The following is a 144,179-nucleotide window of genomic DNA, read 5'->3' on the forward strand; positions in this document are numbered from 1 at the left end:
GTTACCTCAGTGTCCTCTCTTCACCTTTTCAGCCATCCAACACCTGCTTAACCAACTCCTGATATTGATTTCTCTCTGCTGAAATACCCAGTGTGACTTCTGTTCATCCAATAGGACCCTAACTGGTATATTATCCATGTTGTCTAAGTTTTCAAATTTATTAGAAGAAAATTATTTATGGTGATCCCTTATTTATTAAAATCTCTGTAGTATCTGTTGATTTGTCCTTTTTCATTCCTAATGCATGCATCTATTTTTACTTAATTTTTGTCTATTTCTGGTAGTCTTTTAAAATACTAATTAGTTTTTGGCGTTTTTCCTAATTTGCTATATTGAATACTCTTTCAACCTTTCATTGCTTCCCAATATAAGCATTTTACAGCTATAAATTTCTCATAAATTACTACTTTAGTTGCATGTACGAATTTAGTATTTTAATTCTTCAAGTCTATATATTTTCTGATTTCTATTATAAGTACTCCTTTGAACCAGGAATACGTGTTTTAAAATCTCCAAATATATTGAGAGTTTAAAAATTATTTTCTTATTGATCTCTAAATTACTTGCATTATGGATAAAGAACTTGACCAGTATGATTAAGTTCTATGATATTTGTTGAGAATTCCACTATGGTCTATTAATGGTCAATTTTTATAAATATTCTATATGTACAAAATTCCCATATTTGGGGTCACAGATTCTATGTGTATGCCCAGTAGATCAAGCTTAATTTCATTGTTCAAATCTTCCATATCCAAATTTTTTTTATTTATTCGCTTCTGAGAATGATATATTAGTCTTCTAAGGTGATGATGAATTTGTCAGTTTCTCTTTGTGATTCTGTCACTTTTTTTCCTTTAAAGTACTAGGACATTCAAGGATGTTACAAGGATGTTAACTGCAGTAGAGTATCTTGGCAAAACCCTTCTAAATGTTCAGCAGTGGTAAATTGGCTGAATTCATTACATGAAATACTATATAGCCACTAAAAAGCATGAATTTGTTCTATATGTACTAACTAAAGGCAGGTCCATGTTAAGTGAAAAAGGCACGTTTCGGAGTATGTATACAGTGTAAACCAAAAGAATTTCCTCTATTTGTGAACATGTATCAATATGTTTGCCTTAGAAAAAAGGCAGTCGGGGAAGTGACTAGAGGGGGTGGGAAGAGCATTAACAAATAACTTTGTTTCATTTCACCTCCTTTAATGGCCACCTTTTACTTTGGCAATTTATGGAAAGTCTAGTGCAAAAGTGATGATCAGCGCTCGTGAAGCTTGATAGGAAGATATGCCACGAGAAAGAAGCAAGTCACAAATGTTATAATGTGATCTTATTTATTGTAGTGACATTTACATGTTGATATGAACATTAAGGAAATGTCTGGGAACACATTCACTAACTCAGTATTATTATCTCTAAATTTGAGGACTGTGGAGGCTTTTTCATTGTTACATGTCTATTGTTTGCATTCATTTTATACATATACATTAACTGTTTGCAAAAACAAATAAGTTTTTATTCAGTGTAACTACAAAAGGGCTATGGACACTTTCAACAAAGAAACTCAAAACTAGAAAATAAGTCCAGACACATCAATGCAAAAATTTACATGCAATTTCAGGTAGTTAATAGACACTCTGAAGCTCATTTATGGATCAGCTAGGTTTCTGCTCCAGTAGATACAAAGAGAGTTTAACAGCAGAAAAATTGGTTGACCTGCCAATTTCTCCCTTTTTCCTCTGAGCGAGGAGCTGGCTCCAGGGCACAATCTGGGTACTGGACATTGGCTGGACTCTTATCTGTAACAAGGACTCCACCTTCCCTGGAGTGAGATGCTGCTTAAGCCTCTCACACTGCTCTTGCTGTGTGGACACCTGCCTGTGTGAGGTGTGAGCATGGGCCACTGGCCTTGTTACATTTCTGGGTCTGTTTCTAACCATCTAGATCACTAATTCTCAAAAGGGGAGGAGAGGCAAGGATATGAGAGAGCAGTTTGTAAACACATATTCAATGTTATAATTTCATCTCTGATAGTAAAAGCAGATTATTCTCTTTGAACCATGCTTAGGAGGCTGAACTTTATTCTGAAGGCAAATAGAGGAATTACTTAAAGGCTTTAAGCTGGAAGGTGACATGACTTGAGGCTGTTCAGGACTCCTTTGGCTGTGCGGTGGAGAGAGAGTTGGAGGGGAGCAGGCTGGGAAGTGGGCTTGTGCAGTGATTCAGTTTAAGAGATAACAGGCCTTGGATTCCGGGTAACAGCAGGAGGAGAAGAAATAAGTGCATGGTTTGGAGAAAGAGATACTCGAAAGATAGAATAAACTTGGATTTATTCACTTGTGGGTGTGAGAACCAAAAAGGAGTCCAGAGAGATTCCCAGTTTTCTGGCTTTAGCAGCTGGTAGATGGTGATGGCGTATTGATAGAGAATGCTAGAACCAGCACTGAGGTGTTTGGAGGGATTGGAAATAGTAGGTCCAAAATACGTATTATTTCTCACTCCGTGCCTCTAGGAGATTGACAGAAAGCCCCTGAGCGGATTCCAGGGCTGACCCCCACTTCCAGGTCTCCTGCCATGTTTTTCTGAGAAGAGTAGCAGCTCCTGCATGCCCACTCCGGTCTGTCTACCCTCCCACCTCTGCTCTGTAAGCCTTCGCCCTTCCTCTCCCTCCTCCTCATCAGCACAGTAGTAGCGGAGGATAAATTTAGGAGAAAGGCACAATGAACAAGGGTTATATCAGCCTGAGGGTAGAATTTAATGATGACCAAACAAGACACATATTAATAATTGATATATATCTTTTTATTATGCACAGATAAAGGACTTAAAACTGTGGTTATCAAAACTATACATCTAAGCATGGTCATAAGATTGACGACATACTGAACAGAGAAAAGAGTACAACAGGGGTGCTCAAACTGGCCACAGGGATTTTCAGGGTACTCTTTTTACCCTCATAGATGATGAAAAACAGCAACAAAATCAGGCTCATTCAGGAAAAACCAGAAGAGAGAAGTATTGTATTTGGAAACTGATAATAGTCCTTTTCAGAAAAACATCTGTCAGTTTCATGAACAACCCCCAGGGAAAACAAACAGGAAAAAAAAATCACACGCAAGAGTCACCCAACAAAATGTGCTCTGTTAACACAATCAGCAGTACAACCATCACTCAAATCATGAGGTAGTTACAGTACAAAAAAACCGGCACGCAGGTGCACACCCCCTCACACACTCACAAGCACGCCCACAACAGAACACACACAGGAAACGGGTTTACAATCTCATTACAGACAAGGAAAAGACCTTTTGTTTTGTTTAGAAAATGCTATAGAAACAGCTTACTCAGAAGGAATCTGACTTTCCAAATACAGAGCAACGGGCTGGTACACACCACACGGTGAAAAGCTATAGGGTATTACACACTCTGCCTTCGAGTTTAGGGCATTTCAACAATAGCTTTAGCATCAAATAAATAAAACAAAATGGCCTCTGCAAAGGAAGGGTGTAACCTGCAGAAGTAACAGAAGACTTTGCAGATAGAGGAATTTAACTGGAATATAAAAACAGTTTTAAAGAAACTTGTAGGATGTATTATAAAGTAGAGCTTATACTTTGTATTAAAACTGTGAAATATGAAGCAACTGGAAATGCTGTAACAGGAAGCTAGGGAGAAAACACAATTTTAAAAAAATGTTCACTTTTTAGAAACATTTCAGAAATACTTAATGATGTTCACTCGGCAATTAACACAGGATTGGGTTTCATCCACATGAATTTCTTGATCTGAATAATACTTCTGGATAGTAAGACCCAAACAAATAAAAGTTGATTTCTCCTCTTTCTTTTAAAATCTTTTGGTTTGCACCCATAAATTTGTAAATTAATTTTAAATTATTTATAAAATCATCGGCAATGTAGCATCTCTCTCAAAAATATACATTTAAATATATTACAAAAGGTTTTAACCCTGTCCATCTAAGAATTGGACCTTTTAATACCTCTTAATAGTTAATCATCTTTTTAACAGGATGGATAGGGATTTTTAAAAAGCAAAGAACTGATCAAAAGAATTCACAGTAACTGAAATTAAACATTTCATATGGAGTAACTTAAATTTATCTAAAACACTTAAATATATCTTTATACACAGATTTTTGTAGTAAAATATAGCTATAAGTGACTTAAAGACTCTAGTCTTCTTTGAAGACATCTTTAAACTTTTTTATACATAGAATATGCTAAAACAATACATTCTGCTGAAGGTTAGGCAAAGCGCATTATTTTCAAACACAGGTAGCATAATCTAGGTCCTCCACTCATACCTTTATGTTAAAAAAAGTTAACTGAAGGCAAAAGTTTTTCTAATCTCCTATCTTCATTTGTCTGTGAAAATCTGCAAAATTATCAATATAGATAGCCTGGAAATCTTAGCCCACAATCTGTTTTGATTAAAATCATCCTGATTGAATGTCTATAACTATCAAATCAATCAGAGCATGACTCCATGATGGGTTAACCATTGTCAATCTCTACCTATTTGCCTTGTAGACACTGCCCTCAGGTCTCCGGTGACATCAACATTTCCTACTTAAGATTCCATTCACAGAGAACCAGGCACAACTTCCTTATTTTAAGAGCAGTTAGATTTGCTTATGAGTAGTGTGGGGGTAGAATCTAGCCTGTTCTATTTGTAGACTTCTGAGTTGTTTGGGAGAATTCTGGAAAGAGAATAATATTTATTTGCAATGAAGTTACCTTCAGGAGTAAATGATTTGGCATGGACATTTTCCTCCGGCATCTTTTTTTAACATAGAGGTATCAGTTGAGCTTATTTTAGCTGCAAAGTGGTATCATATTATTCCATTTTAATAAAATTCACCTCAAATTCTTTTTGAGTTTTGGGGGTATACTGAAGGCAAGAGAACTAAAGCAATCCAAATGAGTGTCTTTTTCCGTATCTCATCAGTTTCTTGGCAGAACTGGTGACACTGTTCAGATAACCAACAGTCTGCCATACACTTGCATCTTACAAGAGCTTGGCGTTTACAAAAGGGTCTAGTGAAAAGGCTGACATGTTTTGCATGGAAACACTAATTCTCTCAAATATATTTAAGAATAAGTTCCAACTCTGAAGGTGTAGGACATTTTTTAAATGGGAATGAATTTTCTCTTCTTAAACTGAAAAAAACGAATGTGCCAAATGACGTATTATATACTTGTACTGGTACATATATCACTGTGCAAATTCCTCCTCAACTTTACAACCGAATTTTGCCCCCATTTACACATTAATGTAATAGAACACATTGTCATAAATGGGCACAAATCTTCAGTCTCAGATTTTGGCCATTTTCAATTTCTATATGCCTATAAAGAAATGCAAAATTTACAATAAGACGTTTTTGCAGTTGGTGTGTGAATGTGGGGAGAAGGAGGAAGCTGATAAGGAAATCAGCACTGGTTTTGGCCCAGGGCACAAGAAAGGAATGTTGCCTTGAGGTGTGTCAGGATGCAGTCCGTGAGGGCAGCACCCATCAAGCCGACACAGCAGTCCCCACAAGTGTGGCAGCAAGGTGAGAAGTGTGCATCCAGAAGGTGCAAATTAGAAATGGAGGAACACACTGAGAAAGTCTCGAAGCATTTCTGCTGTTTTACATCTTAGTTCAGTTATAAAAGAATCTTTGGCCACATCTACTCGCTGGTTCTACTATCTGGCTATTATCCTTTTACCAACCCTTTGCGTCTGGGTAAAACACAGGGCTCCAAATTACGGATGTTCTTACCTGGACAAAGCAGCATTTTAAAAACTGGCATGTGTTTCACATTGAAAACCCCCAAGCCTGTGAGGGGCTGGTGGAGAAGGCCACCACCTTAGCTTTCTCACATGAATCTAGTGTGTTACAGAAGCCCAGGGGTCACACTTATATTAGCCCTGGGTGGGGGGTGAACACAACAGGTGATCGCTATATTGAAATTCACTCTCTTTACCAGGGACCCACAATCTAGCCTCCCGAGTCTGGAATCTGGGCCCAGGGGTGGGCTCCCAGTCCTGCCCTTGGCGGTGGGTGGGGCAGGCTAGGCTGTGCTGCTGCTGGAGCAGGGTGTGCTCTGCGTGCTACCGATGCTGTGCGCAGCGCTGCTGTTTTCCGAGGCTGGTGGGGAGGTGGGGACCTGCTGCCTTCCTGCAGTCTCTCCTGCAGTTAATGAAGAAAAGGGGTGAGGAGAGATGCATGTTACACATGTGCACTTCTGAAAAGGCCTTTTTCTCAGTTTTTGCTTTATCTTATTTAGTTATTTTTTTAACATCTTTTTTGGAGTATAATTGCTTTACAATGGTGTCCTAGTTTCTGCTGTATAACAATGAAAAGCCCATTTTCTCTGATGTTCTTCTCATCCATGGGCAGAAGCAACTAGACCAAAAGGCCTTGGACCATAAGGCTGTTCTGCTTGTGGGTATTTTATTTTGCTTTTAAAGCCTCTTGCATGGGGAAAAGAGAACTGATTTCAAGCGGACTGACAGTTAATAGGGGCAAAGACCCCTGATAGTTGAGGACGGATGCCCAGGATTTCAGTGCCTGCAACCTTTGAAGACCACCATCATCTGTACTGTGTGATCCAACTGACTAGCACCTGTATTCAGGAAACACCTCCTCTCATAAAGGTATCGTAGGGTTCGGAGAGTGAGACCTTTCAACTGTCATAAGAGAATCTTGGCAATTTGGAGGCCTTTTTCTGAATACCCCTGGTCGAAACAGGGGTAGTGACGGCTAGGTTTCGCCCTAGCTACAGCGGAAAGAGCACCGTGCACGGAGCACATGACCCGCCTGAGAAATGGAGGTATAGGAGGATCCTGCTCCCAGAAACACCTTTTGAAGAAGGGGCTTAGCTGTTGCATAAGGGGACTGTGGCTGCCAGGCAACAGCCCCTCCATTGGGAGGTTTACTGCAGGGTACAGCTGAGCACATCAAGCACCCCACTTTTCATCACACACCCCACTGCATTTCAGCAAAGCCCATACCTCACGCCAAGTGCGCAGGGCTGTGGGGAGGCGGGGGAACCTTGGGTCACACAGATGGTCTGCATTTAGCGCTGCAAAAGGCTCTAGAGCTGTCTTTTCTTCGACAAAACTGGCCTCAGGGCAGCCCTCAAACAATGGCTCCAGGTAGGGAAAAGTGATCAAGGCTCTCTGATGACAAACACTGCATTTTCTTCGAAAAGTCAAAGCATCAACTTCGTACACTTCTGGTCAGCGATCTCCCCACTCCAATGTGGGAAGCCCCAGAGGGCCAGGTCTGTTTATGAATGAGCCTCCTCTTTCCTGTCAGGCAGAAATACACAGCACTCCGCAGTTGATAAGCAACCCTCTGGCCTCTTCCTTAAAACAAAACACACCAGCAAAGGCTCTGCCCTCCAAGCACAGGAACTTAGTCCATTACTTCCATTCCCCTTTTGGGGCCCCTCAAAAGCCTCTGCCAAAACAGCAGTTCTACAAAATGCAGAAGCAGCTCATGCCTCTGGGTCTGGTTACAGCTTTCCCTGTCACCCATTTATGAACCACACGGCTACAACACACATTCTGGCCTCAACCTCAGGGCCTTGCATATGCTTGTTGCATATTTGGCCCTTGCCGTATTTCCTCTGATTATCTATTCTTCTGGGATTGGTGGGATGGAGAGGGGAGAGCAGGTCAATATTCCTCAGAGGCAGAGAAACAATGTATTTTTCACTCTTCTTTTTTTTGGCAATCTATATTTTGGACCCTTTCCAGCATTACCCTCTACCCTTCATGTGTGCATTTAGTTAAAGGTGGGGAAGTTTGCCTCAATGACAGTGACTTTCTGCCAGAAATCCACTTTCCCCAGAGTGGGAACTTTATTTCTAAAAGGAAATTAAATCTGTTAGCTATTCTGAATTATGTCTACCCCCTCCCACCCCCCAAAAACCCCAAATCCTCCAGAGACTAGAACAACTCGTGATATACTTTAAAAATTCAGCCCCCTTACAACCCACATGTTGAAACATACCCAGCTGGATTCTCAGGTTATCAATTAGCAGGACTAAAGTGGCTGTATGTGAAGCACATTTTAAAAATATCTTTCCCCCATTTCAATAAAGGATCCGTCAGAAAAGCAGGAGGTAAGTCAATATCCCACCTCCCTGTTTTGGCTCACCTGGGTTTCGTTCGTTCAGCCTGATAGCAGCTAAAGCAAGATGGCTTTGGCTGTTCTATCGGCAGTGCACAGGTTTGTCTCATCCCAAACGTGACATGTGCTTGATTATTCACATTCAGGAAAAGTGCCAGTACTACTCCCTGCCCAGGAAGTCTGAGTATTTGCTTTCCGATGTTTATTTGCCAAATATAATTTGTTGTCATGTCAGTTTATTTTAATCATTGCCCATTAAAAAGGTCTTTCAACTTCCAGAGTTTTGGAAACTCTTGCGCTGCTAATACAAAACACCGTCCAAAATGAAACCCCAAGCAAAACAAAAACAAAGAAGTCCCCTATACTCAAGACTACAGGATACATTTCAGCAGGGTGGAGAAGTCAACTTAACCTAATAATCTGCTGGCTTTGAGAAAACAGTGTGCCAAGGAGTACCTTTTGGAAATGTTGCAAACAGCTTCTTTAGACTATCCCTTCTAGCTCTGTGTCTATTTTCACATGTGAGATGTGAGATTTCTCAGTATAACCAAGTTGTTAAAAACTTTTACCTTTGGAAAAACTTTTACCTTTGGAGAAATCAAGAAAAGTTTTCTCATTGTCAGATGCAAGTGGCACTACAGAAAAATTCACCATGAGAAAGGAAGTTGAATGCGCAGATGTTCCTGCTTAAAAAGCCAGCAGAGTCCCTTAGGTTTTCTAAGATGGGTTCTTTGGTTTTCTGCTCTCTATCACAGTGACCTCTGATTTCTTGGAGCACTGAGTTTCTCTAAAATATCCCTTGGGTGACAAATACAACTGGCCTTCTTCTGGAGAAGATGGATGGTCAGGGAGGACTGCAGGGCTATGCAGAGCAGGCGCACTTAGAGAATGCAAGTTCAAGGAAGGCTCCCTGCTCATAAATATCAAACTTGGCCATCAGAAGAAATGTGTTCAGTCTTCATGCTTTGCTCCTAAAATCTGAAACCACCGAGGAAGAGATATTTGAGAAGGAGAGTGAGTAGGGGAAAGAGGCATCTGGCACACAGGATACTCAGGAGGAAGGTGTGTTAGGACAAGGATTCATTCCACCCGGCTCAGTGTGAGTTGGTGGTATAATGGTGAGCATGGCTGCCTTCCATTCCACCCGGCTCACATATTAGCCTGTGGCTGAGCTTAGATATTGCCAGAGATGCTTTTAAGAAAAAAAACAAAAAAAAACCCACATAGGGCTTCCCTGGTGGCGCAGTGGTTGAAAGTCCGCCTGCCGATGCAGGGGACGCGGGTTCGTGCCCCAGTCTGGGAGGATCCCACATGCCACAGAGCGGCTGGGCCCGTGAGCCATGGCCGCTGGGCCTGCGCGTCCGGAGCCTGTGCTCCGCAACGGGAGAGGCCACAACAGTGAGAGGCCCACGTACCGCAAAAAAAAAAAAAAAAAAAAAAAAACCCACATATTTTAAGGGATAACCTATTTCCTTTCTTTCGCTTGGCATGGAGCTGTCCAGATCCGATTTCCTGCCACCTCTTTGGCAGTCTACTTTACAACTGGATTCTTATCTCTTAAATCTTTCACCAAGGCAGGTCCTGGGGAAGAAACTTAATCTAAAGATGTGAATAACATGGAGAAGCTCTACGGGGAAACAACAACAGAAGAATTTTAAAGAAAGGTGAGAGGAATCTCAATTATTTAGCCCAAAGCAGACAGTTTGCAAATATTGCCCACAGAGGATTATTACAAAGAGGAGCAGACAGGTGTACTGCTCCCTGGAGAGCAGTACATGAGGAAATGAGTTTAAATGGCAGTGACAGAGATTTAGGTCACATAGCAGGGAACTTGCTGATTATGAGGATTGGTTAGTTATAGTGGGAATTTATGGAATTTCTTTCTTGAGAGATATTTAAGCCTTGGATTGAAAACCATATGCCTGGGGGTGACTTAGACCTAATATTACTTGATGCTGCAGAGAAAACAAAGATATTTTCCTCAAGGCCTACGTGTTGGTTGCAATTTTGTACCAATTATTGTCTCTTGATATCCTAATTATAATTATTTCACAAGCTCACTCCAATAAGGAGAGTGAACTAGACCACCTTTAGTTTAGAGAAGCTTTCAGTCACTATTCATCATTTTCAAAAATTGTCCCTCCTCACTTTTCAAGCTAAAGGACTTTCCTGTTGTAGGCAAAACTCTGCAGGAGGGGTGAATTAGATGTTGTTATAAGTTATGGAGAAAGGTTCCAAGGCAGGAAGTAAAATCTTTCAAAATGTTCTGCCTCCCACTTTCTTTCTATATTCCCACAATATGGCCAACCTGTTCGCACCTGCACTTTGGTTTTCTGTAGGCATCTTACTTTAACTTAACCTGAGCACTTGGGTGAAAAGAGTGGATCCTGCCCTCTCTCCAGGCATACCAGGGTTCCCATCTGTCCCACCTGCATCTTTCTGATCCCTGAGAGTTAGTCTCTTGTCTCCTACTTAGTCCCACTTTAGCTGATCTTCTTGCTGTTTCTTTCTTCACCTGGACTAAACTGGGGAGCTTGGAGAAACTTCAGATGTCTGAAAGCATTTGAAGCCTCTAGAGATGCTCCTAATTAAAAGGAGCATCCTAATTACCTGACTCAGGTGGACCTGGGTTTGTGCTTGACTTCTGCTTTAAGAACATACAGTGTGTTCAACTCAGGATCGTTGAACAGAAGCCCGAGGGATTGGGACAGGCACACCTAATTCAACACCTCAGCATTTTACTTTGTTCTGTGAAATACAGTGTTCCTTCCACACTTAGATTTTTTTCTGCCTGCACATATGAGCAACCTTACATTTTTTGGAGGACTTTGGAGTTCAGAAAACTTTTCACTTGCATTTGTTTAAATACTCTCACCTTCATAACCCTGTGAAGTACAGATCATCTCTGTGTTTACTAAAGAGAAACATGGTTCATATTCTTGGCTCAGGTAACAAGATTAGCAGTTGAACAAACTAGTGCTTCAAGTCCAATTTCTGACAATAGCCCACACTTAAGGTGGTACAGATACACATAGAAGGTGGCCTCCCTCCCACTTTTCCCCTCTTCTTTCTTTCTCTTCTTCCTCTTCTTATTATCATCAAACTTTGAGTGCATCCGGTTCAGGGACCACAAAGGCAAGTTAAAGTAAAGATAAATTATAACAACATCTAAACCACCCCCTCCTACAGTTTTGCCCGCAAAAGGTAGGTCTTTTTTTTTGGAGAATGGGGAGTGGTAATTTTTGAAACTGATGAAAAGGGATTGAAAACTTCCCTAAACTAAAGGTAGTCTAGTTTACTCTTCTCACAGGAGGGAGCTTACGAAATTCAAATATCAAGAATCAAGATATTAATTGGTACAAAACTACAAGTCATAGGCTTAGAGGAAAAACCTATCCAAAATGACAATTTACAGATTTTTAAAAGGCATAAACCTATAAGAAAAAAGAAAACCTACAAGAAGAAGAAAGAAAACAGGAGTGGCGACAATAGCAATAAAATATTGGAAGCTAATGAGGAAATGGGTGAGTAGTAACTGACTTAGCAGATTCAAGTCAAGACTTAGGTGGAACCTAAGCCACCAGTAGGAAAAGCTGAGAAACAGCCAAGTAGTAACACAGAACTCCTCAAAAACTCAGGAAATGGTGGCATCAGGTACCCCTAGACAAGAGGGTGAACATGGGGCTGTAAGAAGTTGGGTTGGCTAAACTTCTGTTTGAGAAGCAATAACATTTCTCTAAATCCCCTTCTTTACTCCATGGTGCTGGGACCCTGCCCTTCCTCATCTGGGAGGAAGACAACAAGTTTACTCTCTAAAGAGGATGAAACTAGGGTTCCGGGAATGACCAACACCAGCACAATCGAGGGTAGAGAACCACAATTACAGAGGAGAATTAAATTAATGTCTACATGTTGAATGTTGTGACACCCAGAATGCTGACAGCCAGAACTACAACCTCCAGGAAGGAAACAGGAAAACCTGTTTCATTGAAAACCTGATAAGCTCAAGAGGAAAGATCCAAAGATGAGATACCAGGAGTTCCTCAGTAAAAGGCTTAGCCAGATCACCCTAAGGGAAGTTCAAAATCAATATGTTCTATCTACAAGCTCAGAACTCCCCTATTCTTAAATAACTCTACATTAATATTCTCAGAGAGATAAGACATTGCACCCATAAGATAAGAGTAGGATATATTTTTTTAACTCATAGGAAATACTTCTTGGAATTAACAAATGTGAAGGCAGTATTAAAAATGCAATAAGAAACCGAAAGATAAAGATGAAGAAATCTCCTAGAAAATAAAGAAAGGAAAAAGATGAAAAACAGAAAATGAAAATTAGAGCATGATTCAAGAAGTTCAACTTTCAAATAAAATTATTTCTAGAATGAGAGAACAAAAAAAACAGGGGCAAGAAAAAGTAAATAATTCTCAAAAATCTCAACAATGAAGGACATAGTTTCTAGACTGAAAGAGCTCAATTAATGCCCAGCATAATGAATGAAAATATACCTAAATCAAGCACGATTATTGTAAAATTTCTTCCAGAGAGAAAAAACAGCTCAGGAATCTGAATGGCTTTGCATTTCCCCAAAGCAATCTTCAGAGGTAAAACTCAATGAGGAGTGCTTTCAAAATTCTGAAGAAAGTTGTAACCTAAAATTCTATACCTTGCCAAACTATCTACCAAGTATTTGTATAAAATGAGGATATCTGCAGACATGCATGGTGCAAAAAACATTTACCTCTTATGTTCCCTTTAAACCAAGAAGGGGGAAGACAAGATCCATGACACAGGACATCCACAACTCAAAAGTACTGAGGAAAATGAATCAGTAGAATATCTGATGTCTGAATGTGTAAGTGTAAGAGGAGATTGAGACAACTGGCAGAGTCAACTGATGAATTAGTGATAATTATATACAAAACCAAGGTAATGTGGGGGTGGAGAGAGAGACAATTATTAATTCTAGGGAAAATTAGAAGTCATGCAGGAGAAGCAACACTATTATACTACATGGCTAAAGTGTGGTTAGTATTTAGGCTGTCATAATAACGCAAACATTAATTCTGACCTAACCAAAATGTCAGTATAATTCTATTTGGAGGATGGTGGGGACAAGGGGGACAAAAAAGGCATGAATATATAATTGGCACACAGGGCTGAAAGAGAACTAAATTTTCATTTTCCATAGTAAGAGGTCGACAGAAAAGACCTAAAATTTTTGTCAAGAAGTGGCAACATATTCATGTTATTTAGAGATATGGATTGATGTCCAAGAGAATCAGCTAAGAGTCAAAAATGGTGCTCTGAGGAGACAGAAAAGGGAGTGGGGCAGTAGGGGACTCATGTTTTTCATAACAAGAACTATTTACAGAACTTACAGAACTATTTCAGCCTTTAAACTATGTGCATGTTGTGATAAAGCTTAAAAGTTTTACTAAAAATTATAAATAAATGCTTTTGCTCCTCTCCTCAAAAAATTAATAGATATAATATTACACATGACTTTTGGGATCTTCATGAGTCAGGTTAGGGACCATGACCTAGCTAGGCTCCCAGGAGTATGAAGATTCTACGGCTCCATTCCAGCACCATTTCCACCCTGATTGCCCCTCCTCTCTGCACCATCTTAGTGGAGAATGTAAATATTAGAAATGGAGTCTTCCAAACAGAGTGAATATAGCCCTAAGGAAGTATCCCTTATTGTGCCCAAAGTTGTCATATGATAAAGCAGGGACCCAGCTTTTTTGGACTAACACACATTCCAGGTGTGTACGTAGATCTCCACAATTGAAACCTGTGACTTGGTTCTGCACCCTGAGCTGCAGATGGAATGGACAGCACAACAGGAAGTTGTCTAAATTAATGATCATTTTAGCCATAGAGGCAGATGCTGCCTGAACCCCCAAATATACCATATAAGGTCTGAGTTCCACAGCTTAGATTATTGTGGAAACTGAATGGACTGAGTCAGTGTTTGTATAGACACCTCTTCCCATTGGCCACTGCATTATGACCTTCTCTTTTTATCTAAACTTGCTGCTAGCTGACCCAGGTAAGAAACTGAGGGGCTTCTGGATAGGAAACTACCATTTAGTCCTAAAGTGAGCCTTTTTCTTCCTTGCATGACACTGGTATTCCTTATGAGCAATCTTTAAAATGAACCATAGGCTATAGCTTTTAATAAAAAGTCATTTGGGGACTCCCCTGGTGGTCCAGTGGGTAAGACTCCACGCTCCCAATGCAGGGGATCCGGGTTCGATCCCTGGTCAGGGAGCTGGATCCCGCATGCGTGCCACAGCTGGGAGTCCACATGCCGCAACTAAAAAGATCCCGCATGCTGCAACGAAGACCTGGCACAGCCGAAATTAATTAATTAATTAATTTTTTAAAAGTCATTTGAAGCTGTATCATATGTGATGCTAACAGGTTTAGAGCCCAAATGACAGTGTCTATAAACCTTTCAGCTTCCAAATCAGCATAATTTATTTTGCTGGAAATCATCACAGGAAGGCCTTTGTGTTTTGTTTTTTAATCTACTTACAAATCTATGACCAAGGCCAGTCATGGCTCAGCAGGTACGTGGTAAGCGTCTGTGGGTGACTACCCCATAGAAATTCTCAGGGCTACAGAGTCTTCTAGGCGTACTTTCAAGTTCGTTCCTAATATACACAGCATAAGCTGCCCAATAGCCCTAAACCTTACAGCCATGCAGGATTGGGGAAAGTTGCAAAGAACTGTGAGTCTGAGATGTGAATGTGTCAGTACTCCTGTGACAAAATTATTAACTCTAAGATGCTTCTCTGCTAAACGCTGTGCCTTCCAGTGCTTGTATACGCTGTTCGTGAAGAAGAACATTCCTAAACTGATTCACAGATGTTCATATATCCTCAGAGCCTTAAACTTAAGAGACTTATTTCCTTTCTCTCACGTGAAATATACACTTGACCCTTGAACAAGGCGGAGGTTAATCTGCATGTAACTTACAGTCAGCCCTCCGCATCCGCAGTTCCTCTGCATCCGTGGATTCAACCAACCGCGGACCATGTAGTGCTGTAGTATTTATTATTGGAAACTATCTGCGTACAAGTGAACCCTCACAGTTCAAACCTGTGCTGTCTAAGGGTAACTGGCTTCACTCAAAGGATGCCGACGAGGAATCTGTGGACTCAAAGCCTTCTGTTAAACTCCTAAACTTTTGTTTTGGACTGTGTGACTTTCCCAGGCTAGGCACATAGGGTTCATTCTTCTCCTTCTGCCATAATTTAAAGTAAGTCAGTCAGAGATGCAGTATTTGAAGGGAAGATTCTGATGAAGGTTAAGATGTGACTTCTCAAAACGCCCTTCCGTGCTTCTCTTCCCTATAAAGCAGTCATCGTTTCAGCCTGGCTAGTTGGATGGCCCAAGGTAAGGCCAAAGATCGTGGCATGTGTTGGTTCAATGGAGAATTAATGAAATTCTAAACAGAAAGTCTGTGCCTGTCTCACCTGAATGATCAATCCAGCAGCTTACCTAGCTTCACAGCGTAAACAAGCATCCAAGAACAGACAATACCAACTAGCTTCCTAGACACGCCTCAAAATGCATGTCTTTCCTTTCCATATTTGCAAGGAACCTAAGAAAGAAGCAATAGCAGGGCAGTCCATTTGTTCCTTCCCCTTGCCCGACAGACTCTCCGAGCCTGGCCTGCATTCTGTCTTGGAGTCAGAACAGGTTCTCTGTTCAGGCCAGAATGTTTCAACCCTGGGACTGGGGATAAGGGGCAGGAAGAAAGGCACATGAGAATTTTTAGGGGTGGAAGAGCATAACTTGAAAACAAACGGCTTTGTTTCAACCATTTTTATCTGTTTACAATTCATGAAAATATATTTTGAAAATTTAAATAATTTTCAAGCCAGACATGAGAATTCTATGTTTATCAAAAAAGACACGGTATGGATTTAAAAAAGGTTGAGAAATTCTGGTTTATGCCATTGATTAGGGCCTCTGGACAGTGCTCAGCACCTTGGCTTCCTTTTTTACTTCCTGCCCATTTATATGTTTATTCTGAAGTTTTTAGCTTTGCGGGAATGTTTTATGTTTCCAGTTTGTCTGCATTATCTTTCTTTAATTAAACGCTAACCACAAAATAGCTTTATTAGCAGCTAGACTTCAGCAACATCTCAAATGGAATTAACATAAATAGTTTAAACATTCATTTTCTAAAAGGAATTTAGAGATTTGCTTAAAGCAAATTATATTTTTGCAAAACCCAATTCATGCCAATACGTAAATGTGAAAATGGTGGGAATGAACTTTCTCTCTCTTTCATTCATTATTTCATCCATTCATCCACGCAATGAAACACTGAGTGTCTATAGTGTGCCAGGCACATGGAATGTGCACCAACTGATATGCAACAGTCACACTAACCTGTGTGAGAATAGATGTACCATAAGGCCCCTGTCAGCAGTGCTCCAATCACAAATGCTGCGAACGCAATGCCCATCACGGTTAGGGTGTCCAGACCATGGAATATCGCTATAATGAAGAGAAACCAATGTATACGTTGAGTGACTCTGCATCACATGCTGCAATTTTATATTGTTTCACAAGTATTGTCAGAAAGGCTGAGCACCAGCTAATAAAATCTGAGGATAAAAAGCAGATTCCAACAAAATACACTGTATGTGTAACTTGCAAATATTTTCTCAAGAGAAAAATGAAATTTTCAGATTTCCAAGATACCCTCAGTTTGCAATTTATTTTGAGCAACAAACTTACTAAAAAAAATCAGATTTGTCAACTCTGTAAAACCTTAGGTCTATGGTTCATTGTCTCAATCTGAGGACCTACTATTTGAATGGTAAAGTGGCTTGAAAAGTCAAAGGTTAAGATGCTTGGGAAAATAAGGTGAACTTCTATGAAAATCTGACTCATGGCTTCTTATTCACTGAACACTGAGACACTACACAAAAAACAACAAGACACTACATAAAAAACACACTCCAAACACTTTACAAACATACCTTCATGAACATTTAAAAGTATGAAAGATAACAGGAAGAAAGGTGATGAGAAGGAGAAAACATACAATAAGGATAAACTATTCCTATGGATTATAAAATTTCACTGACCTCCTCACATTAAACCCTCCATCTCAACAATTACCTATTGTGTCATTTAACACAACTTACTTTTTAACACTTTTCCAACCATGATCTTTCTATAAGGTGAACGGAAATACTCCTCAGTGGGGAGTGATGTCAATCTTATGGTCAGCAAAACATATAAATAGAACCAATTGTTCCTCAATTTGGCAAAGATTTTTATATTTGAAATTAACTCTAGGCCACAGAAATAGAACACTTCCTTTCATTTAAGAGAACTACCTTCTTTGAATCACTTATAAAAAGTAAAAATCAGTTTCCAAGGGAGAGAGGTTTTTGGTGGAATAAAATATCTAGTCTCTCTTTTTTTTTTTTTTTACTATAAATTGAAGGTACAGGATCTCCCCATTATTTCAATACTGTTTCTATGCTCCTCTCCAGTCAGAAGTGACTCCAGCTGATCTCTATGTAAATTCAATAACTTCAGGGTAGAAGATACAGGTGTAGACAAAGGTGACCCTTGAGCAGCCCCAGCACTTGAAAGGGCTCAGGAAAAGTATAATGTGGTAGAGAAGATTCTGAAGGAGCCAAATTCCCAAGTCCTGGTCCCTACTCTTCTAGCCATGTGCCCTATGGTGTTCATCTAACTTCTAAAAAATGGGACAGCACTACCTCACCTGCTGAAGGCAGGGGGTAAACAAAAGGAGTTTGCAAAGGGGCTGGGGATCCCCTAGGAGGAGTAAGAAGTGGGAAGAACGCTATGGAGGTTAAGACGAACCAAGCCACCATCAACCTAATTTAGTCTGTAGGACAGATATTAAAAGATGACTTGGCTTGGGCTTCCCTGGTGGCGCAGTGGTTGAGAGTCCGCCTGCTGATGCAGGGGACACGGGTTCGTGCCCTGGTACGGGAAGATCCCACATGCCGCGGAGCGGCTAGGCCTGTGAGCCATGGCCGCTGAGCCTGTGCGTCCGGAGCCTGTGCTCCGCAACGGGAGAGGCCACAACAGTGAGAGGCCCACGTACCACACACAAAAAAATATGACTTGTCTTTTCATGCCTACAGATGCAAAAGTGGGGCATGAGTAAAAGTTTTTAATGAAAATATTCTAAAATTCTAAAGATGAAGGTGTCATTTATGAGAATCAGACTAGGTGAGTACCAGAGAATGTGTCCATATGCATCTCCTTCTGGGTTCATGATACTATTCCATGATATTGTTAAAATAATACACTTAATAGAATGGTTTATAAAGTACTTAGCATAAAGGAACTCTCCAGACTGATTTTTACATGTATGTGATGGGGTCAGCCATGGAGACTAACCTGGAAAGTCTTAAAGAGGAAAAAAGTATAGACTCTCCTCACAAGGCAACATTATCTAGAAGAGCTCTGGGTGTACACCCAGAAAGCCCAGGCTCTTGTCCTGCCTCAGTGACAATTATAACCATGGGGAAGTCACTTAAATACTTCTGGGTCAGAGTTTTCTTCTGTATAAAGCAATGAAATTGGCCCAGATAATTTCCAACGCATCATTTTGCAGCAGTTGGTCTCTCTCCCTTTTTGTCTTACAAGCCTTCTCAACACCCCTTGGACTAGTGATTGTCTTAATGGTATAGCAGCTAGTTCCTTTATCACTACTTCTCTGAGCAGGTAGATACTGTTGATGATACATAAAGCAAACCCCTCCCATAGCTGTATGTTAATGCTTTCAGATCACAATCGATATAAGTATGCAGACGATGAACTTCTCTAAAATTAAGAAAGTTACTACATTCGCATTAAGGTGATACACACCAATGGGTTAACAAATTCATATTTTAAAATGGCAAAGGTAGAGAGGAAAAAAGAAAGGAGAATGAAGGAATGACAGGGGAAGGGAAAAAAGAAAGTTCGAGAAAAATGGGGTGAGGGAGAATGAGAGCAGAAGTCTTCTTATCAAAACTCAAAGTTTGGCAAATGTTCCATAACCAACTCATTCTTATAAAAGCCCAGGAGGCTTTATTTCGAAACAGTTGCATAAAGACTTACGTGGAGAAACTGGAATCGGTTTCTTAATGCTTGGACCTGTTTCTGAAACAAAAACATAAATCACAATGCGTTCTACAGAGAAACCAAGTTCTAAGCGAAAGGTCATCGAAATCTCAGCAGAGGCTGACATTTTTCTATTTGTTAATAAATACTTCCTTTTTAAAAGCTCTGTCAATTATCCTCTTTAGATATCAAGACTATAACATGGATTACTCAGGAATTTTAAACACTGTACTTTGTTAATGATCAATTGTACAGTTTCTCCAATTTGAAGAAAAATTGAAGGCAAACACCTTTAAGGAATCTGAGTCTGATAATTCGTGTATGTGTGTGTGTGTGTGTGTGTATGTGTATACCTTTCTGTTTATTTAAAAAAGGATCCAATATCTTTAAATGCTGTGTTTCTCCAGTGTATTCAATATATATATATATTTTTTTGTTTGTTTTTGGCCGTACGCGGGTCTCTCACTGCTGTGGCCTCTCCCGTTGCGGAGCACAGGCTCCGGACGCGCAGGCTCAGCAGCCATGGCTCACAGGCCCAGCCACTCCGCGGCATGTGGGATCTTTCCGGACCGGGGCACGAACCTGTGTCCCTTGCATCAGCAGGCGGACTCTCAAACACTGCGCCACCAGGGAAGCCCAGTGTATTCAATATTATTCGACTTTCAAAAAAGTCTCTTAATGTACACAAGTGTTGTAAAGGCATCTTCATTCTTCCATCCTAATACTATCGATCATCCTATAGTTCAGCTCCTCATCACGCACTGCATTATTACAGAGCTTTTCTAACTGGTCTCCTTGTCACCACTACTGCTCCCACCCCAAATGTTTCTCCCCGCATATGTGCTCCCATAGTGACTTTTCCAGAGCTCAGAGCTGATTATGCTATTGCCCTGATTAAAACACTCAATGACTTCCCTTCGTTTATGGGAAAAAAAATCCAAACTCTCTAGCACGGCACAGAGAGGTCTGCCTCCCTCTATCCACCTCTCTCCAGCCTCCTTTCCTCATGGGCTCCTCACCCGTGCTGGGCTCCTCGTAGTGAAGTTCCCCCAATTCTTCATGTGGCTCCATGTCATCACAAGTTGCAAGCCATCCCCTCAAGTACCCCACCCCCCCGTCTCCCAGACCTGCTTTGCTGGCATTTTCACAGGGAGGCCTTCTCTGATTCTCTCATAGTCCATGCCCATCCCAGCAGGACAAGTCTCTCCCACCTCTGCTCACTCCCTCCCTCTTCTGTTATAAATGTGCCACATCACATCGGAATTCTCTCAGTTTTTTTTACCCCCAGAGTCTAGATCTTATTCATCTGTATATCCTCAGGGCTCAGCCTGGCATAGAACGGCCTTAGCAGAAATGCTTGGTGGAGGATGGTTAGAATGTTGATGCACTTTTTGAAAATAAAGGCAATAGAGGAAATTTGGAGTAAGACTATAAGAAAATGCTTATATGCTTTGACATTTCTATACAATGCCTTTGTGTTCAGAAAGTGCTAGAAAGCCTAATCTCATCTGAGGTTTCAACCAACCCCGTAAAGGAGGCAGGAAAAGAATTCTTATCACTATTTTACCAATGAGCAGCCTGAGACTGTTATCATGTGACCAGCCCAAGGTCAGAGCTGGAAAGCATCAGGGTAGGGGCTGACCAAGGATTCCAGATTCTGCCCCGTAAGCTAAATGACTGGTGAGTGTTGCTCTGTCCTTAGCTGGGGAAGCACTGATTAAGAAAGTACTTGTGCATAGTGACATGCTATTCTCAACAGTGAGAATATCATAGACCAGGGGGTAGCATATAACAGCCAACCACTCTAGTTTTGTTTAAGTGAACTAAAGATGAACTTTATATTTTTAAGTCATTAAAAAAAATGAAAATAAGGTTTTATGATGTGAAAATTATATGAAAGTCAAATCTCTTCCATAAATAAAGTTTTATTTGAACATAACAAGACTCATTCATTTATATATTGTCCACTGCTGCTTTCACGCTGCAACAGCAGTTAAGTAGTCGAGGCAGGGACTCCATAAGCCACAACCTGAAAATATTCACCATTTGGCCCTTTATAGAAAAAATGTGTTAAGTCCTCACACAGACTCTGCCCCTGTTCTTGAGAGTTTAGAAGTGATGTGTTTAGGACCTCTCTTCATCTCCATTTTCATTCAATAAAGGAACACACACCTTGTGTTGGAATTCACAGGGAAGCAAAAAAATCAACGTGAAAAACTGACCAAAACAAGCAGCGTTTGAGTTGATGTTTCTAAAAATAAAAAAAGCTAGATAGGATTGTAAATTCTTGGGATTAACCATCTTAGCTGGTTGATCACATTCTTGCAGCATGGGGTAGCATGGTCCAGCTCTAAGGGAAGGAATGCTATGGGATGAATCAAAGCCACTACAACTGAACGACGCCCCCTGGAGCTGCGCAGTGTAGTGGCCCTAAGATCAGGACATATGCGAAAGTTATACTTGAATAGAATTACTAAGAAAATTAAAATAACTGTGTGTTTTTAAGAAAATCTATCTCAGTGTGCAGAACACACACCAACTACACAAGGCACATAAGAGACTGTCTCCTGGGAGTTTGGCTCCACCAGCCTTATTGGCAGCAATAAAGTAACAACAGTGATGCCTTACATTTGTACATTTGTATAGTGTTCTACAATTGACAAAAAACCTTCACTTACATTTTCTCATAGGACTCTCAAGAGTCCTATGAAGTAGGGGTATCTAACCACAAAATTCTTCAAGAAGTAGTGGTTTGATACGCTGAACTAAGTCCAAAGGCATTTAAAGGTCTCTATAGCGTTCATCATGCGAGAAATATACACACTTCTGGGAAGAGTTCCATTCAATCAACCACCCTTAGTTAAACTCTGTCACTCAAAATCCCCAAGAGGTTTCAAATAATCATTCTCCCCTAAGGAGACATCAGATGTGAGAATGTAGGTTTTATAGTAAGGCCTGTGTGATAGATGACATTGTTTTAAAATTCTTAATGGATTTACGTTATGACCTAATCCTCTTACCCCACCCCGAATAGGGGCCTCCTCATAGAGCTAAGCAGAAACAGTTGTTGCTCATTTCCCCATAGGCGAAGTTCCTCCATGCTTTCTGTGCATAAACAATAATAAGCACAAGCTGCAGATACAAGGTTAAAGGATTTTATCCTCAAACATTTGGGTTCCAAAATTCCCAATAACCCCTGAGTGTAACTAAAATAGTTTGATCTCCACCGGAACCCTATGATCGATTTGGCATGCTGAAAGGAAAAGAGTGGACAGAACAATATTTACTTTTGGTTTCAGGGTACAATTGCAAGAAAGGAATCCTAGCTATTACTGTAAAGAGAATTTTAACAGTAAAGATTTCTTTACACACAGAACAAACTATAATCAACATTCTGAATTAAATCTTTTCATATACTCTGAGCAAACTTTGGTCTGCCCCAGAACCAAAATTTCCCTCCTTAGACTGTTAGGCATGGTTTTCATAAAAGGGAGATTTCTGGGCTTATGCATGAGTAACTGACCACAGCTTCTGGCCTCAGGCTTTCAATTCAGTTCTCCTAAACATGGCAGGACCAGGCAGGCCCACAGGGAAATGAGGTGTCTAACAGGCACCCACATCTATTAGTATCTGGCACAGAAGGAAGGATGGGGAGACAAAGAAGCTTGTGCAGGCCACTGAAGATATACTTTTTACTAACTTTATTGCACTCTTAACAAATTAATTAATCTCTTCTCTGGGTTCTTTCAATATCAATAGGCACTGCAATTGCCTATTCACTTATCTGCATCCTTCTACTAGATCAGTGGTTCTCAACTGGGGGTGATTTTTGCCTACTTGGCTCCTCAGGGGACATTTGGAAATGTCTAGACACATTTTGGGTTGTCACAACTGCTGGTGGAAGGGTTTGCTAAGGACATCTAGTAGGTAGAGGCCAGGGATGCTCCTCAACATTCTACAATTCACAGGATAACGCCCACAGCAAAGAGTTATCCAGCCCAAAACGTCAGTAGTGCATTAGATTGTAAAGCCTTCATTCAAAGATAGGAAAATTTGTTTACTATATGCCAAGTATGTAGTAGGTCCTCAATAAACATTTCCATTATAAATAACCATAAATATCATATATATCTTATTATTGCATACATACTCTAGCAACTCAACTTCCATGCTGCTTTCAGAGTAGCCTTCCTAAATGATCTGACCATCGGTTCTCTACTTGAGATGTTTGATGGGTCTCAACTTTTAAAGGTGCATACTGGAATATTTGTGAATAAAATGAAATGTCTGGGTTTTCTTCAAAACAATCCAGGGACAGGAAGTGATAAAACAAAATTGGCTATGAATTGGTAATTGTTGAAACCAATTGAAGGGTTTATGGGAGTTCATTCTACTATTACCTCTGTTTCTGTTTATATTTGAACTTTTCTAAAGTAAAAAGTTTTCAAAATGTGAAGCACATTGAATGAAAAAAAAACCCTATGATATCTCTTCCTTACTGGATAGAGACTGAATGTCTTGGTCTGTTAATTAAACATTCATACCATCTTTCTACTCAGCTTCTCCTCATCTCTACCTCAGCCTGAGGACAAAACCTGGCTGGTGCTTTAGACTATTTTTGTTCTGGAAAAATCAAATGTGTTCCAAAAAGTAATGCCTCTCTTGGATTAATTTCCAACTGACGTTCACAACTTTCCCTTCCACTCCCCTCTAATCCCCCGCAAAAACCCTAGTTTGGCTGAGATGTTAAGAGGAAGGAAAGGAAATTAACATTTACTGAGTGCCCATGATATGCCAGGTACTGTCCTGAGCACATTTTAATCTTTAAAAAGTTATGTGTAAAATACATAGCTAGTGGGAAGCAGCTGCACAGCACAAGGAGGTCAGCTCCGTGCTTTGTGACCACCTAGAGGGGTGGGATAGGGAGAGTGGGAGGGAGGGAGACGCAAGAGGGAAGAGATATGGGGACATATGTATATGTATAACTGATTCACTTTGTTATAAAGCAGAAACTAACACACCATTGTAAAGCAATTATACTCCAACAAAGATGTTTAAAAAAAAAAAAGTTATGTGGTAGAAATATGGAGAAAATTCAGTAATTTAAACACTTAACTTGCTAAGAATTATATATTATATATAAATCATGGCAAATTTGGGGATGTTCTTTTGTGTCCTCAATTTTTTTAATATATATGCCCTAAATTTCAGATGATTACTTTTCCCTTTCACCATTAAAAAATAAAATCATCACTGACGTGGTGTAATCATTTTTATTATGTAAGCCCAAGTGTTCTCAGATGCTGTAAAAAGTGGTCACAGCATCCAAAGCAAACAGCACTAACCTGCCTATACTTCAAAATATTTCAGAAAATAAGGTAGGATGGCACCATCTCAACTCTTTTAATTGTTTTGCCATAAACCATAATCTGTATAAACTATTCATGTTTCCTGGACTTTTTTGTGAGTTACAATTCAAAGTCACAGAACTTGTCCTAAACTTTAATACTCTCTTAAACAGTTTACATGTTTCCCAACATCTTAACCCTTTGGGGGAACAGACTTTTTTCCTTAAATTCTTTTTTTTTTTTTGAAAATGAAAAGATTCTATTTATTTGTATATGGTTATATGAGCATAGAGAAAGGGATGGAAAGATATACACAGGATACAAAAATTGTTAACTTTCATTAACCAGGTGTGGGTTAAGGACTAGTTATTACCTATTTTATTATACATTTAATATTGCATCAACTGTTAGAATGAATAGGTATTAATTTTATAATTAAAAATCAATAAAAATTAAAATGAAAACTTAAAATAAGTAATAAAATATATTGCTGGAAAACAGAAATTTTCTCAAATTATTACATTTCTCCTCTTCCTTTAAACCGATTTCTTTTTTTTTCAATTTTTATTGAAGTATAGTTGCTTTACAATATTGTGCTAGTTTATACTGTACAGCAAAGTGAATCAGCTATACGTATACATATATCCCCTCTTTTTTGGATTTCCTTCTCATTTAGGTCACCACAGAGCACTGAGTAGAGTTCTCTGTGCTATACAGTAGGTTCTCATTAGTTACCCATTTTACACATAGTATCAATAGTGTAAATTCTTCAACTTCTTTTCATTTCATAATTATTACAGTACTTGGGTGCTAACTTGCATACCAGTGTGATGCGCCATGAACAGGGAAAGGGGCCAGGAAGAGGGGTATGAAGAGACAGATGCCTATGTTGCTTGCAGTTTTTATTAAAAACTAGAATCAACCTCCCCCTAGGACAAGGCATAGGGTTTAAGAGCACAGGCTCTGGAATCAAAGTTCCTCGATTTGAATCCCAGACCCACCATTTATTTATATGCCTTGGCCATCCTTGCTCTATACTATACTTGCTTCACAGGGGGGCTATGTGGATCATATACTATTATCCACATAAAGCATTTAGCACAGAGCCTTGTACTAAGGTAAATGCTCAATAAATGTTAGATCATCATTATCATCATCTCCATCTCCATCATTGCCACTACCATCATCATCTATTATTGAAAATTTAAGAAGCAAAAGAATTCTAATCCAATGTTGGTTCCCAAGGGACTGAGATATCAAAGGTAGCAAAGATGTGCTGCAAGGTTCAGGAAAGTTCCATTAAAAACAGTGGCCCAGAGGAGGGACCCAGAATTATTTATTTAGTCTAGATGGCCTATTCTCCCTGTCCACAGAAGGAAGAAACACCACCTGAAATGTGTCCATGCTACTGGCAGTGGTAGTCACAGAGCAGCCCTGTGGCTGGCTGTGAAGTTGAAAACCTCTATCTGCTGCCCCAGAAAACCCAAGTGTTGAGAAATAAGATGAACCAAATGTCCAGGGAGAGCTAGAACTTTGGCCCAGTCTCCAAAGAGCACCCATATAGTAAAAAGACAGTAAACCATCCCATTGGTTGGGAAATTTTTACCCCCAAAGTTATTCCCAACAAGACATCTGCCCACTTCCAGAGATACTATAGTATGTTATCTTACTACAGTAACACATTAGACTGTCTGGCAGGAAGAACATTCATGATCCTGTTATTTTTCAAAGAGACCAATGTTATCAGGCAAATGGCCACACTCCCCTTATAAATGATTATTCCAAATCACTGAGAGGTAGAAGGAAAGCACAGACCCCAGTGGCCTGCATTGAGGAGAAATGCTTCTAGAGTCAAAGGAAAATAAACATAAAAGGTGAGAGGAGTCACTCATAAAGCTAAAAACTGCCAGAAAACCTACCCCATTCAGTGTAAAGTTAGAAAGAGCATTTGCATACAGCCTCTGCTCTGGGAAGCCAGCTTACAGTCTAACCTTCTCAATTTGTTTAACAAACCGAAGCAATACACTTTCTTCACTGCATGCTTCTCCACTAAAATCTACTCTCAATTAGCAAATCTCATGAAATTGCTTTGATATTTGGTAAAACTTTACTCTTGAACTTTTATGTAAAGAAAACACTGACCTTTCAGGATAATTACAAAGTTTAAATAAAAGAGGAATTACTTAGAAAAATACCACCAGAATTAAAAGAATGGATGAATGAATTACTGGAAGTTATACGGCTGCAGTACTGATGCCTAATTATTGTCTGGCACAGGAAAAAGCAAGCTGCTGCCTTCAATTACCAGCAGAATGACCTCTCTCAAAATAGGTAAGAGTAACAGATGGAGTAGAGGTAGCTGTTGCTGTTGTTAAACCACTTTCATAGCACAAAACACAGCCAGCTGTCGCCCAATTGTCACGTATACTTTGCAACACAGTTAATTTATTCTTATTTCTTTCCCTTGGACCCAAAAAACAAGGAACTATTTCGGCAATCCGCTTAGAAAGACTGAGGCTGTTATAGCTGTTTCAAACTATTGAAAACCAACTAATAACCTAATAACGTAAAACAGACAACAACAACAAAAACATTGATGAGGAACCAATAAACATCTCACGTGTACATTTCACACCAACTTTAGGAGGGCTGGGGAATGAATGAAAAATGGTTTTGCTTCTTCAAACAGTACAGCTGAGTGTTACAGCTGAAAAGGCCTCTGGGGGTCATCTAGTCGAAACCCCTCTTTTTCCAGATAAAGAAAATGAAACCCCAGGACCTAAGGGGAGAGCTCCAAAGTGCCACAGCCAGCTAGCAGGGAAAGCCAAGAGCTGTGCATAAGATTCTAAAAACTAAATTATAAAAATGCACTTGAACAGTTCTCAGCCTTCTTTCGGCTGTGACACCTAAGAGGGATGGTGTTCACATAGATAGTGCCCTCCCCAAAGGCATCTGCGGTCCTGAAAAAGTACTCTAATAGCTTGCAGCCAGTACAACCTTTACCAGTAGGTCATGGAAAAATGGGCTATGGACTACATGCAATTCCAGCAGGAACTCTAACCCTCTCCTATGCTTCCTCAAGGAAGCATATTTGCACGCAATGGAGAGTGACATCGTGATGTGATGGAGGCAACCTAGACTTTGATCTAATATTTAAAGAGGAAATCATTGGGACTTCCCTGGCAGTACAGTGGTTAAGACCACACTTCCACTGCAGGGGGCACGGGTTCGATCCCTGGTTGGGTAACTAAGATCCCATATGCCGTGCAGCATGGCCAAAAGGGGGAAAATAAATAAATAAATAAGGAAATCATTTGCAAATGTATCACTAACCGCATGCCAGCAGGAGAACCAACTAAATAAAATACTCCTTGGGCAAAGAATTCTATTCTAAAGTTACTAATTGGCTATTAATTTATCTTTTGAATACAAGTGGACTTTGATTTACAGTATCGAAGCTTCTTTATGAGCAGCCCTCAGGCTTCTCTGACTGAGCCTCCTTGAAACGCACCTTTAAATTGTACTTCATGGTGGATCACAGCGAGGGGCTTGGTGAACGTCTTCTTATTCTGCATCATGGCCCAGATCATCGAGGCATCCAGCGAGGTGCAGGCTTCATCAGGAAGCACACACTGCAGAGAGGCAGAGCAAAGCAGAGTCGGGAGGTCACTCAGAAGGGCCTGCACAGCTGACCTGTGGCCCCCTATCAGACAGCTCACAGCTGTTTACCCCAGAAAAACAGGACATTGGGAGAGTTTCAAAGAACCACAAATAATCTGGGAGATGTGAGCGCAGGCCCAGTGTATTCTCAGCTGCACTTGAAGATGCAAACATGGCTGGACGCTTCCCACAAAACAACTGGAGCTTTCAGTGTTATTTAGTCTGAAAAATAAAAAAACTACATGACGAATGTTGGCCCTTCACCAAGCTGGCTTCACATAAATGGTTCATGTTTGTGATTTGTGATTGTGGGAAACTTCACGTATTGCATTATGAGGGGGACAGATTTTACATTTGTTGTCCAAAAAGATGATCATGTTGTCGAGTACGTTTGCTTTTTAACTCTGGTACAGGCTCATGCAAAATGAAGCCTTCCAGGGTCATCTGCTTTTAATGTTCCAAAATGAAGTCCTGGGGAGTTGTGCCCAGGTGTGGAGGCCATGAGATCAGCTCTTCCTAGCTATTTTAAGGCTCCAAACTTAGAACCAGCATGCCCAAGCCTAGTGTATCTGTTTCCATTACCTTTTTCTTTAAAATAACTTTGGTTCCTTATCTATGCCCATCAGTGGGTAAAACCCTAATGTCAATGACATCCATTCCCTTTTGTTGGAAGAAGAAACATATCAATTACTTTAGAAGTCTATATACAGCAAGGTACCCAGAAAGGTTAATTAGCTTCCAGTTCTTCCAATCACAAAAGAGCAAAGACTTGTAGCTTTACTGTCATTGCTGCTCTAGGCAACATGAAAGTCAGATACATGTTATAAGAAGACAACTCCCCCCCTCTCTCCAACCCCCCAAACAAACAAACAAGAAAAGCCTTTACAACAGTCCTCCTGTAAAGGGAAACAATGGATTTTCTGCGGAGAGGAATCATTACTGAAAAGATTTGCATTTTAGGAAAAGCCTTCTTACTTTCCTACTAGTTCTTTGGTTAAGCAAGAGTCTATGATTCTACAACAAACTCACTGCAAGACCCTGGGCAAGACACCGAACTCTCTGGCCTCAATTTCATCAGCAATGGGCAGGGTTGGACTCACCGATCTTTGAGAACTCTTCCTAGAAGATTCTTTGACTCTGTTTATTGTCATAGAAAGCACTCACAGGAATGTGGAAATATTAACCACAGGCAGCAAACAGAGGGACAGTGGTAACGGCTCTATAAATGGTCCTCTGTCATCATATCTACCGTCTCATTTGCTCCTCTACCCAGGAGAGAAGCCGGTACTATTACTTCAATGGTACAGATGAGGACACGCAGGTTCTGAGAGGTCAGGGACTTGCTAATGTCCTGTTGGTAAGCAGCAGGCCTTCCTTCTCGGTCCTCCATGCTCTTTCCATTCTATCTTGCCTTGGATATAAATAGCGACTTTAGGCTTAGGGTCACATCTCATGTCTTCCCCTGTGACTTAGAACTCTCCTTTTATTATTAGGACTAATTTTCACAGATTAACACACTATGAAGCTGGGCTGCCACAGGCCAGGCTCACTGAAAGGTAACAGCCATACAGCCATCAGTATAGACCCCTGGTAACTGCCAGGCCTCCCCTCCTAGATCCCTAATTCCTAAAAGTTATCCTCTGGGTCCCAGCCATGCACGAAGCTCTGCATGGTTTTCTACCATGGTCCACTACACCCCAACCTTGATGGCCACTGGAAAGTGAAGGTCCACACAGCTAAGGCACCAATGTTTCTAAAGGCAACCTAAAGAACACAGCCTAAATCACCTTATATATATATGTACTCCCTGAGGACTATGAAATCAGATTTGCTATATTTTCAAATGTATTATAAAATTTCCTATGGTCTTATTGAGAAATGGATGCCCAGGGGAATATAACAGTGCAAAGGATTCATATCAATGGTAATCCATCCAATAATAATAATTTTTCCTTCTCCCTCTACATCCATCTCTTACAACCTATGTATCAGGTGAGAAAATTCCATCCATACGATACATTATTAATGATATGACTCGATTATTAGACTTTTAGACATTAATTGATATGTGATTATAAAAGGAATAGAAGTCAGCTTACACTGTGTGAGATATCTAAAAAATAAATGCACATATGAAATTATACATAATTATGGCAGATCACAGAAACAAAACTAAGCAGAAGATACCCTTTGTGCACAAGGCCAAAATGATGAGGTAATTACCCTTGCTGATCCCCCCTACCTTGGCCACGCCAGCAAGGTCAAAGGGTTCTGATTTCTGTTGTGGCAATAGAATGTACTGGTTCAATGTGGGGAGTGACATGAGGCGAACATGACGAACAGATGAGAAACCAAGAAAAATTAAAATATTTGTTAGTTTCCCTTAGAAGTCTTCATGAGACAAGTCAACCTTATAACTCACACAGAGAAGGTCAAAAAACAACTGCAATACAAATCTCAGCGGGACCTGGAAAAATTAATCCTCACGCTGAACTTGTCCTTCGGCTCTCTGTACTCTTGGCACTGGATACTATCTGAATAGCGAAGATAAAGCCAGACCTCTCCTTCAGTGGAAAACAGTCTTGATTTATCATTTGTAAGATACTACTGAGTAGCACGCATGGAAAAAAAAAAAATCATACTGTCAGGATTTATTCTCTAAGACTCCATAAAACTCAGTTCCCTGCTAACATGAACTTTATGGCTTCAACTGGGCAGTTCCCTAACCCAAAACCTCAACCTGCTGTAACTTGTGATTAAACTTCTCTGGTAGATCACTGCCTCACCTAAAAATGTCAAAATAACAGTACAAATGGACGAAGGCTCACTAACCTTAGGTAACTTCTGGGGGTCCTTTTCCTTTTTGGTACACAATGTGAGCTCACACTGTAGAAAGAGCAGGGAGGTGTTGAAGATGGGCTTAAAGACAAAGCTGAATCGTTTCTTATCTATCTCGGCTTGCGGGATAGGAAAGTGCACTCTCTTGGGATTGTAGAATTTCACAGATTCATCTTTAGGACAAATGTTCTCAATGATAGTATAATCAGACATCCTATCAGGGTTCGAATATGGAGAGATAAAGCAAGTCTGGATGGCAAATCCCAGTTCTTGGTCAGCCTTGGTGACGGACACCTACAACAGAACAGAAAGATCAATTCAGAAACAAGTTAGCATGTCACTTTCACTCTAGGCACAAGGGTAACATATCAAAGGGGTCCTTCTGATGAGAGACATCGCTTTACTTTCCTAACATATCCATACAGTCTTCCTTCTAATTACAAAAGTAACACACACTAATTGAAGAAACATATGTTTTCCTTTAAACTTGGTATAGATGATACAGTGAATTATTTAGTTCAAGTCCCAGCCTGGAAGAGTCTATAATACAAGATATATAAGTCTCTTCAACCTCCTATAAGTCCTCTGGGAAATAAAAACAAAAGTACATCATGCACCTAAGTGGATTTTCCCAAATAAACAAAACACCAGTAGGCAAAGCCCCTAATATCATTAATAGTGTATCACCTGTAAGGCAAGCTCTTTTAAAAAATTACTCAGGGGCTTCCCTGGTGGCGCAGTGGTTGAGAGTCCACCTGCCGATGCAGGGGACGCGGGTTCGTGCCCCGGTCCGGGAAGATCCCACATGCCGTGGAGCGGCTGGGCCTGTGAGCCATGGCCGCTGAGCCTGTGTGTCCGGAGCCTGTGCTCCGCAACGGGAGAGGCCACAACAGTGAGAGGCCCGTGTGCCACAAAAAAAAAAAAAAAAAAAAAAAAATTACTCAAAAAATAGAGGACAGAGGTAGAATCTATTTAAACTAGGCACGGAAGACCAAACTTCTAAACTGCAGCAAGTCAGACTGAGCCTAAAACATCGCAGTAAAGCTATAGATTGACCTGAAGTCCTGGTTCATGGTGAGCAGGCAGAGCTGGCCTCTGGGGCTGGATGTCGGGGAGGGTGCAATCTGGTGGCGATCATGGGCCTGGCGAAGTGTCCCAGCTTCTCAGAGGTCCAAACCAGACCTTGCCAAGTACTCTCCCTTCACTCTTTAAGCCCAAGGGTGTTTTAAGGGAAATCTAATCTGGAAACGTTTCCGACTCATTTACACTTCCCTCTTACAAAACATTTGTATGGGCTATGTCCAAACCTTGTTAAGGTTCTTTTCTTTAGAAACAGGAAGTAGGATTTGGCCAAGAGTAAACAGAATTCAATTCTCATCTCAACTACCAATTCAAATCTCAACTATCCTGAACTCAGCTAAAATCCTCAAACCAGACTGGATCTTCCATTTGGTGACACATGCATCACTGTGTGAACTGCCTCTCCCCTCTATTGCCTCATTCCTTGACTAAACTCAGGATCAAAATAAACTTAAACACTTTAGAAATAAAGTTGGTCCTCAACCATAGGCCGATAGCCCCAGAATCCTTTCAAAGGCGTGAAGATATAAACACACTTTCCATTCTGAAATACCCAGGGGAAATCCCTGACATTGCATGGGGCTTTTAGGCCACGGCACTATTTTGAAAGATCCCTATGTGGTTAACTGCAAGATGCTAAACAATGAAGATGACTGTGATAATGACATTTTGTTGGGCCTTAAAGCTTAATCCCTGAGAAATAGTCTTATGAGATAAATATTTTCAACTTCATTTTATAAATGGAGGAAAAACTGAACACACAGGATAGCTGACTTGTTCAAAATCATATCTAACAAACACTGGGTGAAACCAAGACTTGAGCCCAGGTCTTCTGAGCCCGTCTATTTTCTCTTCACTATTTCACTACAGCTACAGGGTCAATTCAAGCCACCCATGACATGGCCAGGGAGGGTGCTTGGTAAGAAGTCTTTCCAGGAAGTAGTATTTGGTAGTCTGAAAATATTCACACTTCATTATTTTTACAGTATTTCCAAAAATGAGATATTTAATCTTGGGAAAATGGCAAATTACATATACTCTATTTTAAAAAGTGGCCTTTAACATGAACTCAGAACCCACAATGCAAAAATGTGTGACAGAAGAAATGTAAACCTCTTCTCTAATCTCAGAGAAAGTATGCAATGGCAGAATGTCTAAGGTATTCCAAAAAGTTGTTTCGATGAGAGGAAAAAAATTGTCAACAAGTCTTTTCCTCTGAAATGGACCGGAAATGAGTAGTGGCAGGACTCTGCTGCTCACGTGCTGTGAGCACTAAACCTTGGTTTCTCCCCCACAGAACGAGGGCACTAACACTGACTAGATACAGTGATTGTGACAATCCGTAAAGTCAAAGTTACATGCACACAACACAGTTCCCTTCTAGTTAAGAAATGCCAGCTGTTATTAATAGTATTAGTCTAGATTTAAATTTGGGGGGTTATATATAGAAATATATTCTTTTAATTTCCCAAGACAAATGAACTAAAAGAAAAGCTGCCAACTATGTGACCAACTACCACCCAAGGATGACCAAAGACCAGGTGGCAAAGCTGATAATGTCTTGGATTAAAGGAAGAGACTAGGATCTAGAGGAAACAGAAGATTCTGGGAGGGGATGTGATAAGGATGACCACGAGAAGAAACATGGAAATAGTTCTTTAGACCAAGCCAATGATTGGGTAAGTTTTATTTACTTTCCCCAAATAAAAATTTTATTATTAGCAGTGGAGTCCAAACTGGGAAACAAGGACTAGGCATGGCTGCTATCCTATTTAGCAAAATATTTACAGATTCTCTCTCATATTTCAGGTGGTTTGAAACAACTTTAAAATAAAGCAGTTTATACCATTTTCCCCCTCCCCAGATTCTCTTCAATGTATTACTATGATGTATAATGATATTTAAAATGGTATAGCAAAAGGATTTGGTTCACTTTTTTCCATCACTTGACCATGTCTTTGATTAAATTTAATTATGAACAATACAGATGATATATAAATGGGAAAATAAGAATGAAAAAGAAAATGAATTTCAAGTAAGCCAACACTGGGGGTGGCAGAGTGGGGGAGAAAACCCAAAACACCCAGGGTAGGATACATGAGGAAGATTTAAGGCAGCAACGCCACAGCCTGGCAAAACCAGGCACACATCTGGAAAAGAACAAACTGCAATGAAGCAGCACCCCTAAAACCCATAGCGTAACAGCGAACCACTGACCAACCACACACGTGGATTGTGCAGCCGGAAAAGCAAGAAGAAAACAACGCATCTTGGATTAGGGGAGAGCTCTGATTAGGGAGAGCATGTAGAAAGCAGTATATTTTTCCCCCAGCAGAGAAAGAAGGTATACCCAAAGAAAGACAAGATCTCTCAGAACAGGGAATCAAAAAGGAGGAGACGATCCAGGAAAATGTCTAGAGCCAGTGGGCTCTGTCCCAGCATCAGTACAAATGTGAGTTATTTGTCTTTCTTAACTAGAAATATGTGTACTGAAGTCACTTTTAATATATGGAAGTATCCCATTTTGGCCCCTTAAGCTTCTCCCTCCTCCCACAGTGAAGGAGAACACCAGCTTGCTGCTCAGCACCCAGATCAGCTCAACAGAGGATGACTTCCAAGTAAGACCAGCAGACATTCTGGGGCCATGAGGATACTGATCTTCTCTGGAATCCAATCTGTGAACTTGGATATTTGCACTGCTAAGAGGTTACATTTTCTCCCCCTTTCAAGTGGTACTTTGAGGATAAACGATAGCATCCAGTGGATAACAGTGTGGGCTCTGGAGCCAGATGGTCTGAGCATGAACTCTGACTCTGAACTCTAGTAGGTACTAACTGTGTGACCTTAGACAAGTTTGTGCCTCAATTGCCTCATCTACGAAATGGGGATATTAATAGTCCTGTCTCACAGAATTGCTCTGAAGAGTAAAATACTACAATACTTATAACTGAGCTTGGCACAAAATAAATCTGCAATAAATGTTAGCTGTTGTTATTTCATTATTACCATCACTACCTAATATGCTGGAGTCACTCCAAAGATTTATGTTATGTGTGGTTATTACTGTTATATATAGGAAATAGTTTTAATGAATTTATAGATACATTTAGGAGATGACCTAGAAAAAGCAATTTTCATGAGATACAGTAACACACAGTATTTCACTCAAAAGTATCCACAGTTTAAAAGATAGTCTCTGAGGTGGTTTGAAATATTCTTTGGTTAATTCTGATACTGCAGCTACTGAACAACTGTCCTTAGCAGAAATGCTAAGGACAGAGTACGGACAGGGCTTTATTAGAATTCACAGTGCTGATTTTTTTAAAACATTTATCCATTCATCTACAAATTACTCTCTCCGTTTAGAAGGAACGTAGTGAATCCTGAAATTTCCTGCTTTGGTCAGAAATCGACGTGGGAGCGTTTTCTAAGCCACGCCCTCACGCAGAGCTGGTCAAAGTGGTGAGGAAGAGCAGGAAGACGTCTGCCCCAGCTGCTTTCACTCATGCGCAGAAGCTACTACGAATCTGCGCTAACCTAACAGCCCAAGGCTAACATTTGGGTCTCACCTCAACAAAAACATGTCCGTTCTCTGCCACAGAGAAGACGCCTTGGGAGGGCACCAGAAAGAGGTCAGTGTTGTACAACTCCATGTTGAAGGTGACATTTCTGTTGGGTGGGTCCTGGAAGCTACTGGGATTCCCCACCTGCCGCAGGCTACAATTAAACTGGAAAAAAAAAAAAAAAAAAAAAACACAGATGGAGATAAATCACAGTCAAACGAAGCTTGTAGCTTTATGAGCTTTAGCCTTTAACATCTGATTTTATTTTCCAATAGTCCCTGACTAAAGCTGACCAAAAAGACACCGGTCTCTACAAACTACCTACTACAAATAAACACATACCACCACAGTTTCAGGTCGGCTGAAGAAGGAAGTATCTCCTTCATCCGTATCTCCCGGAAATCCATTATCACCTGACTCCAAATCTTCATAACCATCTGGCCAGCCACTACTATCCCCAGGGGGTGGAACCTGTATTACAATCTAAAAGGCAAGGAAAACACAATGTTATAAAAACACCAAATCACGTGTCTTTGGTTCTACCTCACACAAACACCCATGTAATAAGTCAGAGGCAAACTGAAAATCTGACTTAAAAAAAAAAAAAACAACTTCAAGTATTTTTAGGACTTCATCCTCAAAGAGATGAAAAAAAGAAGAAGCCCAATGCATGTTCAAATTAAGATTTACAGTAAAATACGTATTTTCCCCTGTGACAAAATATAAGTTATTTCAAACAGTGGGAAAACACCAGACACTGAAATGGGATTGGATGAGGTTGTCAATAGGCCCCCCTATACTGTGGGGGGTGGGAAGGAACCTTTATATTGAAAACTCTAAGAAATACTGATTTGGTTAATCCAAGGAGTCCTGTAATTTGTATCTGTCAAGATTTGATCAAGTTTGGTTTGAGTTAGAAGCAAAGGACCTGATGTTTACTATTGAGCCATTCCCTCCTTACTTTTAGTCCTGCACTCCTCCATCTCCCCAATATATCTTTTTTTAAAAAATAAATTTATTTATTTATTTTTGGCTGCGTTGGGTCTTCGTTGCTGCATGCGGGCTTTCTCTAGTTGTGGCTAGCGAGGGTTCTATAGGCATGCGGGCTTCAGTAGTTGTGGCACGTAGGCTCAGTAGTTGTGGCTCATGGGCTCTACAGCGCAGGCTCAGTAGTTGTGGCGCACAGGCATAGTTGTTCCGCAGCATGTGGTCTCTTCCCCGACCAGGGCTCGAACTCGTATCCCCTGCATTGGCAGGCGAATTCTTAACCACTGTGCCACAGGGAAGTCCCCCAATATATCTTTTGTATGGTGTATAGATGCAGGAAAGAACATCATGTTTTATGCCATGACAACCTCTCTTAACACTGGTTGAAATGATTGTTCCTAGGTTAGCTCCAGATAAGATGAAAAAATTCACCCAAGGACCAGGACTCCATAAATTAACTCCTAATTTCTTTGCATATATAGGATAGTTATACTTTTTGTTTGATTTTTCACTCCACTTCCTTAGATTTTTAATATGTTGCAAAACAAAAATACATATTAAGTCTGAAAATTACTACAAACAATTATAACTGGAAGAAATAGTTAAAGTAGCCACTGAAGAGGTGAATGGGAAGAAAATGAAGGAAAACTGCCTCTCTATTCTTTACCAGGCCCTCAAAAGAAAGTACTAATACAACTGAAGTAAGTTAGGTTATGACTTACCCTATCATAATTTAAAAAAAAAAAAGAAAGAATGAATATACCTTTCTCTCCTGAGGCAGATGGCACTTTTTTTTTTACTTAACAGACTGATTACCATGGCCTTTTATTGGCATTAATTTAGATAAAAGTTTAAAATTCCAAAATCAAGTATACCAGTAATATATGACATTCATTACATCTGGAAAAACTGGATAACTGCAAGAAAATTAGTGTTGGAATTGGCAGAATAGGGTTCATCATAGAAGTCAAAGGTTAATAAATGATTTCAGGAACAAAGGGAGAGTGACTGCCACTACCTAGAGTTGGGGGAAGATTAGTGGACGAGAGGTCCGGAAGCTGGATTCGGTCCTGGCTCTACTGTTAACTAGTCTCTCAAATCCAAGCAAGTCTCTTAACTCCCTGGAGTTCCATTTCCTCACCTGTGAAATGAGGACGTTGAATGAGATCAGCTTAGGGCTCTTTCCAGCTCAAACATTCTAAGATTGTCTGAGGAACAATAACCTTGGCTCACAGGACAGTCAGTCTCCACATGAGCCACACTGACCAGAGGGCCAGTCTCTTCTCTGGCTAGGTTGAGCCTATCTGTTGACTGGCAGTGGAATAAACAGAGAAGTCAGGGTCTGCCCGTGCCAAGCCAAAGCTGGGGTAGGCGCTGAGTGCAGACACACACACCATGTCAAAGCTATTTCTACCATCCAAAGTACAACTCAAATTGCAAAATTATCACTTTAAAGTCCTTTTGAAATTTCATGTTCAAATTCTTTCAACATTCACTGTTAAGTGTCCATCTCTATAAGAACAGATTTAGATGAATCTGTTCTGACAAGATTCTGACAAGAATCATGTCTGGAAAGTGAAGGGTAGCTATTGCAATGGATTATCATTGGGGGAATCTGTGGAATCTCTCTTGGGGTAACCAAAAATGGAAGATTTTCTTCAATTTAGGGTCCTCCTTAGAGATGGAGAGAGATTTAACACTTTCTTGAATGACCTTTTCAGACTTCTCTCTTTTGGTTCTTTTGTTCATGAGGGAGGGAGAAGTTCTCCTACTTCTAGACAAGACTCAGATGAGGCCAGAGAGACCACAGCTCTGGTTAGCTCAGTTGTATGGAGGTGCTCACTCATAGCCCAAGGGCTTGGATTCTATCCTTCTGTGGACCAGGCCATCCGAGCCTGCAGCTTAGCCAGAAAAAAGTCATAATCACCTTGCCAGTGAAACTCTGCCAAGAGGAGATGGAAGGAAGGGTGGGAAAGATCACCACAAATGCTCCAGCCGAGAAAACAGGGCCTCCCAACTCCCACAGACTCACCAACAAAACAAATAAAAGAGTTCAGGGTCATACTACATCCCATTTTGTTGAGAACTGACACTTGGCTTTGTTCAGGCCCTCCTCACTTTCCTAGAAGTCTTAAGACTAATTTTAAGGTAACACCCAGCAAGGCTCTGGCAAAGGGAAAGCTTTGTACTGGAGAACACTCACGGAGTTGTAGTAAACCACACCATAAGGGACTGATCTCCGGTGCCGAGTCCCACAGCCATTCAGGGGAGACTCCAAAATGAAGTGGGTGCCATTCATCTTGGCCTTGCATGTGGGATCCAACAGGGTGAGCTCCATCCCAGAGTAGCCTCTGGCCTGAAACAACAATGACCGAAGACATAAAGGGGGGCCCACAGGCCATTCTACAGCATGCAGTTAACACATTTTGCCTGGTCTTCCAAGTTGCAAGTCCAGGCCTTCCAAGTTGCTAGAGGCCTGCACTTCCCCTCCCCCCTTACCTCCTTTCAGCCTACCATCTCTCAACAGCCCCAGAATTGTGTTTGTTGGCCTTGGAAATTCAATAGCAAAATATTGACACACAAGGATCTGGAACCCCCCTCACTGAGAACAACAGGAACCGGGTGAGAATCACAGCCAAGGGGAAGTGAGCCCATCCAACTGAGAAAACAGTATCAAATCTCTGGAGTTCAAAAGTGAAAGAGCTGGAAATAACTAACACAGGCTGAGGCAAGATGGGGAGGGAGGTAGCCTTCCCTTCGCTCCTTTAAGAAACTGCACCCACCTGAAACGAATCTTTTTCTATAGCCACAGTCATCTTTTCATTGTCACATTTGACTGACAGGGCAACATCCATGCTCCCCTGCACCTCCTCGGCCTCTCTGGGACCAGGAAACAGTTGTATGCTGGGGATGACAGGGTCCTTTGGCCGAGGGATCCCATCTTCTCCCCCTTCCTTCCAGCCTCTCCTGGAGATATCGGGGAAGGGAAAGGGGAAACCTCCATTTTGGCCTCCCCTTCCCCGGATGCGGGGGTTGTCCAGGGCAGGCAGGTGGCCAGGGTCCAGCAGGATCCGTAGCTCAGGAGGGATGGTATGGACTTCCTCATCTCTCATCTCCTCTGCTGGTAAGAGAAGAAGGCAAAACATCATCAGTGTTTGCTGCCAGGCCACAATCATATCATTAGAGGCAAGAACAGGAGAAATTAGCAAAGAATGGGCAGGTGTAAAATTACTCTTAACAAGCAATGTATAAAAGAGATGAGGAGCCTGGAAGCCTGAATTCTAGTGCTGATGTTCTTTCTAACTGGTTGAATGGCTTTGGGTAAGTGGCCTATCTCTCTGTGCCTCAGTCTCCCAATTTTTAAAATTAAGAGGTTGGATTAGATCAGTGGTTCTCAACTTTGGCTGCACATTAAAATCGCTGTGGAGCTTAAAAAAGAAAATCCCTAAGCTCAGGCTGCATCCCAGGCCAATTAAAAACTGAACTCTCTTTAAATCATGTTTTAAAGCTCCCCATGTGATTCCAATGTGGAGCCAAGATTAAGAACCACTGGATTAGATGATTTCTAAGGCCCTTCAAGCTATACAAATCTATTATTTGAATAAGTTATGTGGGACAATGTTATTCCATTCAAATGCCAATGAAATACTTTCCTTGAATCTAGAGATTCTCTAGAACAGTTTCTCTAAAGATTTCTTGAAACAGTATTGGTATTTTGAAATGATTTTGCTACCTCCTTTTTTTTTTTTTGCGGTACGCGGGCCTCTCACCGCTGTGGCCTCTCCCGTTGCGGAGCACAGGCTCCAAATGTGTAGGCTCAGCGGCCATGGCTCACAGGCCCAGCCGCTCCGCGGCATGTGGGATCTTCCTGGACCGGGGCACGAACCCGCATCCCCTGCATCGGCAGGCGGACTCCCAACCACTGCACCACCAGGGAAGCCCTGCTACCTCCTTTTTGAGTGCTAAATTCTAACACGTATCTGGGTACCCTGGCCTTTTAGAACCTAGTCCCAAAGGAAGAAAGAAAAAGTTGCTTAGGCAGTTATTCCTTCAAAGGGAGAGACATATTTCCATACAATCCATACTCATTATTCTGTCATATTTTCAACAATTTAAAGAAAACATTTTTTTCCCAGTATTCTCTACATCTACTATCCAAAGCCAACTGACGTATGCTTGAGGTCAATCCATCTCAGTGGGAGTTGGGAATAAGGATGACAGTGGATGTTGGCTCTCCTTAGATACTATTTTTTTGAAAAGGATGGCACAGTTGTATGGGCCCAAAAGAAGTCAGAGGTCTGGAGGTTTTTAATTTGTACTTTGATTTAAAAAAACCCTTCACAACCACCCTTCGAGGTGGGCCTATTGTTTCCCTCATATGACTGAGAAGGAACCTGAGGTTCAGAGGTTAAGCAACTTCCAAACAGTGAACAAATGGCAGGGCTGGGACTTGAACCTGTACTCCTAACCTTCATTCTACCGGCATTGCACTCAGTAGTGGTACTGTGTGGTAAGCAAGAGGTCTGGTGATCAGAAAACCTGGGTTTCAAGTCTTACTACCGATCAGATTCTGGAGAACCTTAAGAACTTGTTAAGCCTCTGCTTTCTCCTCCATCAAAGTGGGATAATAACTCCTGCATTCCCTCTGGAAAAGCACGAGTACTTCTGACTATTTTCCTATAACATCCAGCCTGAACTAAGACTTCTCTCCTGCAGGCCCAACCCCTCTGTGTATCAGCCAAAAGTGATTATTAGGCACCTCTGAGAAAAGAACCCAGGATAGTTTATCCTTAATATAAGCACAGCAAAAGTGATCTATAGCTAAGTTTTCCAACACGCAATCAACTCTGTTACAAAAAAATCTATATTAAAGATAATTTCCCCAAAATAATCTAGCACAATTCTATATAACTTTAAGCTTTATAGTGTAAAGTAGTGAATGAATCATTAAAATTTGCAACAGAAAAACAGCATCATATAAGCTGAAATGAGAGTTCCTCATTGGAAAACTCATTTGGGGGATATTTTTTATACAAAAAAACCCAAAAATCATACTTACCATTGTTTTCAAGCCGAAGATGAAATCTATTAGCCACAGGAGCCACTGTGTATGATGTTACTGGACTACAGCCATTGTCCAAAGCCCACTTGACCAGACTCTCTTGGGTTGAAGGAATGTCATCTCTTATTGATTTGGTCATTATCATGGATCTTTCACTTTCTTTCCCAAAGCCAATACTGTTAGGAGCCTGAAGACAATAGTAAAATTTCACTCATGAGTGTATGAAATTAAACAGTGCCTTAATATCTGAAACAAATAGATTCTCTATTGTGTATGAAAGAACTATTTACTCTTTTGATCCCTACTTTCCTTGGGCTGAGAATACTGATGTGAAAATCTGTTAACAGCAGATTAAGAAACTCATGCTGACTGGTTATACCATTTGGGTTGCTTATGTTGATACAAATGGCAGAATCATTTTTGTCATTGGTTGATAAACTAATTATCATAAGCATACCTAGTATGTCACTACAGAGTTAATGTTTAAATTTTATTAACACACACACCAAATATGATACCAAACTCTTCCTTATTTTTATTTAATATTATATATAAAGTATACAGGTGTACATGTTATATTTTCCCCAAATCCTATACCCTAGAGTTAAATGAAAGAAGACACAACTTAGTTACTTCACTGTGGAGACTATCCCACCTTTGTAAACTACTGAATTCCACACGGTCAAACAGTCAATGTTCATACTTCATTTATAATTTATGATCAATTTAGGAAGCCTGTAACTGTATACATCTGCCAATTCTATTAACAGAATATGCTTAGATTTTATGGTTTAAAATATTAATTAAGTTACCATCCCTCTAAGTACCTATATATATATATACACATATATATTTTAAACAACTTTATTGGAATATAATTGCTTCACAATGTTGTGTTAGTTTCTGCTTTATAACAAAGTGAATCAGCTATACTTATACATGTATCCCCATATCCCCATCCTCTTGCATCTCCCTCCCACCCTCCCTATCCCACCCCTCTAGGTGGTCACAAAACACCGAGCTGATCTCCCTGTGCTATGTGGCTGCTTCCCACTAGCTATCTATCTTACATTTGGTAGTGTATATATGTCCACGCCACTCTCTCACTTCATCCCAGCTTACCCTTCCCCCCACCCCGTGTCCTCAAGTCATTTCTCTACATCTGTGTCTTTATTCCTGTCCTGTCCCTAGGTTCTTCATAACCTTTTTTAGATTCCATATATATGTGTTAGCATATGATATTTGTTTTTCTCTTTCTGACTTACTTCACTCTGTATGACAGACTCTAGGTCCATCCATCTCACTACAAATAACTCAATTTCATTTCTTTTTATGGCTGAGTAATAGTCCATTGTGTATAGTACCAATATTTTTATCCGGCAGTACAAGTAACTGTTAAAATTAACTTTCACTTGGTAATCAGTTACAAACTTAAAACTGAATGACAGAAATCTTTCCAGGAAAGGATATAAAAGGACTCTGAGTAACAAGGACATGGAAGGTAAATTTCACATCACCTTCTGATCCTACAGCAGTGATCTTCTCAGACGGTGAGGGAGCTGAATGCTGCAGGGGGCACCCCAAAGGGAAGTCACCACATTTTCAACAACTGCTCCAACAGGGCTGGAAGGCCCTTCCAGCAAGCAGATTATGCCATCTCATGCCATATAAAAATCACTTTAATTTCCATGCCCAATTATTTTCTTCTGCATACATGCAGCATTTTTCCTAAATTCCCCATTTGTTTCCCATTCTGTTTGCCCCTAACATGACTAAATATTAATCCTTTCCCACTGTAAAACCATAGAAGATTCACAGCCTCTAAGTTCTCTTGGTCTCTCTGGTTGTGAGATATTGGCTGAGGACACACATTTTCAATTCAAAGCTTAGAGGATCTCACCCAGTATATTCTTCTACTACCCAAAGTGCTTATCTGAGGAAAAACTGCCAGACTGGCCAGTCACAGTGATGCATGCAAGGGACCACAGAGAGCTTTAACCAAGTTCTGTAGCCATTTGCAAAAAATCCCTCAGTTTCACAGGTTTGGATTATTCTATTCTTACTGGGATTCAGAGAAAACTCCTTCAGAGAAAATTCCTTAGGGAAAGGGAAAGAAGAAACGAAGGGAGAGAGGGAGAGAGGGAGGAAGGAGGGAAAGAAGGGAACTAAAATGAAGTAAAGAAGGATCCAATTTGTTCTTAGAACTTCTTATTCACTGAGTCAATAGCATTTTCTCGAGCACAGCTTCTTCCAGCCTTTCAAGGTAGCCTGTTGTTTGGACTGGCTGGAGTTGCAACATTGGCCTAAACAATACCGCTTGGCCTCATCTGCACTAGTCTTTCATGTTGTTGGACAGCTGAGAAAATACTGTATTTCCAGAATACTATCATCATAACTGCCACCTATCCTTTTTGTAACAATATGGAATGACTTGTTTACACCTTTCCACATTAACTCTAGGAGCTGTCAGCACAACTCATACTCATTACACCTCGTGACTTACAAGGCTAGAAATCTACCTACGCATTTGTAAAGCAGCAAGGTTTGGGACAATGGCAGGCAAGTTGGTTCCCGGCAATGAGTGAATTCCTCATCCTGTATTTCTGGGAGTCCCCAGGCTTTTCCAAGGCCTCAGTATAGTTACTTCCTATGGGAGTATTCAAGGAGGTCTCAAATACCGCCGCCATTTCCCACTCGTATCTTCACAAAGGACGATGAGCTAAGTAGAGTCTGAGTGGCTTCCCCTCTCTCCCACCACCCAACACACCTGCATCAAAACTGCTGATGTTGGGAGGGGGCATCTGGGGGACGGGTTAGGCACAGCGTTGTGCATATTCCCACTGGGATTAAAAAATGTCTTTTCTAAGAATAAACTCACTATTTCCAAACTTGAAGCCCTGAGGCCATATGAAATAATACAACAGGAAATTTCTAACAAGTTATCTCCATCTATTCTTTTATGTGTTGGAGGTTCTTCCAAAATGTGATTATGCATGGTCCATAAGGGCCCTGAATTAAAAGCCAGAGCTGGGCACGGCGACGTAATGTGGACACTTGTAGTAGTCCCATCTGGCTCCAGCACACAACCCTTTGTGTCTCTTTGGCCCATCCTGTCTTTTGGAGGGTGCATTCTACCCAGGTCCCATTCCTGACACACATATACACACACGCGCGCGCCTATGTTTTGGTTTGGTTTGGTTTTTTAATTGGGGTATAGTTGCTTGACAATGTTGTGTTAGTTTCTGCTGTACAATGAAGTGAATCAGCTACATGTATACATATATCCCCTCCCTCTTGGATCTCCCTCCCACCCCACCCCTCATCCCACCCATCTAGGTCATCACAGAGCACCGAGCTGAGCTCCCTGTGCTGTACAGCAGGTTCCCACTAGCATCTCTTTTACACGTGGCAGCGCGCGTACGTCAATCCCAATCTCCCAATTCACCCCACCCCACCCCCCGCCCAGTGTCCACACATCTGTTCTCTATGTCTGCGTGCTCTTCTTTAAATTTACCCCATCAAGTTCCATACAATTCTTTTAGTGGACATTTGTCCTTGTCTTCACTTTGTTAATTGCTCCTACAGACAAACTTTTAAAGAGTTGTTAATAGAAGGAAGATGAACCCCCCCTTTTTATGGCAGGCACTGTGCTAAGAGCTTTACATGTGTTATTTAATTCTCCTCCAAAATATAAGGACAAGGCATTACTATTCCTTTCTAGAGAAGGGGAACCTGAGGCTCACAGAAGTTAAGTAGTACAAATAGCTGAGAACTCACCATGTGCAGGCAGTATGCTAAGTGCTTTACATGAAATACCCAGGACACACTTAACAAATATTTGTTGAATGAATGAATGGACTCTGCTAAACCTCACAAGAGCTCTCAAGGTGAGTATTATCATCGTACGCATTTCACAGGAAAGGAAACAGACCCAGAATTTAATGAGATTGCCCAGTATCAACTGGGAGTAATGGCAATTGGAAATGGGATTTGAATCCAGCCCTTTCTGGCCCCAAAGCCAGGATTCTTTCCACTCCACCCTTTTATTAGCAGCCTTTTATTAGCATCCTCCTCCCAGCACAGTCAGAATTCACATCTGAGGCAGCAGTTAAGATATCACAAAGCATGAAACTGGCTGGGAGAATAAAAAAGAACATCATGAAACGTTACCTAATTGTTTAGCAATGTTGTCATGCATTGTCCAAAATTGGCCTGGAACAGGAGTACGGCCAAGGAGAGCAATATAAACAGATCTTGCACTGGGATGAGCAATCTCATTTCTAGCCTTTCTGATTCATATGAGAAGTGGGGATGTTCAAAGGGAACTCCAGGACTGCCATGGACCAGGCACACATACTCAGGGAGAGAAAGAGCCATTGAAGGGTCAGGGCCAAAAGAACATTTACACAAGAACTCCAGCAGGGAATTAAAATGTACCGTATGTTTTTGCCTTTCAAAGCATGATTCCCTTTCCTGTTTTTGTTATTCTGAAATTAAAAACATTTGGTTGGTGCGCCAGGCAGCAAAGGCCGCAGACACCCCTGGTCACCAACACCCCTCAGGCCATGCCAGGGAAGACAATCAAAACAGCTCTGACTTCAGAAAATCACTGCTGGGCTCTGTGCTCAATACCAAATTAATGTATCACCATTACACATGATGGCTCATTGGGATCCTCTCAAAGTTAAAAAAAAAACAACAACAAAACAACCCCACAGGAACCAGAAATGATTACTTTAAAATGACGATGTGTGTGCTCATGGCTTTGCCTGCTGCCCCTGGCAAATGCTTGTACATGACGCTGCCCAGGGGACCGTTGGCTCTGTCACTGCATTATCACACGGAAGGTGCCATGAATGAATAATACCAACGCCAAAGGTATCCCTCTCCCCAAATAGTGAAAACGTAAAACCCACTCCAGTTGATTCAATGCAGGTACTGAAAGAGGAATTGGCCACGGTTTTTATAAAAGACAATGCACAAAAATTTGAGCCCACAAAAGAGATGCTAAAGAGGTGATTATCTTCTTAAAAATGAGGAGGGGCCATTCTTCTTTAACTTTCAATATAATTTGCTCCAATATTCTGTCAAATAGTTATCTCCCTAAAGACTTGAAAAAGATTTATTTTACCAAATTTCAACATTCATCTTTTCAGGAAACTAGCTACTGTTCGCCTGTCATGCCACCCAGCTAAACTTCTTAAGTATATTTCCTTCATGAAATATAATGCTTAGGGAACAGGCTGGGGGATGCTTTTCCAGCACCATCTCACTAACCTCTCCATGGCTATAATGCTTTTATCAGTGTTTCACCCTTAGAAGCAAGCAAAAAAGACATGCCAATACCAAGTATTTATCTCAAAAAGAAAAATGGGCTGGAGTCAGCTGATTTCCCACAGCTTCCTTCAATACCCGACCCCAAAGTGAGAGCTGAAATTTAGGACCATGACACTGAGGCCCCTACAGGGCTCTCAGCCATGAAAGGCTTGTGTTCATTATTTTATACTTACTAAGTCTGGGAAGAACACTAATACACTCCAGGAATTTCACAAATGAGGCAAGTGGGGTCCAGAGAGGTTAAGGAGCTTACCCAAGGTCAGAGTTTGTAAATGGCAGAGTCTGAACTTAAATCTGGGTCTGTACTGACCCCAAAGACCATGTGTTTAACCACCACCCCGCCCGCCCTTGTCAGGAGAAGCCAAGGAGCAGCCTCTTTTATAAAGTGAAAAATAACAGAGAGAAACTTCACAAAAATAACACATACAAACACAGCTTAAATTACCACCATTCATCAAAACAAAGAAACGCTTAACTAACTTACGATAACTTTCAGGTTTCCCTTAATATCAAAAGATTTGATCACCCAGTTGACAGACTTTTTGCACTTCAAGATCAGGATGAGATCTTTGACCACCTCAGGATCCTTTCGAGAAGGTCTTATGTCAATTATGATATCCACCTGGAAAGCACTGTGAATGGAAAACAAAGGCAGAGTTAGGACCCAAATGCCAGAAAGTTGCAACTATCTTCCCCTCTTCCAAGTCTTCATGTTTCCAGCGTCTGGCCAGTTGATTAAAAAGCTGGAGTTGATCCCAGGCAAATGACATGTGCAAAACAGATTGTTAGTGCACACATAACAAAACGGTTTTACATAACAATAGAAAAATATGCCTGTGGACAATTAGCCACTAAACTTTTTCTCTTTGTTGAAAAAAGAAAAAAAAGGTGGATACTTAATGCAGCCACTTTTTTTGTTTTTGTTTTTAACATCTTCATTGGAGTATAGCTGCTTTACAGTGGTGTGTTAGTTTCTGCTGTATAACAAAGTGAATCAGCTATACGTATACATAGATCCCCATATCGCCTCCCTCTTGTGTCTCCCTCCCACCCTCCCTATCCCACCCCTCCAGGTGGACGCAAAGCACAGAGCTGATCTCTCTGTGATCTCCCTGTATGATGCGGCAGCCACTGTTTGAAATGGACGTGAACAAACCCGGAGAGTTTACTTCTGAAGCAGAACTGCTGCTTTTTCAGCCTCCAGCACCTTTGATGTGTAACATTCTACTCTGCTATATGCTCAAAATCCTTCAGAGCAGTAGTGGGCGGCAGTTTGGTGAGTGGGATGACAGGGTGGATGGAAGAGGGAGGCAGTAAAGCAGTGAGGAAGCTTCAGAATAAAATAAGAGGCAGAAGGCTAGAGAATTTCTTGACTTATATAAGGTGTGCTTAAGCCATTAACATTTGTCACAAAATCATATCTGCATTTACTTTCCCAAACTTCTGGATATACAGTTATTAAAATAAAAAAACAGATGGTCAACCAAGTGATTACTGGAAAATTAATGAATACAATCCAAACTTCTAAGAATCCAGTATAAAAGAGAATTTTTACCAAACCATAACATCTCTGTCATTCTGGATTTAGGGGAAAGTCTTTATTTCCATCTTGGTTTTACACACTTGTAAACCGTAAAATGAATGATATACAGTACTCAAATGAAGCCTTAGGCTTAATATCTAAGCACATATGCCAGATCGCTTCTATTCCCACTCCCTTTTAATTTTCCACAAATTCTTTACATGGAACAGAATTCCATTTCCAATCCTACCAAAACCGATTGGTAGTTTAATCACTTTTGAAATCAAAGTTTCATTAGAATTTTAGCTGTGAAATCCTTCTATAATATAAATTTACATTTTAACTCACTAGTCCCCATGAAATGCAGGTGAAAGCGGGAGAAAGGCCTACTTTCTCCCTTTTCTTTCTTTCTTAAATTCCACAATCATTCTTGATAGAGTTAAATTTCCAGTCCTGGGGCAGGACGCTGGGGGTGAGAGAGAGAGAGGTAAGTGGTATCTAATGGCTCTTTGGTGTGTCACCATGAAGGGCCACTCCTCTGACACACACACATTCACACACAGATTTAAACAGTTATGAGTGCAAAAGTGCTCTGAGGACACTATAAACAGAAATCTGTTAAAAAACATAATATTTAAAAAAACACATAATATTGTTAAAATAATAATTATGTTAACAAGGCACATTTTGTAATTTTCTTAACAGGGATAACCTCAGTCAAAGGAGATAATAATGGAGTAAGAGTGACTGTTCTATAACTAGTACAGTCCACCCTCTGTATCTGCAGGTTCCACATCTGAAGATTCAACCAACCACGGATGGAAAATATTGGGGAAAAAAAAAATTCCAGGAAGTTCCAGAAAGTAAAACTTGAACTTGCCACGTGCAGGCAACTATTTACATTGTATTTACAACTATTTACATATTGTATTAGGTATGATAAGTAATCTAGAGACGATTTAAAGTATACAGGAGAATGTGCGTAGGTTATATGCAAATACTATGCCATTTTATATAAAGGACTTGAGCATCTATGGGTTTTGGTATCTGAGGGAGATCTGAAACCAACCTCCCAGACACCAATGGACGACTATACCAAGAAGTTCAAATTAGGCTTCAGAACTCATCTGGGATATATGGGATCTAGAGACAGATGCAGAAAATAAAATATGACACTGGTACCTTTACTCCCTTCTTCAAAGCTTCTGTGAATCTCACCCAAAGCATCAGTGGCTTCCTCCCCCTCACCCGAGGGAGGGCTAAGCCTCTCCCTGTCTCAAGTCAGAATCATATCAAGTCATATCAGATCTTTGTTTTCATCTCTTAGTTCAGAAAACACACACAACACACACACACTCACACTCACACTCACCTGTAGGGGTTAGAGTTGGGGGTGATTAACTCAATGATGTGTACTTCCTTATCTCGAGGCTGGCTGGATATCACACACCCTTCTGCAGCTTTGGGCTGAAGGTACCCGGCAAGGTAATTGAGGGAGAGAAAATTCTTCCCTATGTTGCACGTGGGAGGGAACACTTGATCTGAAAGTAAAGAAACACATTGAACTACATGGTAACCAGACTCTAAGGAGAGAAGATAACAGTGACACTGGGCAAGTGCAAGACACAGGAAATCACAAGCTTGTGTCCTGAAATGCTTCCTCTATGGTCACCAGTGGCCTCCTACTGACCAACTTTAGTGGCCTCTTTTGGTCTAAATTCTCTCCTTTCCTGTTCTCTTTGATTCTGCTTTGTCCTCACCCATTTCCTCTGACCTATCTTTCAGCCTCTCACTAGTTCCTCGTCTGCTCATCCTTTAAACACCAGCGGTCCTCAATCTTTGGTGCATATCAGAATCCACCTGTTTGGACCCCACCCCAGAGAGTCTGATTCAGAAGATCTAGGTGGGACCTAGGAAGCTTTCTTTTTGAAAAGCTCCATAGTTAATCCTGATATAAACCAAGACTAAGAATCTCAGTTCCTTCCTCAACTCTCTTTTTATTTCGTTTTCTTCCTAGATGATCTCAATCACTCCCACGGCTTCAATGTATACCTAGATCATGACTCCTGAGCTGCAGACCTGCATTGTCATCTGCCTACCAAGCACCTTCCACCTAAAAATCCAATAGATATTTTAGTCGGCATACTCAACACTGAATCCAATTACCTAGCCTATCCCCAAATATCCTCCTCTTTGGATATTTGCTACTTCAATTGATAGGAGGACCAGCAACCTAACTAATTCTCTGGCGCACGGTGTAGAATTAATCATTTCTTCATATTTATCCCTCAAAGCAATTTATACTCTAAAAGCTGAAGGTAACAGTTTGAGGGAAACGGTGAGAGCAGACCTCTACTCTTTCCCGTAATCTTGACACAGACAGCGAATGTTTACATGGCACTTTACAGTTTATAAGGAGCTTTCATAAACATTATCTGATTGTGCTGAGGGCTGTTCATCACCTCCACCGGGGAAAGTGATGCAATTACTAACAGTCTGAAGATACTCCCCCAACGGCACATGCTGCTTACACAGCACCATGGCTGATGGGATTTCCATTTAGTGGTTTAAATGTTTAAACAGGACTTGAAACTGCTGGCAGTGTGACAGCTGGGACCAATGTCAAGGAAGTTCTAGGTGTAGCAAGCTTTATTCAGAAGGGGTAATTAATCAGAGCCCTGGCACTCTAATGAAACAGACTTCTGCCTTTTTCATTTAATGGACAGCATGCCAGGGTTCAGATTCATAGGCAAGTCTCACTTAGGAGTGAGGAATCAGCCCGGGAGTTCCCAAGATTGGGTTGACAGTGCCCTCCCCTGCCTGCCCAACTGTGCAACCTCCCCTCTACTGAAGCTCACAACATACATCGTGGCATCCTGGCTCCGTGCACCATGGCACCCCCAGTGCCACCCCTAGAACAGAGGGGACCAGAGGAGTTCACGAGGCCCCTGCTTGGAGGCTCGCTTCAAGAAAGTGTTGGCTCTGCATTCTGTATTCTTCCCTAAAGACCCCCTCAGAGAGAAGAGGCCAGGGCTCTGCCGACTCAGGCTGCTGGAGCAGCCTCCCCTCCACATCTGCTGAGGGTTTTGCCAGATGAGCAGATGAGGAATGCACACCCTGCAGCTGCAGCCCTGCGGATGCCTCCCCCAGATCACAGGACAGAAGATGATATTGGGGTGGCAAGGCTGAAACTTAATCAAGAATCAGAGGGTGGATGTATGGGCCAGGGACAGGTCAGTCTGGAGCTCAAGAGACTAGGACCCTCCTGGGACTCTGGCCCGTATACCCAGTTCATAGGTGTGCCTGGGGTGCACCTGGCACATAATAGAGTAGGCACATGGCATAGGTTTCCTGAATCAACAATGGTGTGAGATTTGAGACAAATAACAAAACACTCACCCACATTGTGACACTCCACAGCCACCAGGAAAGGTTTAATTGTTTAAAAGTTGATGTTGTTAAGGGCTTAAGTCCCAGTTGCCATTGTCACTAAGGTGAATAAGCTGATCACTTTTTGTTGTGCGTGCATGCATGTGTGTGGGTTTTTTTTTCCCCCAAAATGACCTTCCGCACGCCTGGCATCAAAACTTACACCAACTGCCAAGCAGAAAGGAAACCACAAAGGGGAATCCCCGGGTAGAAACCTGGCAAGTTTGGGGGAGGGGGGAAGTCACATGCTTATTTGTATTTTAGGAAAGGATTGACAAGCCACTTTGAGAGCTAGAATAATATACTCTAAGAACCTGGGAGGTAATGTAAACATCTCATGATGCCGCTATAGAAACTGAGGCTCCGGTGGTAGGTAAATCAGAGTGTTGCTTGAAGCCTCACAGGTAATGAGACCAGCTAGGATAAGAACCGAAAGCCCTCAGTTCTTCCACTCTAAGCATATAGGTTAGAGCAGTAGTTCTCAAACGTTAGCAAGCAACAGAATCACCTAGAGTGCTTGCTAAAACACAGATGGCTGGACCCCAGGGTTTTCAATTCACTTGGTCTGGGGTGGGCCCAAGAACCAGCATTTCTATAAGTTCCCAGGTGATAAGGATGCTGCTGGGGTGGGGACCACACTTTGAGAACCACTGGGGAAAGAACAAGAGGAGGCTCGTGGCCTAGGATTCCCGACTCAGTTGGGTAGAGACAGGTCAGGTTCTGGGAAACCAGTGGATGAGGTTTGTTCAGCAGAGTCTAGTCCATGGTGATAGACAACATCGCCTGTGGTCCACCAAACTAACCAAGGACCCTCACTCTCCCAGCTGCTCCTCTCCATGGTATGGGCCAGTGACTTATACCCAACTGGTGGCTGGAGTCAAGTTTCAGGGGCTCCAAAGGTGTCGCCAAGGAGTTAAACAGTTTTTACTGGGTGGGACACCAGGTCCTTAAAGTTCTCCCCTGATCCAGTGTGCAGCCTTGGGGAAGTCATGGAACCCCTCACTCCTGTACACAGAAGCTCATGCACCGGAAAGAGAAAGGAGCCCAACATTCTACATGTTACCATAACACATATTCTTATTCTAACAAATTCCAGGGGGGTAATCAATATTCAATCAATATGCACCAGAATTCTGCTTCAGAAATAGAGACTGTTGGTCAGGGCTTAGAACCTTTATTAAAAGAGACTTTTTGTTTTGTCCCAATAGGACTTGACCTCTATGCTTAGCTGCCTGAGTACCATGAGAGTTTAGTAACAAACTTCAACTTTTTGAACCCAGTTCTCATCTAAAACTCTTCCTCCCTCTACTCAACTAAACAAGTCTGCCCATCCAGGTAACCTACTTTCACGTTTAGGTTACACTTATTTGGCTAAGACTTAAAATGCAGCATCAGGAAATAAGTATTAGACTCAAAGGTCAGGAAACCTGAGTTTGAGTTCTAGTTTTGTCACTTGCTAGTAATATGGATATGAGCAAGTTAGGTTAACCCTCTACCAAGCCCTCTGCAAAATGGTGGAAATAACGGTTTTCTCCTAGGATTACTGGCAGGGTTAAGTGGGGTGCATGTGAAGGCACCTGATATGGCCTCTGCACAGAGCACACACTCAACTTCAGTGTCCACCTCTTCCTGCATCTATATTAAACATCCCAGATCCAAAAGAGGGCTGGGAACTAGCATTCAATAATTCACTTGTGCTGCCACGCTGCCTGTGGAAGAGGTGACAATTGCTGTAGGTTTCAAAAGAAAGCAGATGGACCCTGAGGACCTGAAATGCCATTTTCACACAATCACCTGACTGTAACAAGGACCCACTCACAAGAGTTGTTATTTCCAGTAACTTATTCGGGAGCTCCTCAACTAAAAATAATGATAAAAAAGTTATTTAAGAAATAATATGCTTTCAAAGTTGAGTCACCAGATATTTATATCCCTCTGCAAAGGCAAGGAAATTAAAATGGGCAATTTCTTATCAAGGCTAAACAGTTCCTTTCTCCAATAATTTGTCCTTGTAACAGGCATTAGTATTAAAAAATATTTTCAAACACTTTTCCTCTGCTATTGTCCGAAACTTAACTGATGTCTCGAGGCCATAAAGCTGACATTGGCTTCAAATGTCTACAGAATTATAAGTGGGAGGAAGCTCTAACTGTTGACCCATCCTGCTAACTCTTCGTGCATTCCATCAGGTATTCCCTCCTTTCCCACACCTCAGCTTCTCGGCCTCCGCTCACTTCTTCTGACTTCTGTGCATGGGTGTCTTCTAAATTTCTGCACAACAACCTTCTCCTCTCTCAACCAGGCTACTCCCCACTTCTCCCCCATTCCCGGGTCTGTTTCCTCAGAAGGAAAAAGGGAAGGAGGGGATGTGGTGGTGAGTAGGCCCCAGTGATCCCTCAGGTCCCTGCCAGCTCCAACAATCTGTAATTCTATAATTCCCTGCCCTAACCACCTGGTCTCAGAAAAGAAAAAAAACTGACTGTCATAAATCAGTCGGTAATTGACGCCACATAAAATTTACCTTCCCCCACTTTAATATAAATGTTTCTTGCTATCTTGAGTTCAGTGAATGAAGTAACTGCTCCATATTCCTTTCGGGCCCAATTTAACAGATGCTCATTTCCATGCGGGAAGCTTCTTTCCTCTGTTTCTGCTGACAAGGAGAAGTTTCCTGATGAAAAATGGACCACAGAACCCTCAGACACCTAGAAGAAATAGAATTGCATATTTAATGTGGTGCAGTCACCCAGAGCTGAATCATAATTAGTGAAAGAGCTAATCAGACAATTAATGGATATCTGTCAATCCAACCTCTTCCCTTTGTTATAGAGGCACATCATCTTTTTTCAGCAGCTGATTCAAGAAACAATCACAAGCCTACCTTCTTCCAGGTAAAGACAAAACTACAAACTGCAGGATGTCCTTTTGAATTTTTAAAGAACTTTGTGATGAGGGAGTGCATTGTGAGGAATCATGAGACTTATCACTATTTTCCAGATACCTAAATTGAAGGCCAACCTTTCAAGCAATGAGTTTCAAGTTAAATAGGAAGCCTTGGTGAGTGTTTTCATAGGCTCGTAATGGGCTTCTGGATCAGTGCAAGTGATCCCAAAGGCCTGCTAGCACCTGAACTTGACATCTGAGTCTTCCACAGTTGCAGCCTCTGCCATCAGAGTCACCACCACAGGAACACAACAAGAGTCCCTTTGGTTTAATGTTTCCTGAGCGCTGAGATAAAAAATGGCCAGAGCTGGCCTGTCTTCTACCACTTTATATACTACTTCCTCGTAGTGAGATGAATGTGTATTACAGTTTATTTTGTAAGACCCCCAAATTCCGATAGATAATGAAGTCAAGAGGCTGTTAGACTGATCCTCATAAAACTTTTGGGATGATTTATGCAAGTCCCACATTTTTTGCTGGATGTATTTAGACCATTGCTGACCTAGCATATCATGGTATATATAATTAACACACACAAAGGGGGAAAATTATCATCTTGTTGCTGTACTATAATTAAATTTAGCTGCTGGTGAAAATATGCATGTCATCTTTATTGGCTAGCATTTATAACTGATTTTATCAGTGTCAGGGTGGAACCTCAAAATGTGAGCAAAAAGGCTCAAAAATTCCCAAGCCACAGAACTCTAAATGTTTTGTATTAAATTTCACATTAACTAAAGAACTACCATACGATCCAGCAATTCCACTTCTGAGTATTTATCCGAAGAAAATGAAAACACTAACTTGAAAAGATATATGCACCCTGCAGCATTATTTACAACAGCCAAGATATGGAAACAACCTAAGTGCCCATGGATGAATGAATAAAGATGTGGTATATATACACAATGGAATATTTTCAGCCATAAAAAAGAATAAAATCTTGCCATTTGCAACAACGTGGATGGACCTCAAGAGCATTATGCTAAGTGAAGTAAGTCAGACAAAGCCAAATGCCATATGATCTCATTTATACGTGGAGTCTAAAATCAAAACAAAAAACCAAATTCACAGATACTGCGAAGAGATTGGTGGTTGCCAGAGGTGGGAGGTAGGGGGTGAGTGAAATGGGCGAAGGGGTCAAAAGGTACAAACTTCAACTTATAAACTAAATAAGTCATGGGGATGTAATGTACAGCTTAGTGACTATAGTTAGTAACACGGTATCGCATATTTGAAAGTTGCTAAAGACAATAGATCTTAAAAGTTCTCACCACAAGAAAAAAAATTCTGTACATATGGTGACAGATGTTAACTAGACTTATTGTGGTGATCATTTTACAATATATACAAATATTGAAGACTATGTTGAACACCTGAAACTAATATCATGCTATATGTCAATTATACCTCAATAAAAAATGTTTTCACATTAACTATCATTAACAAAAAGCAAGCAGTTTCTGAAGTGGTTATAGCCAGACTAACAGCAGGTTGAGGGCAGGGATTTTGCTTAGGGCTCTACCCTTGCCAGCAATGTTTCCAGCCTCCACACACATACAAAACAGTACTTACCCTAACTATTATGCTAGGCATTAATATTTTCTCTCCAACTATATATACATATACTTTTTAAATGCTAGCAAAGAAGCACTTCACCAAATTGATTCCATCACCTACTCATGCTGTAGTCGCCCTCTTGGCTGAAACCTAGAAGCATCTGAAGAGTTTCTAAAAATCCTGAGGCCCAGGCCATACCCCGGATTAGAACTTGGGGGTGGGAGCCAGGCATCAGGATTTTTTAAAGCTCCCTGGGGGGCTTCCCTGGTGGCACAGTGGTTGAGAGTCCGCCTGCCGATGCAGGGGACACGGGTTCGTGCCCCGGTCTGGGAAGATCCCACATGCCGCGGAGTGGCTGGGCCCGTGAGCCATGGCGGCTGAGCCTGTGCGTCCGGAGCCTGTGCTCCGCAACGGGAGAGGCCACAGCAGTGAGAGGCCCGCGTACCGCAAAAAAAAAAAGCTCCCTGGGTGATTCCAATGTTCAGCTACAGTTGAGAAGCCTAGCCTTAATGGGTACTGCGTGATCCACAGTTTGAAAAGCCCAACGTGCATCTCACAGTTTCCTCTACACCAGTGGTTCTTAACCAGGGGTGATTCTGCCCCCCAGGGAACATTTGGCAATGCCTGGAAACATTTTTGATTGTCACAACTGGGAGGGAGGAGCTACTGGCATCTAGTGAATAGAGGCCAGGGATGCTGCTAAACATCCTACAGTGCACAGGACAGCCCCCATAACAAATAATTATCTGAAATGTCAATAGCGCCATGACTGAGAAATCCTGGTTTACACTTTGGACTGACCGAACGTTACTGCCACTCGAACATCTACTGGATCCCCAAACTGGATCCCCAAATTGACAGCTCTTTCTATCCTAGAAATTGGGCTGTTTAGTACTTAATAAAGAATAATAGAACCTTTCTGGTTTGTATTGGCTTGGGAAACCCGGAACTAATCATTAATAAGCTGAGCGTAAACTATGACCACTGACAACAGTCACCATTTACTGTACACTTACTATGTATCAGGCACCATGAAGTGCTACCAAGTATAGTAATGACACTTGCTACATGTCCCAATGCCAGTTATAAGCAAAACCAGTGGGGACCATTTAGCTTTGACTTGTGTTTTTTTGTTTTTTTTTTTTTTTGCGGTACGCAGGCCTCTCACTGTTGTGGCCTCTCCCGTTGCAGAGCACAGGCTCCGGACGCACAGGCTCAGCGGCCATGGCTCATGGGTGCAGCCGCTCCACGGCATGTAGGATCTTCCCGGACTGGGGCACGAACCTGTGTCCCCTGCATCGGCAGGTGGACTCTCAACCACTGAGCCACCAGGGAAGCCCTGACCTTGTTTTGACATCACCTGCATAAGAAAAAGCTCCTGAACCAACTACCTGCCAACGATAACCATGCCAACCTATGCATAAATCCTCTGAAGCTTAGCTACTCCTCAACAGTGAACTTCAAACAATGTTTATCTGATTTTCTGACTTAAGCACTGTAGTAAAATCTTCTTTTCACTGAAAAGCACTTGTGCTAAAAAGTCATTTTTATTAAGCCTGTCACCGAAAAAACCCACAACAGTCCAAAGGCCTTTGTCCCACTGCCAGCACAGTTCTGAATGTTTAGGCAAGCATCCCTGGATGTTCTGCTCTTTTTTTCTCATTCATGTTACAGCCATAAAATAAAACACTTGGGCTATAAATACGTTATGCAGAGAGTACATTTCTTCAGAGTGGAAGGTGGGTTAGATCACCCTGGTGCATTCCAGAGGCAAGAATGTGAACAGTGTAAATAAGAGTAGAAATGGGGAGCAACTCGGGAACGTATCCTGAAGTAATTAAAAGGGACGCCACCGTGTAGCTGACTCCTCGAAAGGGGAAGTTCCCTCCATGCGCCATGCACTTCGCACGTCCGTCTCCCCCAGGGCCAGCAGCAGCACAGATCATACACTCAGGGCTGAGGAATTTGGAAAAGGAGTCAACTGCCACTCCTCAGGCACATTCCAGTGAGAAGAAAGCAAAGCTGCCAGGGGCAGGGAAGCGTCCCTGACTGCGGGTCAGTGGAAATTTTCTGCCGCAACAAGGGGTTAGTCGGTGCCCCTTCTGACCACCAGTTCTCTCACTCTGACCCCAACCCCCAACGAGTTTTACAAGGTGTTGTTATTTCCACCTGATCCTCAGGATGACCTGTGAGGTAGGCTAGTCTGATTTCCACGGTGGAGAGGAGGAAACATCCGAGAAGCTAAAGGCCTACCCAAGGTCAAAGAAGCAGCACCCAGGGCAGACCAGCACAGGACACTTCGGACTCCCGCTTACAGCTGGCCACTGCCTGAACCCTTCCAGAAAGAAGACCTGGGTAGCTCCCAAGGCAGAAGAGTTCTCTTCCTACTTTCTACCTGTAAGATTTGCCCTCCATCCACTTGTCTGAGGTAGGCCTTCCAGACCAAAGAATTCCTTCCTCTTTCTTCCATGAGATAAGCCTTCAAATGTTTGAAGTCATCACTCAACCTCAGGCACGACTTCACTTCTTCAGGGCAACAGTCCCAACTCCCCCCAACTCCTCCCCAGACACCAATGTTGTCAGAGCTTCATCAGCATAGTCTCTGGTATGTGGTGCCCAGAACAAAACCTAGGGTTTTGGGTGTGGTCTGATGAGAGTACTGTGAAGGTTAGTTTTAGGTGTCAATGTGACTGGGCTACAGGGTACCAGATACTTGGTCAAACATTATTGTGAGTATTTCTGTGAGGGTGTTTTAGGATGAGATTAACATTTAGATCAATAGACTAACTAAAACAGATTGCCCTTCCTAATGGGTATGGGCCTCACCCAATCAGTCGAAGGCCTAAATAGAACTAAAGGCAGACCCTTCCCCTTAGTAAGAGAGAATTCTCCTGCTGACGGCCTTTGAACTGGGCATCAGCTCTTCCTGGTTCTACAGCAGCCTGCTGCCCTTCGGACTCACACTGGGACATTGGCTCTGCAGAATTTGAACTTGCTAGCCTCCATAATCACGTGAGCCAATTCTTTACAATAAATATCTTTCTATATCTATGTGAACACTGCATGAGGCCCAAGATCACATCAGCTTTTATATCAGCTGAACCCTACTATTATCTCATAACCATTAATTTATGCTTTAACCATACATCCAACAAATATTTATTGAGTGTCAGGCACCTTTCTAGGTGCTGGGGATATACTGGAGAGGGCAACAGACAAAATTTCCTGTTTTGTGAAGCTTACAGTCTAGTAAGGAAGTCAGAGGAACAAAATATAAACGATGAAAATATATGTTAATAGGTGTGAAGGAATGACATAAATTGAGAGAAGAGGAGGGGGCACTATAAAGTGTTGTGATGGGACAAGTCTAACTGAGAAAGTCACTGAGCAGGTGAAGACCTGAAGGAGATGAAAGAGCCGGGCACGTGGACCTCAGGGAAAGAGTTCTCGGGTGGAGGCAGCAGTGAGGGTACAGGTCTGGTGTGGGGAAGGGACAGCAAGGAGGCTGGTGTGGCTGGAGCACAGGGGTGAGGGGCAGATGAGTAGGAGGAGAGGTCAGAGATCACAGAGGAGACCAGTAGGTCCAAAGGGACCTTACAGACTGTTGCTAAGGACTGTGGTGTTTAGTCTGGGTGAGATGGGCCACCACTGAGAGTTCATGAAAACATCTAACAGATGTTTTAACAGGATCACTCTGGCTAATAGGGCCAGGCTAGACTGAAGGGAGACAAGGAGCAGGAGACCAGTAGTAGACTTCTGGAATAATCCAGGGAAGAAAGAACAGCAGCTCACACCAGGGAGGTGGAGGTTGAGGTGGGCACGATGATACCTAAAGCCCCAGGTCTTTATTTTATCAGCGTGAGACTCCTTCCCTTACACCTTCCCTTACATCCTTCCCTTACACCTTCCCTTACACCTTCCCTTACACTTTCCCGTACATCCTTCCCTTACATCCTTCCCTTACACTTTCCCTTACACCTTCCCTTACACCTTCCCTTACATCCTTCCCTTGCATCCTTCCCTTACACCTTCCCTTACGTCCTTCCCTTACACTTTTCCTTACATCCTCCCCTTACACCAGCACTTCTGTAATATAAATCAAACTCTTTAGACCCGTATTTCAACTCTGTAGAGACCACATAAAAATCCTCATTCTGTTAGCTGTCAAAAATCTCTAAATTTCGTGTGTGCGCCATCTACACATTCATCTAAATCCCTGAGAAGCTGAACCAGACAAGGCTGGGGTCTGTGACTTACAGGCACGCTCCCACGCTGACCCAAGCACATTAAACAGCACTTGTCCTGGTTGTTCGCCAACTACAGAGTAACCCAACGGAATTATCCTCATCTCGTCTGTAAGGACGTCATGCTAGAACCTGTTAAGAGCCCTCTGGAAATAAAGACATGACACGTCAGTATCACCACTCCTATACCAGTCAGCACTCCAGTCCCTGCCTTATCTTCCTGGTATGGTGTCTGTTCTTACTGGAGTCCGGCTTGGGTTAAAGTTTGTGGAAGAACAGAGATATAAAGAGAATAACAAAAAACAAGAAATAGAAGGAAAAATAGTATTTTTCTAATAGGAGAAGTGGTTACAATCACTATTGCAAGGATAATAACTACATGACTGAATATGGAATTGCTTTAAAAAAGTGTTAAAGAACAAGGGGTTTTTTTGTTTTTTTATAAAACATCTTTATTGGAGTATAATTGCTTTACAATGGTGTGTTAGCTTCTGCTGTATAACAAAGTGAATCAGCTATATGTATACATAGATGCCCATATCCCCTCCCTATCCCACCCCTCTAGGTGGTCACAAAGCACTGAGCTGATCTCCCTGAAGAGCAAGGGTTTTATATTTGGATAAAGTGGCAGAAACTTTCCAAGGCAATTCATTCCCTCCCCCATCTTCCACCTTATTTGTAGGTCCTTGTGCTGCTACCACCACACTTCCGGCCCTTATGTCTCAACCAACCTAGTATCTCAACCATTACAGTAACCTCCTGCTGTCCAAGCTGCCAATCCTGTCTCTCTCCATCCCTCACCCATACTGTGACCAAGGCGATCTTTCTACAAAGTAAACACATGATGAGGCAGGAGAGCATCTAAGCATCTGAACTGGCACGGGACCAGAGAGGGCCTCTGCCTGCCGCACTTCCCCCCACTCCCCCAAGTACTTGCCATATGGAACCACTCCCAATGGCAGAACACGTCATGCTGCTTCACATCTCCTGGGTCTTTTTACAGCCTGTTCCCCACCTGGCTTGCTCACCGGGTAACTGCTCCTGTCCTCCACAGGTTTCCACTTTCTCTGTAAAACCTCCCAACTCCCTTTCTTTCCTCAGGATGGAGCTACCCTCCGTGCCTTGTGCACACCACTAGCCCAGCCCTTCTCTCGCGTGAACTGCTACTATCTACCAGCAAACCTGCCACCCCACTTGACAAGCACTTGAAGGCCAAGAGAGTGCCTAGTTCATTCTGAATCTCCTGGCCTGGCAAGGTGCTGGGCACAAAGCAGGGACTCAGCAATTGCTTGTTGAATGAAAGTTCAATGGTGTTACTTACAGGAAAGGCTATGTCATAATTTCTTCATTTTCACAACACTTACTTCCCTCACTGCCCAGAAATGATCTTTCGGCCACGCTTTAAAGCTAGTATTTGATTTTTCACCTAATAGCTCCACCTAAAAACCAATTATCAAATCATTTAGTAGTTCCATGTCTCCCCGCAGAATCCACTAAACTTTCCTCCTGTTTGCTAATTAAAACCCAGTCCTCTGACATGACAAACATCTTCCTGTGGGAACAAACAGAGCCCTGAGCCCTGAGAATTCTGAATCTTACTTAGCAAGCGTCCATTGAAGGGGCAAACGTGAAGCACCTGACTGTCCAACAAGCCCCAGGCTTCAAAATGCACTGGGCCACCCCTTCTCCCGACTGCTCTTCCCTACTGAAACCACGCACAGCATTTGTATTTTACATTCTGGTTATGCTACCAGACTCTTTAAAAAAGCAGAACATTACTCTCTCTGCCAGTGCTGGGAGTTTTATTACAAGAACTTACGGCTAGGCAACAAGAGCCAAGTTTATTATTTTTTCTGGATCAGATTCAACAACCTTGTCCAAAAGAGCAAGAAACAAGCAAAAGAGGCAACCAGCCCTTTTGTTTCCACACCTGCGTTTAAGCTTTAACTCTTAAAGTCCTAAGCAGACCCACTGAAGCCTCAAGATTGATCTCCCAAGCCTCAGGGAAGGGAACCAAATGCCGGCTAATGGGTGCAGACACCATTTTCCTGGAACTGAGGCTCTTCGTCTTAGCACTTATCTCAGCACATCAGCTGACTCAGAGGCCTGGCGGTTGCCTCACAGTCACTCTGCGGCCTCCCCCAAGCTGGTGTGGTCTTTAGTGAGGAGGGAGAGAGAATCTCTGCTGAGGATAATGTCATATTGTAAGGCCTCACCTAGTCCTACCCACCTCCTCCGGCCTCGTCCACGCTCCCAGATGAAAATGCAGGCCGCACGTAATTGCACGGGTGGCAACTGAGTTTCCTCTGAAGTTTCCCCTCATCTCCTTCATGTGCACTCACATGTTACCTTCTCGATGGAGCCTATTTAAAATTACAATCCAACCACCCGGCAGCCCCCACTCTAGCACTCTGACTCCCTCATACCTGCTTTACATGTTCTTATTTCTAGATTAGAGTATAATATAGCCAGCTTCTAAACTACCGTGTAATTTACTTATATATTATGCTTATAGCCCATCTCCTCCCACTAGAATGTAAGCTCCTTCAGAGGCTGGGATTTTAGCCTGCTTTGTTTATGGGCATATCCCAAGCACAGTGTTGGGTATAGAAAAGACACTCAATAAGTGTTAAATGAATGAATGAACCCTGAGGTCCCATTAATTGGCAGTGGCTACCTAAAGTTCTGTGCTGGGAAGAATTCTGAGGCCATACTCAGGAGCAGTGAAGAAAGGGGAATGAGTGCCATGGTCACTCATGTGCCTGCCAGGGGCTCAGGGCAGGCTCTCCTGGCTCTATGGCTGCCCAGTAAAGTAGCCACTGGCCATTGAGAGCTTCAAATGTTGCTAGTTAAATTGACCTGTGTCATAACTGTAAAATACACACCAGATTTTGAAGCCGTAGTAAAACCAGTGTTAAGAAGAAATCTCACTGCTTCCTGAAGTGTGATCCTCAGATCAGTGTATCACAGACAAAAGTATGTTAAAATGCAGGTTCCAGGGTGGGGTGGGAATGTAGGGTCAGGCAACTGCATTATAATCCTCTGCCCACTATCCCATGATTCCCAGGCATACTCGAGGATCACTGCTCTGCCATAGATAAAAATATTATGTAAACTCCAATCTTTGTAAAGCGTGAAGAGGATTACTTGGAGAACAAGCAAGAATTTTCTCCCCTGCACTGGTTAAAAAAAAAAGCTAAGAGGGTGAGAGTAAAGCCAAGTCATTTTTGGAGTCATCTTCTTCTATATCTAAAAAGATAGAAATGGGCCCTGTGAAAAGAGGAGCCATAGCTCCCCAATGATAAAGAAATGCTTGCTGAAATCTCAGAGGAAAATCTGTTCCAGGAATCAAGCTCTCTCTCTCTCTCTCCCCCTCCCCCCCCCCCCCCACACGCATGCACGCGTGCACACCCAATAGCTGGGCTGTGGTCCATTTAGAGCCTGAGTTATCGCTTGGGTGAGCGCCTGCTATTCAGGTTACAGCTCCGTGAGGCTGCTTTAACTCGCACACGCAACTTCGCACATTTACATGACTTTGGCATTGCTGAAAGTTCAACACTTGCACAGTCAGGATCAGCTCCTCTCCCTCTTCTGTCCTGCCCTACCCCCAACCTTTACTATTCCTATTCCTTTTTCTTGACTCTTGCACTGACACATCTCTTTCTGGAGATGCCTGCTTAGGAGAACAGGAAGAGCAAAACAAGGAAAACAAATAAAGCAAAGAAAACCACATGGGCATTTCAGAAACACCTGCCATGCCAAGAATTTGCTAGTTCAATTCTCGGGGGAGAAAAGACTTATGGTAAAGTAGAATAGGCATTTCTCTAGAGCTTAGGTTTATGTATAAGTAGGATCTATGCAGAGTGGCCTGAGAACTCGTAACAGTGCCCACACAGAAAGGCATTGAGGAGATTATGCTTTGATGTATTTTGTGCACCAAGTCCAGCAAAAACAAACTTACATAAAGTGCTGGAACAGTCTTGAAATATTTACCTCCCAAATGAGGATGGGACCCTACATTCTGAAAGAGGAAAATCACACGTTCTCCCTACCCCAATTCCTGGGAGGACTGTGCTTGCCTGGTTCCTCCAAAGTCTCGTGATATGAAATGGGATCTGAAACATGTTTTTCTACTAACCATATATCATGACTCAATGTTTTTTTCAAAGTTTGTTTTAAAGAAATAATAACTTCCATGCCCATGAACCTACAGTCATCATTTGCAAAGCTACATATTCATGAGCCATGTGATTGTGGTCTCTGCCAGTAGTGTACTCAAGAAACACAAATCCATTTAAAAATTCTTGGATGAAAAAAAAATTCTTTGATGTTTTAATTTTGTATCCACAACCATATTACTCTGTCCAATAAAATGAATTAAAATATATTCAACAATTTTTCTCAAAACATTCATGATGATCATCCTCTGCTTTTAATTTTTATTCCTGTTCAAATATAAGGAATAAAGGATTGAAAGTACCTTCTGTTCTTAATGCCCTACATGTTTACACACATCCAAGAGGAAAGCTCTGAGATGCTACCCTCCAAATAGAAACACGCACAAACTTGAACGTGAGCCAGTACAAAAGCAATACTCTAATCTCCCATGGAAATGTTACGAGAACGATAGTATATGTGAATACATATATACACAAAGACAAGCAAAATAACTCACTGCATCTGAAAGATGAACTCAGTCCCCACAGGTTACCAAATTAATGAAGCATAAGCTGCTTTATAATATAGAGTTTTCCAAAGTAGAGCCCCAGGCCACACAGGGATCCTCAACGACCTTACAAAATCATCTCTTAAGACTCTTAAATTTATTCTTTCCCATCTTCCAATGCAGCATGATGTTAGAAGGAGTTGACCCAAAACTTAAAGTGTATTTATCATCTAAAGGGTGTTTTTCAGGAAACAACAATAAAATGTTGGCATCCTTACCAGTACTTGCCATGATCCTCAATCTATTGTGGCCCTCCAAGTGTGCTTCTGGGAAATCCCTCACCAAGAAGGATTCTTTCTTCTATTTTTCTTTTAAGTTACATCCAATCTGCCGACCCAGGTTCAAGGGCACAAACTGGATTTTACAAACAGTTGGCTCCAAATAGGTACCTAGAATTCCCTTTACAGAGTTCCTCTTCATCAAGACTGAAAATCTAAGTTCAGTTTTGCAGACAAGGAAATCGAGGCTCAAAGAAGCTAAAGAATCTGCCTGAGGCACAGAGTTGGTAAAAAGCAGGATTGACAAAAGAACCAAATACCTCGTTTCTCACTCCAGAGCTCTTTCTACTCCACCTGCATGAAGTAGTTGCTACTAAGCTCAAGAAATCAGTAGAGTAGGGTAGACAGGAGCCCCCTGGACCCTGGATTAACAGAACACTGGGAGAGAAAGTCCCAGAGGCGCTTACTGATCACTTAGTGCATGTTTCATAGATTCTGAATCCTCACATCTGACAACTGAAGAAACTGTTGTCAGAGTTTCTCCTGAGAGGTTAGGTAAAGCCCCAGATTACATAATTTTAGCAAGGTGCACATTCAAACTGCATCTGCAGGACTCCAAAAGCTATGCAATACAAACCCAGGCTTTTACAAGAGTGACAGGGGAAAGCAGTAAGGCAGAGCAGGGGGCTGTGCCTTCTCTGCCTCTTGCACAGTTTCCCCGTCAGGTTGTTTCCTTCCTTCTCTCTCTCCCCGCCACCTTCCCCAGAAGCTGGAGGAGCTATGCTGGTGAAAGTGGAGGAGAAAGGGAATGGAAGGTGCAGACAGAAAATCGTAGTGACTGTTATGGAAGCAAAAAATTGCTTGGCTGGAAGAAGAGAGATCTGCTAAACAACAACAGCAAGAAAAACTGCCAAAGAATCCGAAAATGATCGAATAGAGACTATAGTAGATAGAGCATGACGAGAACCTGAGGCTGTAAAAATTTTAAATATTAGTGCTTCTGTGACGTTCAGTTTTATATGTCAATTTGGCTTGGCTATAGTCTCCAATTATCCAATCAAACACTAATCTAGTTGTTGCTGTGAAAGTATTTTGTAGATATAATTAAACTCCACAATCAGGTGGCTCTAGGTAAGGGAGATTATCTTAGATAATCTGTGTGGGCCTGATCCATCGGTTGAAAGGCCTTACGAGCAGAGCTGAGGCTTCCCTGAGGAAGAAGAAATCCCACCTGTAGACAGCAGCTTTGGCTCCTGCCAGAGAGTTCTGGCTGCCCTTCCTGACTACTGGCCCTACAGGTTTCTGACTTACCTTGCCTGTCCCAACAGTGTCATAAGCTGATTTCCTGCAATAAACCTCTCCCCGTATATACCCACAGCTGGTCCCCTTTTTCTGGATAACCCCTGACTGACGGCTTCTGTGAATGGCTGATATAGGCCCCAAGAGAAATGGAGCTGCATATTCTAGCCCAGAAACCACAGATCTAAGAACACTTTGGGGGAAAAGGGTTCTAAAGGACATTTCCTTGTGGGGCAAGATGAAGGTGGGGCCTCCAACCCAAAACGACTGTTTGGAGCCCTCTTGAACTTCCTAAGCGTAGCTTTCAACCAAAGGCAGGCCGTGTATTTGTGCCCACCCCCATTTTTCAGTCTACATTCCACAGTCTCTGAAGACGACTACAGTGATCTCCTATGCCAAAGCCAGAAGGCTGAACTGAACACGTTTAACAGCGATGAAGAAATGATCCCCAGAGGGCTAAGAACAGATGCAGATATTAAAGCAGGGCATCCTGGTAGAGCTGATCCAGAGACAGGACAACCAGAGGAGCCCAGGGACACAATATTACTGGGAAAGCAGCCAAGAAGCAGTTTTTAAATCCTTACCTGAATGACATCCCTCAGAAGGGTCACCCAACTACCTTCCTTGCACTATCTGTGACTGAGGGATAGTGGCAAGGGCTCCAAGCAAAGGAGGAAAAGAAACAGGGAAAGAGGGGCTCAAAACACTTGGGGGGTTTAATCACTTTTAGAATGCTTTGCTACTTTTAGGGCAGCAGCCACTATAGCTCACTTCCAGCTATTGGTAGAGCAACTGTAGCACTACCTCAGAAGCTTCACATGGTGTCTAGGAATACTGTTGTTATGTACAGTCAGATGTGGTCAGGACCACCTCTCACATCTAGGTCTTGGGGAAAATCATTTATCTTAGATATCTTCCTCTGCAAAGGAGAGCCCTGGACCAGATGACAGTGGGTAATTAAAATCGAGTATCCTGGACTTTCCTGGTGGCACAGTGGTTAAGAATCCACCTGCCAATGCAGGGGACACGGGTTAGATCCCTGGCCTGGGAAGATCCCACATGACCCAGAGCAACTAAGCCTGTGTGCCACAAGTACTGAGCCTGCGCCCTAGAGCCCGTGAGCCACAACTACTGAGCCCGCATGCTGCAACTGCTGAAGCCTGCATGCCTAGAGCCTGTGCTCCGCAAGAAGAGAAGCCACTGCAATGAGAAGCCCGTGCACCACAACGGAGAGTAGCCCCCACTTGCCGCAACTAGAGAAAGCCTGCACGCAGCAACGAAGACCCAATGTAGCCAAAAATAAATAATAAATAAATTTATTTTAAAAATATCTAATATCCCTGCCTCACCTATTACTCCCATTCAAAGTATAACTTCATTCAATCCCAGTGTCAAAATCTGGGATATGTGATGTAAAGGGAGAAAGTAGGGGGAGTCTAGCCCAAACTACTAATCCCCATCATTAAAAAAAAAAAAAAGATTTTTTATTATTATTTTTGCTAATTTTTATTGAGCACTTACTTTGTGCCAGGCACTATTCTAAGCACTTTACACAGGTTATAGCCACCACTCATTGTGTGACCGTGCACAAGTTAACTCAACCTCTCACTGTGTCAGTTTCCTCATCTTAAAATGAGGATAATAAGAGTACTTACTTCATAGGTTTGTTATGAAAATTAGAGATCAAATGGGCAGTAGCCACTGTGGGCTTTTGCCAGAGATGGCAGATGGATCAGCCCCTGACTTCCAGGTACAACCTGCTTCCTAGTATCGCAGCTATGTCATTCACCACCCAAAAAGGACAAGGCAGAAGGAAGCAAACCAGTGATGACTCCTTGGTCCAGGGGCATTAAAAGGTTGCAACAGGGCTTCCCTGGTGGCGCAGTGGTTGAGAGTCTGCCTGCCGATGTAGGGGACACGGGTTCATGCCCCGGTCCGAGAAGATCCCACATGCCGCAGAGCGGCTGGGCCCGTGAGCCATGGCCGCTGAGCCTGCGCGTCCGGAGCCTGTGCTCCGCAACGGGAGAGGCCACAACAGTGAGAGGCCCGCGTACCGAAAAAAAAAAAAAAAAAAAAAAAAAGTTTGCAACACAGACCCTAGGCCATCTGGGGACAGGGTATAAGGATCAAGGGCAAAGGCAGATCCTGAGATATAAATTCTACTCTGGACAAAGAAATAGGAAGACTAAAGGGGCTTCTTCCTCCCCTGAAGAAATCTGCTTCCAAGCCAGAGAGCTGGATGATGGAGGCCTGAAATGCCAGAACTGGGTTGCCTCGAATAAACTCAACGACTCTCCCTGGGAAGGAGTCAGGCCATCCTGCAGTCCTTTTCAGAGACAAGGAATGTCAGCTACCTGTGGGGAGCGCTTACCAAGGGCCTCACTGTCTGCCAATTTATGAGAAGACCAAGGCAACGCCAATGAACTTTCAAGTCAGCCTCACTAGAACTTCCCAGGAGACAGATTTCCCCCATCCCATGACATGAAAAAAATATTCTGCCATCTCCCTTAACAAAACATTTGCTTTTTCTACCGAACAGCTCTCTGGAGGCTGCCCACCACATTAACCAAGGGCACTAGAGACGTTACATTTGATACAATTGCCCAACGCTTGGGAAGGGCAGATTCATCAGATTACCAGATCAGCCTTTAACAGTAAAGCCTTAAAGGGCAGCATGGGACTCTACACAAAAAAACATCAACCTTTCGCCACAGAGCCATGACAAAGCAAGTCCAGCAGAGGCAGGAAAAGTCCATGCTTGCGTGAACCCTTCAGGACAGGATGTCTTGATCAGGAAGAATACACCCAGGCAAACCTCCTAAGGCCACTCACTGACAACATTCATCAGCTTTAATATAACGAGTTAGGATAAATCCTAGGAAGTCTTTCAAAAACTCTTTCTGGACCAGGATTACCAGCCCAAACTGGACTCTTTCCAATGCTCTAATTACCTCAGTGACATTTAGGAAGAGCTCTCTCACCACAAAAGGGCCAGAAACTCACTCCTAGGAAATATGGTAGTTGACCGACCCTAGTTCATGAGAGGATCAAGCCCCTTATAATTAAGACTCTTATGGACAAGCCACAAAACCAAGAGATAAGCAGCTTCTGGGACAAAAATGCCTGGTACACAACCACTTGGAATATCCCACAGGACACAGTGAGTCATTCCACAAGAGATATTTTTAAAAAAGAAAAGGGAAGAACCAATCTTGAAACATTTAGTTATTTAATCTGCCTTTAAGAGAGAATTTGTTTGGGGAAAGACCTCACTGGAAAATCCAAAATGGTATATTCAGACTCCTATATACAGGGGTGACACTTCTGGTTGAGCAAAAGGCCGTGCTTGGGTCTGCAACCCCGAGCCCTCAACCACAGGCTGCCCCCCGGTCAGCCTCACAGAAGGAGCTGCCTTAATTGCACTTGGAATAAGAAGATTCTTGTTTGCTCCAGTTTTCAGGATCCACTGGTGGTACTTCCCAGTCTCCTAACCATCCCTCCCACACCACGGCAAGCTCCTTGAGGGCAGGGCAATCCACCCCATTTCTCTCTGGAGCCTCCACACTTAGGACAGTTCCCAGCAGGCACTGAAAACTAGGTGTTGGATGAATGAACAACTAGATACAGAAACCGTCATACCAGGTATGCTAATGTCATGTTTTTCTAAACATGGGGAGAACTGCCAAACAAGAGTAAGGAGGAAGTTCAAAAAGAAAAAAAAAAAAAATCATTTCCAGGTTTTTAAATGCAACACAGTAGAGAATACAGAAATTTTTCAAAAGTTCCCTCCTCCACAAGCAAACTTGAATGTCTGAGTTATTCAGAGGGCATTTTTGGACGCTCAGTGTCCAGTTACACATCATTTGGATTCAGAAAAGGAATTTCTGGACATGCGCTGTGGTACAGGCTGTGCATGTCCCTTCCTAGAGCAGCGCTAAGCGCACATCTGGGGCTATTTAACAACTGATTGGAAATTTCGCCTTCTGATTTCCAGTTAAATACTGGGCACAGGAAAACAAATAGCACTTGTTTTTCACTGAGCCTTGTTAGTCATCCAAACTGCAATGCAGACCAGAGAACTGCCTGTGGTTTGGTGGCAGAGCCCCAACATATTTGGACCTTCCCCCCACCCCAAGTTTAAGTGAAAGGAATAAACCGATTTTGGCAACCTCAGCTTCTTTACCCACCCACCCCACTCAAAAACACAAAACAAGGTTTTAAATATTAAGCATGTTCCTGGTATTAATTTACATTTTTCATTAGGGTTAAATTTTTATTTGTTTTTAATCCAAAGCCAAGAGCATAGAGTTTGGTTTCTCTCATTTATTTCAATTGCCCTGCTCTAATATTTACTTGGATTTGCTGAAGTTCAGGCAATGTTCAGATTACCATTTTCTGTTTCCAGTTAAACTGGGATGTAATATGTAGCAGTTGTACTATCAAAGAATGAGAGTTTGAAAGCTGGGAGGAACTTCAGAGATTGACTAGTACCACCTCCTCACTTTAGAGATGAGGAAACTGAGGCTTGAGTAGTTAAGTGATTTTGTCTGGTGATTGATGTATATAACTGGTTAGTGGCAGAACCAAAGACTAATAATTGGGCCTCCTGACACCCAGGCCAGAGTGTTAACTAGAAACAAAAATCTGAGTTACCGCTAGGTAGAACTGCCAGATAAAATCAGGACACCCAGTTAAATCTGAATTTCAGATAAACAATGAATAACTTTTTAGTATAAATATGCCCCAAATATTGGAAACTCTACCTCGAAGACCAATATCCCCTTCAACTCCCCACCTTCATTCAAACACACACACATTTACATGCATTTCTTTCCTGATTTTACTGATAAATGGCTGGGAAAAATAAATCATAGTACTGTAATCCCAACAGTGAATGAGGTTGGAAGAAGTTGCCGCTTATTTCTTGAGACTTTCCTAATCTTAAAATACATTTTTCCCCTCACGAGCATGCAAAGCAACAGCCCGATGTCAAAGGGCTGCAAAGGCCCCTGGATTAGACATTTCATGTTATTAGAAGCCAGGCATTAGGGTCTCATCTAGAGAATTTCTGCTTGTCCCAGGGTTCTAAGTCTGTAGACCTTTTAGGAGAGAGCGCTTAGGTTTGTAATACAAATAAAGCAAGATTTTTTTCAATAAAAATCATGGAATAAAGTAAAATGATTTTAAAGTTTGGTTCACTGATTTTACAACATCACTTTTGAAAAGAGTGCTGCCTCAAGTTTTTTTTCTAACAGCTTTATTGAGATATAATTCAACCTTATTATAATTCTATTACCTAAACTACATAAACATGATTATATATTAGAATTCATCCTTATAATTCACTTTATTGAGACATCATAATATTCCTCCTTTTAAACTGTACAATTCAGTGTTTTTAGTGTATTCACAATTGTGGCAAGAATCACCACTACCTAATTTCACAAAATTTTTATCACCCCCCCCCCCGCCCCCACCCAAAGAAACTTCATACCGTTCATAGTCATTCCCCATCTTCCCCTCCCACTATCCTTTGCCAACTACTGATCTACTTTCCATCTCTATGGATTTGCCTGTTTTGGAAATTTCATACAAATGGAATCATACACTATGTGGCCTTTTGCACCTGGCTTCTTTTATTTATGTTTCCAAGGTCCGTCCATGTTCGGTATGTATCAGTGCTTCATTCCTTTTAACGGCCAAATAATATTCTATTGTATGGATATACCACTTTTTTATCCATTCATCAGTTGATGGACATTTAGGTTGTTTGCACTTTTTTATTATTATGAATAATGCTGTTATGAACATTTGTGGACGAGTTTTTCTATGGACATATGTTTTCCAAAGCCCCATTTTACCTTCCCACCAGCAACGTACGAGAGTTCCAATTCCCCTATATCCCCAACACCACTTGTTCTTATCTGCCTTTTTAATTATAGCCATCTAGTGGGTGTGAAGTGGATTCTCATTGTGGTTTTAAATTTGCATTTTCCTAATGACTAACGATTCTGAGCATCTTTTCATGTGTTTATTGGCCATTTGCGTTATTTCTTTGGAGAAACGTCTATTCAAATTGTAGCCTGTTTTTAAAGACAATCTGGTACTGTGGCTCTTCCCGATCTTTTTTTTAGCAACCTCAAGTTAAAAGTTCAGACATCGATTACACAGTTGAGCTACCATACTTCTTCTTTGATGCAGAAATAATTGCATAAATAAAAATAAGCTTAGATGATCCTTCTAAGAGAATTTTACTTGTAGTTTCAACATGACAGACTGAGAGAGTAGGATTATTTTTACTTCTGATTGCTCTGAAGCATAACTCTAACCTGCCCGATTTTCTCTGGGCTATCCCTACACCCTGCAAAAGAAAACCTATGAGGCTGTGAGAACTCCACTGCGTGCACACGCGCCTGTGTATGTGTATGTGTGTGACATACTCAAAGATCTACTACTTCACACTCAGCCTGAGATAACCACTCTCATCCATTCCCATTTCCTGGGTAACCAGAACAACCAGATAAAGGAACTGCACTTGCAGAGGGAACTCAGTCCCACTTTCTCCCTACCTGACACACTCCCTCTTGCCTGCACTGTGGAATCAAGAGAAGGACTAAAAAGATTTGACAGTAGAAAACAGATACTTTTTTAGACGGTATTAAAATATGTTTTCAGTCACCCTCGTGGGTGGCTGAGACATTTTGAGTAACACAAGGTCCTGCTAACTAATTATGAAAGGTTTCCTTTTTTAAATTGGGCAGTTACAATAATGCAGACATGACAACTTAAAAGGTTCACCATGATAGATGAGTAGATGCCATTACTTGAACTTTTCTCACAACCCTACTTAAAAATAATTAGCATAACTGTTGGGAATTCCCTGGTGGTCCAGTGGTTAAGACTCCATGCTTTCACTGCTGAGGGTGCGGGTTCAATCCCTGGTTGGGGAACTAAGATCCCACAAGTTGCGTGGCACAGCCAAAAATTTTTTTTAAATTTTTTAAATAACTGTTAAAGTATTGTAACTCTACACAGAAAGTAAAGACAGCTTTACGACAGTAATGCAAATCCTTCAGCAATATATAAAGGAGGAAGCAAGGACATACACATCTTCGACTGACAGTCAAGGGACCCACCCTCTCTCCTCAGCTCCCTTAAGCTCTCCAGGTAACTTTGGAAAAGACACTGATAGAAATGGCTAAGCCTCAGTTTCCAAAGATTCCATAGGCCTTCCGAAGTGTTTGGATGAAACACTTTATGTAAAAGAATTTAGTTATCTTATCCCTAACCTTCAACTCTTAACTACAATAAATGGATAAATGAAACACACCACTGATTTTCTATCTAGATCCCTCTGCTGCAATGGTTGTCAAGTCATTCATTTCAGGTTACAGAGAGCAAGGGAAGAGCTTGCTTTGCCTCCTTTCTTTCAGCACAGTCTCTGTTAGGGAGAGCTGCCCAGCTTGTGAGAGAACTTGTATCACTCGTCGTCTAACTATGTGAGAACCTGAATGAACAACAGATGCTCCATTATCTCTTCCAGGCCATGAGGAAATGTGCAGATAGAGAAAACCATGTTCCCTAAAGAAGGCTGCTGGACAGCAAGGCAGAGTTCATGTGTCCCACAATTTAAATCCTCGACTTCTCCCAGTGCTGCCTCCCTTGTGTTGGTAATTTGAGATTTATCACTTGATCTACAATCTCCTTACATGGGATAAACTCCAAATAGGGTTGATGTTCAATTGTTTACTAAAACCGTCTCCTGTGGTTCATTGTTAGTGCGTCTTAAGCTGATGGCCAAGAAGCAGTTCTTACAGATATTAAACAAAATTAAAGCAAATAAATAATAACTAGGAGTAAGATACTTTCCCTTAAAAGTCACAGAGAGGCAGTTTGAAGAAAGAATCTAGAAAGTGATCAGTACAACTATGATATATGTGGTCCACACTTTTCATCTGGACCTACAGCCCAGAGAAATGGGAACTCCTTTCAATCTGGGGCCGGCCAAGCTAGACATTTCATAATTAGAAATGTAAATTCAACGTCCTTCCCAAGTGTTCTTTACTATGACTAATAATAAATGGCAACAAAAATGGTAGGTGATGTTTATGAAATTATCAGTGCCAGGTCCCATACTAAACGTGTTACATGTAATCTCACTTAATCAAGAAAACAACCTCATGATGTAGGGACTATTATCATTCCCATATTACAACTGAGGAAAGTCAGGCTTAGAGAAACTAAATACTTTCCCCAGGTTCTGCCTGGATTCAAACCAGGGTAAGCAAAGCCTTTGCTCATAACCTCTCTATAACCGGCCCAATATGGTAGCCACTAGCCTCTCATAGCTATCGAGCTCCTGAAATGGCTAGTGTGCTTAAGGAATTGTATTTCTGATTTTAGTTAATTAACATTTTTTTAAAATATTTATTTACTTAGGCTGTGCTGGGTCTTAGTTGTGGCACACGGGATCTTCATTGCAGCATGTTTAGTGGCAGCATGCAGGATCTTTAGTTGCGGCATGGGGACTGATAGTTGTGGCATGCATGTGGGATCTAGTACCCCGACCAGGAATGTAACCCGGGCCCCCTGTATTGGGAATGTGGAGTCTTACCCACTGGACCACCAGGGAAGTCCTCTGATTTTACTTAATTTAAATTTGAATAGCTACACACAGCTAGTACCTACAGTATTGGACGGTGCAGCTCTGCACGATAAGGGCTAAATGAGCATATGACTTTATAATCACGGCCCTTAGTCTTGCTATCACAAATGCCTTTAATTACAGGAGACTGACAATGCTTATAAGTATGAAGGGAGCCAGTTTAGCATAAGAGCTTGTAGAGTTAAGTCCTATATGGGTTTGAGTCTCAACTCTGCCAGTAATTAGCCAAGTGATTTGGGTCACTACTTAACCTCTCTAAATCTTAGCTCCTCATCTGTGAATGCATCTGGAAAATGGAGTAAATCATCACAGGGTCATTATGAGAATTAAATAAGATAAAGTATTAGAGCACTTATGTAATACCTGGAATGTACTAAGTGCTAATAAATAAATGTGCTGATAATAGTAGTAACAGCTAATTTGGACTTTTAAATTTAGAAGTAATGAGAGTTTCAATTCTCAGAAAAGGCTATAATTTATTAGTAACTCTTATCTTGTAAATGTACTTTTGAGTTTAAAAAAGTTTTATTTTGAAAATAATTCACATTTACAAAGTTGCAAATATAGTACAAAGACTCATGTACACTCTTTAACTAGATTCCCCAGTTTTCAACACCTTGCCATATTTGCTTTATTATTCTATCTACACATTAATTTTTTTTCTGAATTATTTGGCCCTTTAACCCTTAATGCTTAAGTGTATTATGTTTCCTAAGAAGGATATTCTCTTATATAAGAAAAGTACAATTATTAAATCTATGAAATATAACATTGATACTTTAATCTATAGGCTCAATTCCAATTTCTCCTATTGTCCCTCTAATGTCCTTTATAGCAAGGGTGCCACTCCCTACCCAGGGATCACATGTGTCTTTTTAGCCTCCTTCAATCTGGAATGGCTCCCCAGTCTTTCTTTGTCTTTCATGAGTAACATTTTTGTAGAGTACGAGCCAAGTTATTTTATTGAATGTCACCCAATTTAGTTTTCTCCAGTGTTTCCTTATGATTAGACTCAGATTATATGCATTTTTGGCTAGAATAATAACTAATTTAAGACCATGTAAATATACTGTTCCTCAAACTCCCTCCACCACCACTAGATCTAATATCTGTTGATGACTCTTGCCTAATCAACTTTTACTGTGATGGTTACCAATTGATGATTTTCTAACTCCATCATTCCTTCTATATCAATCGATTGGTATTCTTCTATAAAGAGGAGCTTTCCCTTCTCTCCTTTTTACTCATTTATTTATCTACTTTTTAACTGTATTGACTATGGATTCTTACCTTATTCAATGGGGACCTTTGAGTTAAAAGTACTCTTCAAATACAAGTGACAAGAAACTACAGAACTGAATTAAGAATCATTAATTAGGCAAAATGTATTCATTGTGCAAGACGAAGACTATTAACTGAGGCCTCTTCTTGTTTTGATTACTTGTAGGCAAGAGAGGTTTAAGAGTCCAAGGCTCTGTAGTTTAGGACATCAGCACATAGCTCTAGCAATAGACAATGTGAGTTATCACTGTGAAGTGCAGTGTTGCTCATCATCAGACATGATATCATACCCCAAATATTCTATCCAAACAACCCATCAATTTCTCCACAACTAGCAAACTTGAATGTTCTGGCAAACTCAAAAGGACATGATTTACAAATAGTAGGTAATATTTGGATCCTTCCACAAGAGCTGGGTTCCAGCTTTTTTATAAAATACAAATGTTTTCATTTTGGAGCTCACTGTGTTACTTTCTCAACAAACAGATCCTCATATCAGAAATTAGGCCTGTGTTATACACAAAGAAAATGGGTTTGTGCATATTTATTTTGCGGTCAGAGACCACACACCTAATGGCTACTTACGATATTTACATTGCTCCTGGTACTATGGGGAGCGTGGGGAGGCGGTCTCAGAGCTGAGACCAAAGCTCAGTCCACACAAAGAAGGACTGCAGATCCTGCTCTCTCGTGCAAGAGAGACCGGACTCTCCATCCACAGAAGAGGGCATGTGAATGGTATCTGTTTTCTGTGAATGCCTATCGATGCCATCCAAATATCACTAACAGCAAAATCCAAATTTAATACACTGTGGACTCTGGTATTATTTCAATGAAATAAGCCTTTTAAAAAGCCTTGCAAAATTTTAGGGTCATTATATCCTTATGCTAAGGATCACTTTGGGAGGGTTTCAAACACTTACCAAGAAAAGTCTGGAGATGCCAATTGCAAGTCTCTCTGTCTTCAGATGCCAAACCAGGGGCTGTGGGGAGTTGAGCAGGAACACGACAGGCTTGTGGTGAATGTAGACTGAGGAGATGGGATTCAGGTGCAGAGTGACCTAGGAAGAAACAAAGAGAAGTCTTAGCACTGGCTTTCCATTAAAATCACTTAGCACAGAATCTGGAATTCTTTTTCACAGCTCACCATTAACAGAAACAAGCTATAAGCTAGTTCAGATTCTGTGGATTCGATATATTAGGTTGAACTAGATGATACTGCCAATATTTGATCATTTTTTAACTACAAAACATAGCTATATCGTGTGGTTCAACCCACATTAATCTCAACCAAAACATGAATCAGCTCCTAGTAATGGCAGAATACAAATAAACAGAACACTTCTTTTTTTTCAAAGTTGGCAAAGGCAAAATAAAGGTTACCTTCCCTAGGGACTACCTTATCCTTCAAGTCAAATGACCAAGTTCAAACTTGGAGTACAGAATCAATCACCTGGGGGCATGTCATCCCTCTGGATCACCAAAGAAATGACTTTGTTCTCTTCCAGGTAAACTCCAACCTCCCTCTATAAAGTTAAGTGAGTTCTGCCAAAGAAAAGTGCCGAAAGCAAGGGAAAGGGGCTGCCAAGGGGAGCTGCCAGTGCTTTCATCATCCCAGCTATTAGCTCGAAGGGATTTTCCAAAGAAATGAAGCATAGAGAACACACAGAATAAAAACTAATTGTACACAGTCCCAATCCAAAAAAAGAAAAAAACGGGGAAGAAAACCAGGAGTCTGCATAGGAAAACTGTGGCCAGTTTTGATAGCAGATCAAGGACTACTGGAGGTTACATTGTCATCATTAGCATCATCCAAAAGCACCTGTGAGGATATCTGGACACAGTGGGTTCAGCAACACCCTCCCAGAGCACATCACCCAAGATCAGTCAACACAAACGCAGAAAAGCAATAGGATGAATAAAGAAATACTGAACAGATGCTTTCATATCAGCATGTCTCACACTGGCTTTCTGTACAGAGGGGTGAGGCAAGACCCAAGAATCACGTATTTAAACAAACTGAACTCCCCAAAGAGCACCACAGAGTGATAAGAGAGGGAAAGAACAAGAAAGGACTTTAGCTAAAAAGACACAGACTGACTGATACACTGGGAGTAATCGTACATCTCAGCCATAATCCTTATGAGGATTAAATGGTCTAGGTCTATGATCTGAATCTATACAGTTATCAGGGGTAGAGCACTCAAAGCTGGAATACTTTACTTGATATCTTCCCAGTGGCTGCTGACTCACTCTGATCTCAATGTATCTCTGCCTTTCATTGTAGAGACTGCTTATGACACCAGTGTCACTTACTACAGGGTACTCTCAAGTCACTGATAATAAGGCACTAAACTTAACTTTCTATATCCACGCCTTAGCGCACGATAGGCACTCAGTAAATGCCAACTGGATGTTTGTCTCTACTTTTCAAGGCCACAAGAGTACTTTATTCTATGAATAATTAGCACTGTGGTATATAATAGCATCTCATTCACTTGCTACTGAGTGTATGTGTCTTAATTTTCAAAATACACTGCAAATACTCAGTAGGCAAAGATACGTCTTACGTTTAATGCTCTGCTTGATATAGAGTAGATAATTTTTTAATGATGGACTTATCACAACAAATTCATAAATTTATGTTACCTAAGAAGCTTTTTTAAAATCTGATTAATAGGCTCAAAGGAATTTAGTTAGCTAATTTACCAAAAAGTGAAAAGATACATGAGCGAGACTCCAACTGTCATGAGCTAGGAGTCATTTTAATACTGGCATAAGCATAGCACTAAAAGCAGAGTACTAATGAACAATTTGATGTCAGCTACAGCAAATTAACATGTTCTTTTATTGTACAGAATCTACCTCACAGCATTTTGGAGATGCTGTCCACATCTAGAAGTAATGAGACTGATCGCCACTATAAACAGGAGAGGCTGTAGAAACAGAGCAGGGGCAGAGATTCATACTGCAGCATTAACTAGACAGAGAGAGGCACACTACAGAAAGCACACACTCTGGAGAGTGAAGAAAGGAGAGATGAAATCATTACTTGTCCAAGAGTACTTGAAAATTGCAAAGAAACACTCTGTCACTTATAGTATGTGAAAAGTTTCCAGATTTATTCATTCCAAAACTGTTTATTGAGCACAAGAAGAGCAATGTATACCCACAGAGGGCACATCAACTCTGTTTTGGATGATTTTCTTTGCAGCCCTCAGGCATATGATTCTTCTTGGAGCTCACAGATAAAATAGTAATAAATATATATCTCAAATGAACAAGAATTTTTTTAAAAAAACCTTAGGAAATGAAAAGAAAAATATGTATGAGACACATATTGGTGCTCAAGTCCAAAATTTTCCAGATGGTCAAAAGTGTTGAGGCCTGGCTCATACCATCAAGGAAAGATTTCTAGGAGCCATGGCTCTCTGAGCTTTCCTGGAATCGGTTCCCTCTTCAATATGTGGCAGTGTCTGGCCAAGATGAATCCCCGACTCTGGCACATGGGGCCCAGGCAAAGCCCCAAAAACCATTTGGCAAAGAAGAATTGACACGACGATTGGGAAATTAAAAGAAAAATACTCAATACTTTTTTTAAAAGATCATTTGGCAGGAACAGAGAGTCCTCCAAGCACCTGCTCACCTAATCCCTCAGCAACCTTCCTCCACTTGAATAAATCTTACTGAAGGGAAACTAGAGGACAACCAAAAACAACCAACAAAAGAACGAAGGTAGAAAAGCTCTCAGAAATGTGGGGAGAACATACCCGTAACAGCTCTTAAAGAATTCCTGGCTAGGGTGCCTAATTTCTCTCAGAGTGAAAAACAGAAGAAGGGGTGGGGGGGGGGGGTGGGGAAGAAGAGAAGAAGAGGAAGAAAAAGAAGTAAAAAATAAAGAAAATCCTCTTTAGAACCAATTACAGATCAGGATAGACTATAGTTACAAAGGTAAGAGCATTCTGCTAAAGTTTTCTCCCCCTGGGTAAACTGTCCAGTGATCATGGTCTGAAGACCAGAGGTGAGACAGACTGTAGCAAAGAAATAGCCCATGGAGAAGTGATACAAATAGTATTCAGTAATTTCCAACTTGGAAATCCAAACAATAGTTTAAAGAGTTGACTCTCAACCCTATGTCAAATTTACACATGAAAATAAGGGTCGTCACTTAGTCCATGGACAAAACTGAACCCACATAGCTGATGGCTTCTTTCTTAACCTTTGGGAGTCATAGAGCACTTGAGAACTTAAGGCAAGTTATGAACGCCACACCCCAAACACACCAAAAAACCCCATATGCACATAAAACTTTCTGACCACGTCAGGGAAACACATCCATTGAAGGGCCCATAAACCCCAGGTTAAGTTACCATTAACCCAGGTTAAAGAATCCATTATAGAAGAGTAGGAAAATTCTAATGACAGAATCAGAAACAAAACTACTCCCTGTAATTAAACTAGAAATTACACCTCTAGTCTTAAGATATCATCCCCTCAGGGAAAGAACATAATAGATGACAACTCAGAACTAAAAAATTTTCACATGCAGTTTCTGGGGTTCCAGTGACTTCTTGAAACCATACTTTGACCATATAGTGGTCCATAAAGTCCTGTCCAAGAATTCCAGCTTTAATCACGTTTGTCTCAAACAGTGCTGAATGTTCAGTCTTCCTAATGTCATGAGAAAATACAAGTAAATGTGATCTGTCACATCCCAGATGTAGACACTGTTCCTCATGCACTGCTGACCCCTCCCCCAAATAAAGAAAAGCTAATTGGTCTAATCTGTTCCATGACATCGATTTATATTAGGTCTTCTGAGGCTATCTGTGCACTCCAATAAACTACTAGATGCAATTAATGTAGTTCTCCTATTTTACAAAGAAATCCAAAGTAAATCTTTTTTGAGTACTCTTCTGGGGAATCTGAACACAGTTGTAACGAAAGTCAAGGCCGACTCTCAGGTGCATAAAGCCTCTGAGTGGCAAGACAACCTTCCTATCTCCCATTTAGGAAGCATGTCCCTGTCCACATTATCACCAGAAAACAACAGGGAGAGTTTTCTCTGGACCCTTGTTTGGGTGAAGACTCTCAGCTCTCCAAAGGTTATCTTTGATAAGCAAAAACTATACATTGTAGCAAACTCGGTAAATCACTTTATCTAAATGAATTACGTACTTTCTTACAGAAAAGAAAAGAAAAAAAACCCACCCTACTTTCTTGATGGAAAGATGCCATATGAAAATTGTTTTGAATTTCACAGGATTCGTGGTAGAGATGCAAGATATTTCTACCACAGTGACTTCAAAATTTTCTTATTAGTTAGATCCCCTACTCCTGGGGTTTGTTAAAACAAGCAAAAGAAAAGCGAGTGGAACAACTGATACGAGAGTCTAACAGTTGTCTAATTTTGCTAACGTGTCAGTGAAGTTCCAGCTCAACATTTCTGATTCTTGTAAGAGCCCCTATGGACCCATGAAACAGTGAAGTCATCCAAAACACTACCAGAGGGACTCCTGTTCTCTAAAACCAGACCAAATATTGCTCTGAGATGGATGATCCAATAATCAGTTTACATGAAGACAGATAAGAGAAGCACTCCAGCACTGTGTCTATAAACAAGACCCATAAACTCCCACCCTGGTGTGTGTATAGTCATATCTATGCCCTCTTCAGAGGTAAGCAGACATCCATTTAGCAACATCGTTCGCAATAACTGAAAACATCCTAAATCTGGGTCCCATAGCACTCATAATTTACACAGCCGAACAGTGAGACATGAACCTACTTCAGGACACTAGGGTAACCACAGCAGAAGCCAAATTTCACTTACATGTAGGCAAAAGGACTTTTAGGAACTCAAATCTGGCCCAGATGCATCTGAAATACACAACCAATTGCCGGGAGTGGGGAAGAGTAGTTAGTTGCTTTGCAGTGTTTTAAAGTATATTCCAGTCTGAGGAACCCCTACAGCTGACATTTTATTTACCACTGCTTGTCTTTTGCCATCTGGGAATTGGTATAAAAAGATTCCCTTAAAATATTCTTAGAGGGGTGGATTCGGAACTTTAAAAAATTTCCTTATGATTTTATTTTTACATTTCTCTGAATTTCTAGAACATCAGTTAGCATCAAATTCAAGGAATCTCAGCCCCCCTAAGTGTCTCTACGCTACCCGGGAAGTCAGCTGACCATTCACCCTGGTCTCAGCAGCATTAAGGTCAAAGACTTCACTGCTATGACAAATGATATCAAGTTCCTGCCCAATGGTTTTTTCTTGAAACACTTAACATGATGAGAGCAACAAAGCCGGTCAATTCCAAAACTAATTCCTCCTCCCCTCAACAAGGACAGGATTCAGGATTCCCTGGGAACCTCTGAAAATAATCTAATAAAACCATAAAATAGGGGGGAAAAGCCCTAAAATGAAAGACTGAAATATAACGCAGAAATAAGTCTGCCCTCTCTGCTCTGTATTTTGAATGCCCTGGAAAAATGCTCAGAACTAAATTTGGGTTGGGGGTTGAGGGACAAGAGCTCATATAAACAGAAGAGTATTTCTGAAACTACAGGTCATGACCCTCTAAAGGAGTCCTGGGAGAGTTGCAAGGGGATTCCAGGGACCCTGGCCCTGCCTTCCCAGAGTAGCCCACTGCTCAGTCACTATGGGGAAGGGAGGCTGAGAAAGGGGAGACCCCAGGTGTGGGTATGTTCTGAGGTACAGATGCTGCTAATGGCAAGTCTGGGAACACCGACAAGCACTTTCCCATTGTCCTGGAGCATTAAGCATCTGCCATCTGAAAACGGGACTGTGTGTGTCAGTAACACACCACGGCCCTTCAGGACAGTAGCCTGCAGCACCCTCCCGCCAGCCGCAGGACTGACATGTGTGTCCAGCTCAAAATGCAGCCTCCAGGGAAATCTTCCCTGTCCTGCAGGCAGACTTGGGTCCAGCGCCGCTCCCACAGACCACACTCCCGTTTCTACCTTCACACGGCACGGCAATGATCTGGTCAGATGTTTGCCGTTGACTCTCCACCTTACATTGTGAAATCCTCAGGGCATTCTTCAAGGGCAGAAACTAAGTCACACTCATTTCTGCATCCTTGGTCCTAGCACGGGGCTAGACATCGAGTAAGCAGGCAACAAGTTTTCTGAAAGATGAATAAAAGGAAGCACCAATAACAGTTATTTATGAAATGTGACTCAAGTAATGGTTACAGAGTCATATGGTTGCACTTCCCTGGCCATAAAGTGATGGGGGGATGCATCTAGCAAAGAGAACATTAACTTCACTATGCAGTTCTACTTGAACTTTAAAACACAGTTAAGAAAAGCAAACAGATTCCAACTCGTGCTTCCAAAACAAATGGTAGGGGCTGCCTGGAACGTGTGTCGGACAGAATTCGGAGGCCACGCCCAGGCTTTGTGAGAATAACTGCCCTGATTATCATCCTCTGTTGTGTGTATAGGCCAGGGCAGAGCACCACCTATGCCATTTAGGGGAATCACACTAGGCAAACAAAGAAAACAGAATGTTTTTATTTATTATCTTTTACAGTTATGCAAATACAAATATGTGAAACGTGAAGAAAACTTTGGAGCATGTTTACCTTCTCAGGGGTAGATAACAAAGATAAAATTTTGACCAAATATTCTACTATCTTTTACAGGCACAGAATTTTAAATGATTTTCATTCAGGCAATGAAGTGTGTTAGAAACTGAACTTCTAGACAAATTGAAGGAACTCAATATTGGCAAATTGACCAATGTGAAAAAAAAAAGTTTGCTTTTATTTTTTCATATGCCTTTGTCACACTTAATAAACAGATCGATTCCAAACACTTTATTATTGTTTCGAACACTAACAGAAGCTCCACATAATATGTACCGCATCAATTTATTTCCTCTCAATGTCTACTTTTTACAATGGGCTTGAAATTGTTTTTGCTACCTGTTTAGTGAGCCAGTCCTTTGACATGTATATGTCTATAATAATAGGATGTCAGGATGGCCTGCTTGTCAGTACTACGGTAAACAGAACTGTGTAATAAAGAGAATCATGGGGTGACAAGTAGAAGCTAATTTAAAAGGTAGGCATAGCAAGAACCTAATTCCCACATGATCTGAGTACTGGATTAATCATTTCCATCTGCCAGTTGTAGTTACGGATCTCAATAAAGGTTGCTGCCTGTGCACCATCTTACAGTTAGCAAATACACCAGTGTTCGTGTAGTGATTAAATTTAATTTGATGCTCTAAGCATCAAAAGATGGCATTTGGATTCCCCTGGGCTAGTACATTAATCTTTAGCTGGTAAGGAATTCTGAATGGGCACACAGTGTTAGCTTTCTAGAACAAAAGAGAAACCTGGAGAGGAGTAATTACTGAGATAGGGATGCTCAAAAACACTACACTTGGAATTGTTGTTGTTAGTAGGAATAGTGGTGCCAACAGTAGTGACAGCCATCACCTCCCAAAGAAAGACAATAAGCAGATCCCTGGGTCCAGCTACTGGATTAAGACTCGCGACTCTCACCAAGAGACGCTTTGCATAATTATCTAGTTATTCCCATTTTAAAGATGAAGAAATTGGTGCTTAGAGATAAATAATTTATCCAAAGGTATATGGCTAGAAAGTGGCAATGCTAAGAATAGAATGAACGTCTCTCATTCATAAGAATATTCATATTCTATTCCTAAGAACCGAATGAATGTCTGACTTTTCCTTTCTCCCTACCTTCCCATTCCACTCTTAATCTTGGGTGTTGGCCATAGGGCATAGGGGTTGATGGGGAGCTGCTCTACAGGAGTAAGAGGCAGGAACTATTTTGCTTCTGGAAAAGAGGGAAAGACAAAGAAGAAAGGAAGGGGACTGAGTTGTAAGCAAGACGACAGGAGGCCAGCACAAGCCGAGAGGTCAGTGAAACTCCACAGGGATGGGTCAACAAGTATTTTTATGAATAGTGATGTCTACAGGGCAGCTAAAGTTGTCTGAATTGCTTTGATGTGAGCTCCCCTCTATCTCCTCTACAAAAACTATAACAATGCTTACTGTTCTCATGAACGAAGGCACTATGGAACTCAAGATAGTGTTGGTTGCATTTCAAATCCAAGTGAATCAAGTGTATCTCAGCCATGTAACATCTAGAGTTATAAACCCAGGAAGTGGAGAGGGCCACAAGAATGCTAAGGCTCTGGCAATCTGCAGAAATATACCCTCCTCTGGATTTCTTCATGCCACGGAATTAGCAGAGCTGTGAGCCAATCATTCCTTGAGCTCCAGGGCCTCCCAGTTGATATGTGGATTAGACCAAGTCACTCTCTAAGGAAACTAAATTCTGATTACAGTTGAATTGGGAATAATGTGAAGTCTGATTTCCTTTGAAAGCTCTAACCAAAACAACTCCTGAAGTTCACAGTACCAGTCCCCTAAGAGTATTCTGGTCTCATCCAGCCAGGTTATAATTTTAAGTGGAAATGTTTTTAGAGGAACTATAGTTTCAACATTACATGGTCTATCTGGAGAAAGGGAGAACAAATAATCCAGAGGTCAAAGGTGGGAGAACATGTTATCTGTCTGTGTTTTGGGAACATTTTTCCTGAAAAAGCATTATTTTCTTTGATCAAATGTTCTATTATCTCTTAGAGGCACAGAATTTTAAATGCTTTTAATTCAGGCAATGAACTGTGCCAGAACAGCCTAATGAACAACAGAGCAAACGCAGTTTGCAGCGTTTACATTAGAGTTCAGTACTGTTGCCTGTTTTCCTCCTCAGAATCAGTTCTCCCTAAGCCCTGCAATGAGTTTTCAGGGTAAGAGCTATGATCACAGAAAGCAGAGGGAAAGTTGCCAAAATATGCCTACAGAACTTGGCATGCTGTAAGTGATAAGCGTCTAAGATGGGATCATATCTTCCCAGAGCCAGTACTGAAGGGTTTAAATGTCCTATTTTCTTCAGGCAGCATTAAAGGTAGTTCAATACATTTGTTCTAACTGGAAAGGGACAAAGCTACAGTAAAGAGGTGGATACCTGGTGACAAATTCATTATAGTTACATTATACCCTTAAAAACCTTTCAGCACTTAATTAATAACCTGAAGGAAAAAGGAAAATAAAACGTTAAAAAAAAAGAAAGAAGCAAAAGACTAAGTTGTAAGAAGTCTGAACAACATTCCTTATTTAGATCAAGAATGAACCTCTTGACATTTATGTACAAGTAAATCAGAATTGAGTGTCATAGCAGGGACGAGGAATAGATTTCACCTCAGAATGAAACAAGTACAAATTCTAACACAAACCAGGACTTCCCTGGTGGTACAGTGGTTAAGAATCCGTCTGCCAAGGCAGGGTACACGTGTTCGAGCCCTGGTCTGGGAAGATCCCACATGCTGTGGAGCAACTAAGCCTGTGCACCACAACTCCTGAGTCTGTGCTCTAGAGCCCACAAGCCACAACTACTGAGCCCACGTGCCACACTACTGAAGCCTGCGCGCCTAGAGCCTGTGCTCGGCAACAAGAGAAGCCACCGCAATGAGAAGCTTGCACACCACAACGAAGAGTAGCCCCCGCTCGCCACAACTAGAGAAAGCCCGTGCGCAGCAACAAAGACCCAACGCAGGCAATCAATCAATCAGTCAATCAATAAAATTCAAACACAAACCATTTGATTTTCAAGTCATATAACTTATACACAGTCGTTCGTTTCCCAATAATGAAGATACTGTAATTCTGTCAACACCATACACATAGTCAGCAAATTTAAATCCTGGTGAATCAAGTCATAATGCTGGGAATTAGTGAATGTGCAGAGCAACGGAAAGGAGAACAATATCAGTTCATTTCTAAGTGAATAATTAAAACTTCTTTCCCTATTTGACATTACGAAATATGAGGTTCTGCCTTAATATTCGTAAATATTAATTGTCTTAACTTTTTATACAGTCTCTTTTTTATACGTAAAATGACTTATAAAAAAGCTCATCATCTCTGAATTTTACTCAGTATGTTAAACGTGGAAGGCACAGCTGGAGCTCTTGTATTTAAACAGAGTTTGGAAGTACTACAAAGGCTTAGTTTCCCATGCAAATAGAGAAAAGTACAAGCTACTCTTCCATAATTCATCTCTAAAGAAATGTTCTAATCCTGACCAAAGTCTGGAAGGTCCTAAAAGATATCAAAATCAGATAGCTTAAGCTCTATTTCATAATTCAGGGAAGACCCAAATGCCTATTAAGTCAACAGCCACTAGTCTTCTACTTCTCAATTGCAGCAAAACTACTAGAGTCTACCATTCTGTCTTTGACTCGTCCTTTGAAAATACCATTAATAAGAAGTAAATTGAGCCAAAATGGGAAAAGCAGAAGGGGTGGGGGTGTTGCATTACAAAACATTCAGGCTTAGATTATAAATTTAAATATTCCAAAATTACCAGGATCTTGTAGATAATAATGAAGATTCTCTGCCATTCATGATATTTGGCCAGAAGTAAGAAATCTGACTCACAATGACAAATCTCTCTATAAAAATATGATCTGAAATAAGCAAAATGTGGTATATCCATACAATGGAATATTATTCGACAATAAAAAGAGTACAGCACCGACACATACTACAACATAGATGAACCTTGAAAATGTTATGTGAAGTGAAAAAAGCCACACAAAACGCCACATGTTGTATGATTACATGTATATGAAATGTCCAGAGCAGGCAAATCCATGGAGACAGAGAGTAGTTTCCAGGGCTGGGACTGACTGCTATTTGGTATGGAGTTTGTTTTTGGAGGGACGAAAATGTCCTGGAACAAAACAGTGGTGATGGTTGCACTACCTTGCGAATCTACAAATGTCACTGAACTGTACGCTTTAAAATGGCTAAAATGGTAAATATTATGTGTTTTTTACCACACACCCCAAAAAATGTGATTTGAACTTTCATACAGGATGAACCTGACCAAGTCTTGAGTTTCAAATCTTATCTAGAAAGAGCTTCATGTGACAGTACGAGGAACTCAGAGTATCTTAGAAGTCTGAAGGGTCACATCAATGCTCAGGCTTTCAGATCTAAGGTGATCAAAGCTAAGGCACACACTAAGCTAGCTTAGGACAGTAACTATGTTTCCTGTGCATGTTTTTCATTTATTCAAACAACATAAATTAAGTCCTATGATGCGCCAGGCACCATGCCAATTACCAGCAACAGAAACATGAGTAAGACGCAACCTATCATTCCCCAGTGTGCTCACCACAGTCCAGAGGAAGACAGACACGTGAAGAGATGGTGAGAATACAACACCAAGGCTGAGATATGTCCAGGGTGTGTGGGGAGAGAAGACGTCAAGGATCGGGAGAGGCAATAGAAGCTTGGCTGGGCAGGGCTCCCAAGCAGGACAAATCAGACCTAAACTTCTCTGAAAGAAACAGGCAAAATCTATCAACGTGATCAATTTTCTTGTTTCTTCCAATCCTTCTCAATTTTCTGAATGACTTGGATTGGCTGGATGAGCACTTGCCAGAGATATTTTAGAAACAAAATTCACAAACAAGGAATAAATAAAATAAATAAATAAACTGAACTGTATGACCACAAAGACCCCTTCTGATCCTAGAATCTAGGGATTCCAGGACTTCATTACTGAATACTTTTCTTAAGAATCACTTCACCCACTTCCTATTTCATTTACTCTCTATAGAAGTTTGCTAAATTTGTTTTTTAAAGTCCATATATTTAGTAAGCAATACAGTAAAATACTTGAGAGTACTTCTCAACAATAATTATTTCAAAAGAAAATGATACTAGGATAAAGCAAACCTATTAGGGAAGTGATGACAGTTCTTTAGGATCTCATAAAGAGTTCAGAATACTTTCCTGGTAGGTTCAGGTCACATCTGTCCATGTCTTGGTATATTTGAGTCTGTGGGAGCTTGCTGTCTCTTGCTTTTAAGCCCAGATTCTAAAATTAGAACTAGCTTTGAACAAGCCATTATTCTTCATAAGATATTAAATTAAATCTCCTCTAACCTTAAAAGAGATTAAGAGCAATCACATAGGATAGTTGAGAAGGTTAAATAATTTACATTATGACAAATATAATTCTTTGTGAACTCTAACGTGTGAAGGAAATGTTATTATTCTCTGAAAGAAAGATGATGAAAAGTTAAATTTTTCAGACCCATTCTCGAGGGATAATATTCTAAAATAACTGTTTTTAAAATAGAGAAACCTGATAAAGTCACCATCAGATTCCACATTCTTAAGCAAACAAACATTTCAACCAGAGTTAACAAGTAACTAAACTCTACAATTTTTGTTTCTTTTTTCTATTAATTATCCACTTACTATGGAAGGTTCCCAGTCAGCCCTGAGAAATAAAGCATGATGTGCAAAGTAGGTTATTGTCCCTTTTAGAACAGTGGATGACCAGATGTTTCATGGGGAGGGGGTGTCTGACATTAGCCTCAAACTAAACTTAAGAATGCCTTTGCATCTAACAGACTAACTTTATGGCTTAAAATGAGACCCATAAAGTGAAATATGGCTAATCAGCAAAGCATAATGATTGAGAGCATTGACACTTGCACCAAACTCCCTGTGTTCAATTCCAGCTCCATTAGTTCCTTAGCTGTATGACCTTGGGCAAATTGCTTGACCTCTCTGTGCTGCTATTTCTTCACCTAAAAAAACAGAATAGTACCTACTTTTTAGAGTTATTACGAGGAATAAATAAGTTAATACTTGTAAAGCACTAGTAACATGCTTGCCCCATAGTTAAAAATCATGCATTAGTTTCAGACAGGCCTTCAACATATCTCAGGAACTTTGCACAGTCATCACCTGAGGCATCATGGGAACTTCTTCCTATAAAGATGGATCTCCCAGGCCTTCTCAAACCCTTTCCTTCCTGTAAAGTGCTCTCCATTGTTACCCTGGAACCCACTCCTGCCAGTGCTGTTTACAAATTGGACATCCTGCTCTTCCGTGGTTTGGAAATCCTCAAGAGCAAACTATATGGAACTATATGTAAACTCATCAAATGAGACCTCTCAATTCTGTTTAGAAAAGACCTCTCAATTCTGTTTAGAGGTATGTACTAACATACTGAATTTAATTACAGTTTCATATTTTCACCTGGGATCAATTTTGTTCACCTCACGGAAAAATACCACACTCTTTAAGAAGGCTTCGAGCCATCAGTGCCCTAGAAGGCAGAAGGAAGCTCTTCCCAGTGGATGCTCCTGACCTACGTCCAGATGACCTTCTTATTGCATCTAGCATCTGCTGCCTTGTATTAAGTTAACATGCACATTATCTGAGGGGAGGGAGTGGGACTTGTCTTCTTACCATCTGAGAGCCTAGTCTAATACCTGGCACTTAGAAGGCACTACATAATATTTAATGATGAATGAATAAACAAATGAATGAATCAATAAACACATTTGAGAGCATAATTTAATTTCTTCCAAGATCTACATTTTCTTCCAAGTTGGCCAGTATCTCCTGTAATCCAATCCTTTGGGTCATTCTGCCTTCCTTCCTAAATTACAGACAGTTTGACCTACTGGTTAAGAGCTCTGACCTACTGGTCAGAGTCAGTTGGACTCTCAGCTCTCCACTTACCAGCCTTAGGACCTTGAGCATGTTAAGACTCTATGGGCATCAGTTTCATCCACTGTAACATGGGGATAATACTTGTGCTTATTCCATCAAATGTCAAAGGATTAAACATGCCATATGCGTAAAACACTTAGAACAGTGACTGGCACATATAGTAAGTACTCTTTTTTTTTTTTTTAATTTATTATTTATTTATTTTTGGCTGCGTTGGGTCATTATTGCTGCATGAGGGCTTTCTCTAGTTGTGGTGCACAGGCTTCTCACTGTGGTGGCTTCTCTTGCTGCGGAGCATGGGCTCTAGGCGCGCGGGCTCAGTAGTTGTGGCTTGTGGGCTCAAGAACGCAGGCTCAGTAGCTGGGGAACACGGGCTTAGTTGCTCCGCAGGATGTGGGATCTTCCTGGACCAGGGCTCGAACCCGTGTCCCCTGCATTGGCAGGAGGATTCTTAACCACTCCGCCACCAGGGAAATCCCAGTAAGTGCTCTTTAAGTGTTCACTATTATTACTTCTACCCTCTAAAACCATGGCAATTTTTCTCCATTCCCTTGGTTCCTATGGAAGGAAGGTTTTGCCTTTATTGTTCCCCACTGAAGTTTAGAGTCAAAACATTTTTTCTCACTGCTCCCTAAACATCAAACTGCTGGCATCCTTAGACTCAGCCCGCCTCTCTTCCTAAACCAGCTTCTCCTGTCTGGGCACACACAAGCCCCATTAAGCTTCTCCTTTGCCACCACTTTCTTCCCCACCTGGCAGCTCTACAAACTTCATCAGTCATTCTCCCAAAGCTCTTACTCGTATCATTATCGTGACCAACAACATCTCGATGGCTCACTAAACTCTGGCTTCAGCCGGACTTGGAGATACTTCAAAGTCCCCATATGATTTGGGAGAAGGATAGGGGAGCTATTTGTTTTGAAATACAGCATGTACTGAATGAGATGTCCTGTTTCCACATATTTGTTTACGCTGACACAAATCAACCACTCTCAGGCTTGCTACGGAGCCTGGTGAAGACCTCCACCGGATACAATACCAAAAAGGTTGAGACAGCTGCAAAGGTTTCTGTTTCCCTGGAGATGGAGTTTCATGGAAGACTAAGAATCACCACAGCAACCAGACTACAAAAACAGTCCGTGGGCTTCAGCCCCGTAACTCTGGTAAAGCAATTTGTACTCCGTGAAAGGCTGGGGCACAGAAGTTGAAAAATGATCAAAGTAAACACTGCTCTTCAAGCACCATTTTGTTGTGCTGATTTCAAGGCATCAAGTCACAGACAGCATCAGAGTTCTGTTATGAAAGATGCACATCAAGTGCCAAGGTTTTGCTAGGCTGAACTAACTGCTCTGGTGCGAAGGTCTAGAGATAAACTCATAGCACATTTTCCAAAACAACCATTTCAAATTTGCTCTAAGAGCAGACCAGGGTAAAAATGTATGCCATTATATCAAGTTACCCTGCCCATGCTAGAACAGCTGTTGATCCCAACCCTGGATTTAAAAAAAAAGAGAGAGAGAAAGAGAGAAGGTGATTTTTCTGATAAAATCTTAAACAGACTTTATTCCATACTGACCTTACCTGGACTAATTCCTATAAATTTAAGGAAAAATTATCTAAACCTTATTTAACACTAAGGGAGAAAATGACCTGTTCTAGGGTCTCTGATCTACTACCATCAATCTATGCTATCATTTAAATAGCAAATAAGAAACTATATAAGAATAAGAATATAGTATATTATATCTGTACCACATAGAAGCAGAAACTACAGAGTATTTCTTCATGGATTTATAAAAGCCTTCAATTTTTATTAACATGATTAAAGTTAATTATTAACTATGTTTATGATAGCTTTAATATACAGAACATTTTTATTTTAAGGAACTCAAAGTGATACACCTGTGTAGCCTTATAGGATCCTCAAAAGTTAGGTAAGAAAAATATACCATTATTCCCATTAGCAATAATTTATGGAAGAAATTCTCAGAACCTCAATTATATTGGTAGTACACAACCCATTAATAAAAAAAAAATTATTGGTAGGGAGAAATCTGTAACTTGAATTACCCTGAATAGAACATTCAGAAATTTGATTAGAACAATGTGATATGTACACACACATCACATTCCTCTTCTCTAGATGCATCCCACGTATAGTGCTGCTTCCTGAATCTATGGGGAAGAGGAGGTCCACTTGCACAAGTTTTGGGGTTTGAGCAAGATGCTCAGATGTAAATGTGTCCAGGGGAGTAGAAAGGGGGCGCTGTTGCTAGGTCCTGAGAGTGAACAGGGCAGAACAGGCAGAACTAAGGGGAGAGGGCAAGAAGGAGGGCAGGGAGAGCCTCGAGAGAAATGTCAAGACAAGAAAGGCAGGCAGCTTGGGTAGGTCTGGGGAACATTTAATTCAGATAGAGCTGAGGAAATATACAAAAGAATATAGAGAAATAAAATTGGAAAGGTAGACTGGGGCCAGATCTCAATGGGCCGTGAAACCCAAGCTTAACTAATCAGTGAAGGTAATTGAAAGAAGAGCATGTAATATTATTCACTGAGATGTGACCACGGCTTGCCTCCTGATAAATAATGGGTACGTCAACTTCTGGCATATCAAGTATGACTTAGATAATCACATTAGTACATTAATTTATTAAATCCCCTTCAATCACTTCACTTTTTTGCCCAACAGAATATATGTCAGTAATAGAAATTTTTTTAAATCCCATTTTGTATAGGATCCCATTCCAAGTCTTATACGGTATCATTATTAAGGAATTACCAAGGAGTTTCTTGCAAGGGGAGAAAATTAAATCTTAATCCTCAACCCCAAGTCTCCCAGACCTGAGGAGTTTGTTCCCTGGCTTTGTCCCCAGCTCATAGGCCCTCAATAAACACTTGTTGAGTTTGGGATGTATTTTAACCACAGAAAATGAATAAACCAGGCAACTACTATGAGTTACTAGCCTTGAGCATTTTTACAAGGAATAACTCACGGGCCTGGTAATTCAATCCTGATTATAATATTCTATGGAAAAATCTTTAAATCCCACCCTTAGTTCTCTACTGTCTAAGAAATGAACCAGCTCATTTGCTCCCTCTACTTTACTACCCCTAAAGTGAAAACAAGTCTCCATTCTCCACCCTAGGAATGTCTTCCTGAGATGCCCTCCTAAATCCTGGCAAGACCTAACAATAAGTTTCCAATACTTCCAGTACACACCTGAAACAAATTTGGGTCATAATCTCTCATACAGTATTCTTTTCACAGGAGAAAGCAAGTAAACGGTTGGTAAGCAATTTTGGAATGAAGATGAGATTGTTTTCTGATTTACAGAAAATGATTTACTGTCTGCCCTTGGGGGGAAGTTAATTACCCTTGCCTGAGAAACAGAGAAAAGTAACTTTCATTATAAACCACAAACACTGGTGCTTCCCAAACTTGTCTTCTTCCTAGTGTAAGATTCTGGACATATCACTCATTTAAGGAAAAAAAGTTCTGCCTAAGAACTTTTGCAATCCTACTTTGGGATTCAGTTTCCCCATAAATGAAGGGGCTAAACCAAAGCCTACCATTCTTTGAGCAAGTGGTGGAGTCAGTAACAGTCTTCAAGGCAGATCCCTAGGAATAGACGTAGCTGATGAAAAAGAATGGGTTGATGTGACTGAGTCATCAACTCACAAATGCCAGGTCACATTAAATGATTTGTGTACTCAATTAAAAGGAAAGATTGACAAAAGTTTAGTTGAACCTGCCAAAGTGAATGCAAGAGATTAAAATAGAAGATTTTTCTTCTTTTAAGAACTGAAAATATTCCAAAATGAATTTATCAAACTTTTCAGACCAATGTGAGCATTTTTAGAGAATTTCGTTCTTTTCTTTTTTTTTTTTTTTTCACTTTAACTCTGGGTCAGTGTATGCCCTATAGTCTTTTATGCTTGGCAGAAGCAAAATAAATCATAAAATTCTCAAGGCTAATCCTAAAGGTAGATCAAGATTCACAGGGTCTTTTAAAATAGGTAGCGTTGACAAGATTATAGTCCTAAAACAAGTTAATTTATTTGGTTTTGCTAATTTCTTTTAGATATACTTTTGAATAAGAGACCTGCATGATTTATTCTGAATTTCAGGAAGACTGGCAGATTTTTCTATTTTCTATCTTTCCAATAAATCAAAATGTGATTTAAAAATAAAGGAGTCAACACAAACATTATTACATTGTCAGTTTCTAAAAACACTATTTTGATGGGATAATCCCTCTTAATGAGGACAATGGTTGCTCTTGGTTAACCATAAATCATTAGGCTGAGATCAAGCCTTAGTCACTATAACTGACTCATTCAATGACTGTGGCCAGCTCTGAATCCAAGGTGTGAAGTTATGAAGTTCTCTCATTTTCCCCCCACTCTTTACTTCTTCCTGCCACTTTTTGAACCAACAAGACTTGGTTACTGTAAGCAGCACTGATAAAAAATCTGAAAGAAGAGGATAAAACACAAAATGAAATTTGTGTATAATAAAATTATTGACTTTCAGTGATACAGGAGATTTTAGATATAGCCTGCTCCAAATATTTATTGTAAAGGAAATTGAAGCCCAAAGACATAATGCCATGCCCAAATTCCACAGCTGGTTATGGCATCACTGGGACTAGAACCCAAATATCCGTTCCAGTGTTCCAGCTTCTACTTATCCTGCTAGTGGAAATTTCCATGTCTCTCCTTACAGAACTAATTCTCTGATACTGGAGAAGAAGGTCTCCTTGAACCTTTAGAGTTCAGGGCCAGCCTTTTTAACCACTGGATAAGAACACAGAAACATAAGGAACACCAAGAAACAATTTCTCCCTCTGCAAAGTACCATATGATCTGACCCTTGACTAACTAATCCAATCTCCCATGCTTTCCTCCCTGCTCACTAGATTCCAGCCACACCGGCCTTCTCATTCACCTCCAACAAGTCACTTCCAAGCTTTGGGCCTTGACATAAGCAGATCTTTTATCTGCCCTATACTTCCCTTGGATCTGTGCATGGTTCACTCCTCTTCATCATTAATGTCTCTGTTCAAGTGTACCTCCTCAAGGAAGCCTTTCCTAACCACCCGAATGACCACACCTTCGTGTCACTTAAATACCTGGGTACCTCACGTTCAAATCAATGTAAGCATTACAAACGCTGAAACTCTGCCTGCTTTCCCACTGTTATCTCCAGTCCTAGAACAATGCCCATACATGGTAAACACTCACGCATTTTTAGAATGAATAAATGAATGAATGTATGAAAGACAGAGGAAAGATGAACCAACATATGGGGTGACTCCACGACATGGTGCTGGGAAATCCTTCCATTTATGTTTTTATAAAATGAAGGGAAAAGAAGGTGGATGTAGATACAGAAAGTTACCAGAAACCCTGTTGGCATCTATCTAAACCATATCTCACAGGCACTTCTTACAAAAGATCATTGCCAAGAAAACAAAAATAACCAACTTTCAGCCTACTCCAGATATGAAAGAATTCAAGATCAAGCCATAATATATCTCAAAGCTCACCTTATTCTGCCAGCAGGAGCCCTGCAGTGCTGAATTTTTGAGCATGTGAATGATACATTGTTTTACTGAAATATTTTCCAAGATTCCTTTCCAAATTCAACTCCATGGTCTTTTTTTTTTTTCCCTAAAGGGTAAAACACCAACCTGTTTCCAAGCCATTTGGTAATATTTTGGCACAGATAATCCGGTAAAGAAAGTTGTTTGTATAGAGCAGAGCTATCGGGAGTAACAGGACACCCCAACCTGCCCCTCTTTCTAAGCGCTTAACCTATAGATAACAACCCAGCTAGTCACATGTAATTCTTACCAGATGGCTATTTTATTGCAGCTCAAAGACCTCCAATATGATTAAAGTTAACAAACAACACTGGCAGCAATACTTAAGCCCACAGTTAAGAAGAGCAAGGAGGCTGAGATCATCTAAACGGGAGCAGGGACAGGGGGAGAACTTGCTACCCACTCTATCTTTGCTACCTTTGGCAAATACTCAAGGGGTGTCAGGACTGCCTAGTAACAGGTGCTTAATAAACACTGATTTAATGATCAAACAAATGTCTAAAGCTCAGGAGAGCCCACCTTGCCCACAGCCACTCGCTGCACGCCGACCCATCTATAGGAGATGTAGGCTGTACATCCAAGCTTGGGCTCTACCGATTCCTTCCTAGCTGATGACCTTGGGGAGAATATTTAACTTCTCTCAGCCTCAATTTCTATCTCTGTAAACTAGTGCAAACGACTCCCTTGCAAGGGTGTTGATGAGATTGACAGTTTTCTTAATCCTCTGAGGAAGCAGTTTGCCAATGTTTGTGGCTCCGATCGACGTGGTACCGTTACCTCCTGCCTACAGGTCCCTGGATTTTGAAGCTGGATGACAAACTGATTACAGCCGCACACACGACCCTTAGATTCCCAGTAAATAACTAGCGGCTCTTCTGCCATCCCCCAGCTTTCCCCTCAACCTTGGGATTCGGGTCTCATCAAAGACCCGGTCCGAATGACAGCTCACAAGCAGCACAAATGCGATCGATCATCTTCACCAGTGATTCCTGTTCGGGTAAGGCTAAGCCGGGCAGGCTCAAGTCTTGCTCTCCAAATTTCATTGCAATTTGGGGGAACTGTGTTCAGAATCTAACAAGAAGCGGTCCTGAGAATACCACATTCATTCCACGCTTGACCCCAACACCACATCTGCTCTAAGGAGACCCCAAATTTCTGAACAGAAACTCAATCGCCTGCCTTTCCATCCTGGAGTATGCCTTCCAGAGAAACAGGAACACAGGAAGTGCTAAAGCCATGAACTCCTTCCAAGGCAGCTGAAGTCACTGGATGAGGTAAAGCTAGAGGTTTCTCTCAATCTGTGGCTGGGAAGTTTTATCTTTAGAGGTCTACCTAAATTGCCCCTTCCAGCGTTAAAGATTGAACCAATTCATCTGGCTTTGAAGACCTGCATCAGTACAGCTGGGCACCCATTCTCCCACGGAAAACACCAACGGGCAAGGCCATCAGACACAAGCTTTCACAGCTGCCAAGGTACTTGCTGTCCTAACTTGGTTCCTACTCCTCAATTCGTCTGTTTTATTTACCAGCCTCCTCCCCTAGTCTTGGAAAACGCTGCCTCTAGCCCTCAGCCAAACCACATCCCTATTTCAAACCTCTCCAAATTCTCACCTCCAAGTAGCACACCCGGCTCCAATTACTCCAATGCGCCTCCCCAGTCCCAGCCCCTTCCAACACGCCTGATTCCTTAGCACTTGTATTTATCTCCACCCAGCTGCAGTTGATTAAATCTACTTGGTTCCGTTTCTGTCATGTATGTTTAGGGCAATAATATGTTTCTATGTCTCTGTCCTCTCTGTTCACAGGTGGTGTTCTTTGCCGGGATCCGCACTGCGGAGCCCGAGCTCCGCGGGTTGCGGCCTTCCTCCCTCCCACCATGCTTCGCACTGGGGGACAGTGCTCGGAGTCGGCGGCCCATGGCTGTGCAGCTGCCTGGTTCTAATTACGTGGGGAGGGGCCTTCGCTGGAGCAAACTGAAATGATTCGTTCCTCTAATCTTCTGTATTTCAATAAATGAAAGAGAGAGGGAGAAAGATTCTTTGCGTGTACTCTGTCTTGATGAAACAGTGAGCTGTTTGGGAAATCATGAAATTTCTACTGTGCAAGGCAGTAATATCTAAGCAGTGAAACTGAAGAGCATTTTCCCAAGTATTTGCAGGCCAGACTGGCCCCCGGATCTGGAAATCCTACTTAATACAGGTTTTTTTCAAAACACGTAAGAAAACATATCATTCATTTTTAGGTGGTTCCTAACCCACTGTACACTGAGGGTTTCTTTGAGGAGATTTTCTAGTTTAACAATTCCAGAAACACTTGCAATTCTACTTTTCAATGGGTATTTTTCACTAAATGCAAGTTATGCTGTTTTTTATTTGGAGGCCTGGACTAATGTATTAAAAAAATGTGCCTTAAAGTCTCAATGTAGACTCAAAACAACAATAACACTGAAAGAAATATTAGAGCTCAATCTTCCCAACCTCTTCATATCAACAAATGAAGAAACTGACTCACATGGGGTCTACAGATTTGCTCAGGTTTAAATAGTATCTTGATAAACGAAGAGCCAATCATTTATTAAGATGCACAATGCAATGATCTATTTTCTACTCCTTGAAACCTGGATTAAGAAACATTACCTTAGGGAGTTCCCTCGTGGTCCAGTGGTTAGGACTCAGTGCTTTCACTGCAGTGGCCTGGGTTCAATCCCTGGTTGGGGAAGTAAGATCCCACAAGCCAAGCAGTCACCCCCCCCAAAACACAAAAAAACATTATGACTGAACCATACATACCAATATCAATAACCAAACATTCCAGAAAATATAATTAATATAAGCAATTTCCAAATAAAAAATTTCTAACTCAGTCCATTGAATAAAGCTAAACCGCTACAATCAACATATTCACTGTTCATTCAAGTATTTATTTCACATATATTTATTGAATGCTTACTATGTGCTGGGTATGTTCTAATTACTGGAGATAGTGCACAAAGTAAAACATCTCATGGATATTCTAATGCAAGGGACAGACAATAAACACAACTAAATATAAATATCAGGTGGTGATATGAGTTATTTTTAAAAAGTAAAACAGGGTTTGGAGACAGTGGGAGCAAGGGGATATGGTTATTTTAAATGGGGTGGTCTGTGAAGGCCTCTCCATAGAGGTAATGGCTGGGCGGGGACCGGAGGAAGGGAAGGAACAAGGCCTGTGAATAAATGGGGGAAGTGCTCCAGGCAAAGGATGAGAGGCTGGAACATGCTCTGCACCTTGGAAAGACATCTGGGCCAACAACTGCAGTATTGTGAAAACGGTGAGTGATGGGAGAGGGGGTGAGAGTTACACTGGGCATTGGGGACTTTACTCTAAATGTAGTGGGAAGCCACCGCAGGACATTTGAGCTGGTGAATTTTGTGATTACACTTCAGTTTTTCAAGGATTATTCAAGCTGCTATGTGGAGAATAAATTTTTACTAGCTAATAAGGATAGTAGCTGACATTTATTCCAAGCACTGTTCTAAGCACTTGTCCCATTTTAACTATTCAATTGTCAGAGCAACTTCTGAAGTAGATACTATTCTTATCCCCATAGAGGGAAAATAAGGCATAGAGAAGTTAAATAACTTGCCCAAATTCAGCTCATAAACAATGGAACCAGGCTTCCAACACAGGCAGTCTACCTCCAGACCCTGACCTCTTCAGGGACCTGGGTTAGGGGTCCACTGTGCCTCAAGTAAAGATGTGATGGTGGCTCAGACCAAAGATGGGGGGAGGTGTAGCAAGGGTGGGAGAGTGGGGGGCCAAAGGTGGGCGGATTCAGAATATATTTCTATGGTAGAATAGATAGGATTGGGCGTGACATCTGAGAAAACATAGGAAGTCAGGGATGATGCCAAGGATTCTGGCCTTGGCAACCGGGTAGTAGAGTCCTTTACAGAGATGGAGAACACAAGTTGTGAACAAAATGGGGACAGGAGGGCTGCACGGAGCTCAAGATAATCCCCCAAACTAAGGTGATATGGGGAGTGAGTGTATTCGTTTCCTGTGGCTGCTGTAACACATTACTAAAAGCCTGGTAGCTTAAAACAACAGGAAATTATTCTCCTATAGTTTTGAAGGCCAGACGTCCAAAATCAGTGTTACTGAGCCAAAATCAAGGTGTCAGCAGAGATGTCAGAGTCTCCAGAGGCTCTAAGAGAGAATCCGTTCCTTGCTTCTTCCAGCTTCTCATGGCTGTTGGCATTCCTTGGCTTGTGGCCCCGTCACTCCAATCTCTGCCTCCATGGTCACGTGGCCTTCTCCTCTTCTGTCTACATCAAATCTCTGTCTTATAAGGACATATGATTGCATTCAGAGGCCACCTAGATAATCCAGGAGAATCTTCTCACCTCAAAATCCTTCAATTAATCACATCTATAAAGACTTTTTCCACTGAATATTCATATAGTAACATTCACAGGTTTTGGGGATTAGGATGTGAGCATATCTTTGGGAGCCATTATTTAGCCTACCAGAGTCAGGAATACATATAAGAAAACTAATAAAATCCACAATGGACAAAGAGTTGGCAAAGTTTATCCCTTTTTCACGTGAGAATTTGATCTTCTGTTAACTCTCTTATCTCTATAACCCTGGTAATCTAGAACAATATGTCAACTATAATAAAAGGCCACTTGCTTATAATAAAAATTAACCCTGGGATTGGTAAATTGTATGGGGATTGGAAATTTTTTAAATATCTGATAAGAAGAGATATTTGGAGGCTTCCCTGAGAGCAGAGACTCTTGTAAACCGGCATGTTTTTCATGGACATCATGGAAAGTATTCCTATAAGCATAGTTGCCTATTAGGTCCTGGGAAGTATGAGTCCTCTAAATCAGAACACACACACACACACACACACACACACACACACACACACACACACACACACCCCACATAGATCTAGCATTTGAGCCATCAGTTGGAGCGCTCCAGATGGCTGTATAAACTCACGTGTATGTAGCCACAAGCATCAAAATAAAAGAGGAAGGCCATGATGCCCTGCTCCAAGCTGCAGCCCCTACCCTATATCCTTTAATAGTCTGAAGCCACCTGTGGCCTGTGATAATCTCTTGGGTCTAAGTGTTTATCTGAACCCAAGAAGGCCCCCCCTGGATGTTTGCTGCCACATGTAATACAGATATCACTTCAGTTTAATGATTTCCATTTCTTCCACCACCAAACTCTGTAACATAGTTACCAACAGGGAAAAGGAGTAGCACATTTGTTCCATCTAGTCACCCTCTGGTGGTCTCGCTCATAAGCAGTAAAATGGCTAAAAGGGGCAAAGGGAAAAGAAAACGTGGAAAACACAAATTAATAAATTCACAAAAACTGAGTTGACTGTTTCCTCAGGCAGGAGAAGTGAGTAGAACCTTAGATGAATATGTCATGCTTCCTTCACTATGCCTTCAAGAGGCCTGTCCTACAGGATTAAATGCAAAAGTCCCAACTCACATCTCTGCTGGAAATGTGCAAGTGTGCTCATTACTCAGAGCCAAGATAAAGGATAAATCTTTATGAGTACCGTAAGTATGAGTCATCAAAAATAGGAAACACATGTAGGACATATACACAGTAATAGTACCAAGCCAGGGAAAGTGTTTAGGAAATGCATATAAGAACACATGGCAAAAAGAGAACTAAAAATTACCCTTGTACACTGCTCCAAAAACATCAAAAAAAAACCTCACAGCAAATCAGGGGTCCATATCATTCTGGTCTCTAATAAACATAGGTCATTTCCCTACTTGGAAATAGGCTTATTTTTAAATGCAAAAAGGAGGAGAACTGAATCAAGAAAAAGTAACTTGGAGTAGGCTTTGAAAGATTTTATGAATTGGGAAATTTGAACAGCTTCCAACTAAAACACTGGGAATTAGATATTATCGGCATTAAAACTGAACAAAAAAGATCTTTTCAGAGAAATACTTGTGCACAATGGTAAGATTACCATTTCACTGAGATTTTCACTATCTTAACAACCAGGGGTGATAAGGGAAAAAAAGGTGGAATCTTCAACCCATATGAAAGTAGGAAACAAAAAAAACAGCAACACACGCACTAACATACAAAGAGCAATAAAGGGCCAGCAGCAAAGCCTCTAAAGGCCTCTCGGCTCAGCAGAAAGAGTTCACACTGGGGAACATGCACCCTCTGGTCAGCTGCACCAGATGACAATCTGGGGGGTGTTCAGAGTAGAAGGCAGGGTAATTGGCCCCCAAAAGTCCTCTGGGGCAGATGACGGAGGCAAAATGCCCACGCATGACTCCACTGGAAATTAAGCTCTTCCGTCGCCTTGGATTTTGGAAGATCCCCAAATCTGAGACTCAGCATGGCAAGCAAAGGAGACATATGTCTCACACCAAAGCCTGCATGTCCGTGTCCAGATGGACCCTGGGCTCCCTTAGACTTCAGCTTTCTCCTTTATCTTCAGAGACTACTCTCTCCCAAGGAAAGCCTCGCCTACATGTCTATCTACTTGAGGCTGAGAGGAGTAAGAGAGAAATGTGTAGGAGTAAGAGAGAAATGTGTAGGAGTAAGAGAGAAATGTGTAAAGCATTGTTTTTAACTTCATTAAGGTTTAAATTTACCAAAGACTTCAAGAAAAGTCAAGGTTCTTTAGGAGCTATTCTGAGGTAGGAATCTCATATAACTTCCACCTCACAAAACATCCAACCATAGACCAGAAAAGACAACAGGAGCATGACTAGAGCTGAGAAGTGTGACACCTCATTTTCCTCTGCCTCTCATTTCTCAGTCCTCTCAGCAGCTGCCATATCTCTTTACTCCTTTCTCCCAAGGCACCTGCATATGCACTTACATCCCTAGGAGTGAGGCCTTGTGGGGGGCTCACCTCTTAAGATATGAACGCAGCTTCCCTTTAAATCAGTGCATAGGTGCTAGGCACATGAAACCTACAGCCACATCACCAACTCGCTGTGCAAATTCAAAAAGAATCAGACGCATGTACACCTGTATCAACAAATAAAGATTAAACTTTAATGTGCACAGTGTGGTATTTGGGCTCTAGGCAAGAATTAGGCTATTACAGTGATCCTGAATCCTATAGCTTGCTCTCCTTGGCTTATTGTTAGACCCAGCAACACCTAATCTAGTCTCTCTAACTTCAAAAGAAGCCAAATCTTACCTGCAATTTGCCTCTTCCACCAAGGGATGCAAAAATTCTAGATCTAGTCAAAGGACTCTGTAGTTCAGGTGGAAAATGCCGTAAATATAAAGTACTATTGTATATCCAGTGATAAACCATAATGGAAAAGAATATGAAAAAGAATGTATGTATAGGGCTTCCCTGGTGGCGCAGTGGTTAAGAATCTGCCTGCCAGTGCAAGGGACACAGGTTCGAGCCCTGGCCGGGGAAGATCCCACATGCCACGGAGCAACTAAGCTCGCGCTCCACAACTACTAAGCCTGAGCTCTAGAGCCCACAAGCCACAACTACTGATACCATGTGCCACAGCTACTGAAGCCTGCACGCCTAGCGCCTGTGTTCCTCAACAAGAGAAGCCACCGCAATGAGAAGCCCGCGCACTGCAATGAAGAGTAGCCCCCGCTCACCGCAACTAGAGAAAGCCCTCACACAGCAACAAAGACCCAGCACAGCCAAAAGTAAATAAATTAATTTTTTTTAAATGTATGTATATGTATAAATTGAATCACTTTACTGTACAGTAGAAATTATCACAACATTGTAAGTCAACTATACTTCAATAAAATAAATCTTTAAAAATAAATAAATAAATAAAGCACTATTGTAGGGTGTCCTGGACTAGAACCCAGATAATGCCTGACGATTGTGGGCAAAGAACAGTTCCCAGAAGTCAAAAGTACAGCCATTTCACCTGAGTTTTAGCCTTCTAACTCAGGAGTACACTCAGAGCAAAATCCCATTAGAATACTAGCAAATGGCACTAAACTAATGAAAGACAATTGATTTCTTTAAAATTAACCTCATTCTTATGAGTTTAAAAGGGCTATCTAGTACCTGGGTGTTGATGTTTTAGTATTTCAGACAAGGCCAAGCAGCTTCAGGGAAAGGGCTATTTCAATTAACCACCCGTCTAGCTGAGGTGCCTGGGCAGCCTGGAAAGGAAAGCACAGAGCACACAACTGCAATGGAAGCCAAAGCAGCAGGTCTTCCAAACAGATTCAGATTCCTGTATCTTTAAGACCAGACCCTCATAAATGGATTGCTTCTGCTGGACACCATGCTTTAAATAAACAGACTCTTCTGGCCGACACACAACTTCCTGTAGGGTTCTGGTGGGTAAAGCTTGAAAAGGCTGCCAAATCCAATGACCAGCAACTTTAGAGCTGACTTAGAAAACAAGCTACAAAGACTTGAGTCCAGAGTAAACAAAGGAAAAAGCCACATTAAACAGGGAACAAATTACTATACAGGCAGGGATATTTTAAGTGCTCACTGAGCAAAATAACAAAATAAAAAAATCAAGTTATTAAGAATTTAATGATACAGGGTAGAGTAAAATGTCCTCTTTCAATTGGAGGAATCAGTTTAATTAATTCCAGCAACATTAAGAATTGGCCAGGAATCACCGCCTACATCATGAGGACAGATTGTTCTCAATGGCCCAACTTCAAACCAGGCTCAGCTCAAATGAGCTACCCAAGGGAGTAGCATGGAGTCAAAAGCCATTTATAGCTTTTACCCATCTGAGGGAAAGGACTAACTAGTGTACTAGCAGAGGACTAAAATCCATAAGAGTAAAGAAAAATGTGGGACTTCCCTGGTGGGCCAGTGGCTAAGACTCCACGCTCCCAATGCAGGGGGCCCGGGTTCAATCCCTGGGCAGGGAACTAGTTTCCACATGCTGCAACTAAGAGTTCACATGGCGCAACTAAAGATCCCGTGTGCGGCAACTAAGACCCGACACAGCCAAATAAATAAATAAATATTTAAAATAAATAAAAATGTAACAAAAACTCAGAAACGGGCTGACACAGAGATCTGGAGAATATACAGTAAATTGCAGTAGCATGAGATTTAATTAGAAAAAATAAATCAAAGCCATAATACAAAGTGGAGGACACCTGCTCAGCTATAGCAGTCAAGGGGGACTGGGGACAAAACACCAAGTCCACTGATATAATGAAATCAAATAAAAGTACACTGTGGAAAAGGGGAGGAGCTTAAGAAGACTTACAGTGATACTTTACCGTCCTCGGCACTATGCAAAAACCCAATATCACAATGCGAAAGAGTCCAACTTGGCTCCTGGCCTTAAGAAGTCCATTCACCAGCTGACCGCGCAAGATTAACACAGGTGATTCAGCAGCCAATAATACAAAAAAACATATAATCTCATAGTCTGCGGAAGTTCAGACTGGAAGGGGCAGGGGGAGGAATTCAGAGCAACATTTAGAAAAGAGGGAAATGGAGGCGGATAAAGGAATCAGGAAAGGGTGTGCTGAAGAGTTAAGACTTAATGCGTGGGCTTCAAACATGGCCAGGATTGAGAGAGTTAAGAAAGGAGTTCAGGTGGAATTAAGAAAAAGCTGTGGGGCAGTAGATTCAGCTGAAAGGTCAGGGGTGAGGCTCAGGAATCTGCACTTAAGCATTTCCAAGGGATTCAGATGCAGGGGGTTCACGTCCCACACACACTTGGGGAAACACTGATCCACAGGATTAAGTCCAAATCCTTACCTGTTCAGCCTTTCCAGCCTCATCTTCCACTCCCAGGCCCCAGCTCGCCCCCATCACTGTTCCCATCACTGCCCCATCCTCTATTCCAGGGGTTGGCAAGCTTTATCTGCAAGTAGCCAGACTGTAAATATTTTGGGCTTTGTTAGTCTTGTTACCCTACTCAAGTCTTCTACTGTCATGAGGAAGGGGCCACAGACAATACATAAACAAATGGGCATGGCTATGTGCCAATAAAACTTTATTTACACCCCCCCCAAAAAAAACCCTTTATTTACAAAAACAGGCATCAGACTGATGAATGGATAAGCAAGATGTGGTACAGCCATACACCAGAATACTGTTCAGGAATCAAAAGGAATGACATAACTAATACACGCTACAGCATGGATGAATCTCGAATGCATTACGTTAAGTGAGAAAGCCAGTCATAAAAGTCACCCATATTGTGTGGTTCCATTTATAAAAAATCTCCAGAATTTCAGATCTATAAAGAAAGTAGACTAATGGTTGCCTAGGGCAGGGGTGGGAGCATGGGGAATGGGGAATGACTGCTAATGGGTACCAAGTTTGGGAGTGCTAAAAATGTTCTAAAGTTAGATTGTGGTGGTAGTTGCACAAGTCTATAAAATACACTGAAAACCACTGACGTGTACGCTTTAAACAGGTGAACTTTATGGTATGTAAATTACATACATACAAAAACAGGCAACAGGCAGGATTTGGCCCAAAGGCCATAGTTTGCCACTCCCTGACCTGTGCATCAGCCACACCATGTACAAGGAAGAACTTTCCTCCACACATGGTTTTGCTCTTCCCTCTGTGCATGTTGAAGCCTCCCTTCCCTTCTGCCCAGTAACTTCTACTTGACTGTCAAGCCCCTCATCAAATGCTCTCTTCTGGCTCCTTCCCTCCCCTGCAGATAGAGTTACCACTCCCTCTGTTGGGCTCCTGCAAACTTCTGTTAATTTTATAACAAATAATGGTCATATTATTTGTCACACTGTATTAAATTTATTCTCCCTCAACCCCCAATAAGCGCTGAAGATATAAAGATGCGTAGGAATCCAGCAGAGTGTCTACCTAGTATACAGTAGGTTCTCAACTAATAATTCATTGAATAAGTCTGTAAATGAATGGACAAATGAATCAATTATAGGAGTATTATTTAGAGAAAATCAGTTTTATGAAGTGGTCCGCAAGCTGAACCAAAAGAATCAGGGCCTAACACTGGAGGCACCAGTCCCAGGAGACTGGTTAAGGAGCTGCAGGTAAGTGAAGAGGAGCGTAGAAATTCGGGAAGTTCCAGAGGAATGTCAATAAAACTTGGTGACTGACCAAATATAGGGTTTGAGTGAATGGTTCAAAAGTCCCCAGACAGATGGTAGCAGTGCCATTGATGGGACAGAGAAGTTGGACTGGTAAACCAGCATGGGGGTAAGGAGAAGACTGGCTTAGAAAGGTTCTTAGAGTCAATTTTAGAGATAAGAAAAGAGCTAGTGTTTGATTGTTTATTGTATGTCAGGCACACATGCCAGCCCTAAGGGGGCCATAGAGACTTCTCTCAATCCTCAGTGAACCCCCTAAAAAACTATCATCTCCATTTTACAGATGAGGCAACTGGGGCTCAGAGAATTAAGTAACTCCCCCAGAGTCACACGCTTGGGAAGTGACAGGGCTGAAGTCAGCCCTCTATCTGACACCAGGTAGAAGCACACTGATAGCCACTCCTCCACAGCACAGCTCAGGCACCTGGGAGCTTGAGGTAAGACATGAGAGGCAGGGAGCTTTGGAGACCCTGGAGAGAGTTTTGGGAGTTGCTGGCATGGAGGTGACAATCCAAATCCTGAGAACAAACAAGCCACCTCAGGGAGAGTAGACAGGGGAAAACAAGGGCCAAGGACTGCACTTCAGTCAAGACCCCTGAGAAGGAAGAAAGACCAGTTGGGAAAGAAACAGAAAAACTAGGCGGTAGAAAGAACTCTGAGATAGGAGTCAGGGTCCCTGGGGTCCAGTCCAGCACTGACACCAATTCTTGTTTGACGGTGAATAAGTCATCGCTTCACTCCCTGGCTCTACAAGGTGGTTAGGACTAGGTTGTCTCGAGGGCACCTCTCCAGTCCCAGCATCCTATGAGTTGGGTCAAAAGGGCATCTCCAGAGACTAGTTCAGGAGAGCAGAAGTCAGGTTGCAGAGAGGAAAGAAGGGAAAGGCAGGACACACAGACTCACTCCAAGGTGTGGGATAGGCGAGGAAAAGAGAAACAAGTTAGTACAGAGAGGCAATCAGCAAGGCCAAGTTCACACATGGCCTCTTCACTGTGGGAGAAAGGAAAAGTAAAATAATTAAACATGTGTCTAATTTTCACAGAAATATTTAGAAAACACAGTGAGGAGTGGGACTCTTGAAAGTAATAAATTCTTCTGCAGAATTTGGGCATTTAAATCAGAGGTATTAGCAAGTAAATTGACATTCTCAAATAAAATGTCAAGGTAGCAAATCAGCAATGGAAACAAGAAAATACAAGCTGGATATCTGGGTACTCCGCAACACAAACTGGGCCTTTGCCTAATCGGCACATCAGGGTCTCAGATTTGCACACCCGCTCCTTACTTTGGTCTGTTGCTTTCTTAAAATACTCTCCGAAAAGTCACATTTTCAAATGTGGAGGGTGCTCCTAGAAAATGTTAGAAACATTTTCTAACGACAGTTTTGGGAAATTATACAGTCTTTTAAAAGTCAAGAGAAGTTACCATGGCAACAACAGTATGGATCAGGGTTGTAACCCTAACCTCCAAAAAGACAAGCACCACACTGGTTGGAAAATGCTGCTGCTGGACAAATTTTAGAAGGAGTCAAGGCAGCCTCTCCTCTAGGCTGGGGAAGAGGCAATAACGAGAGAGGCTCTTTCAGTGTGTCAGCTCCCAGCCAGCAAAGAACATAACTGGCATTATTACCTCATGCTAAAATGGCAGAGTCCAACCAGGCTCAGTCCTTCTGTGGGGCAGGGGGCATGCTTTCCCAGGGCAATGTTACTGTGATACATGGCAAAGGTTAAGCCACATGGCTAACCAGCGTGTTGGTGGGAACGTTATAACTTCTTCACTTCCTCTTGTGTCCTAATTTGTTTGCTATATCTCGATGTTTACTATTATGGCTCTGATTTCTGCTTTCACTTTTTTCTAAGATTCCAAGACTGGGTTTTTGGAGAGTTCTCATTTGAAAGTTAGCTGTAGCTTCAGATTGAACATCTTGCCCCAACGTGTTAGAAACCATCAATGACTGGCGTGGCCAGTTCTACCCGGCCTGCATTGCCTTCCGTGGAAACAGCAGCCGGAGGTCTAGCGGCCTGGCTAGCCCCACCCCACGGCCTGACTGCTCCTCTGTCCTGTCCAGGCCTGGCAATTTCATACTGCACAGCAGGGTGTCATCATTTAACCTGCACGGAGTATCTTCAAGTGAAGTGGCAACTCGTTTTAAATCATGTGACTGTCCTATTCATTTAGGGCCTCCAATCCTATGTAAGAGCCAGGTTCAGTGGCCTTTCAAGATAACGAAATAATTTCCAGAACAACAGTCAAACGAATGGGGGAAGGGAGGAGAAGGGGAGAGAGGGAAAGAGGAAGGGAGAGAGGAGAGAAGAAAGGGAGAGGGAGAGGGAAGAGGAGAGAGAGAAAGAAAAAGGGAAAGAGAGATGAATGCCTTTAGAGAAACGTGACCCTCGTTGTCGGTGTAACTTTCTCATAAATCTGCTGTAGGTCTGTGACAAAATGGCCAGTTCAAAGATAACCTTACCTGTCAGCCTGGGGTGATTTCCAAAACAACTTCCATTTAAACAAACACCAGGCAGTGTTTACACATGGAAGGTGTTTGTTTAGTAACCGAATTTCATCAGTATATAGTGTCCGTGTGTGAGTTTTCTGTGACGCTTGCTTATTAGTACACACTGCACACAAGATCTCCGAAATATAAATAGCCTTGAGTTTGTTTGAGGTTTTTTCCCCAGCATATACACAGGACTAGCACTGGGAAGTCATTCATGAATAACAGCAGAGGGGAAAATGTCCCGGATAAGAGAAGGAAGGTAACTAGTATGCTAGCGTTCATTTGGTATTCCTGCTCTCACGTGTATACTCTCCAAAAAACAAGTCTTGAAATTTTTTATCAGTTCTTTTAGTTGTGATGGGTAAAGGTAAGACACACACCCATTCCCCCTACCCCTGCACTGTTCCATTATATTTTTAATAACTGAGGGGGAAGGGCACAAAAAGAGAGAAGTTGTCAACCTACTAATATTGTGGAAACGGGAAAGACGACAGATAGATAGTTAAGTAGGTAGGTAGTAGGGCTCTCCAAAGTGTTTAATCCCTGAACTGCAAGATTCCTCAAAGTAAGCAAAAAAGATGTCAGGGGCTTCCCTGGTGGTGCAGTGGTTGAGAGTCCGCCAGCCGATGCAGGGGACACGGGTTCGTGCCCCGGTCTGGGAAGATCCCACATGCCGCAGAGCGTCTGGGCCCGTGAGCCATGGCCGCTGAGCCTGCGCGTCCAGAGCCTGTGCTCCGCAACAGGAGAGGCCACAACAGTGAGAGGCCCGCGTACCGCAAAAAAAAAAAAAGATGTCAAATCAGATGGCAAAGTCCACACACTGAAGGTCCTGTGTTTCACGCATAGCAGGAAGAGTCCCTTAATGTGTTTGTTCTCCCTTGTCACACAATTCAAGCAAGTTTGGTTACAAGTCATGTATTACTAGCAGAAGACAGGTGAGTTACTTTTTGTGGAGGCAGTTGAAAGCTTTATTTGGGGTGGTGGTGGGGGGAAGAAAATGATCAACTGTGAAAAACAGATGGGAGGTGACATTTAGTGTAGGATTAACAGCCACATAGAGTGCAAGGGCTCCTGAGCTTAGTCCTGCATTTTATAATTACTGACACTTGACATGATAATCTTCTGAGTCAGAAAGGAACAAAGAGACAATGCCACACCAAAAAACACCCTCACTACTGCCCCAAAGCCACAAGGAAGGGAACAAAAGGAACTCTGAGCATCAGAAAGAGCTATCACAAGCCTATGCAGGAAACCCAAACCTTCGGTGAGAGATCTGCTGCCTCGTGGAACAGGTTGAGCCAAGTGAGACAGGGTGGCAGGTTTCATAGCTGGGAGCAAGGTCAGAGCTAAAGGTGAAAGGGAAGTGGACTGACGTGTGGGAAAACCTTGGACTGTAGAGTCACACACGGGCTCAGAGGTGGGCTGCATGCCCCAGGGTCTGCCGTGAAACCTGCCTAGGCCTCCCTCCCTTTCCAGCCGACAGTGAGGATGGGCGGCGACGGCACAGGTGCCCGCAGCTGGCACTTCACCACCACTGTGGTCACTGTTACTGTTATTTGGGGCCTACGGGAGCTATTAAGAGGCAGGCAGAACCATTAGCATTAGGCTGTGTTTTCTTCCTTCTCTTTCTCCCAACTGTGGTCTCTCCCGCCCTCAAACAGAACCAGGGAAGGAACAATTGTATGCCACAGTCCTCAGAGAAGGCACCAAGGAAAAGTAACTTGGAGCCACATGTGTGATTAACCGCATATCCCATGTGGCCCTGCCTGCCAAGAAGCCTGCCGAATTGCTGCCAAATTTCAAACTCAGTCGCACCCACCACATAACGCATGTAGCTAACAAACTGCACTTCACTTTTGTCCTCATTTCGCTTTTCTGCTTACTCTTGGTATGTCTATTGTTGTAAGCCCATCCCAAATCCCTTTTTGGAATGAAGCAGAGAATAAGTAAATACATACGAGAATGGAGGGTTCTGAGCTTTTGAAGGGTGAGGATAAAGTTATTAAACCTGGCCCCTTTCCCATGACCATGGATCCTCCCAGATCCTCACTCCACCCCTACAGCCAGTCTCTGGCTTGGCACGCCCATTAACAGTCGCTTCTTCAATGTCAAAACAAATACATAAATTCAAACGTCCATATCTGTTATACACATACGTACTGCTAACTAAGGGCTTTTCATAATAAGCGAGCAGTTAGATAGACGGGAAATAGAAAAGAAGCATCGCCCGGAAAAAGCAGATCACAATAAAAATTAGAGGATCGGAAACAAAATTGTTGCCATTCCAGCAACTAATGAACGTATGTTACTGTAAACAAGCCTCTGGTGGTGCTAACAGCCCTTCTCAGGAATCAGGAAACACCCAGAGGGACTGAACTCAGGGGTATGGGCAGGGGATGGAGCCGTGGTCAGAACAGAGTAGGGGCAGGAAGTGAGGGAGGGGCGGGACATTTTACCTTGAAGTTAAAGGGCACAGGCAGCTGGTTTTCATAGGGTGAAGCCGATGACATCTCCCCACTTATTCTAAAAGACAAAGTTGGTCTCTCAGGGCTGTTTACCCTCTTCTGCCCTCCTCTGTTGCCAAAGAGTCTTTTTCCAGTTTCCGGTTCACTTCCAGGACTGTTGTTTCCAAAACCAATGATTACAAATGAGAGGTGTGGTCTCAGATGAAAAATACAACTACAGGTCTGTGCTGTCCTGATGAGAACCCAGCAGGGAAGTCAATGGCAAAACCATGCTTTGCCACAGGGGGCTTTGTATACATTATTGTAACAAGTATGTTTCTGATACAAATTCTCTGCTAGCCTATAAAATTGTTTGTCTAATTAAGTATAACTGTTTCCCCAAATCTTGTCAACCTGCTGAGGTTATTACTTCCAGGTGTAGGCTCTGTCACCTCCGCCACACAGGAAAGGCAGCAGCCTCTCCTCAGCTGAGGAAGCTTAAGGCGCCCGGGAGGTAGGAATTTAGTAAAATGTTAGAGAAGGGATGATTTATAATAGATCTTAATGCTAATCCTGCACCAAAACAAGCGGGTCGGGGCAGGGAGTGGGGATAGGGTTGATTTAGTAATTCCCTCACATTTAAGGAGGACATCATGAAAAACAACGACTTCGGTCATAAGAGTCAAAGTAATTATGGCTTGGAGCCAGTAGGGCATTCTTTTCTAATTTATAAGCAACAACATTTATCATTTCATCTTGAAAAATATTTGCCCTTAACATTTCGTAGAGACATGCACAAAGGCTGCCTCTGGTCCTCCCATTATTACCTCCAGAACTGACTGGCTGTGATTTTTAGCACAGACCATATCTAATAGCATATCTATAAAAATCAAGTTATCCATTGAGAATATCAGAAAGAGTTGAATGGGTTTAGGTTGGAAGAGGAAGCAATCCTAGTTTGTTTTTTTTTAAAAAAGTGGATATAGTTAAGGTAAATTTTATGGGTAATTAATATACCGACAGGTTGAATTCATTTTTTAACAGCTTTACTGAGATAAAATCCACATGCCATAAAATTCACCCATTAAAAGTACAACTCAATGGTTTTTGGTTAGTATTTTGGACATGTATTGACATTTATCAATGGTATTTACTAGATTCATATTCAATTGTGGAACCATCATTATAATTTAATTTTAGAACATTTCTGTCCCCCCAAAAGAAACTCTGTACTCATAAAGTCAGCCCCCACGTCTCTCTTTTGCTCTTCAGCCCTAAACAACCACCAGTTTACTTTCTATCTCTATAAATTTGTCTACTCCGGACAGCACGTAGATTTTGTGCCTGACTTCTTTCACTCAGTGTAACGTTTTCAAGGTTCATCCACGTTGCAGCATGTATCAGTATTTCATTCCTTTTTGTTGATGAATAACATTCCATTGTATGGATACATGTACCACATTTCATTTATCCATTCATCAGCTGATGGGCATTCAGGTTGTTCCCACTTTTTAGCTATTATGAATATTGCTGCTGTGAACAATCGTGGACAAGTTTTTATGTGGACATATGTTTTCCTTTCTCTTGCGTATACATTTAGGTGTGGAACTGCTGGGTCATATAGTTCAAATGATTTTAAAAAGCTGTTGGCATGGCTGCAGTCCTGTATCTCCAGAGTCACATGTGAAGAACATGAGAGATACTAAATTGTTCAGGTTTTTAAACAAGTTTTAGAGACTATCTCCCGTAGGCCCACTTTCTTTACTTCTTCACTGAACGTACGACGTCCCTTGATGCCAGCTAATTTTCCGTATCTTCAGTACAGCCATGTCTATTTTGATCTAACATAGTCAATATAAGTGTGGGAGAGCTCTGCTGTCATTCCTTGAGATATTCTTCTTTTGCTTCAGTAGTCTTATGTGAATCTATTTTCAGAATCAACAACAGTACCGCACAATTTAGCACGCAGAATTTCTGCCGCTTCTGTAATCGCTCGGACTTGCTTTTCTTTCTTGGTTCTTCTGAGAGAGCATATATAATATGAGTAATTATTGCTGCTAAAGAATTGCTGGAGTCAGCAAGGCTTCATAGGAACTGCACTTCCTCCTCCCTTCCTTTCCCTCCCACCCAAATTCTCCCCCATAAGTTAAGAATTAAAGACGCATTACTGGGATAAAGAAATCCAACCTGAAATATGTGTTGCAGCAACAATGGCAAGCAACCAAGAGTATTAACGATAATTTCCAATGTAGCTGGAAAGGTTAGATGATTTGTCTTTGAAATGAGCCAACTCTGCACACTTTCACAAGATTAAAATCAGTTTGCTTTTCCTTCTGCACACCTCACCTCTCCTATTCCTCCCCACCCCCCCCACCCCCAAAAAGAAGAGTGGTTGAGGCACATAAACAAACAGTTTTGGAAATTAACTTTCCTGACCAGAAGAAAGGTCAAAGATAAATTCTGCTCTATATCAGTTTTTCTACACTTCACTGTGATCATGGTTTATTGTGGTTTCTCTCTTCCTGAAGAGCTAATAACTGAGTGATAACATTTCTGACACAGACGCTTAGAAACAGAGAGAATGACAACTGTGTGTTATCTTAAAAGAAGCAGGGGGACCATTATCCACAACCCAGGTCATTTATGAGCCGCAAGAAAGAGGAGGCCATTTCTCTCTTATGGTAATGACCTTGGGCAAGTGAGTTACCATTGTGCCTGTCACCTGTAAATTGAGGGTAGTAATAGGACTTCATGGAATAAGTGTATGAGTGCTTCAAACAGGGCTGAGGATAGAGGAAATACTGAGTCACTATGAGCTTGGGTCATCATCACCACCACCAAGACCACCACAGTCTTCACGAAGCTGCCTGGATAACATAAGGAGCTTACCCACCCCCAGTGCTTTCATGCACATACAAGGTACTGCCATCCTTATTCCAGAGTGTTTCTGTTTCCTCTGACTCATCCTGCAGAAGCAATAGGTCCACAAGACAAAACAAAGAAAGATGAAAGACAGGGCACAGGAGAAGATGAGGAAGACATTTTACAATAACAGAGAAATGGCACCTTATTTTGTTTTTTCACAACCATGTTTTAAAAATGAAATTCTTAAGAACATTCTTTCCACTATGAGGCAGGGAGGGGGACCAGGAAAGTTGAAAAACTGAAAAATCTCTCTAGAGCGAAGTCTTAGAGTTGCCCAGTCCAGAGAGCAATCCTTCTGGATTAAATGAAATCCTTCTCTCTCTTGAGTGTACTTTGTGTCCTCCTCCCCACTTATGTTCATACATGAGCATCCTCGTTAAACCCAGAAAGGAAGAAAAGGACTCTTCATCCAGAAAAATGTCTTTACAAATTCCTAGGGGCAGTGGGTAGAAAGCTGGCACCTGCGCCTACCTCTCTCTGTGGCTGGCCGGGACCCTGGTCGGCAGTGCGGAGGTTCAGGACGTGCACCTCCTGGGGCAACCCCACCGTCCCCCTGCTGGCACATCCCGACAAGACGGTGAAACTCTCCATCAAGGCCTGGACTGGATGGGAGGCATTGACAGGCGACAGTTCACACTGGGCGCTGGGCTCTGGACCTGCAGAGGGAATCACAAACATGAACCCCTCAGAATCCGCAATTAATGCCATGATTAAATTAATTATTCTGAATATACAAGTCACTGCCAATCCACCAGAGGTGCCTTTCCAGGTAAGTTGTTTCCAGAACTAAGTGGCAAAAAAGCTAGTCTATTCTTGTAAAATCCCAATCTCTTAAACTCCTTTTGGATACTTCTGATGTGTATTTGATTAAATTCCCTTTTAGACACAAAAGCCATGAATGTATTCCTCTGGAGGGAGGAAAGTTCCCATTTGACATCTGTGTTCAATTCTTCCTTCCCCTCTTAGAAGAAAACCAGAGATAAATAGAATAAGTTGGGGAAAGCCCCAATGATATTATGCATAAATATTAGACACCTAAAATTGCACCCAAAAAGGTATAAGATGCAGATTCTACCTTTCTAAGTGCTTCCCCTTCTTAGGGAAAGCAAAACAATCTTAAGAACATACAAAAGCAAGATGCAACGAGCAGAGGCAACTGGGGCCAGAGCTGTACAGCAAAGTTTGAGAGAGGTCAGAAAGATCCTCCCAAGAGAGGTAGGATACGAGCAGAGCCTCAGATAGAAAAAGTAGAACCCTGGGCATGCCTGGCTCCTGCTTCCTCATTCTCCCTTCTTCTAAGCAATCAGAACTTAAATCTGAAATCCATCCTTTCCTCCCCGTCTCTACTTCCTGCAGCCCTCACTGTCTCCATCCCTAGACAACTGCAGATCTTCCTGAAAGGAGCCTCTGGTCTCAAGCTCTCCGAGCTTCCTTCCATACAGACAAGGTTCACCTAACCCAGGGTGGTCCTCAACTGAATGGTTATTCCAGATGCAAAGACCTGCCCTGCCCAGCCCTGCAGTTATGTCCCGTCCCTTGAGAACTGCTGGTCTGTGCTCCTTCACCTGGCACACGAAGGCCTTTCTTGATGTAGCCCCTTCCTAGCTCTCCAGCCTAAGCCCTCCGCCTCCAGGAACCCCACGTGGCTTAAATGTCTCGAAACATACCATGATGTCTCTCACTCTATGTCTTTATTCAAGCTTGTTTCCTTTCCCCAAATTCCTCGTCCGCTCTACCTCCACCCCCAAAACAAACATCCCAAGCTGAGGAAGGTGCACTTCCTCTGTGCTCCCATAATTCCTCTGCCTGTCTCGGCTGTTTCATTTTCTACACTGTAACCACCAGTGTATATGTCCGTCTTTGCCAGTCCAGTGGGACCTCCCTGACAGCTGCAGGTTACTCTCTTTGTATCCTCAGCACCCATCACAGTGCCTCACATGTAGGAAATGCCCAAAACGTATTTATTAAATGAATCATTGAGCTTAAAGAAAACACTGCCCCCTCTCTGATCAGTGATTAGGGCCCCATTCTGGGGACTTGGAATTGGCTGTATGCAGCTAATAACGGGAAACAGATTGCTACAGTGGTGTGACATACATTAGCTGAACTGATAGGGAAGGACATCCAGAAATCAAAAGGACTCTGCGATACTTAAACCTCACATACCTCTGTAAGCTTGGTGTTGTCCTCAATTAGCTGAGGAGACTGGGACTTGGAACATACAGCATCCTAAACCCCGACCTTCCAAATGGAACCCGATAAAAGACCTGAATGCACTCCAAGTAGTTCTTCCTGACTTCTACATAATAAAAGTACTCTCCGGGATTAGCCCCGGTCTAAAATGCAAATACAGTTCAAACCAGACAATCCTGTATCCCCACTGCTGTGCTATACGCAGATACCCCACCTGGTGTGCAAGTCTATTTCAGAACTCATGGAAATTATCTAGGTTGATAACAGTTATCAACTGTTATCTGAAATGAAGTATGTACCTTCTCAAATAATCACTGCCACCCTCCGTACTGCTCTCCTGTGCCCGGCTGCTTTCTGAGAAACAGAGGTGGTAAAGGAAGATGTCACGGCAGCAAAGTCAGGAGGTACTGAACGCAGGATTCCCTGAACTCCCCAAGCACGGCAAACAGGATGAGCAGGTGCCCCCACCCACTCCTCCTGCCCGCACCAGTCACAGTGAGATATCTCACAGCCCAGAGCTCCAGAAGAAGTCTCCTACTCCTACACTGGGCGCTGGGCTCTGGACCTGCAGAGGGAATTGACCCTGGCGACTTGCTGCGGCCATTGCTACCAACACCGGGAAACCCTTCTGAATTGGTTTCACAGCCTCCTGACATGAATTTCCCATTATCACAAATTAAGCACAAATAAAAATACTTTTCAGGGCTTCCCTGGTGGCGCACTGGTTGAGAGTCCGCCTGCTGATGCAGGGGACACGGGTTCGTGGCCTGGTCCGGGAAGATCCCACATGCCGCAGAGCGGCTGAGCCTGTGAGCCATGGCCACTGAGCCTGCGCGTCTGGAGCCTGTGCTCCGCAACAGGAGAGGCCACAGCAGTGAGAGGCCCGCGTATGCAGGCCAAAAAAAAAAAAGTGCCAAAAATGCCAAAAAAAAAAGTACTTTTCAGTTCCATTTTTGTATGTATGTACAAAGCTCTGACTGGACTATAGTTCCACCTAAAACACGTCTGCAAAAGGCTTGCAATCTGCTTGACTTCCCCTCCTCCTTACATACCACCATCACCCATTAGGGTCTTACGTCACCACACTGCTCATCTCCACACTGGGCGAGAGCAAAACTCACTGGCAACAAACCAGAGGATAAGGTCTTACCCAAAGGTGGAGGGAATCAGAGAGGGGATGCCCCCAGCACTGAAAATGGGCACTCTTTGCCTTAAGAGTGTCTGTTCTCTGTCCTACCAGAGTCTAAGACGGGGCAGACCCCCACTTTATGGGCTGCAGCTCCAGCCATGTGTTACACAAGTCAGTCCAAGGTCGAAAAAAAAAGAGAAAGCAATGTACAAGGCTCACTCTGATCAAGTGACGGAAGAGCTGCACTTTACAGAGACCCACTGGGGTCAATGTTTAAATATGCTCGGTATAGAGTGTCCCTGACCATCAGACACACTAGAGTAGGGTTGGCTGCTGAGGTGCCTTGATGAAATTTTTGTCCTCCAAGTTTAAAAAAGAAAACAATTCAACATATGATTAATACATCCTGAAGCCAAAAAGACCCAGAAAGGAAGGAAGGAAGGAAGGGAGGAAGGGGGAGAGAGAGAGAAAGAAAGAAAGAAAGAAAATGGAAAGAAGGGAGGAAGGGAGGGAGGGGAAGGGAAGGAAAGGAAGGAAAGGAAAAGGAAAAAAACAGAAACTATCTACCCCATCCTCCAAGGGTATATAAGACATGGTGCTTTCAACAGTTCAACATACAATGTCAGTCTGGTCTAGTAAGTAAGTAAAGAAAATAAGCAAGTAAGTAAGTAAATAAATATCTCCCATTAAGTGCTCACTAGAGGCTGGGCAGTGCTAGGTGCTATACATCCTTTCAATACCACCATAAGGAGGTCGTATTATCCTCATTGTAAAGAACAGGAAAGTGAGTTCAATGAACATAAGTAACCCTTCTAAGCTTGCCCCAGTCGCTCAAGGCCTCAGACTCAGACCTGCCTCCAGGGCTAGTATCTCTGTAAAGTGAAAGTTTTCATTAAAAAATGTTGGGCCCAGAACAAAATAATGCCATTTGCAGCAACAGGGATGGACCTAGAGATTGTCATACTGAGTGAAGTAAGTCAGACAGAGAAAGACAAATATCATATCACTTATATCACTTATATATGGAATCTAAAAAAAAAAAAAGGCACAAATGAACTTATTTACAAAACAGAAATAAAGTCACAGATGTAGAAAACAAAATTATGGTTACCAGGGAGAAGTGGGGGATAAATTGGGAAATTGGGATTGACATATACACACTACTATATATAAAATAGATAACTAATAAGGACCTACTATAAAGCACAGAGAACTCTACTCAATATTCTGTAATGACGTATATGGGAAAAGAATCTAAAAAAGAGTGGATATATGTATATGTATATGAATAAACGATTTGCTTTGCTGTACAGCAGAAGCTAACACAACACTGTAAAGCAACTATACTCCAAAAAAAAAAAAAATTTTAGGCCCAGATGGGCTCACTGGTGAATTCTACTGAACATTTCAGGAAGAAATTATACCAATTCTCTACCATCTCTTTCAGAAGATAACAGCAGAACAAATACTTCCTAACTCATTCTAACTCATTACCCTAATACCAGAGCTAGACATTGCAAGAAAACTACAGACCAATATCTCTTGCAAACATAGGTGCAAAAATTCTCAACAAAATATTAGCAAATCGAATCCAACAATGTATACAAGGAATTATACGCCACAATCAACTGGGGTTTATCCTAGGTATGCAACATTTGAAAATCAATTAATATAATCTATCTCGCTAACTGGCTAAAGAAGAAAAATCACATGATCGTATCAATAGAAGCAGAAAAAGCGTTTTACAAAATCTAACAGTCATTCATGATTTTAAAAACTCAGCAAATTAGAAACAGATGGGAACTTCTATTCTAAAGAACGTGTACAAAAAATCTCACAGCTAATGTACTTAATGGTGAGAAACTAAAAGCTTTCTCACTAAGATCAAGATCACTAAGATCAACAAGACAAGGACATCCCCTCTCATAACTCCTTTTCAACATTGTACCGGAAGTTCTAGCTAATGCTTGCAGCTAGGTATGGCCATGTGATGAAATCCTGGCTAATAAGATGTAACCATAGGTGATACATGCAATTTCTAAGAAGTTTCTTAAGAAAGGAAGGAGTTGTGTTCTTCTGCCCTTTCCTCCTTCCTGCTGGTTGGAATACAGATGTGATGAACAGAGCTAAAGCAGCCATTTTAGGCCATAAGATGGAAGCAACATGCTGAGTCAGGCAAAGCAATAAGACAGAAGTTGCCTGGGTCATGATGAACACGGAGCTGTTGAATTAGCTCTGGACTGTTTTTTGTTTTTCTTTTTTTTAATATGAAACACACATAACTTTTCTCTTATTCAAGCCAATATTGTTTTGAGTTTTCTGACACTTACAGCTTGACCTGCCTTCATTAATATACAGGCTTTATTTTACTTCAACCTTCTTCCCACCAGGACCTGCACATACAAGGTTTCTTTCAGCAACACTTTCCCTACCATTCCTATCCCTTTCCTCTGCCTTGGTGTGATGAACTCCTACATAGATCTCTCAAGGAAGCTTCTCTTACCTCTTTTACAACATTAGATATACATTCTTCATACTCTCTATTTCTCTTCACTGCACTTCATGTGGTTATACTTATATAATTATTTGTGCAATTATTTGTTTAACGTCTGCATACACCCAAAGACTACAAATACCACAAAAGAAAGGAACCCAATCATTCTGTCTTTTGCTGTATCCCTTAGCCCAGCATAATGTCTGGCACACAGTAGGCACTCAAATATTAATGACGGAAGGGAGTAAGAGAGGAAAAGGGAAAGAACAATGAGGTGATCCATGTGCAAAGGATTTCATACCAATAGGAGACTATCTTAGAGTTCTTCCTTTGACTCTTTACCTAGTAGCCAAAGCTTCGATCTTATGGTAAAGCAAAAAAAATCGATCATGAGCTGAAGGAGGTGACGTTTTTGGTTGCTAAGAATCAAGTCTTCATCAGGGCTTCCCCACCCTCAAATGTCACAGAAGGCAGGAAATGCAAACCTGTTTTTGTCCTCTCATGCCAAACACGGTCTGGCAATATCCTTCTCTCCAGGTGGCATAACAATCCTCCCTCTCTCATAGCACAGCACACCCCCGGCCTCATCCTGCCACCCCCTGGGTCAGCCCCCAGGCCCTCCTGCCCCTCTCCTGCAGCCACGGCCTGCCTCCAGAAACTGGTCTCCCATCCTTCCCTACCGGCCTCACGGTGGTGTCTACAACGGGCTGCCCACACAATGCCAGATCCAACTCCAGTTAGGAGAGCTTCCACCTGGGAAGAGCTGATCCCCTCCCCAGGCTCTACCACACAAGCCTGAAGTAGGCAGGCGGCCGTGATTCTCACATGACCACCACAGGGCCCAAGTACAGTACCTCACAGTCACAAAGGCTCCAAAACCAGAAAAACATGCTCCGAAACCCTACCTGACTCATGTCCTCCTCACTTTTGTGACCTGTGAGCTCTGCTAGTGTAGGCTCTCACTGACCTACACTCTCCCTCTCCCTCAGAGGGCTGGGAGCTTCTCTTGTGGCCACTGCTAGAAACCCACAGCCCTTCCTCCCCTGAGCAATCTCTCCCCCACACTCCAGAGGCAAGTGAGCACATGCTCTGGCGATGATGCTGAGTGGCACAGCAAAAGCTACGTTACCACAGTAAGAATCAACAGGGCACAGATGATGGCGAAAAGAAATGCTGGCTGAGGGACTTCCCTGGTGGTGCAGTGGTTAAGAATCCACCTGCCAATACATGGGACACGGGTGTGAGCCCTGGTTCGGGAAGATCCCACATGCCGCGGAGCAACTAAGCCCGTGTGTCACAACTACTGAGCCTGCGCTCTAGAGCCTGTGCTCCGCAACAAGAGAAGCCACCGCAGTGAGAAGCCCGTGCATCGCAATGAAGAGTAGCCCCCGCTTGCCGCCAACTAGAGAAAAGCTCACGTGCAGCAACGAAGACCCAACACAGCCAAAAAAAAAAAGAAAGAAATGCTGGCTGAAAGCAACAATATTCATAAGCAACACTCCTGTTAACCTTGCACTGTACTTTATAATTAAAAAGCATTTTATAGAAATTCTGTAAAGTGGGTAGAACAGATATTATTCCCACGATAAGTAAATTGCTGCAAGCCACAGAGCTGGGTGAATATTTCAGTAAAGTGCTTCCTGACAGTAACACACCCCCAGAGATGTTCCTCACTGTTGCCTCCCAATCTGGATATTTCTGTTTATTCCAGACATCTAGTACGTGGCCTGTCCAGAATTCTTTGGGGGTAATTCCCAAAAGAATCCAACTTAAGTCAGACTCTGTTTTTCCTGCTCAGTACACCCTCCTTGGCCACCAGGACAGACACACAGCCCCTGTTCATCTATAAGGTGCTACTTCTATTGAGTAAAAACGTTTACTGCCCTGAAGGCAGCACAAATTCAAGTAAGCCCTGTGGTGAGAAACTCACCAGGTGGCCCTGACCAGGTGGCCTCCTTCACCAAGCAGGGCCCTCTGTTCAGCACCTGGGCCACCTGGAGGAACACTGTGAAGCATCTGGTGGGACCCCTGTGATAAGCGAGGGTTTAATTCTTCATGGAAACAGTTATCGCGCACCTTCTCTGAGCCACATGCTGTGTACATACTGTTTCTAATCCTCATAACACCACTGTAAAGACTGTGCTAAAACTCCCACTTTACAGTGGTGGAAACTGGGCCTCAGAGAGGTTAAGCAACTTCCCAAAGGTCACATACCATCAGTAAGTGACAGGGTGGGCTTCGAATCCGGGGTCTCTCAGACTCCAGATCCAAGTTCTTCCCATGACAAGGCACTGCCTGCTTCTACCCTGCATTCTCCACTCCTTCACCTCAGGACTTGATGAACAGGCCAATGCCTTAGCCAAACACAGACATTAATTCATGTCTAATAAAATAAAATATAATAAAATAAACTGCTTGGTTCACACTTGCAACCTTTTGGTTGACTTAAAAGACTTCATAAATTTAATGAGAAAGCACAAGCTCATTTCTCATTTTACCAACTGTCTTCCTCTTTCTCACTAATGCTTGCTTATCTGCACACATGGGAAATGTTCCTAAGGTCTGGCTATAACATGAATGTCTAACTTCCCGGTTCCACTTAAAGAAAAAAATGTAAACGGACTCACCCTTTCATTATATCCTTTAGCTGCAACATAGCATTCCAGTCTTAGTTACAGAACCCCACATCCCCACTGGCTGCAGGCCAGCCCTCAGACTTGACAAAATGCAGACAAAGCATTTGGGAACAGATGCATTTGCCGCACACACATTAAATTTAATCTGTCCCCAAAGAAATTAATATCACACCTCATGCAACACAGAGAAAAATATTGGGGGTTGGGGAGGGGGAGAGTTATTGTTTAGGGGAAGGTATAGTAAGTAATTTTCACATTTAATAAATGGGATCCTTAAGCATTCTAAACACCAACGCATACCAAGTTGACACAAACATCTGGTACCTATTCCACATAATTTCCAACACACTGATTCCCCATATCACCCAGAGTACTAATGAGGAGCGTGTGTTCAGCTGTAATAAAAGTGGTAAAGATGCAGAGGGAATCAAGGGGTAACATTATAGCCTGGGACCAAGACACTTCAGTGGGGAGATTTTATTCCAACAACACCATTGGTTAATAAGGGTTTCTGTTATTGTCCCACAGGGACTTCCGCAATGCTGTCAGCTGCGAAGAGGGACAAACTCCCACAGACTGTGGGACTGGCACCGCAAGATCTACTCTGCCCCTGAGCTGAAAATCCCTTCTACCTCCACAGGATGCAAGAATCTGTAAGAAAGGACACCCAAGGTGATTTCTCGGCCAATAGCACAGCCTGGCTCTAACTGAGCTTTATGAGAGGGAATGTGACAAGCATCAGGATATGATGTGAAAACAAAGTTCCAGGAAAAAGCACCTGGAAGGCCCCAAGCTCATGCAGTGTACACAACATATGTTCGTGTTTATACCATCTTACATTACAACTCACTGGAGCTACGGCTCCTTGGGGATGGAGCTGTGGAATGCACCACCATTAAAATCCGAAGGGGGACCTTCTACCACAGCTCCCACCTGGGTTTTTCAACAATAAAACCTGGCTTACGGCTGAAGCTTATCCTTGATAAGAAAAAGATAGGCAGAAGAGCGTGTATATATATAACGTTCTAAAACCTGTACTGTGGATTTCTCAGGAAAAAACAGCCAGATTTTTTTTTTAAACAGAACAATTCCTTAAGCATATCTTATCATAGTTTCATTCATTCTCCAAGTGAATATCTAAATCCAAACCTTTCTCTTGACAAACCAACCCTCTTCCAAGAAGTCAACCGCCAACTTCTTGGGCCAAAAGCCAGTGCATAGCTGCATACTGTTGTGTTGAAATCATGGTGCAACCATGTTGAAGAACTTCCTGTGTTCAAGTTGTGTCTTTAAATGTTCAAAGGGAAACAGTGGGCAGAGCTTCTTTAAGAATCTAAATTCTCTGAGTGTTGGGAAGTGCCAAGCTATAAAGGCACTCTACTCTTCCATCTAAGCAAGATACCACTATACAACGGAAAAGTATCAGAGGGGATTTACGCAACTCTGTGAGGATGTGGGGTTGTTTTTTGTTTTTGTTTTTGTTTTTGTTTTTGCGGTAAGCGGGCCTCTCACTGCTGTGGCCTCTCCCGTTGCGGAGCACAGGCTCTGGACGCGCAGGCTCAGCGGCCATGGCTCACGGGCCCAGCCGCTCCGCGGCATGTGGGATCTTCCCGGACCGGGGCACGAACCCGTGTCCCCTGCATCGGCAGGCGGACTCTCAACCATTGCGCCACCAGGGAAGCCCTGTGGGGTTGTTTTGTTTCATATTTTTTTATAACCTGAAGAGAAAAGGTAGCAGAAGGAGCACATCCCAGAAGTCACCACTGGGCATTGCAAGAGAAGAGTCCTTGTATTAGAGACATACTGGTACAGGAGGAGCACTGGACCAGGAGATCCAAGAACTGCATTCTAAATCCAGGTCTGCCAACTATTAGTTGTTTGACCTTGTCTTTAAGATTCCCATAATCTCTCTTTCTCTTACTTTATGACAGGCTCGACTCATAGATCAAATGAAACCCTATACATGCAAATACTTTACAAATTTCACTTACTATTAGAGATATAAAGCCCCCTGGGGGGGGGAGAAATAAATGAATTATTTTCTCCAATTGAAAAAATGTTTTCTTTATGAGCCTTTAGAATGATTAATAAAATATCTAAGATAAGATGTTCTCATACTACTCCCTAGCCATTACTCCCCAAAAATTATTTCTAAGAATTGCCCTGGGAAGGATTAAAATAAAACTATGTTCAGTATTAGGGTAAAAATTCCTATTCTCTGAGCACAACCTGGAAGTACAACTCCCAAGGTGAGAACAGGCCATGTTTCTGCCTCCAGGGAACTCCCACAATCCAGAAAGACAGTAATCTGGCACCATCTTGGTCAACTTTCTCATCATTTACTTTCCATCAATAAGATGGTGCACTTGTTCCTGTTTTTTTGACAAGTCTAAAGGAAGCTGGGAATGAAGGGGAAACCAGCTACAGAATTCATTTACGAGGAGATTAGAACTTATGGAATGTTATTGCCTAAATGGTTCAGCACAGGGACCAAGAACAAATCTGAAGATTTGGAGGATAGAAGAAAATGAAATCTGTTTTCTCCTACTGTGTTTTTGAGATACACAAAATAGGTTTTTTTAAGTATACTTCTTTATTAAAAGGAAAGTAATTGATCTGGTGTCAAAATATTAAATTCAGTTTAGGTACATAACCAATAAAAATTATAATTTAATTCCTACTAATGCAACATTTTATGGTAAAGTGAAACTTGCAGGGCTGGAAAGCCACTCCTCATTAACCCTGAGGGATAACGTCACCAAATTTGTCTCTCAGACCCCGACTTGTACTTAAGATAGTCGCTAAACTAATTTTCTTTCCTTTTCTTTTCTTTTTTCTTTTTTACCTCTAGTAAACGGGTGTCTGATAAGAAAGAAAAAACTGGGAGAAAACAGAGGTAAGGACATGCACAGAAACACAGAGGTATAACACGCTGTAACAAGCATTCTCGGGGACTGGTGAGCCCTTGGTTAGGGCTGGGGTGCAGTGTCTGGGTAAGTGGCAAGACAAGAAGCTGTAAGTGGGGGAGTGGTCAGAAAGGACGGAAGGGGGAAACCTCAACTGTTCGGGAGTTGAATCAAAGGTTGTAACCACTGGTCCTGATTATAAATAGGAGGCAAGAGATTAAAAAAGGAAAATCTACCAACTTTTGGTTTGGCCATGCAAAATATTACTAATTACAGCCATATGTACAAACTGGGCCATGAACGAAAATACATTTACTTTAAGGATTTTATATACAGTCAGGGCACTCAACAATTGGTTGTTAAAGGAATGCAGCAATGCTTAACAGGAATGCCAAATCACCAAGCATCAGTGATACGTCAAATCCAATTACAATAGGAAACCATAGTCCTTCCTCAAGCAAGCTAGCTCGCTGCTCAGGTGCTTCTGTTAAGAAAGAAATAGCTGATAGTTTGTACACAAATCTATGAAAAACTAATGTGCTCTTGCTCCTTTCACAGTGAAGCTAAAAGCCTCAGGAGTATTGATGGAGCAGAAATTTCCAAGGTTCACAGTAGTTATAGGCCAATCAAACAGAACCACTGATAGGACTTCTCAGTGTAGACCGAGGGACAACAGACCTTCGAAAGACAGAAGGATTGTGCCCAGCTAACCAGCCCTGGCCCAGAACCACATTTTCATACCTGATTAAATTTAGCGACTCCATAAGCCTGTCATACCTATTACACTTTTCCTTTACACCCAATATCAACTTTTAGTTATAAACATATTGTTTCATTTATTCTGGCATGTGTTTGTGTGTCTTCTACTTAGCTGGAAACCCCATGAAGGCAGGGACCATGTTCCTTTTGCTAACTCTCTATCCACCCAGGTGCTTGGCATGGTGCTTGGCATAAGGCAGGTGTTCACAAAGATTTGTTGAGTAATGAATTCTTCAATCAAACAAACAAAACCTGTTCTTAGGATTAACTCATTTTTATTATCATATAGCTATAATTATTATTATCATCTCTCCAACTATGGAATATGTTCTGAAAAAAATACTTCTTAACTTATCTCAACCTCCTTTTGCATTAGGAAGCATAGAATATTAGAGTTTAAAGGAACTTTGGTACCATGTAGTTCGATGCCCTCACTGTCACCCTGAGAGTTTGAGGCCTCTATAAAATCTTTGGTAAAAAGACCTTTGCTTCCAATTCCTCCTAATTTTTAGATAAGTTCTGCCGTGGCTTCTGGTCCCAGCGATGCAAAATTAATGTACCAAGACAGGTCTGACCAGAGTCCCCAGTTTTAATGGACTCTATTCCTAGAAAATTACTGATCCAACCAAAATGTCATGCTATATATTCCTTTATTATTTATATACTCAACTACTTCTAGAAAGGAAATTGAGGGGCTGGTAATAAAAAATTAAAAAAAAAAAAAAAAAAACAGGCCCAGAAAACTTCAGCTGCCAATCAATTAAAAAGTGGATATGAAAAAAACCAAAACAAAACCAAACCTTATTGAAGAACTTGGAAACAACTTCATTTGAGCACCAGACCTAGCTCTGAGTTTCCTAGCAGTTGAGGTAGAAAAGAAAATGTGATGTTCCCAAGATCTCATAAAAAGGAAACAAATCAGTTCTTTGGATAAGAAAAGTCTGAATTTAAGAGGCCTATTATAAAGCAAGGGTCAGTGATTTCAAGAGTTATTTTACAAAAAGCATAGGTGCATAAATTTTCTTATACAGCCTCATTAAAAATAGAGGAAATACACTCTATAGTGAGTTTCAATCAGGGATCTAGGCAATTATCTCCAGTATGCACAAAAACTCCTTTCTAGAATTGGAAGATTTTTTTTTTTTTACTTTTCAAACCGATAATTTACATTACTGTAGGTACGAAGGCAAAAAAACAAAGTGGCATTGGTTTGCTAAAGGTATTTAGGGAAATCTGTGATCTCAATTTTTTAAAACATGCCATGCAATAAATCAAAAGTTTTGGATATTCCTGGGTCAACAAGCAACTTCTTAAAGGATAAAATCTAAACAGAGCTATCAGTTTAATAAAAGGCTAAAAGAGAGGGGTTTGATTCAATCACATTGCATTTAAACTAAAGATAAATATAAAATAAATTAATGTACTGTTGTTTAATAAACTCTCCCCCCGAATTTTAAAACTGGGATAAATGAGATACCTGTTCAGAAAGATATCCACTGAGCATGCTCATGATAAAACTTCACACACAATAAAGTACTGTAAAACACACAGCTGTATCTGACAAAGCAACCTTTCAAAACAGATGTGTCATATGATGTTTCAAAGCTCAACTTTTTTTTTTAGTTTGTCACATTCAATCAAAGCAATTTTTCTTTTCCTGAAATCTGTGTGTTATTTTGGGGAAAACTTTTCTTCGGTGTTTTTCCACTCTGGATCAACTAGCTCCTCTCTTTTCCTCTCAAGTAAACCTTCGGAAACCACTCTGCCAGAAGGAATTCACCTTTTCTCACGTGGAGACAAGTTCTAGTACTTTCAAATGGTCAGTTTGAAAATAAAATCCTTTGCATGCCAGTTCCTAAAACAAAAAGAGCTTTGTTTCAAGATCTGCACAGAAAAATATATCGAAACTACACTAATCTATTATTTACAGTAATAATTCATTCCTTCTTTCAGTATTTTATATCATTCTCCCTCCCTTCTTCCCACCTACTGCAACTGGCCCAAAAAACCACCTGACTGCCACACAATCAATGCCTCATTAATTAGCACTGACTAGCAATGAGATAGCCCACATAAGCAAATCTTCCAAACAACTAAGGCTTCACTCCTTTTCAAGAAAGTGACTTCTGTCTTTTCTAAGGTAAGTCTACCTAAAACATACTACATACATAATTACTTCATGGCCATCGTATATATTTTGAGCATCCTAAATATCACTTATTAATTCTTTTTTTTTTTGAGGACAAAGGGTCATCATTATGAATACTAATTACAGTTTATTAAACTTGGTTTGGTATTTTAGTTTTTATCTCTACATCAAATGGTCCCATATTTCTGTTTTATAGTTCTGCTTATACTTTCTATACTTCTAATTTTCTCAACTCTGGCTGCAAGCCTCTGTTTCTGCCTCAAGCCCATGACATGCCTTCTTTTATACTCAATTGTAAGTCAACAAGCTCTGGATGAGGGCCATCCCACCTCCAGAGTAACTTATATGGGCTTTTGACAGCTATCTTCCTTGTAACTCAGCAAGCATTTTGGCTTCCTTCATGTGCTCCAGACACACAAACCTGGTGTAAAACTGACCATGTATAATAATGTGAGTGACAATATTAGCAACAATATTAGAGACACTGTCCACATTAATCTAATTTGAATGGCAAGCATCAAAGAAAGCGAAGCTTACACACTAAGGATGAACTGTTGGGAATTTAGTTCACACAACCACTGTGCTAAAAGCCCTATCCTCCAAGTGCTCTAGGGCTTCAAGCATTTTTGAAATTTTATCTTTTCAAGAAGAGGTGGGGCTTCCCTGGTGGCGCAGTGGTTGGGAGTCCGCCTGCCGATGCAGGGGACACGGGTTCGTGCCCCGGTCCGGGAAGATCCCACATGCCGCAGAGCGGCTGGGCCCGTGAGCCATGGCCGCTGAGCCTGCGCGTCCCGAGCCTGTGCTCCGCAACGGGAGAGGCCACAACAGTGAGAGGCCCGCGTACCGCAAAAAAAAAAAAAAAAAAAAAAAAAGAAGAGGTGAAAGCAAATATACTATTAGGTTTCGCGTATATATGTAAAGTTCTCATGATATCTCCTCCTCTTTTTAGTTTTCAGGATGAAGAGGTATTTAAACTGCACGTCCCCAATTAATTACAATTTTAGCATCATTTTCACATTCACCGTTCTCAATGGAACGTGTAACTACTATTCCTTTCATCTTCACTCTCCCCTCAATGCTAGCAGACACCGTCAGGGAGATCAGACACTCCCACCAGTGGTCCCTATTCCCAGTCAGTACAAATGATCCACGGTATAAATACAGCGCAGGGCAGGCTATGTGCTGGCCAGTGCCATTTCACAAAGAAAACACAAAACAAAGCCACTCAAAAAGCCCCTGTACAGGACAGTGATACCATCCTGCGGCTTTCTAAAATCAAGTCATGACATGACTCTTCCTTGCCTTCTCATGTTAGTTTGAGTTACGGATCAGAATGAACTCCTTGCAAACCATGATTATGTATGGAAAGGCATATAATGAGGATTACTGCAGTTTCAGACTCAGGGAGGCTCACTTTTTTAAGTTTTTTCCTGAAATGAAATAGAGTTTCTTTGCTCCCAGAGATAACTCATAATTTATCCTCAATTTCAACCTTTTTTACTGTGAAAAGTATAGGAAGTTGCAGGGAAACAATGAATGGAAGTGGCCTTTTTATCAAACAAGAACAGGAAACTTTCAGTAGTTTATGGTAAAACCACATATTTGAGCCAAAGAGAAAAATTAAACTAAGCTCTTTTAGCATAACTTTTCATCCTCTCCCATCCAAAACATACAGGAACATGCAAAACTGATACCCATGACACAAATCTCGACACCAAGCAAAAATTAACATTTACAGACTTCAAAAACATATTTCCCCAAAATTACTTAATGAGCCTCTTCAAACAGGCCTACACCTACTTCTTCTATTATTGGATGGCCAAAATGAGTCATAGTAAAACTTTGGAATATTAAAGACAATAAGTGAGGAAATTCCAGAAAATATAAAAACGATTTCAGGGAGCCAAAACAGAACTATATTTATTTTTCTATCCTAATGCATAGAAATGAATAAACCAGCAAATAAAACGGGCACTCACAAAAGTAAACATATATCTGGCTGCAGTTCTATAACATAATGTCTTCCAAATTTACCCCCTCCTCCATACTAGAGAAATGATTTCCTTAAACAAAAGTAACCCCCAGCACCACCCCACAAACTCTAGAAACCTCTGACATACTGTGACAAATTTTAAAACAGGTATTTTTCTTCTTTTCAATTTTTTTAAATTGAAGTATAGTTGATTTACAATGTTGTGTTAGTTTCAGGTGTATAGCAAAGTTATTCAGTTATATGTATATTCATTCATTCTTTTTCAGATTCTTTTCCCCTTATAGGTTATTACAAAATATTGAGGTTAGTTCCCTGTGCTATACAGTAGGTCCTTGTTGGTTATCTATTTTATATATAGCAGTGTGTATACTGTTACTCCCAAACTGCTAAAAACAGGTATTTTTAAATCCACAACATCTAACATGGCAACTGACACACTATAGATGCTCCATGTATGTTACAGAAAGGAAAGGTTCATATTTAATTCTCATTCACTTTAGTCTTAGTCCAACCCGGTCTGGGCTATGGCTCCAATTCAACTAATAACATTTCACTTCACTGAGCCTCAGTGTTCTCATCTTCAAAATAAGGATAGGGGACTTCTCTGGCGGTCCAGTGGTTAAGACTTCGCCTTCCAATGCAGGGGTTGTGGGTTCAATCCCTGGTCAGGGAGCTAAGATCCTACATGCCTTGTGGCCAAAAGACCAAAACATAAAAAAAAATTTTAAAAAGCAATATTGTAACAAATTCAATAAAGATTTTAAAAATGGTCCACATTAAAAAAAAAAAAAACCTTAAAAAAAATAAGATAAAATAATGATATTACTTGTCCTCGCTAGGGTTGTTAGGAGAACAATGAAAAAGGTTTTGGGTTTTTTAAATTAAATCAGGAAATGCTATACAAATATAAAGAAATTACTAATAAACATAAGAAAAATCAACAGGAATGAACCACTTTTTCCCCTACCATCCTACCTTCTCCCATCAGAAAAGAAGCTCATAACATACCACATAGACCACAGAAACACAGAAGAAGGTTGAACTTGGATTTAGAAGACTTGGGTTCTACACCAAGCTCTGCCACTAACGAGTTTCTTGACCTGGGCCACCTCACTTGGTTTCCTCCCTGTAAACTGGGGCTAATACTACCTGTCTTGCCAAAATGAACTAACATAATGGGTAGCAAAGAATTCTATAAGCTTATAATTCTTTAAGAATTCTATAATTCTTATAAAGTGAGATATCTATATAATAGATTAATGAATTGGATTTGCTTAACAAAGAGGTTGGACTTTAATAGCTTTGTTATAAAATCCATTGACAAGCAAAGAAGCTGGCTGTGATAAGACCCTTCCTAAACACCTGAAGACAGAAGGCTAAGCAAAGACAGAGGAGTGGAGAAGCGTAAACAGTGGTAACTCATGTACTTATTACATAAAGAAATGGAGGCTTTAGAAATTGGAGCTTAGACCAAAGAACTGGATTAGGAGCCCAGTGAGTCCACTTCAACTTGTGAATGAAAATATTGGGTCAGGTTTTCTCCATTACTGGTTAAGACAGAGGTGGGCAAACCCTAATTCTACATATGGATGCCCAGCATTCCAGAATAAACAGCAGCGCCTGCAGAAAGCAATAGAAAGAGAGTAAGAGGAGAAAATAGATCAAAAAACTACAAAAGGTTGGTCGCTTGGTAATTAAAAAGAAAAAAGAAAAGAAAAGAACGTATCTCAAAGTTCAACTCAAGGCTGAATTCCTATCAAGAAACTACTGGAGGGACTTCCCTGGTGGTGCAGTGGTTAAGAATCTGCCTGCCAATGCAGGGGACACAGGTTTCAGCCCTGATCCGGGAAGATCCCACATGTCACAGAGCAACTAAGCCTGTGTGCCACAACTACTGAGCCTGCTGAGCCTGCGCTCTAGAGCCCGCAAGCCACAACTACTGAGCCCGCGTGCCTAGAGCCCGTGCTCGGCCACAAGAGAAGCCACCATGATGAGAAGCCCACGCACTGCAATGAAGAGTAGCCCCCGCTCGCCACAACTAGAGAAAGCCCGTGCGTTGCAAGAAGACCCAACGCAGCCAAAAATTAAATAAATACATTTATTTAAACAAACAAAAAAAACTACTGGAGGCCAAAGTCCACATGTACATATTACTTTAAATCTGAGGCTGGTCTTTGAGAACATATTTAACAAAGATTATCAAACATCAATTTTTCTTTCTTTCTATTCATTTCTCTCAATTATTTTTCATACCTAACCCTTGAGCTTCACTTACCAATCCTGCTTTCTCAACTGCAAAAAGAAAATACATATATATGTGAACTTAACAGTGTACGACATATTCTTTTATATCCTTTTTTTTTTTTTTTTTTTTTGGCTATTTTGCTTTTGTCATTGAGTGAACAGCAAACATCCATACAACTAACGGCCAACAACATGGGCTGGTACACAGCGGTAGTGTTGTAATCACTTCTGGCAGTGATGAGACAGTGTCAGATTCTTTCTGGACTCCCAAATGTTCACTTAAACTGAGCACACCACCTGTTTCAGTTGTGGGGTCTCTTCATCTTTATGGGATTGTATTTTGAAAATCACTAGAAACCGTGGTTCCCATCTATTGGCTGCAACTGAAACTTTAGACTCATGCTATGAGCGTTAACATTCAAGTATAACTTCACCTGGTGCGAGCACATCAAAAGCAAAATGAAGCATTAAGAAATTTAATTACATGCATTCTTTTATATCCCTTTATATGAGAAGAAAAAAAAGTAATTATTTTACTTTTTTCCCCTAAATTTATACCGGATTTCAACTAAATTATGATTATTTTCAATTATGCCCATATAATGGATATTCTTATTAAAGACAATATCTTCATATTGCCACATATGAATCCATCTAATCCCTGATTACCTTATCATTTATCATCTTTGCAACACCACACCTGACAATCAAACTGGCCCTAAGTAGTGGGCATTACTGACCTCACTAAGTACTCAAAAACCCAGTATACAACAATAACTCTAGTTATGTATTTGCTTTAAAATAAGAATAATAAGAGGGGTGGGAGGAGGGGAAATGGGATGAAGATAAAACGTACAAACTTCCAGTTATAATATAAATAAGAACTAGGATGTAATGTATAACGATTAATATACTGGGTTGGCCAAAAAGTTCAATCGGTTTTAAGTAAAAATAAAAGATATATTTTTTATTTTCACCAAGAACTTTATTGAACATATTCATTAACTGAATGAACTTTTTGACCAACCCAATAATTAACACTGTTGTATGTTATATGTGAAAGTTGTTAAGAGGGTATATCCTAAGAGTTCTCAACACAAGGAGAAAAATTCTTTTTCTTTTATTTTGTATCTTAGATGATGGATGTTCACTAAACTTATTGTGGTAATCATTTCATGATATATGTAAGTCAAATTATTATGCTGTACACCTCATACTTACACAGTGCCGTATGTCAATTATATCTCAATAAAATTAGAAGGGAAGAAAAAGTGCCATCTATTAAAGTAAAAAAATAAACAGAACAATAACTTTTCACTCTTAGGCTTTGGACTCTGTCTCTGGCCTAAGCAAAAAAAGCTACCATGAGGCCTAATTCCAATTAATATTACTATGCTCAGGCAAATCCTAACCATCTGACAATATTTTTACAAACAAAGCATCACAAAGAACATATTGTTCAAAAGGCATGGAAACTGTGCTCTTTCCATGGTCCATATTTGACAGTCAGAAGAGGATTTCAGATATTAACACAGTGTAATAAATGAGATGCAATCCCCTCTTCATGACAAGGTCATTTGCAAAAGAACACTCTGACCTTGAGAGAGCTCTCAGAGGTTTAGACAAATAGGAACTGCAAGAAGTTTTTTTGTTTGTTTGTTTTCAAATACTGCCTGTTTTAAATCACCCCCTTGATTTTTTAGTCGGAAAGGATGCAAATGTCTGAGTTACTATTGTCACCTTCCCCCCACTGCTTTTAATGGCCTATAAAGCAATCCCTGAAGACACCAAACTTAAACTGCCCTGGCCTTGCCAGGACAAATGTTGGCCCATATATTCCAGCAAGGCCATGAGTATTCTGAAGGTCAAACAAAATATGGATTATTTCCAACCATAAAGGAAGTCTGTGCTTTCTGGAAGGTGGCCCCCAGCTTAGCCTTGACTTAGTGTGCTATGAGGCAAGTAAACCAAGAACTGGAAACGGCCTTCACTTTTAATCAGTACTTTCTGAAGGATGCTACTGATAATAGGGAAAAAATGTGAATGTACTTGATGTTCACATCTTCTTCTGTCTTGGCTTTTCTCCTTTTACAGATGCATATACAGATGTTTGAAATAATACTTCACTAACAAACCTTTCAACTTAAACTACAGTATGTAAATTTGGATTTCTGCGCCATTCATGAAAAAGGCTTGACACATCACTTAGGTTTTTTCCCCCTCTTTACCAAATAAGTTTCCACAAGCCCATCCTATAGTAAATAGTAACCTAGTGATAAAGATGCTAAAATAAGAAAATAATAAAAAGGGGGTGAAAATAATTTTTAAAAAAAGAAAGAAAGAGGTGGTGGGGGAGAAAGCCTTTTGATGTCTACTTTCTATAAAGGGCTAAAATCCTATTTGTTTTCAAGCACTAAGGCCTCAGACCAGTGGCAGTTGGCATGCCTGGCCACAAACATAATCCTCTCTTTCTTTCTTTGGCACACTGAAACAAAAAGAAATTTCAACCGTCTTTTTTGCAGAGGAGGAAACTGAGGACTAGAGAAATTAAGACACAGTTTAACTTGATGTTCAGCACATACCGAAACAGAGCCCCACTTTCTTCTGCAGCTGGTCATCCAAAAGGCCTCATGCTTCCCCAGCTCTGGCAATCAATCTTCACTCCCCATCTCTAAACGCCCACCTGGCCTTTAAAGCCCACCTCAATGGTATTCACTGCCTCTAAGAAGCCTCTTTCAGCTAGACATAACCATGCCCTTTCCTCTGAATTCCGGCAGCAGGCTGGTTCTTCCTTCACGGGCATGCACCATAGCAGCAAGCTGCAACGCTGAGCATTTCTTCATGATTCCCCCAGCATCTAAGCATATTCAAGTCACACAACATGTTTTCTGATTGACCTAACCCTCCACCGCACCTAGATAGGGCCTTGAACGTAACCAGCATTCAATAAATATTTGTTCAATGGAATTATTTGGGGCTTCCCTGGTGGCGCAGTGGTTGAGAATCCGCCTGCCAATGCAGGGGACATGGGTTCGAGCCCTGGTCCGGGAAGATCCCACGTGTCGCGGAGCAACTAAGCCCGTGCACCACAACTACTGAGCCTGCGCTCTGGAGCCTGTGAGCCACAACTGCTGAGCCCGCATGCCACAACTACTGAAGCTCATGCGCCTAGAGCCTGTGCTGCACAACAAGAGAAGGCACCGCAATGAGAAGCCCGCGCACCACAACAAAGAGTATCCCCGCTCTCTGCAACTAGAGAAAGCCCGTGAGCAGCAACGAAGACTGAACGCAGCCAAAAATAAAATTAAAAAATTTTTTAAATGGAATTATTTGATTAATGAATAAAAGTGACATTTCCAAGATTCCACAGCAAGCGGTCAGCAGAAATAAAACTAGTACGTCATGATAACCAAATACAGCTTGTACCACACCACCATGAAAATCCATGACTGCGTGTGTACTTACGTGTGCAGTGAGGTGTTTACTATGTGGTGTGCGCACATACGTGAGTCTTCACAACCAAGCAAAGAACAATGAGATTTTTCACCATTGGTTCAGTTTTGATTTTTTTTTATAAGTGTCCCCACAGTCCTGGCTGCTATCTGATATTTTCACTCTTCACTAGTAGGATTTTTAAAACCGGATCATTTCCTCTTTTTCCTTGGTTTTTTTTTTTTTTTTTTGGAAAGTTTAGGACAGCGGGAAAACTGCTGAGCTGAGATACAAAGTAAAGCTGGCTCTGCACATGCCTCATTGTTTTCTATTTTCATTCCAGCACAGTTGTGGCTGGAAACCAGTGTTCAGGATTCCCGGTGGACCCACGTCCTTGGTGTTTCAAAACATTACACTTTATACACTACTCAGAGAGGTGTTTCCTCATATATATCATGTCTTTTTAGGGAAGTAACCAAAATACGTGTTTGAGGAAAGGAGGGGGAGAAGTGGACCAAGGGAGTATTCAGAGATGTAATTCCACATACACAAGTGGGAGCTTTGGTGAGTGTGTTTTGGAGGTGGGAGGCTGAATGTAAACATTGACTACATTTGTGCTTTTCACTTGTATACACATACTGCATCACCACATGCTTGAGTACACGTCCGTTAAAAATGCTGACACATTCATTATAAGAATGTTATTTACTCTGCTATGGGTTTGTGTTCTGTTGTGTTGTGTTTTGTTTTCAGATTTTCTAAGCTTTCTTCTTCAAACACATGTGATGACTTATTCTCAAATTTTTTTTTACTGCCAACAGGATCGATGGATGCAAATCATTTTGCCAGAGAGTAGAACTGATTCCCCTTACCCAAACTGCTCAAATTCCGCCTCCAGGAGAAAAGGCTGCTCACATGTACCTCAGGGGACTTAACAGCGTCCAGGAAGAGCTTGAAACAACCCTTAAATCCTGACCATCACCCCACTCCACGGCGCCTGTAAAAGGGGCCACTTCTCAAAGGGCCAAGCCATCCCACGGGTTGAAAATAACCCTTTGATCTATATAGAAATTAAAACTCAAAGGAAGCTGAGACAATTCATCCACTGAGGGCCGTTCTGTTGGGAGAGGGCCTCCAGGAGCCGGCTGCATCTAAGCACACAGCCTTTCCTGGTGGTGATTTATTTTTCTCAGCATGATATTAAATCCACAGCTTACAATAGCAGGACACTGCTGTCAGGGCACCAAGGCCTCTCACTGTCGCCACTACCACAACCTCCTGAAGTCATGAATCTCACTTCCAAGCCTGATGACAGGAGCAGAGGCTTCCAGACCACCCTGACCCCCAACCTAGAGGATACCCTCTCTTCCTTTCTCTCCTCATGCTACAACTCCATTATTTCAAAGACGTTTTACCTTCTACAGTTTTTCTTCTTAAAGGCTCGTAGAAGGAAATGGACCAGCTTCAGAACAATGGGGAAAGAGACACTGAATTGGTAATCAGAAGATGAGGTTCAAATTTTGAACCAGCCTCTTAGAAGCCATGTCACATTACACAATCTTTCCAAGTCTTAGTTTCAGAAAATGGTAAATAGTAGCACATTTTTCTTGGGATTATTAAAAGATTTAAATGAGATAATATATAAGAAAGTACCTACCACATATTACATACTTACTAACCTTTTACCTATAAAACAATGATAATGCTCAATTAATACCTTTCAAAGGGTGTGATCATTCAATAATAAAGGCCAATAGGAACATTTTGAACCTGTTACAACCTTCTCAGATAGGATTGGTTAGTGCCCAACATCCCTGTAAAGGTATTACACCGTAACTGTAATTACACCTTACCAATTACAATTGGTATAATTGTAAATACACCAACTGTATTACACCATAACTTTACAGCGTTAACCGTAAAGGTATTACAGTGTTACATGCATAGGTGTTAACTGCCATAGTATTTACAATAGAGAAATACTAGAAATGCTGTAAACGTCCATGCGGGTACATCTGTACCATGAAATACACTTGCTGCAGTTAAAATAGTCTATTAGTACTGACAAAAATATCTTAATGGCATGTTGTTAAGCTTCTATGAAAATTGTAAACAAAATATGTAAAGAATGATACACTTTATTAACTTCCTAAAACAATGTATATGTCTACATGTGTATAGAAAAAAGATTAAGCACATAATTCTAACTAAAACAGTTCTTACCTAAGGTGGGGATGGTGCTAGAGTGGGGTCGGGGAGATGAATGGGAACTGTGACTTTGCTCTCTGTCTTTCCACATTATTTAACCCCTTTACCACGCAAATGTATTTTAAGCATTACTTGTATAATGAAGATAAACAATTGTATTTGTATAATTAAAAACTAAGAACATATACCATACTTTATCATACAGATAACTCTGATTAAAGCCAATGCTGGTTGATTACTTTTCTGTTCTTGATGTCTCTATTTTGTGACAGCATCATAAGTGGTTCAAAAAAACCACCACCCAGTGTCTAAGCAGCAGAGAACCCTGGTCTACTCCACCTGTGTGACAACAGCCTCTCCTCTACTTGAGGACTTTGGCCCGATTTCCTCCTTCTCTGTGGTCAGTGACCCTGCAGACCTAGGGTCTTGCCTGGGCTCAGAGGATGCTATACTGAAAAGATCTGACTTTGACTCCTAGCTCTGCTGTGTACCATCTGAGACTTTGCCTGAGTTTTCTCATTTGTAAAATGGGGACGTATCTACACTTTGTAGGGCTGTCACAGGGATCCTATGACACACACTAAGTGCTCAACGAATGGCAGCTTTTATCATGACTATTATTAAGCAGGTAACTCTATGGGTCTCAAGATCAGTTCTCATCTGTTAAACAAGAGCCTGATACCTGATTATTTTGAAAGCTCTAATATTCTATGAACATGTGCTAAAAAAGAAAAGTGGACAAGTACATGCTAAAAAGTGCAGCCAGGTGGCTGGGACCAAAGACAACCTCCCAGGCAGAGCCTTGGCAATGGTGGGACTTGTGTGACCATTACCGCACAGGGTAAGAGGAAAAGAGGATACAAGAAGGCTTTTTTCTCCAGTCTAGAAGACTCAGAATTTGGAAAGGTAATAGACAGACAGACAGACACATTCATATTCTTCTATTGCCAAATGGAAAATATCCCCTAGTGTCTGCGGTAGACTGGGAATAGCAAAGCATTACAAAATAGAAGATCTTAGTGTGACCTTCCCAAACACAGCCTTCATTTTCCAGCCTCTCGATCTTCTGAACAGAAGTTCAAGTCAAATCACTTTAGAACCAATGTATAATAATACCTCCGTACATCTAAACCTATCTTCTGATGCTTAGAGGAAATTCCACCTCCCTTATTAACCTTCCCAAATTCTCCCCATTAAAAGTCATCTCTCAAAAAAAAAAGTCATCTCTCTCTTTGAATTCACATAGACTTTGTTCTTCAACTTTATCAGTTTCTACTATACATTGCAGTTCTTTGCATGCCTGTTTCAACTCCTATACAGGGCTGTAAACTCCCTTATAAGCCAAATAATGTTTAATTCAGTCACCCATTCACAAACATTTACTGAGCACCTAGCTAGATGATAAGTATCCCCCATCTTGGGCATACAGAAATAATAACACATTCTCCATTTTCAAGGAGCTCACAGTCTAATGAGAAAGATGGACAAGTGAAAAATTTCAATAACCAACGTGCAACAGGAGCACAAAGGAGCAGCCTCTTCAAATCCATCTCAAGGAAGGGGAAATGAAGGGGTCAGAAAAGACTTCCTAGCAGGTGATGTCTGTTAATTCTTAGGCTCTTTTTTTTTTGTTGGAGTATCTTAGTTTCCTGACCAGGGATCGAACCTGTGCCCCCTGCAATGGAAGCATGAAGTCTTAACCACTGGACTGCCAGGGAAGTCCCTCAGTTAATTCTTAAGAATTAGTTGAAGTTACCTAAACAAAAAGGATAGGAAAGGACAAATCTGTATTAAAATCAATATAAGTACATCTACTTGGAGAACTAGGTGGTAGTTTCTTATAAAGTTAAGCATACAGTTACCATGCGACCAAGCAATTGCACTCATAGGTATATATCCAAGAAAAATGAGAACATATGTGCACCCAAAAGACATGTTTGCAAATGTCCATAACCACTTTTTTCATAGTATTCAAAGGGACCAACACAAATGTCCGTCAACAGGTGAATGAATAAACAAATTGGGGTATATCCATTCAATGGATACGCTCAGCATCAAAAAAGAACGAACGACTGATAAACACAATAACCTGGTTGTTAACTCTCAAAAACAGTCTGCTGAGCAAAAGGAGCCAGACTCAGAAGAGTACATGAAATTCTGGAACAGGCAAAAGTGACAGAATGCAGGGCTTCCCTGGTGGCGCAGTGGTTGAGAGTCCGCCTGCTGATGCAGGGGACACGGGTTCGTGCCCCGGTCCAGGAAGATCCCACAGGCCGCGGAGTGGCTGGGCCCGTGAGCCATGGCCGCTGGGCCTGCGCGTCCGAAGCCTGTGCTCCACAACGGGAGAGGTCACAGCAGTGAGAGGCCCGCGTACCGCAAAAACAAAAACAAAAACATAGTGACAGAATGCAGATCGGTCAGAGCCTGGGACTGGGGATACTGACTACAAAGGGGCATAAGAGAATTGGGATGGTGGGGGATGGGGAATAGGACAATATCTACACCTTTTATATCTTGATAGCAGTGGTGGTTACAAAGATATACACGTTATCAAAATTCATCAAACTGTACCCTTAAAATGTGTGCCTTTTAATCTATGTAAATATACTTCCATAACACTGATTTTAAATATATATTTATATATTTAAGAATACAAACTCTAAAAAAATTAAATTAAATAAATAAAATCAAATTAAAAAGAACCCAGACTTGGAGCCAGACTTCTAGCTCTATGACTTACTGGCTGTGTGAGAATTACCCAGTATCATTACTAGTATTAGCATTAGCGTTAGTATTCATATTCCAGGCACAAGGAAGAGCACAAGCAAAGGCCTAGAGGTAGGAAACAACACAGTAGTGTGGGGACCACAAAATAATTTAGTGTGCTTGGAATATGAATTAAGAGAAAAATACATGGACCACCTAGAGGGGTGGGATAGGGAGGGTGGGAGGGAGGGAGACGCAAGAGGGAAGAGATATGGGAACATAGGTATATGTATAACTGATTCACTTTGTTATAAAGCAGAAACTAACACACCATTGTAAAGCAATTATACTCCAATAAAGATGTTAAAAAAAAAAATAAAAATACATGAAAGAGATGATGCCAGAAAGATGGAAAGGGTCAAAAGTTACTCAATATCTTTTTACCTAACAGAGAGCTTCTGCCACATCCAACTGTTTATTTTTTTTTTTTAATCCATGAACATGTAACGAGATACCACTTGACACCCACTGGGATGGTTATAATCAAAAAGCAGATAATAACAACGGTTGGCAAGGGTGTGGAGAAACTGGAACCCTCAAATGTTGCTGCTGGGAATGTAAAATAGCACAACACTTTGGAAAACAGTTCGGCAGTTCCTCAAAAGCTTAAACATAGAAGTTACCATATGGTCCAGCTATTCCTAAGTATATATATACCCAAGAGAAATAAAAACATATGTCCACACAACTTGTACACGAATGTCCACAGCAGCATTATTCATAATGGCCAAAAACTAGAAACAACACAAATGTCCATCATCTGACAATGGATTAATAAAATGTGGTATATACATACAACAGATTATTTGGCCATACAAAGGAAAAGGTCTGATGGAAGGTGAGAATGGGGAGTGACTGTTAATGAGTATGGAGTTTCTTTTTGGGGTGATGAAAATGTTCTAAAATTGATTGTGTTGGTGATTGCACGACTCTGTCAACATACTAAAAACCACTGAAATGTACACTTTAAATGAATGAATTGCATGGTATGTGAATTATATCTTAATAAAACTGTTATAAAATAAATTAATGAACAACAGGATATCAGTGGTCCACTTATTTCAAGTTTGATAAAAGTTAAACACAAAGGAATTCAAAGC

At 41.5% G+C, this 144,179-nt stretch overlaps 1 protein-coding gene across 1 annotated transcript; it reads right to left on the reverse strand.

The window, feature by feature from the left end:
* Window positions 1-6,079: 6,079 nt before the first annotated feature.
* On the reverse strand, window positions 6,080-116,878 carry TGFBR3 (transforming growth factor beta receptor 3). The gene is made up of 15 exons (XM_065888645.1): window positions 116,642-116,878; window positions 77,958-78,095; window positions 54,620-54,803; window positions 50,042-50,210; window positions 47,632-47,779; window positions 41,808-41,997; window positions 39,532-39,869; window positions 38,952-39,104; window positions 36,104-36,244; window positions 35,768-35,926; window positions 31,113-31,412; window positions 28,132-28,252; window positions 19,270-19,311; window positions 16,564-16,671; window positions 6,080-6,198 (listed from the first exon to the last, which is right to left on the reverse strand). Exons 1-15 carry the CDS (start codon window positions 116,876-116,878, stop codon window positions 6,080-6,082), a joined length of 2,547 nt encoding a protein of 848 aa, XP_065744717.1.
* Between the last annotated feature and the right edge of the window lie 27,301 nt (window positions 116,879-144,179).

This window comes from Phocoena phocoena, chromosome 1 (genome assembly GCF_963924675.1).
Source record: "Phocoena phocoena chromosome 1, mPhoPho1.1, whole genome shotgun sequence".
Taxonomy (NCBI): Eukaryota; Metazoa; Chordata; class Mammalia; order Artiodactyla; family Phocoenidae; genus Phocoena; species Phocoena phocoena.

What these genes read in the sequence shown, in the direction of transcription:
- TGFBR3 (XM_065888645.1), bottom strand. Translation starts at nt 116,878, where the DNA reads ATGGCATTAATTGCGGATTCTGAGGGGTTCATGTTTGTGATTCCCTCT. An exon ending in AGGGAAACCTGAAAGTTATC is followed by an intron (nt 41,998 to 47,631) that starts GTAAGTTAGTTA and finishes TATTGTCTTCAG; the next exon opens with GCTCCTAACAGTATTGGCTT. An exon ending in ACCGATTCCAGTTTCTCCAC is followed by an intron (nt 16,672 to 19,269) that starts GTAAGTCTTTAT and finishes TCTTCATTATAG; the next exon opens with CGATATTCCATGGTCTGGAC.